The 141,781-nt window shown below is 51.6% G+C and overlaps 6 protein-coding genes and 5 non-coding genes across 11 annotated transcripts; 7 read left to right on the top strand and 4 right to left on the bottom strand.

Annotated features, from left to right (window-relative positions):
• Positions 1–4,512: 4,512 nt before the first annotated feature.
• LOC119108147 (rho GTPase-activating protein 100F) lies at positions 4,513–40,799 on the top strand. Its single transcript, XM_037231725.1, has 13 exons — positions 4,513–4,790; positions 9,058–9,172; positions 25,593–25,802; positions 30,493–30,675; positions 33,176–34,448; positions 35,277–35,467; positions 36,846–36,902; positions 36,939–37,056; positions 37,349–38,038; positions 38,640–38,800; positions 39,238–39,436; positions 40,072–40,379; positions 40,605–40,799. Exons 2-13 carry the CDS (start codon positions 9,086–9,088, stop codon positions 40,797–40,799), a joined length of 3,672 nt encoding a protein of 1,223 aa, XP_037087620.1. The 5' UTR covers positions 4,513–4,790; positions 9,058–9,085.
• A 17,487-nt stretch (positions 40,800–58,286) lies between these two features.
• LOC119108561 (uncharacterized) lies at positions 58,287–73,889 on the bottom strand. The gene is made up of 7 exons (XM_037232154.1): positions 73,811–73,889; positions 66,131–66,339; positions 65,381–65,516; positions 60,940–61,073; positions 60,152–60,280; positions 59,768–59,870; positions 58,287–58,609 (listed from the first exon to the last, which is right to left on the bottom strand). Exons 1-7 carry the CDS (start codon positions 73,878–73,880, stop codon positions 58,521–58,523), a joined length of 870 nt encoding a protein of 289 aa, XP_037088049.1. The 5' UTR covers positions 73,881–73,889; the 3' UTR covers positions 58,287–58,520.
• An 8,871-nt stretch (positions 73,890–82,760) lies between these two features.
• On the bottom strand, positions 82,761–85,600 carry LOC119107858 (lectin BRA-3). The gene is made up of 4 exons (XM_037231422.1): positions 85,328–85,600; positions 84,490–84,631; positions 83,972–84,089; positions 82,761–83,272 (listed from the first exon to the last, which is right to left on the bottom strand). Exons 1-4 carry the CDS (start codon positions 85,368–85,370, stop codon positions 83,135–83,137), a joined length of 441 nt encoding a protein of 146 aa, XP_037087317.1. The 5' UTR covers positions 85,371–85,600; the 3' UTR covers positions 82,761–83,134.
• A 7,113-nt stretch (positions 85,601–92,713) lies between these two features.
• On the top strand, positions 92,714–116,765 carry LOC119108146 (T-complex protein 11-like protein 1). Its single transcript, XM_037231724.1, is given in 12 exon segments — positions 92,714–92,849; positions 93,798–93,870; positions 95,567–95,776; positions 96,156–96,276; positions 103,630–103,735; positions 106,972–107,099; positions 107,392–107,515; positions 108,156–108,292; positions 109,302–109,331; positions 109,333–109,487; positions 109,876–110,042; positions 115,587–116,765. Coding segments are annotated over 11 exon segments (1,497 nt in total). The 5' UTR covers positions 92,714–92,849; positions 93,798–93,802; the 3' UTR covers positions 115,838–116,765.
• Positions 96,826–96,897, top strand: TRNAC-GCA (transfer RNA cysteine (anticodon GCA)). The gene has a single exon. It is a non-coding gene; the product is annotated as a tRNA-Cys (tRNA).
• On the top strand, positions 97,184–97,255 carry TRNAC-GCA (transfer RNA cysteine (anticodon GCA)). The gene has a single exon. It is a non-coding gene; the product is annotated as a tRNA-Cys (tRNA).
• On the top strand, positions 98,166–98,237 carry TRNAC-GCA (transfer RNA cysteine (anticodon GCA)). The gene has a single exon. It is a non-coding gene; the product is annotated as a tRNA-Cys (tRNA).
• TRNAC-GCA (transfer RNA cysteine (anticodon GCA)) lies at positions 101,902–101,973 on the bottom strand. The gene has a single exon. It is a non-coding gene; the product is annotated as a tRNA-Cys (tRNA).
• Positions 116,766–124,843: 8,078 nt separating the features above from the next.
• TRNAC-GCA (transfer RNA cysteine (anticodon GCA)) lies at positions 124,844–124,915 on the top strand. The gene has a single exon. It is a non-coding gene; the product is annotated as a tRNA-Cys (tRNA).
• A 3,471-nt stretch (positions 124,916–128,386) lies between these two features.
• LOC119107204 (glycine-rich protein 5) lies at positions 128,387–140,559 on the top strand. Its single transcript, XM_037230599.1, has 4 exons — positions 128,387–128,472; positions 138,382–138,590; positions 139,167–139,308; positions 139,685–140,559. Exons 1-4 carry the CDS (start codon positions 128,433–128,435, stop codon positions 140,080–140,082), a joined length of 789 nt encoding a protein of 262 aa, XP_037086494.1. The 5' UTR covers positions 128,387–128,432; the 3' UTR covers positions 140,083–140,559.
• On the bottom strand, positions 128,480–137,360 carry LOC119107203 (uncharacterized). The gene is made up of 2 exons (XM_037230598.1): positions 136,597–137,360; positions 128,480–133,475 (listed from the first exon to the last, which is right to left on the bottom strand). Exon 2 carries the CDS (start codon positions 133,029–133,031, stop codon positions 131,808–131,810), a length of 1,224 nt encoding a protein of 407 aa, XP_037086493.1. The 5' UTR covers positions 133,032–133,475; positions 136,597–137,360; the 3' UTR covers positions 128,480–131,807.
• Positions 140,560–141,781: the final 1,222 nt, after the last annotated feature.

Genomic DNA, 141,781 nt, shown 5'->3' with positions numbered 1-141,781 from the left:
TATGTACGCTTTTCTCGGCGTATTAACAGACAACTTTACTTGCAGTTTTCCATAAAGCTGCCCTTAGCTGACACGTATTTTCTTTCCGCTATTTCCCACTGAACTGGCAGCCGGGTGTAACTCGTTCTTCGTCACAGTGGCAGTGAAACGCAGAGCCGAACGGTGCACGTCATCAAGACAGCTGTAGAAAGCATAACAGCCTAGGCACCTATTGCCGTGATGGAATGCAACGAGCAGAAATGTGTTTCATGCCAAACGACATCGCTGAGCACGTTTTTCACTCAAAACGGACGGCATTGAGCCAGGCTCTCCATACGCTAAATGACAATTATACAGTTCCATGGAATATTCGGTGCAAGTGTTCGAAATGATAGAATAATTATTCGAGCTAATGTACTCGTCAATCCCGTGTTATTCACATAGCGTTTCGACAGCTGCTCCACCGGCCGTTGTCAGGTCAGTGGCGGGAAAAGTTCGGGGACGTCCGTGAATTACATTACGCATGGAGGGGGGAGCTAGAGGGAGAGAAGGGATTAATGGTACGTAACCAAAGTGTAACAAGCAAAGGGAACGGGGTCTGGACTGGTAACTTTACGACTAGGTGGATTTGCATATCACGCTAAAATATTTCACGGTATTGTTAAACGCTAAATCCGGATATCGCCGTCTTTCTTTGAAAACGAGAAATACACGTCCGATATTTGTTTCGCATCTCTAGTTCAGCTTGGGGCCAAACGGAGGTTACTTTTCGGGACGATACGCTTAACAACATTAACAGGGAGGTGAACTTTCCGCCAGCGTAATCAGCGCGTAGTCAGTATGGAAGGAATTGTAGATGGTCAGCAATGCGAAACATAATTTATGGATGATCTCTTAGCCAAAAAGATAACATAGGGTAAAGATATTCTGTTAAGCGAAAACAGAAATTAGATTCAAGGTAAGCGGTTAAAACGTTAGAAAAGTCAACGGATCGTGGTTGCGGGTAATGCGTAAACTTCTCAAATCATTTTCTAGTATGACATTGAATCGCAGCTTCGTCAACATCTCCGAAGGGTGGAAATGGTCGAATTTCGTTGTCTGCTGTCCAATCATCAGCTCTATAAGCCATATGGTAAGATATGAGTGTGTGAGCTTTGAAATTCGATACTATTGTACGACAAGGTTCGGCCTGTTCCTTTACGTCATGCACAATAATCCTATCGTAGCAACACTAGAATTCGTTGGCCTTGACTAAATACGTGGAGCGATTCTCGACAACGTCTATATTCTATTTGCCTCTGCTATTATGTACCCGGTGCAAGCGATTCATAACTTCCTTATATACAGAATTATCGTAAATTTAATTGAGCTATTAAAAGTGTATTTTGATGGCACGAATATACATGTCCTTCGCAGTAAAAATTACTGTGCAAGAGGGCTCACACAGCCCTTGATATCTTGAAAAGTACTGTGCCCATCATAAAAAGCGAAACAATGCTCGATTACTCCCGGCAAGATCTACATTTCTAAGAACAGAAACGCCCAACCACAACAATGGCAGCGCAGCGCATATAATGTCAACTTAGTCTGCAATGCCACGAAAATTTCTTGCATACATATCACAAGAAGCAGCTGTGGCATTCAGATATCGATGCATATGCCAGAAGGAACAGCTGATGAATTATCACAATTAATTATCGGGTTCAGAAGCCATAAGCTTCAGAAGTTATATCAAAATACGGTGTATATGCTTAAGAAAGTTTTTCGTTTCTCATGATGCAACGTAAAATAATAGTCGGTTACCCGAAGGTGGTGTGACAGTACTTGAAATGAAGCGCAATTGCATCGTTCATAGCTGAAAATAGTTGTTTGTGGTCGTAAAATATCAATCTCGTTTATTATAATGTGCCGTCATTGAAATCAATTTAGCAAAAGTGACGTTCACAGGGCTTAGATTAGGGTATTTCAAAAGGCAGCAGCCACGCCAGCCCCATATTGTCAACATTAGCTTTCCTTATGTTCACCATGTTTTCCCCACATCTCATATCCCCAAAATCTCGAATCCCCACGCGTTAAGTTACGTTAAGAAGGCCCATACATCACATCTGTGAAGGCTAATCCTCCAAACCAACAGAAGCAGATCAAATAAAATAAGAAATAGGCAAACAGAAAGGGTCTGAGACCTTTTGTCGCTGCTTTTGGGCTTTGAGGGCATATCTGTCGCATCGGTTATTGCGTCCGGGTCTTTGAGTTACCAGGCAAAAATTTAGCTGAAGTTAACGACGTCGTTAGCTGTGGTCAGCATTGAAAATGTCATTAGCTGCTAATGCAAAACAACAAATAGTTCATGAACTAATCAACAGATTAACGGCAACATTCCAGGGCTTGTCGTTGTATGTCCTCCGGCGAAGACGGGCGTTTGACGCATGATCATGTATGTACCACAATCCCGAAGGCCTTCGAGACGTGACGCGCCGCGGGCGATTGTCCTTGATATTATGGGAGGTGCGACCTTGGTCTAATAAATTTCAAAATCGTGAGGTTGAAGCTCGGAGATTCCGAGGACTTTCGTTTCTGCGACATTTATTTGTTTTTCGTTGCGACTAAGGAAATCAATGTCTCTTGGCCGTGCCATTGACGAAATTGGATCTTCCTCTCGCCAGTTAATACCAATGAACTTGGCTTTGCTGCAGATGACAAAACTAGCTTGTGGGACAATGTAGAACCTGTCCCTCAAGCCCCATTGACAGCGATCAGTTCTCCCAGCAGTGGATATGGATGGCAACACTGAACAAACCGGATGGTAACACTGCACAAATGGCATCACAACGGATGCCAGCTATTCAATGGCATGAGCCTGATTATAGTCATCGCTGGGGCTCCGGCAGGGTTCGTGAGGGCCCTGGTTTTTTGGTGCTCGGGACCCACCAGGCTTTAAGAATCTGATTTATGGCTATGGAGTACATTAGATATTTGGTGCTCAAATAGCCCTGAGCACGCTGCTCTACAAAGAAATGTCCGAGTCGACAACGTATTCCTTCATCTTATGTGACAATGCTGGGAACCGTCACCGTCACCCGGCCGTCAGCCGTCACTCAGCTCAAGCTGTGACGTCCTCAACTGAGGACAGAACAAATCACCCCAGCAAAACTGTTCGTCAATGCACCGAAGAGCGCTTTCGTTCTGGGTTCCCAGAAGTACCATCTAAAGCTCTCAAGAGTTGGTGCCATTGGGAAAATTAAATTCGCTCCTTACTTTGTCAAACAAGGCTAGCAGGGCCGACAGCATATTCTTGCAAAGATTTCTTTGTCGGGCGGAAAAGATCCTGCATTTATCTAACCAATGCATTTGCGGCTACTCTGCTCACGGATTCAGCGTGATTGCAAGGGAAGCCGTCTAGTTATAAGGAATGCTGTGAATGTTTGAAATCTCGGCAACAACGATACAAGTACTCAGCGGACTGTGCCGGCTGAGTTGGCAAGGCATTTGCCCTATTGGCCGACAGCTTGTGGTTTGTGTTTTACGTGACTCCGAAAGACCTCAACATAACTAAAAGTTTCATGTGTACACTAATCTCACCCATTTTCATCACATTGTTTTCTGGTAAGATGCTGGAGGAAGAAGAAGACACGTCATGAAAAAATGAAGTGAAATGGATGCCCCAGACGGCAGGTAAACGGTTGTATTGTTGTGCTCCACGTCTCTTTAACGGTCGGAAATATCTAAGCAGTGTGCTTGCCAAAAACGCTATTTTGAATCATGACATTTTCCAAGCGCGCTATGATTGCGATGGAGTCGAGGTAGTCATTTTTAAATTAAAGACAATTCATGTACCGTACTTTGAGGTTTGTTATGTACATCCCATGCCCAAATGCCCACCGAATTACAGTGCTGGCCTCTAGATTACCTAAGGCAGCAAATAACGTAACTTCCATGTGAACAGCGTTCTTTGTCAACACAGGCTCAGCCTCAACCCAATCGGTCTCAGCGGATTCCGAGCCTCACTCCTGTCATGAGAACTGTTTTAGTACAGCCAGGCTCATCCACCATACAGGACCCCATCGATACCCGTCTGGGAGTATTGGTTTCTCTCCGTCCACAAAGTCTGCACCGCTCAACCCGCCTAGCAACGGCACTCGAACCGCTCTCCAGCCGAGGCAGGCAGCGCATTCTCAAACAGCTCTGCAAATCCCACGGAAAGGCGCTCGACCCATCTCATCAAAAGCCTTTTCTTCCACCAACGCTTGACCTTTCACCCTTCACCCGACGTCCCCAAACCACCGCTACGTCAGAGCGGCCTGGAGAATGTGGAGCCGGCTCGGGCCGGGTGCTCTCCCCCAGGGTGCCGTCCCGTCGTGGGGCCGGATGCCGGTGGCGACCTCTAGAGAGCGGCGGGCCGCCACCACCTGCCGGCCGGCGGACCGGCGGGCGGGCGGGCGGGCGCGCGTCGGCGATATTGATCGGACCGACGCGCCGGCGCGCCGTCTGGTGGCCGCGCCGCGCAGCCGGCAGCGCCCCTCGCCGCGCCGCCGCCGCCGCCCGACCCCGGGTCACCGCAGTGCACAGCGCCCTGTGCACGCGACCGCCCCAGGCGCCGTGTCAAGACGTGTGCACAGTGCAGGCGGTCGCCAGTGCGCCGCGTTCTGCCGCAGGCGGCGCCCGCACGCCGAGTGCAATGGCCGTGTGAAAGTGCGTGGCGGCGTAGATCAATAGTGCGTACTATGAAGCGGGCCGGCAGCACGGCGGGCGACGGCCGCGGCGCCGCCCGCGGGCCGCACCGGCTCCGCTAAGATGCTGTCCAGATTACCCAGGTGGGTACTCCGCCGCCGGCCACCAGCGGCGGTGCCGGGATGGCCGCGGTCGTGGGGGGTTCGTCACGTGACGTAGCGATGGTTTAGGGGCGGCGTGATCACCATGTGTGCGGCATCCCTGCACGAGGCATTTTGCTGCGAAGGTCGTTGATCAAGACAACCGTTGGAGCTTGGTGATGCATTTAAAACGGGCAAACTCAGCACCAATATGTCTCCCTGAACTGGGATGGAGACACAGACTGATATAGCCAACTCCCTTATAAAAAGCACGACCATGCCGCATGCCTGCCTTATTCATCCCTCTGCGTCCTCGGCCCTCTGATAACGATCTGACCCGGTGTTGGGGAGATTGCAAAGCTCACCCTCTGCCCTTGGTCGAGGCTAATTGGCCGCACCAATAGGGCGCGTGGGCAGTATTACTGCTCGGCGGAGTACCGGTCCCAGGCGGCCAACCCGTGTGGGACGGCGCCGCTCAATGCCTACGAACAAGGGGAAAGGCATCCGACAACGAGGTCATGCGAGGCACGCAACGGGATTGTCAACAACGTGAACGGCCTTGTCAGGTAGCACACCAGCTGCACATAACTATACCGCCAGCTGACCAATGGAAAGCAAGCGGAACGGACTTCGGCTCTCCTTGAAAAGTACGGAACAGTTTTAAGAGGTTGAATTGTGCTGTTGAACGGGATTAGCTGAAAACCATCCGGGGCACTAGCGATTGTTTATGAACACTCACACTGGTCGCTTTGTCTCGTATGGTTGAAGCTGTACATGCCGCACTTAATTCCTAACACGTGCATGAATCGAGCAGATGTTATTTTCACATAGTGTGGCAAGAGGCCGACAACTCCTGTAGTCATTATCATGCATGGCTCTAATCGAGCTGAGAATCATGCGCCAGGGTGCTGCTATGGCTGGATGAGATCTGTCATGTCCCTGTTGTGCCAGGGTGCTGCTATGGCTGGATGAGATCTGTCATGTCCCTGTTGTGCCAGGGTGCTGCTATGGCTGGATGAGATCTGTCATGTCCCTGTTGTGCCAGGGTGCTACTATGGCTGGATGAGATCTGTCATGTCCCTGTTGTGCCAGGGTGCTGCTATGGCTGGGTGAGATCTGTCATGTCCCTGTTGTGCCAGGGTGCTGCTATGGCTGGGTGAGATCTGTCATGTCCCTGTTGTGCCAGGGTGCTGCTATGGCTGGATGAGATCTGTCATGTCCCTGTTGTGCCAGGGTGCTGCTATGGCTGGATGAGATCTGTCATGTCCCTGTTGTGCCAGGGTGCTGCTATGGCTGGATGAGATCTGTCATGTCCCTGTTTGCGCCAGGGTGCTGCTATGGCTGGATGAGATCTGTCATGTCCCTGTTGTGCCAGGGTGCTGCTATGGCTGGATGAGATCTGTCATGTCCCTGTTGTGCCAGGGTGCTGCTATGGCTGGATGAGATCTGTCATGTCCCTGTTGCGCCAGGGTGCTGCTATGGCTGGATGAGATCTGTCATGTCCCTGTTGTGCCAGGGTGCTGCTATGGCTGGATGAGATCTGTCATGTCCCTGTTGTGCCAGGGTGCTGCTATGGCTGGATGAGATCTGTCATGTCCCTGTTGTGCCAGGGTGCTGCTATGGCTGGATGAGATCTGTCATGTCCCTGTTGTGCCAGGGTGCTGCTATGGCTGGATGAGATCTGTCATGTCCCTGGTTGATATTCTTTTCGACACGGAGAGCTCTGCGTCAGGCCCTCGAACATGGTGCAGCGTCCAATCACTTTAGCAGAGGTTGGTGATGCTCATAGGCTTGGTGTAATCTGTATTTTTTGTTGCCATTTTACTTCATGGCTATCTGATGTCATTCAAGTGTCCTGCGCGGCGCGGGATAAGCCAGGCGATCACCGACGCGATCAACACAGCTATAGTTAGCAATTATAATTTAACTAATGTCAGGAGCTAAGGTAATGGACGCAGACACCATTGGTGTCCCTTGTATTGGGTCGGATCAAAACGTCGAAAGGCTCGCCTGCCGTCATTCAGACGTGAGTACTATGTTTTTTGACAATGTTCGAATGCTTGTTGAAAGTCTACTTTTCGCTGAAACCAAAACTTTGTCTGTCGGGCGCACGTGGGCGGCCACCTCCTCCGTCGCCCCGAGCGGCACCTCTGGGATAAGATGGCAGATGATTTGGGATCCGGAGCTTCAACTGCTTGCCTGATTGTGCTTGCCAACCTCTCGCATAAAATGCCTGATTGATCAAATCCACATCCTCTTTACTGGCCTTGGCTTGGGAGTGCAGGGGAGGGGGTCATCTCTCGTAGCAAAAACTGGTACGTCGGTCTCTTCAAGTAGCTGCAGCGTCTCACGTGCCTAATGTGTGCTGGTGACATCTGACCAGAAGACATTCTCGTCATTACCATATTTGGTTGCTAGAAAAGATAAAAGCCTCATGTTTGCACTTCTGACGGCATGCTGGCCCGCCTCATTGTTTTTGCCGGGCATGACCACCAGCTGGGTGATCGTGCACGATATCATCCCCCATCACGATCATCTACGTGTGCTAATTGGGAGCAACACCAGCAGCTTGCGTGGGCATATGCTCCCTGCCCTGAGTGTTACGTAAGGAGGAACATATATTCCAGCGAGTGTATAAAACCGCGTGTTTCCCTGGATTTGAGTGCCAGGTGGATGAAATATGGTTCATCGTCCATTAATGTCCTTGGCCTGTCACCTGGACATCGGTCCTCAAGACAAGATACCAATGTGAGTCTTCTTACACCTTTTTATCTCCAGAGACTCCCCGTGTCTTTGTTCGCTTTCTGCACTGCAGTTCATGCGACAACGCTTCGCTAGCAGGTGCGGCGATGTTCCGACTCTATCCTAGGGGCCTTCACCGGACGCCGTCTGAGCCCTGGCGTCACTTTTAAAATGCTTCCGGCGTTCTTCGGTGCACCGAGCACGCTGTCTAATCTCCAGATACGGTTTTGGAACGCCAGGGTTGCAGCAAATCAATTGTGTGTTAAACGAGGCCATTCTCTTAACACGCGCCTGGGTGGCCACTTGGATACCCTTCGCTCGGGTGGGGGATCAATTTGACCTCCGCTGAGATCTAAAAAACTAAGAGAGCTAGAGACACAAAGTTCACAGGGTGTGTCGACCTGTGCGCGAATCCACTTCGATCAAAGTTTGTGGTTCCTAGGCCATGATCTTCGGGTCAAATTTTGGTCAAACGATGTCAAATTCCAGGTTGGTTTCCAAAGAGCCCCTATGACCCAGATAGCTGTTCTAAGCAAAAGGCCATATGCTCATTTACTCAGTGACTTTCCTTGACCTTTTGAAAGCCATGGTGACGAAAATAAGGCAAGACTGCTTTGCGTTGGGTATTTGAATAAGTGACAAAGATTACGTTAGGCAGTGTGTTCCTACAAACAAAATGCTGACCTGAGTCGTTCAGGTCAGTGACCTATTCTGATCTTTACGAAGTACACGGAAGGTGTATAAGGCGGTTCCTGTTAACAATAAATTTGAAATGAGCGCTAGAAACTACCCCATATAGTAGGCCCTAGCGTAATAAAATAATTTGACCTTGGCCTTGGTCTTACCTTCATACCAGATCCTAGGTCAATGTAATTTGTTCATTCAATTGTTGTGTTGCTTAAAAAGCATCTCAGAGATTTATAGGTCTGACTTTGACCTGCCATAGGTCAGCGACCTTATGAGGCACATCTAAGAGTTGGGGCCAGACGATTCGCTATTTAATTGTCTATAGCTATGCAAAATATGGCGCGACTACCCCGTGCTGTTCGGAAACCATTGCGGAAAATCTTCGGGGGGTCAATTTAACCCCCTCCGAGTGCGTGTTAATATCAAGACGACAGAGAGAAGGCAGGGGCCTACTTCTTACACAACTTGTCCAGACTTTTTCCACCGCCTGACCTGGCGAACTCGTGATCCCACGCGTACAGTCTTTGCTTCAGGAAAGAGGAAAAAATTCGTCGAGCAAGTAAAATTCAACTGTTGTTTGACAGGGAGAGATCCACAGTCGGTTGGAAATTGGAAGAAAGGTCTAAGGCTGGTTGAATGCAGAATTGGCCACAGCTGGCAATTCTAATTAAGGCAATCGATTAGTTCGCAAATGCCACGGTTTGGCAGCGGTAAACCAAGCACTTTTAAAACGAAAACATGTCTGGTGGATATTGGTTACGGATGAGCGGAACTCTACGTCTGTATAATCATCACGGCCCAATTTTTAATTAGGTGTCATGCCTGCTGTCTGGTGTTTCAGCTAGCCTCCTGCTGCCTGACGTCGCCCGATGGTCGCCGCGCCACGCTTCAGGAGACGGGTCAGGCACAAACTCCGGGTATCCAGGGCAGCCATGCTCTGCTGCGGACGAAAAAAGGTCAGTCTCGAGCAGCGCCGGAGCGTCACACAGCACACGTCAGAAAGATGCGCCTGGTTGGGTTTTACTCATTCGTTGTCTACGCTTAAGTTTGTCGTAGTCCCCTTTTAATCCTGTCATATTTCCCAATGTTTCATTTCTGACAACGTGCGGACACATAAAGCCTTTATACACAAGCTATCTCTAGAAGCGCTGAACTAGCTGTCAAACATCTGCATCCTTGTGATCCAGCTCATCAAATATGGTTTGTAAATTGCAAAGTTTGATGAAGACATGCAGCAAACATATTATATTTGTCCAGAACCGCGAGTTATTTGTTTGAGCAGAACAGCAATCATAGTCCTCCAGGAGTTTTCGAAGCTAAGCCAAGCGGATATGCTGCACGAATAGCAGAGATAAAAAAGCTTACGCCTGTCTCCCACAAAATACAAATGTTCTAAACTGTCCCCTTAGCCCTCGCCCTGATCCGCCGTTTTTTCATAACGCGGTCTGATAGAGGGAGGGGCGAAGGTTGATGCGAACCCTACCCGCTGGTGATTCTGGACTAATAAAGATAGAACTTAACAAAAATGCCAATGAATAAGTCTCAATGAGATCTCGCGATTGGTACTAGCTATTGTGTTGTTAGTTTAATAATTAATCCCAATACGGCAGGTCAAAGGTCAAACTTTCCAAAGAATCGCACTTTTTAGCTTTGCATCGTACCTATGAGACCATGTCTCGTGGGGATACGAAACTTAAAGAGGTGTGTTCTTGTTTAATTCTGGGTACGATGCGGTATATTTGCATGCGTTTGGAGCATATATGTGTGATATATGATTCCGCTAATGTAAGTGTACCGGCCAGCCGCGCACATTCGGCGGCATCGTCGGTTGCCGCCCGCCGCCCTGCATCGGCCGTAGATCTCCGTGAAGTGTTCTTCAAATCCGCCACTGCTCCGACAGCAAGGATGCTAGGAACACGTTTCTGGTGTCCAAACACGCGCAATGAATGCTCCATAGTCTACATAAAATTTTAGCACGATTGCAAAGCATCTCAGAGAGGTATTCTAAAAGCCTTCAGGGGCGGATCCCGTCCCCTCCCTTTCACGGCAAGGGTTTACATGGTTTACAGTCAGAAAAAGGAAGTCAGATTCAAGATGTGTTGCTCGTTGATTTTTATATTCAAGTACATTATATCTACTAAGGCCGTTTTGGGGATTAATTTGCAGTTCCTTCCTGTCAGCCAATAAGCCTATGATAATACCAAAAGAGGAGTGGGCCTATGATGATACCAAAAAGAGGAGTGGTTTCAAGGACTGTTTTTTATTTATGTCACTGAAAAATGAGTGTGGCAGTTCCCTGCCCCCCTTCCTCTCCCCCCCCCCTCCTTGCCTCACATAAGCAATATTCCCATAGCATACTGATATTGTGTTCTAGGCATCCATATTGTATAAAAAAACTTCCAAAGAAGGTATTTCTTGCCTGAATGAAGGCACCAGGAGGCCGCACATGATATCTTTTCTTCTCATGAGACACCAGCTTAATCCGTCGAAGGGGAATAACTTTCAGACAATCAGTCCACAAGCTATGACAAAGATGTCAGGAAGATGTTAAGCCTAAAGGCATCCTGCATCTAGCACCGAAGCATGGGATATGTCCTCTTCCCAATTGAGGGCTATGCTTTACATAGCATGCTCCATCATATGATTTATCAGAAAACGTAGATCAATAGGAAACACATCCACAAAATTTCCTAAAAGCTCAACACAAAAATATTTCTGAAATTAGCATCTTTAGTTTACTTTCAGAGCTTTAGTTTACTTTTCTTTAAATTAAATTTTGTCTATGCATACTTGAGTATATCACATTTCTGGTAACAGCTTTTCCTAATTGGCAAATAATAGCAAATATGCCAAAGTGATGCATCACCCGGCCTGAATCATGCCCCAAAATCAATATTACCTTGCTTCCTCTGTGGCACTACCTGTCAGACAACTGTTCTCGAGATGGAAATCTCAATGGACTTCAAACACTTTGCCGCCATATGCTGAATTTATCCCCACAAGACGTAAAGCAATCGCAGAATGGAATTTCGCTCAAGTACTGTCCGAATAAAATATTGTAAAATCTGGCCAAGTTCCTATGCTTTTTCAAACGTCAAATACATGATTTTTCAATGGTGATGCCCAATACTGAGGCCTGGCGCTGAAATGCTACTAACAGGTGTAAATTGCAGTGAACTGAACGTTTTCACTTCACAACAGAATAAATTTTCAGATATTCGTCTAGATATTCAGTCCCATGACCCATTCACAGCCATATACTGTTGGACAGGCATCTATGCAAAATTGTGTATGCCCTATCTACATGGTTCGAGCCAGGGTATATAGGAAGTCAGCACCCACTCACACTCACATTACTCACCGACCGAGTGTTACATTTAAACTTATCCTCACTCAGCAGCTCCTCACAATCCCCCTTGGAAAACATACACGGGGGCACGAAACCGGATGATTGGTAATGCTCAATGCCGTGATCCCGCATTTTACGCCAAACCATCCCACTCTGACAGGAAGGAAGTTAGATACTAGTTGGTAATGACGTCATATATTTTTTAATCACTTTTTCTGCTTCATGCCGTTTTTTGTCAACAAGAAGGAGTTTCAAGTGACACTAATGAATTGAAATATTAATTTGACTTCTACGGTGAACAAGGCTGGTGCGCAAATTCAGCTTGAAAGTTACATGACGTCACATAGAGCTCATGTGATGAGTTTGCGTCTTCGGTGAGCGACCACCTTTTTGCTCTGAAGAGGTAGCGCAGTAAGCACGGGGGGGGGGGGAATATTGTAAACTGAACTAAATTACCCTTCAAAAAATGAGAGATAGTGGAGTGTGCTCAGAAATTGCCCACAAACTGTCTACCCCACACGGCGGTACAGAAAAAAGTCTATGCCACTGAAGCATATTTTCTTCTTTCAGTGTTGAAGTGCGCGGAATTCCATCACAATCAACATTTGGTGAAAAAATATGTTCAATCAAACTTTGACAATGAGAGCGCTTTTTCAGTCTCTTTTCATGCAGGGCGGGGATTCTATCAGTCTCACACGTTTATGAGGAGTGGGCTTTTTCCGTGATGAATGCATCACCCGCGCTGACCAAACTATGGGATCACGCTTATCTAGTCTGTTAACCGAATAACAGCGGAAATTGCCGTGGAAAGCCAATTTGAATTCAGTTAAACATTCATTAGTGAGCTTCCCTTAATGGCGTAAGACAATCGCGCTGATCGCACATGCGTTATCATGCAGATGCTGGTAACACATTAGCACATGGAGTCCGTCGTCTTTGGGAACCTGCGCAGATCGTTTTGATCTAATAATAAGCTAAGCATTGTGGTTCCAAAAACGTCTAGTTCGATCAACAACAAACTCAAAACATCCAGAATATTGTCCTTTCGCATTTCATTTTCAGCATTAAGGACTTCGAATAAAGTGATATAATTTTAAAAGTGCTACTCTACACCACCATACGGCTTTTCTAAAAACAAAGCTTTATTTAGCTATAAAACTATAAAAAGAAAAATCGTAGTAGCAAGAAAATTGTTGCAATGGATCAGAAAAATGGTCCGAGTTTCTTCAAGTGTTTGCCCACGCTTATCCCTTTCATAGGCCAATGCTTCTCATTTAATGTCCCGTATCTTTATGGCTGCTCAGATCTGACATTACTATCGAAAGTGCTTTAAAACCGTCGGGTCTGTGGCTGGCGTTCGAGAGCGGGGCACCCGATCCGTACATCGAACCGCGTGTTTGTTTGCTGGTGTAAAACAGTTAGCAGCTCTCCCCATCGTCGGACGTTGATGGTTTGTGGTGTAAAACAGTCGGCAGCTCTCCCCGTCGTCGGACGTTGTTGGTGCTATGTCGTTGCGACTCCAGATTGCGGAGATTTGGACATTGCTTTTCTCCGTGTCCTGCCTTGTCACAATTTGCAAATTTTACGGTTCTTGTCGTAATTGAGTCGGGGCGATGAGATTGGGATGGCATTCAATGTTGCATAAAAGTCCACCTCGATTAACACGGTGTATGCACGCATCTTGAAAACATTACAGCATAACCTTTGGAGAGCTACGATCCTTGTTGAAAACTGCATGGCGATATTGGTATTGGTCAGGTTACAGAGATGCGCCTGTTAAAAGCTTGGCAATCCGGGTCGGGCAGAGCCACCCGCTGAAGCTACACAATTTCCGGTTAATTTGCGTTTAGACAAGCCCAGTCTGCGGCCTCGCCCGTAATATGTGATGCCACTTGGATGAGGCTTCCTGTATCACAGCATTCCATAAAACCCATTTCAACTTAGTGGGCGATTCTCGCTTTGACTTTCAAGCCCTGTGGCACCGAGGAGTTGTAACGTGCGATGCGACACATGACACGGCCGTTCCGTGTCAGTCTCATGCTCTTGGCCAGGACGTCTTTGATGAGTCACGTAGCCATCACCTCTGTTACACGAACCCACGTGTCTGCCAGGCATAGTGGTCCTAATGAGGATATGAAGATAGAAATAGCCCGGTGTTCTGGCTAGCCGAGACACTGGGCGGTGACGTCCTAGATGGCGCCGCCACTTGTCGCATGTGCTTTCTCCGGTTCACGACAAAAAAATCGAAGTAGAAAAGGACTATGTAGAAAAAATGCACTTATCTTCCTTAACACCTTTGTCTTTCGACTATCAGCCCTGTCGACTTTCATTCTTGATGGCATTTTGTATCTCGACTTTTTCCTTGACTTTTTTCCATTTGGCTTTTTACCATTCGACATTTTCCATTTGACCTTCTCAACGGACGCCAATTATCTTTGCCACCACGGAAATTGGATGCCTTATATGGCAGTTGAATCCACATGTGCAGTGATGCGTACTGAAGCCATTGTGTTTATCATTCGCCGTGAGAGACCAGCAAACTGGCAAATGTACAACAGTGACCGTTAATGAAGTGGGCCTTGCGCATTTGTAACACCGGAATGACACAAATCCCTACATGCTTCGGCGAGATGTGCAGGGTAGACGTTTAGTTGATTTTTGGCACCACTAACCGAGAAGTCACTAGTGTTATTGTACGTAATTATGTCGCCTGATGGAGGAAAAATAAATCAATTTTCCAATACAATTGCCTGCATGAGGATTACATTCATCTGTTCAGTGGACATTTTCTTGCCACCCTTGTTGTTATTTCAGCAAAAGTTTCGAAATATTACAATAGATATTGGCATATGTATGTTTTGGCACATGATGAAGATGTTAAACGCAAGACCAGATTATTTTTTTGGACCTGTACTTCAACTCTCGCAGTCCATACAGCAGCACTGTTGATTGTCTTCCCTTCGGCTGAGGCTGCACGAAGCTCCCACTTTGGCCTTCGTTCACCAGCTTTGGTTTATGGCTCGGAAGCCATGTAAAATAACGGTTAGCACACAGCCGTGATTTGTGAAGCACTTCTGCGGCCAAAGCCCATCAACGTACAATAACCGTTTACCGCATATTATGAGACGGTTTTTTTAGCGCAGTTTATTATTAATTGGCGATAGACCCGATCCACAGTCCAATCAAGTGTTAGTTCGGACCATAATCCGTCTAATTAAGCCGGTAATTAATGATGAAACGGACTTGTTTTACGCTTGTATCTGTGCCATCACATTACCGACTGGTGCCAAAGTGGTTGGATAAAAGGCTGTGGCATGGCACGAGCGGTCTTTTTTCAATTGTGGTCGCCAACCTTTTGAATGCGGTGTTGTGCAGTGGTAACAGACTGGTCACGGCATCGACATTGATGGTTACGCTCATAACGACTCACTCGCCCTATATAACGCATTAAACACCACCAATGCATTCCTAAATGCCACCTAACACGACCCTACAACTCTCTCGCTCTCGCCAGCATCCGGAATTGCCAGCCATTCCACGGCTTTAACACAGCCTCTCGCCCGCCAGCTTCCATTTCCGTATCTCTACAGGCGGGGCTTAAGGTGGCGCCGAGCCGGCCGTCTCACGACGAGCGACCGGTGTCGCACCTCGACCGCTAAGCCCGGCCCGGGCCGCGCGTCGCGGCCGGCCGCCGCCTCCGGGCGCGCCGAGCCGCCTGCCGGGCGCCTCTCTGAGCGAGGTCATTTCCGCGACCCGCCGGTCGATGCGTGCCGGCGGCGGCCCGGTGGTCGTCTCGCCGGGGTAGCAACAGCGGTCCCGCCGGTGTCACGCGTGTCGTGACGGGCCCGTGTCGGTGTCGGTCCGGCCGGTGTCACGCGTGTCGTGACGGGCCCGTGTCGGTGTCGGTCCGGCCGGTGTCACGCGTGTCGTGACGGGCCCGTGTCGGTGTCGGTCCGGCCGGTGTCACGCGTGTCGTGACGAGCCCGTGTCGGTGTCGGTCCGGCCGGTGTCACGCGTGTCGTGACGGGCCCGTGTCGGTGTCGGTCCGGCCGTGACGGAGGCGGCACCGCGCGGCGCCCCGCCTCGGCCCCGGCGCGGTGACGTCGGACGCGGGAGAGAACGAGCGCCCACTTACGACGCCTCGGCCCGATTGCTGTCAGGTATTCGATCGGCCCGCCCGGCGTCGGTCTCCATGGCGACGGCTCCGCTCCGCCGGCGGCCGCACGGCGCGCGCCGACACCAGGAGCACGTGACAGTGCCGAGCCCGCCGGCGCCGTCGCTAGGGGATCCGTTCACGAGAGGCTTCGGCACCCGGTGGCTGTTGAGCAGAACGAGCCAGCCCAATATCGGACTGTTGCCAGGGGCGGTGCCCGGTCACTCTCGCTGGGCTCGTAGATCACTCGGGTCCAATTTTACCGGCGCAGCCGTGTCGCCGCTCCAAGTGCCGTGACGAGCGGCACCACCGCGCTATTACACCGGCGCGGCAGTCCGGCCGGCACCAGTGCTGCCGGTAATTTGTGCGCCTATTCTCGTGAACATTATTGTATACCAATGTGGATGGGACGCTGACCCATGATACATACCCAGTTTTCTTCCGTGCATGCTTGTTCTTCTATTTATTCGAGCCTGCTCTGCCTTCCCTGCGAATATTTTTGCACATTTTTTATATTCACCGTACCCCTTTCTCTCTCCCACTCTTTCTCTTTATTCTTCTTTCTGTCCCTCTTCCTCTGCATCTGCATCTGTTTTCCACCGTGTCGGTATGGGCTTCCGTCTCTGTATGCCGCCCCGTCCCATCCTCTCCTGGTTTTTTCCTTTCTCAGTCCTTGCTTCATGCCATTATCTCCATTTTTATTCCATCCTTCTCTCCATTTAACTACACCTCTGTCTTCGTCCTCGCTCCGATCCCCCCCCCCTTCATTTCGGTGCTGGTGAGACCCCGGACGCTTTTCCGGACTCATCCGGCGTCCACCCTTCCTCACGTCGCGACGGTGTGGTCGCCGCCTCTCGGCCGTCTCTCGGCTGGAGTCGCAGGTACGCTGGGCAGCCGCCACCCACCAGCTACGGCTCCCACGGTCCCGACGGACCGGCTGAGCGATGGTGTCCGGCCCGGCGGCGCGTCCAGCGACTGCTGATGTGTGGCCGCCGCTGTCGGCCCGGGCGCGCTGCATCACGCTGTGTCGGCCGCCACCGATGTGTGGCCGCCGCTGATGTGCGGCCGCCGCTGTCGGCCCGGACGCGCTGCATCACGCTGTGTCGGCCGCCGCCGATGTGTGGCCGCCGCTGATGTGCGGCCGCCGCTGTCGGCCCGGACGCGCTGCATCACGCTGTGTCGACCGCCGCTGATGTATAGCCGCTGCTTATGTGTAGCCACTTCCGATGTGTGACGGCTGCTTATGAGCAGCTGCTTCTGATTTGTGACCGCTGTTGATGTCTGACCGTCTGACCGCCGCTGACATGTTGCCTCTGGCGACGCGTGGGCACCGCTGGAGTGTGACTGCTGCTGATGTTTGGTCGCTGCTGATGTGTAGCCGCCGATGATATGTGGACGCTGGTGATGTGTAGCCGCTGCTGATATATCGATGCCACTGATGTGTGGCCGCTACTGAGGTATGGCCGCTGCTGATGTATGACCGCCGCTTATGTGTGGCCGCTGCTGATTTGTAGACGCTGCCGATGTGTGGCCGCTGCTAATGTGTGACCGCTGCTATTGTGTGACCGCTGCTGATGTGTGGACGCCGCTGATGTGTGGACGCTGCCGATATGTCGCCGCTGCTGATGTGTGGCCACCGCTGATGTGTGACCACTGCTGATGTGTGGCCACTGCTGATGTGTGGCCGCCGCTGATGCGTGGACGCTGTCGATGTGTCGCCGCTGCTGATGCGTGGCCACCGCTGATGTGTGACCACTGCTGATGTGTGGCCACTGCTGATGTGTGGCCGCCGCTGTCGGCTCGTGCTCGCCGCTTCGCGATGGTGAGGACCCCTGTTGGGGTGCACCGCGCGTGCGTGAGGCTACGGTTGAGAACGAATGCCCGGTGTTTGAGTTAAGAGGAGAGCGGGGCGGGGTAATTCAGTGAGGTTTACTTGGGGTTCTCTTTCACTGGAGCGCCACTTGTATGAATGTGGCTAAATGCGCCACGATCGCAAGGCAGCAGTGGTGTTGCTATGACAGCTGAGTTTCACATGCGGCTGCTTTACTACGACGCCTATACAGAAAGCTGTGAATGAAATCTGCGTCACGCGCGTACAAACTTAAATCAACGAAGACAGTGATGTTTCCACGTTGATTGAATTCTGTACGTCCATATCCACATCCGTCCAAAAGTGAGCCCTGGGTCAAGTTTGGACGGTTCCACGTCGTTAGAGTGACAACAAAAACTCCTACCGACAGGAAAGTTGCGGCATTACTTTTACTGCCAGTACTTGTACTCGACGTTAGTGCTATACCACAAGACTTGCACTGCAAAAACTTGTGCTCGTCATTACTTGTGCTACAAACATTATTACAGTCAACACTCATACACGACATTATTTCTACTACAAAAGCTTATGCGCGACATCAGTCCTACACGACAAAGCTTATGCTTCGGGAATGTATGCTTGTGATTACTTTTTTGCATAAGTAAACACAGTCATTGCATGTATACGACTTCACTTCCATTGCCAAGACTTATACGTAACATTAGTGCCACACGACAAACTTATGCTTGAAGAACCTACACCCGTCATTACCTCAAGTGAAAATACTTAAACGGCCATTTTTTTATGCACGGGATGACTTCTAACGCAAATACTTATACGCGACATCAGTGCTACAATGAAGACTTGGGGTCAAGCCTTTCCTGTAAAAGTACTAATTGGCATATGTTCTTGCAGTATATGTTTTGTCGTGTGGTACTCGTGTAGTGTATACGTTTCTGCGGTAGAAGAAATGTCGTGTGGAACTAAAGATTGTATAAGTCTTTGCCTTATTAGTAATGACGAATATAAGTTTTTACAGTATACGTTTTGTTTTGTTACACTCATATTGTATATGAGTTTTTGCAACAGAAGAAATGTCGCGTATAAGTGAAGACTGTTAACGTTTCTGCACTAGATTCAATGACGTCTATAAGCTTTTGAAGCATAAATTTTGTCGTGTAGCACTCATATCGTGTATAAAATTTGCAGCACAAGTAACGTCGCGTTTAAGTTCAAGTTGAAGTTCAAGTTCAAGTCTACGTAAGTATTTGCAAAAGAAGTGATGTTACGTATAACAGGTGTCCTAGCACTCTTGTAGGAAAAAGTCTTTGCCATGGCACTAACATCGTGATTCCATTATGGATGGATGTTGATCCTACACGTTTCTTGAAAGCTTAACTATGACATTTATTGGTGAGACTAGTTGATCTGACAAGGAAGAAAGAGCCAGTAGTGTTTTTGAGCCGACTAAAGCCATTTTTTGCCACATTAAGGATATACACGTATTAGGTTACACCGCCAAGAGAAAAACATCAGAAACAGATCTACGGAACGATCATGTGCATTGGCTTACTTACGTAAGATTTCAAGGACTAGGAGGGCGTAACAGGCTAATCACCGGTAGACAAACTGTTATCACTCCCTTATGGCGGCGGACCTAAGAGAAACAATGAGTTCAAGATTGTTCACTGGACCTTACATATGATTGGACATATCAGGTTTGGGCCTGATATTAATTCTGTCTGTGTCTAGCACCTTTCAAGTTTCAAAAGACTTTAATTGAAATCTAACATATTGGAAATAGGCTTAACAACCATATCTTAATATAATTGGATGTGGCCTTAAGCCCATATCCAATCATATTGGATATGGTTTTAGCAACCATATCGAAAAGTAGATAAAGAGGGCGCGAAACCACTAACTTTTACGAAAGTCAACGTTAGATTTATAGTGTTGGTAAAGAAGAAACCCCTAAACGTCTGGGTGCTCCCTGCCACGCTGCAATGACATTTGGCACACGGCTGAGTGTGACGTAGACGGATTGGTGCATTCTATGTGGTCGGCCGAACAACGAGAACTGCGTCTTTCTTTCTCGTGGCTGGACGAGAACTGCGTCTTTCTTTCTCGTGGCTCGCCGGTTTTAGGCGTATGAGCAGCCCCGAACATTTCGGGGTCCGCCTGCACGGTTGCTGCCAAAATATCTTATGGTTCGAATGCCTCGTGAAAACCCGCTTAGAGCTCACCAGCAAGCGCACCTTGCAAGCAAGCAAGCGCACAATGTTGCTGGCTTTCTGCGAAGCGGAGCCACTTCCGCACATTGTACGTGCTGCTCATAAACCCACATGTGCGAATCGTTGAACGCAAGCGCTGCAGCCCAGCGTGCTGTACTGGCAAACCGTAGTCAGGCGGTGCGACGCAGTATACCAGCAGTACACGGCATTCAGGCACTGCGGCACAGCATACCAACCGTATGCAGGTACTGCGGCGCAGCATGCCACTCGTAACATCTGGCCGCAGTCGATCTCCATTCTTTTTCAATATTCTCCGCACGCAAAATGTCCCGAAAGTACGCGACGTGGGCTTCGCCACAGGCTTGTGCTCAATTTAAGCATATTTTCAGGGACTGAATTTTTCAAGCCGGGAGATTACAGCCATTGGAGGCCCTGCCCTGTGTCTGTAGACATTCTAGTACGTTAAGTCTGGAGAATTGATGGCTGTTAGTCGCGTTATCGCACATCATCGCAATTTCTCAGTCTTGTGATTTCAAGGTGTCTACCTGAAATTTTTGACTGCCACTTCTTGGTGACTAAAGTCTTAAGTGCATGCTATAATTGTTGCTATTAAATTTATGTTATTATCTGCATGGGCTCGTACCACGAAATCTCACTTGTTGCTGGCTTTCTGGTCATAAACGTGAGTATTTTTCCCTTGCATTTTCCTTCGCTATGAAAATTATGTGACAGATGCTTTATGACATCCAAATATTGTTGCTTTTTTAGTTTTCATGTAAGTGATATTTTTCAGTGCTACGGTCACCCACAGTATCAGGAGGCAGCATAAAACAACTGCTTACTTTGCACCAGGTCTTTTTAAATCGGCCCAAGAACGTTTCAATGCGTTGACCACATGCTATGACAGCTGAAAGCTAATTCCACCAGGCAGTGGCTATTGTGACATGCTGAATGACAGCTGTCTAGCTGTCTACCCAACAGCGTGCCAGCTATTTGCCATTCACAACCAAGTCTTAATTGTCTAAACCACATTCAAAAGGTGTTAATGGTTGACTCACATATTGTGCTACCATTATGGCCACGTTGTCCACGTTATGGCCGCCGCCAAAAATTACAATAAGTGCTAGCCCAACTAGCCAGCTCGAGCCTTCCACGAACCTCGCACGTAAACAACTTCCGATGCACCAAGTGTGCCTTGAATATAGGTATTCGTTTCTCCTAACGCTGCCAGGCAATTCCGCGAAGCGCTGGTCGGCTCTTTGTTGCTTGGCGAGTCTTCACGGACGCGGGCAGCCACGGCCAGCAACAGGACGTAATGACTACATTGGAGGGACACGCGTTATAAACTTAGACTTAAGGTGATAAACGAGCGAGCTGACGGCCCTTACACCATCCGTGTGAAGCCACCACGCGCGGCAAGGAGGGCCCCTGTGGAGAGACTGAGCGCACGAGTAGGGTGCGGGCGTCGGCTCCGGTACAGCCGCGCAGCAGTGGGCAGGCTTCTCCGCGCCGCTCATGCCACGCTTCAGTTTAGTGCAATCCAAGCACTCGGGCGCCCTCTACGCTGCCACGCCGCGCTGAGGTTGGAGTTCTGAGAGCGCTCTAGCAACATGGCAGGCCAAGGCCGCCTTCAAAGTCGTCCCTGCCACACAGCGCCAAACGGTTAAAAGGAAAGTTCCAACTTTGAGAGCTAGGGGAGAGGCAAAACATGATACGGTGACGTACGATGGACAAAGCCATGCTGTTTTGTTTTTTTTTTGTCAAGAAGTGCCGTGCATGATATCCTATCCAATCAATCACCGACGGGCAACGGCCGTTGGCGGCCGGGTCACTGAACGCTCGGTATTGTATCCCTGGTCACGTGACACCTTCGGTTTGCTTGACTGTGTTTGAAAATTGACTAACTCGTCAGCCCAATGCATTGAAGGTGAGGAGCAGCGAGGTCTTAGACCTTCGTAAGGTCACAGTAGTGAGTGTTTTCTTGCAGACTAACATCCGGCTGACTCAGTCTATGTCCCTTGCAAACGTGAAGCACTTGCTTCATTGGCAAGGCATGAGCGTGTAAGTTACAAGTAGACTTGGCCAATATCCGATCAATTACACGTCGCACAGGCAACTGCGATTTAGTATAACGGAGCGTTTCTGGGCATGCTTGTCTGCACATGCGTCTCAACAACTTTCATGCGGTCTGCTACCATAGGTTACAAGCATTAGTATTTCACACAAAGGATTCATATCTGTCAGGAAATCTTGCCCTCTTGAAGGACGGCTCAACGAACGGTGTAATATGCATTTACATTTTGTATTGTAATTGGCACGTGCTATTTCACCTCACCTAGTGTGGTTATCAATTGCATCATACATACAGCATAATAGATCAAATTGTGGAGCACAGCCGAGTTGAAATGAGCTCAAAGCTCCAAATAAGGGTGAGTAGAAGATGACAGATACTGCTGAGTTAAGTATTTATTTTATTTATAATATTGTTTGTTTACCATTAGGTTATTTACATGCGTCAGTAGCAATGTTAAACTTAAGCGGTTGAATACAGGCGTGGAGAATGGGGGAGGAGAGAACTAGATGGAACGTGTCATGAAGTGTGACTACGAAGAGAAATGCGGCGCTTAACGCATAAATCTGAGGCAGTTTCTCGGCATTTAGGGCCACGACACTAACTTACGTCAGATTAGCGTGAATACAGTCCACTCAACGTATTTTTGGCCAAAGTCGTTAACGTGAGCACTTCCAGCCCTACGATTGTTGTGGCCAAATACATAGCCACTTTCCCAGAACCGCTGGTCGGCTGGCGCCCGACAGCTTTATAACGGCGCGACCGTCGCGGAACCGCCAGTCCGAATTTAGCCCCGCCCCACGGCAGGGCGTATCCAGCAGGGCAGAGGCCGTTGCCATGGTGACCGTCCGGCTGCGAGATGAACGAGATGCCCCACTCCGGCCGGCGTCTGGCGCCTTTGGCGACGTGAAGTCGCACTCGGTGCTGCCGCCGGCCCGGCAGACCCCCACTCCACGTCACCCTGAGCCCTCCCCGCCACCCCAGCATGCTCGCTTCCCGGGCGGCGGCGCCTAGCTCAATACGCGCGCATTGACTTTCGTGTGCGTCTTGCGCGCCGCGGACGGGCCGCCGGGAGCGGCCCGGGGGACGGCAGCCCCTCCCCTCCGGGGCCATCGCCGTCGACGGGCGAGACGGAGCCGACGCGGCGCCGTAGACGACTCGCGCGAGGTCGTCGGACATCCGGCGCGAAGGGCGCCGACGTCGGCCGCTGTCAGCGGGAACGGGAACACGCGCCAGGCGGGCCGGTGGTCGGGACACGGCCGGACGCGTCTGGCCGCTGCACGTGGAGAGCAGCGCTGACGTGCAATTAAAACGATAGGATCATTTTAATCATTTTACAAAGGATGTCTAGTTTAGCGATTGCTTTTCTAAAAAATTGACCCCATTAATAGATCCTCCGCATGCATTATAAAATCACTTCTTACATTCGATCTTGTGAACAGTATTTTCGAATCGTTGACGATTTCGCGCCTTCATTGTGAGCGCACAGTACAATTTCGTACTCTGTTTCTCCGTGAGGGACGCACATTTCGCCTGGCAGCGCGCGGATGGCAGACTTGCGTCAGCCGTACGTTCACCACGGTCGCAGTGGGCAGTGGGAGGTCCAGTGAGCTACGCGCAGCTCGGGTCGGCTGGCAGGCACATCAATCGGTGCTACAGGAGGGCCGATATCTGGCGGTGTCGCGCCTTCCAGTCCGCCGCCGGACGACGGCCACGCTCAGAGCTCCGTCAGAACACGGCAGCTGCCGTCCTGCTCCGCTCTGCTCCGCTCTGCCGCGCTGCGGACCTGCGTTTGACCTGGCCCCTGTCCCGGCCTGCCGCGGACGAGCGGAGTCGGCGGCGGTGTCTGCACCGCCCACTGGCTCGCCTGCCGGGCTCGTGCGTGACCGCACACATAATCGACCCGAGGGCGTTTTGACAGCCGCAGAGGCGGCCGGAACAGCAGACAGCTGCTGGAGCCGCGGCGCCCCCGGCGCGGCGCCGCGTCAGATACGCCCCCGGCCATGTCGGCGGGCGGAGCGGGTAGGGCACGGCGTCGGAGATATTGTTCTCCGGTGTCTGCGGGAGGGAGACTGGGCATGAAATATTGCCGATATTTGTGCGGGGCTCCGGATTATGGATATTACTGGCCCAGGGAGCAACTGAGGCCGAGATATGGCCTCTTATATCGGTGAGCGATGCCGTAAGGAGACGCCGTCAGAGTGTGACACGATTTAGCGATATAACCCGAAATATATGAATGTGAAAGAAGAAGGGATGCGTCTTAATAGTTTTCGTGATAGGATAATTCAAAGCCGATGTGGGAGTGTCATTATCAATAATAATTTGGAAGAGCCGTTCCTATTAATGGTTTGGGAAAGTCATTCTTGTAAACATTCGAGTCCGATACACGGTATTACTTTTCTTGTAATATCTATCAGTCTGACAAAAATGTTCAGATATGTTGGTTTGATAAGGATGCTATCTTATTTTCCCAGGCCGTTCAAAACCACATAATGGGGATAACCTGCGTGGAAAAAAACGTAAACAGGAGAGTCGACTACATAAAACCGATGTACTTCATCTCAATGGCGCTCGACACGGTTGACAGCCATCTCTGCCAACGCCCGACTACTGGCGAGGAGACACGGGCAGCCACAACGCGCGGCCGCCGCAGTCACTTAGCGCGGCTGCCCCGTTTGGGGTGGCGTCATTAGGCGAGCCGCCCCGTCCGCCGCCGGCGCCGTGTCATTTAGCAGAGCGAGCGTCGGCGCTGGCGGCGCTGGCGGCCCACCAGCGCTGGGCACCATTAGACTCTGCCCCGCCACGTCGGGAGCGACACGCGAGCCACCGTGGCCGCTGGGGCCGACGAGGGCGCCCATGATCAGCTCGCCGCTGCCGCCACCGCTGGAGGCTAATCAGAGGCAGCGCCGGGCCGCCGACCGCGGCGCGCCGCGCGAGATTAGGCCGCCGGTGGCGACGCGGCGCCGCCGGCTGCGGCCGCCGGTTTCGACGATCGATGTTTTTCCGCGGCGGCCGGCACGGCGCGGAGGCGTTCGATGCACCGCTGGGTGGGCGCTGACCCGGCTCGGCCGGCCCGGGCGGCGGCGGCGGCGTCGTGTCGGCGGCGACGCGGCGGTGGCGGCGGCGGCGGCGGCCGTGAGCCAGCGGCCAGCCCCGTGAGCTGGCCGCTGACTCAGGGGGAGGCGCGCTAACACGCACCTTGTCGGCGTGGGAGCGTCCGACCCCGGTCCCGCATGCACTACACTCACACCGCACCCTCCGCTCCCAGCCCAGGCGCGCGCGCAGGGAAGCGCACCAGGCCGGGTCGGGGCTCGAGCCGGCCGCATGCGGTGTGATCAATGGCCTCCGTCGTCACACTCCAGTGGCCTGCCTGATACGAACAATTTAGACCGGCTCCAAGCATAAATTTTGCACTTGGAGAGTTCTCAATGCCACTTTGGTGATATATGGCGCCGTGAATGAGCTTTGGAAAGAGGCGTACTGACAGTCGATGATGTTATACTTCGTCCATAGAGTACATATGGCAAAGCCAGCCTACATGCTCAAAACATGCGGTAAAACTACATATATTGCAGACTCATGCATAAATGTAGCAAAACTGTGCATGCGGTAGCGCTAGTCCACGTTTTTTAGTCTACGAAAAGCCATTGATTGCTCTTGTTGCCTACGCATTGGCATTTTGCATTGGTGACCTCACAGTTCGTCAGTGTTTGTGAGCCATGCAAAGCCTTAAGCATACCTGTTCTTCTTTTTCCTCAGGATGGTAATGACCAGCCGGTGGACATGGGCCGCTCACCAAGACACAACCACCAGCAGGAGCAGCAACAGCAGCAGCAGCAGCAGCAGCAGCAGGCGCAGCAGCAGCAGCAGGCGCAGCAGCAGCAGCAGCTGCAGCAGCAAGGCCTGGCCCAGCAGGGACCCTCTGGCAGCGGCATGCCTCAGATGGTTGTACAAAAGGATTTCAGGAAGGCAAGTGGCACTGTGTGAACTCGCTTACCGTCTGATTGACAGTATCCGAATGAGATGAATCAACAAGCAAGGCATTGCGTATGTTTGCAAGGCTGCGCTGCGGTGTAAATGCAAGGTGCAGACATTTAGTTGCCGTGCTTTGTTGTACATTCAAACTGCAGATATGTAGTCGTTGCGCTCTGTTGTACGTGAAAAGCGCAGACATTAACCTGCTGCGCCCTGTTTGAAATGCATAGCGCAGACATTTAGTTGACGCGTTCTATTGTACATGCGGGTTGCAAACATGTTATTCATGTTTACTCGATTTGAAAAAATTGGTCTGTCAGTTCAAAGGCCACAACAAACCCTAGTGTGCTCAGCATCAGGCCTGTGCTCGGCGACTTGGTGGTTTGCTATTGGCTCCGTTTGGTATCTAACCTTTTGTGAATCAATTGGCGGAGTGCTAGAATGTTTCGCGCTGGTCGTTGAAGATACCACTTCTGTGGAAAATGAGAAGGTATGAAACATGCCTTAGAAACTTATAAAACTTAGATCTCTGGCGACCTGGTCAGAACCTTTGCAGCGCTTACTTCAGAGACTGCCCATAACCCACGCAAGACATTTTTTATCATTTTTCAATCCCTTTCTCCCTTTCATTGCGCACTGGATACACAGGTTCAAATCTCGGTCTTGGTCACGCTGTGGTAAGTGTAACGTTCCAAACAGGAGCCGTCTGTTGGGCCCCGAATTGAACTAGAGGTGCGAAAAGACAGACGTGATGCTGGGAATGGAGTGAACCTAATGTACCCGGCTTTAAGTTATTACGCCTTCATTTCAAATGTTAGCATTCTTGGCAGCCACTCTGGAACTTAACGTTACACTGTTTAAGCCCCTCCCCTGTTGCGCTTCAGTCACGGTTCGTCAACATCCCCCTCCCCCACTCTCCCTTCACTATTAAAGGGAAGATTGCGCACTGGATACACAGGTTCACAGGAAGATAAATTGGCGACACCCATCGGTTCGCGAAGAGTTGCTTTTCAAATTGGGTAATGCAGCGTCAGTGGCGTGCAGAAAACTCAAGCTCTCTTGGTAAACGCTGCTTCTTGGTACACGCTGCAGTCATCAGCGAGACCATTGGCGCGGCAAAGTTCAGTTCAGCCGCTGGAAAATATTGTGCGTTATGACACAGCCTAATCCTTTACAGTCAAGGCTCTGCAGGTTTATTTATTTGCAACGACTCGTAGTATATGCGGGCCAAATGAGCACCAGACAATAACAGTTCTCAGACGTTTGTGATAGGATGGCACATCAGAGTGGATTTAATGCTGGCTTAACTTTGCCTTGGTATGAGGCCGCATTAAGCATCTTTGTGTTTTTACGACCCCATTCAAAACTGTTAGAGCTAGCGCTCCGAAACCTTGGGACTGTATATCAAATTATATTTTGCACCATTCGTCAAATTTGAGGTCACTATGTCAGCTGAAAATGAGTTGAGAGCAATTTCGGGAGGCATGTGGTGACGCCTTACTGGCTGCTCACGGCAAACGCGTTGCCCGCGTGTTTTACTATATCCTGTCGACGTTCGACTAAAATGCGTTATGATACTATCAACTTCATCAACAATAATCACGTTTATGTAAAGTCTGATGCGTATGGGTTGTCTGGAATGAATGCAGGGGTGATAATGGGATGAACCTCGGTGCTTAGCTGTCTTTGCTATGTCGTCAGCTATTACGTCCAGGTAAAACGTTTCACGTGCACGAGTAGCAGTGCATAAGTTTTTTTTAATTTTAAGCATTCCTTAAGCATTCCTTCCATTCCTAAGCATTCCCATTCCTTAAGCATTCCTTAAGTTTTTAAGTTTCCTTAAGCAGAAGTGATACTTGGCAATTATATTGGAAGAAGCTGGAACGGCCATCTCCCTAGCGTTTAGCTGTCAAGCAATATGGTTATGGCCTTGTTTTGTTCTGACCGCTGGCATCAGATGCATCGGCCAAACGTTAGGTAAGAGTGCATAGGTATGGACAAGTTCGGTGTCGGTCAACACAGATGGAATAAGAGTCTTTCGATGTCGAGTTTATGCGATTATTCAAGCACCTATGCTACAACATGCGTTCACCAATGCAACCAAATGATTAGAGTGCATTACAAAATGAATCAAGAACGGTGTCAGGTCACATAGATAGGGGCATTCCGCTTTCTACTTTGGCAGGCGGTCTAGGTGTAAGGTCACATCAAGGTTTTGACATATGTTGAGTGTTGATGGAATTGTCCGTTTTTGTACACTTCTACATTCACTAATGACGACCTATTTAAGCGATGCGTTCTTTCAATCTCTTTGATCGTGTACACCTTGGTTTCAATCCTTCTGGCCTTGTCACCATTACAACAGCACTACTCAAAAGCTTTAGATTCTCGCCCTTCAGAGCATACCTCACCCCACCACTGACGTTTCGAGGTCTTCTTTTGATAACATTAAATTCTGACTGTGTTTAGCATTCCTAACCGTCTCTTGGCAAAGTAAACAGGGTAGGTTGAGAAGCGTACCCGTGGGTAAAATTTTCCTCCTAATTGCACATTCCTACATCCGCCAACAACACAGAAACTGCTCTTGTGCCTCGCAAAACACACCACATGGGTGCTTCAACCCATTTGTTTATGCAGCATCTCGTTTAGGTGCACTACACGCGCTGCACCGCGTGCGTACCTTATGTCTGCCCCTTCCTGTTCTTGTACCTACCCTTTCCCGTTCCTGGATGCGCCATTGACGGCATTCTTCCTAACGAAAAAAGGACTTCATGATCTGGCGGTCAGTTTATGCCCGAAAACGACAAGATCGTTGGCAGAGCTGGAGGGTTCAAAGTTCAAACTGATCTATGCGCATAGTTTATGAGAAATCCATTGCATAAAACAGGGACGGCGGCGACAGGGTTTATTTCTGTTCCCAAAAACCCATCGACAAATGTTGCACTTTGGAGATCCAGCCTTTAATGCCGGCTTGGTATCTCGCAGCGAAAACGCCCGACTGTCTTACACTTGAAGGGAAGTTAGCACCAGTTGCCTTCCAATTTGAAAAAAAATCGTGCTTCTGCCAAATTCAATTCCTTTTTCGGCTTCGTTATACTTAGATGTAAGTCATTGTTGCTTTTGGAAGCATGCATGTCATGGCGTGAGTTCTTACGGCTGCGTTTCATAAGGACTTCTGCAAGTTCACGCACCTCAGTACGATTTAAACTCATAACAATCTAATGACGTGTTCACAGCAAATGTGAGTAGATCAGCACGTACAATGTTACAGCACACGGTGTATGTCTGTCAATTCGCGCCCGGATACCAAGCTGGAGTTTGACCTTGTTTTACCTTATTTGACCCGAAGAACATTATCTAGGAACTTCCAATGTCGACATAAGTGAATCGCATCATTGAGCACCAGATATGCTTTATAAAACACGGAAATATATATCGGGGCGGAATTTTGCTCAAGCATAATCAGCATCCTTCCAGTTATGAGGAGATTCGCTACTTCACACGCCATTTTCGTTCGCCGCTGCAAGAGGTGCCTTGCCTCCGCTTGGTGGGCTCCCCTTACGTCCTACGTCTAATTAATTGCATTCGTTGAGACCATTATGTACACGGATTGCACTTCTTCGCCACTTACCATGGCATTTACCACGTTAGGCGGTAAGTGGCTTACCATTCTTGACATGATGATATAACACGCGGCGTTGTGTGCTCGCAGATATTTTCAAGTGGAGTGATGGTTCTCTGCGGGCTGCAGAACCGATCTCGTAAACACGCATGTTCTCAAAGTCTAAAATCGGTGCTTGAAGCCATTTGGTTTGGCCGAAGCTTCGAATATGTACCGTTATTCGTAATCATGCATTTGAGTTATCTCATGAAGTTCGGATGAATGCATGGTTCAATCATAATAGCTGATTTAATTTGCTACTTTTGTCTGCCGACCAAAATGCCTTAGCCTCGCGTCGGAACTCAACCAGCCCCATCAAATTTGCACAACCTGTCTGCAAAATGCATAAACCGACTGTAGTCGGCAAGATTGCTCCGACTTCCGTACCGCTGAGATATGGCGCAATCTTTCCAGCGGAGGTGCCCTGGGGCGCCCAGAGACATCCCGGGGTCGTTTGCGGGGTGTCGCCGCTCGCGCCTGCCTTCACGCCCCGCTGACGGCTTGGCGCTGCCGTGGCGGGTTTGGGGAGCGTGACCTGCATGGTCAGGCGGCACGGAGTAGGCGGGATGGGGGAGGCCATCAGTAGAGACTGCGGTCGCTCGGAACGAGGCCAAATGTTCGACAAGATCACGCTTGAGAACGGTGGGCTGGGTGCATACCACTGTGATGTGCGGAGCTAACTTGGTAAAAACGGCACCGGATAAAGTGTTCGTGTAAGATGTTCAAGCGGCTTAACTAATTACGGCACCGACTCGTGTTGGTGATAAACCCCGCAGGAGGTAGTGATCCCTTCTCCTGAGCATGCCATATCGGAGCACTGACCTCAGCTCCGACCATGTGATCGTCTTACCCTTACCACCCCTTGTCAACGCGACAACCCGATGAGAGCTTCACGTCGGTGTCAGGAGAGCTCTGGCTCCCTTCGGACCAGCCTCTCACCATCGTCGCTGCCTCGCAGGTCGCCCTCGCTGCATGTGCTCCGTCTCATATCACCCTCTGACCGCACTGACCTGACCGTTCCAGGTCAGCGGTATCTCGACGGAGATATTCCGCCAGATCGAAACGGTGGAGAACGACATGGACGCGTCGACGGCGGCTGCGCTGCAGGCGGTGGAGAAGCGCGGCGAGATGCTCGTCCGCATCCTTGATCCCAACCGGCTCTCCAAGAAGGCGTACGAGAGTGCGACGCGCTTCCTCGCTCTCCAGGTGTGTGCCGGAAGAGTGCTTGAAGATCGCTTGGGCAATCCGTTCGAGGTGATTTAATCCCATGGTTTAGTGAAGAGGCTTTCTTAGAAGACTGCATGATGGTTCGGAGGCATATGTTTTCAGTAAAGAACTCCCAATGCCGGAGCACAGCTGGCATAACCCACAAGCACAACCTAACAAGCAGCCCGCAAATGATATATGTGTTATCCTTTCCTCCCCCTCCCCCTCTCCCCTCCCTGCAAGGCTCCCGAGGACCTTGGTTGTGCGGCTTCAGACTTCTGTATTCTCTTTTAGCCTCTTTCTTAGATTTCAGAATGAAGCATGCTGGAGTTCACTACATAAGCGTTCACTACATAAACCACCTAAATCCAAGGAGAATGTATGAGTTTGATGCAAATAAATTAAAAGCAATCACTTTTGCCAGGTGTTTAGATGAAAAGTGGCTTTTCAAAAACAAACAGAAACATTTTTTGCGTCATTTCGTCGCCGAATATATAAAATGATGAAACAGAGACCTCAATATCATTCAATCTAGGACGATCAAGCAAACCGCCACCACTTTCTGTTGTCTGGATTTGGTCATGACGAACTGACAAGTGTCAGCATGCCTCATCTGCAGGTACGCCTTCTAAGAAATTGGACCTGCTGTCATAGAGCGTGAAATATATGCAATTTTCATCGCGTCGTCGGCCTCACGAAAATGTAGAGCATTCCTTGATCCCAGGCACCCCTCGAGCCTCCATTAATTGCACCCCCTATTTGATATTATGAAGCTATCTGTAATTGATTAAAGGAAGGTATCTGTAGTTTTGGACTCAATTCACCAAGTTTTAAGACGATCTGATCAGTTGCAAATCTACAGCCGGAAAACCAAGGAAAATGCCTTTTCACCACTCCTTTACCGGTGCAGACAGTGCTTCATGCCTATAGTAAGTTTTATTTGGTTTTGGTTAGAGCCCTATCACCCAGTGATGACTAGGTCAGAGCTGCGTGGTTAAGGGGGTGGGTAAGCTATTGAGCAATATTGCTGTCATCGTGGGAGGTCCCCGCTACCGAGTCTGAGCACGCACAGGGTATTCTTTACTCTGGGCCAGTCCTCGTGCGGGACTGCTGCCAGGGTGGTTCCGTGGGCCACTTGTGGCTAACAGCCACAGCAAACTCGCGGTGATGAGGCGCGTGTGATGAGGTTCAAGGGTCAAGCCACGGCAGAGAACAGGAAGGATGTGTGCCGTAAGAGACTTCGCGTTGGCTGCGTTACACGTTAATATCCTCGCATTCCTGTGCAATTGCAGCTAAGTTTATTCCGCGGTTTATTCCGCGAGGACTGAGTGGCTCATTGGCATAAGGTTTCATAAACGGCTCAGGTGATGAGCAGATCAGCATACTCTTCAAAAGATCAGGAGGTGCTAGTGGATTCGTCAGTTAGTCTAACATTTGAAGGATCACAACCCAAGTAACTCATGACATCTGGTGAGAGCGGTCGAATATATGCGCGTCGAGGGGACCAGCCGCAATCAATGCACGCCCAGGGCTAGGTTTAAATATAATTCTAGGGAAAAGGGCGACCAATGATTCATTCGTAACGACTTACAGATTTAATTTTACTGTTATGTCGATGATTTTGAGTTTTATTGCTGTGTGTGTGTGTGTGTGTGTGTGTGTGTGTGTGTGTGTGTGTGTGTGTGTGTGTTTGTGCTTTTAAGTTTTACTGCGGGATTTGCGTTGGGGTTCATGTTCTTTACTTTTGCGCCGATCCGCTGTTTTTTTTTTGCTCTGATTTTTCCCGTATGCGAGAAACACATGAATTCAAGTTAACTTAACTTAGTCCTTTTTTGAACAAGTACAGCGACGGCCTTGCGGTATCGCATGAGGTGGGCCATTTGCGACTGACTGCTCCTAATGTGTTCTTGCCCGCTGATTAGCTAATGCTCTGCAGGCTCCCTACCATTTCAGACGCACACCTGCTTTGGGCTTCATCGCCATACTGCCACATTTTGTCTCACTGGAAGCACTCGCTAGCACCGTACCTTAACCCTCCGCAACAGTGTCATGGTGCTAGGCGCTGCAAACAAAAGGGATGGCCACCATTTGCACCTGGCAGTCAAACATTGATAGAAGTGGTCTTTGACAGCACGTTGAAAGTTTGCCAGCTTAGATAGCTTGAGTCGTTTCATTGCAGAGATAGTGTGAACAGAGAACTGGAACATATGACCCACTGGGATGCGGTATCCCCTGTCACGTCTGTTCGAAGTTACACGTGCGGCTATCAAGTTGCACATTTACATCACCGGCCCTCGTCCCATTGAGTATGAAGTCCTTTACGGTGTAAACCATTTTGTCATCATGCCTGTGCACCACCGTGGTTATCATAACTGATGTAGTTATTTTCGGCCATTGACCATTCACTCAAAACCCTCGCCGTTTATTCCGTGCGTGTCACCGGCAAACCTGCGGCGTCATCTGCAGCGCCCTCACCGCGTGTGCCCCGCCGCCCCCGCAGGACGGTCGACACACGATCCAGTTCGTCGAGATCGTCAAGCGGCCCGGCCAGACGCTCGGCCTCTATATCCGCGAGGGGAACGGCGCCGACCGCGCCGACGGCGTGTTCGTCTCGCGGATCGCGCTCGAGTCGGCCGTCTACAACTCGGGCTGCCTGCGCGTCGGCGACGAGGTGTTGGCGGTCAACCTGGTGGACGTGACCCGCATGGGACTGGACGACGTGGTGATCATCATGTCGATCCCCCGGCGGCTTGTTCTGACCACCCGGCAGCGGCGCTACCAGCACGGCGTGGAGAGCCCGCCGATGGCGCGGCTCGAGCCCAAGCCGCCGCCCGTGGTCGTCATCAAAAAGGAGCTGAAGGACGAGTGCGAGGAGACGGAGCGCGCGCCGCCGCCGCCGTCCACGGCGCCGCCGCCGCTACCGCCGCGCCGCCAGCGCAGCGCCGACGAGTCGCCGTACGGTTACACGCGCTCGCTGGTGCACCGGGACGGCACGCCGACCGGCTACGCCGACATGTACGGTCGTACGCGGCGATCACAGTTCGCGGCGGCGCCGGCCAGCCGCAGTCTGCCGCCGAGCGACTCGTGGCACAGTGATGCCAGCTCGGTGGCCTCGTACCAGCCGCCGCCGCCGGTGGTGACCGAGCAGCCGCGTGGCTCGCAGCCGCTCTACTCGCCTTACGACCGCGCCTACCCCAAGACGCTCGAGTCGCTGGCCGAGCGCGTGCACGGCGGCCCGCTCGACTCGCTGGCCGGCAACGTCGAGTCGCTGTACGCGGCGGCGCGGCGCGGCGGATACGGCAGCCTTCCGCGCGGCGGCGGCCACTACCGCGGCCGCGGCCGTGGCCTAGAGCGTGGCCGCGGCGTGACCCGCACCTACAGCGACCAGCGCCTGCCGATGACGGACGCCGACGCCGGCGACTTCTCCATGCCGCCGGCCATGCGGCCCAACTTCAAGACCTCGTCGCTGCAGTACCCGCTGCGCTACACGGACACGATGAAGAGGCTGAGTGTCATGCGCCGGCGCACGGCCTCGCTCGACTACGCGTCCGACTCGGAGGCGGTGGTGGGCGGCCGGCCGCCGATGACCCACCGCACGCGGCCGCAGCAACTAGCCGCAGCCGGGCCGCGGAGCAACTCGCTGCCGCGCGACGGACGCGGCGCGCTGCGCGGCCGGCCGCGCTACGCCTCCGGGTACGGCTCGGCGGGCACGGCCGACAGCCAGGATGAGAGCGACGGCGCCGTCAGCGCGCCCGAGCTGCTCACCAGGAGAGGTGAGGCCGCGCCGGCTCGGTGGCACCGCCGGGGGGGGGGGGGGGGCGACCGAAGGTCAGTGTACGCAACGGTATGTGAAGTATGTTTGTTGACGATGTTCTCCTTATTGAAAGAGATGTGGGCAATCATTTCAGTTGCTTGAATCGTTTTAACATGTGTTTCATTGCTTGAAGTTTGCAGTTAAAATGTCTGAACTCTTAATTACACGCGCTTCGTTTGAATATGAGCGTATTCTGATGTTTAAACGATCCGTAAACTGATGTGAATGATTAACCACACGGCAGCATTCAATTTGTCACTGTTGTTGCTTAAGCTCGGCTGCTTATACGTTTCCCAGTTTTGTTTTGATTGACGCTAAAAAAGTCAGTGATCATCGTTGCAATATTATGCAAGCTAATGCAGTGATCATCATCGCATTCATTGCAAGCAAAAGGCGGCGGCACTATGCTTGCTCGCAAGAACTCGGCTGAGCTCGTACACGAGGCCCGGCTGTGATCCAGAGCCATCTCCACTACAGACCATCGACAAATCGGACGGCCCCAGGCGATTGCAAAGCCCGTTTTCGCAGGGGAGTTCGAATCAGGAAAATTAATTAAACGACTTTCAGAACTTGTTAACGGTCGCGATGTGCAGCCCTTCGGGCGTCGCAACTTGGGCTTCGTCCTCCAATCAGGCTTTCTACGCCACCCACCAATCGCGCTCGCTGTCCGCCCACCGTCCGCCCACCGCACGCTCACTTCCCAATCACAGCCCATTCATCCTTTGTCTGCCGTCCACCCCCTGTCTTCTGGCCGTCCGCTCACGCTCCGCTCTCCGTCGGTCGACAGCGGGTCCACCCAGCATGCGGACGGCCGGCGGGTTCGCGACGGCGGACGCCAGCCAGTGGCTGTCGCGCGCGCCCTCCACCAGCGCCATTTACGAGAGGATCCGCTCCCAGCGGGACGCCGCCGGCCTGCCGCCCAATCACCGCGGCGTGCGCTTCACCTTCAGCGCCGAAAACCTGCAAGGCGGCGTCGAGGTGAGCGCTGGAGGGTCCCCGCCGAGCTGTCTCACTGCACAGTGGCGTCGAGGTGAGCGCTGGAGGGTCCCCGCCGAGCTATTCTCACTGCAAGGCGGCGTCGAAGTGAGCGCTGGAGGGTCCCCGCCGAGCTGTCTCACTGCACAGCGTCGTCGAGGTGAGCGCTGGAGGGTCCCCGCCGAGCTGTTCTCACTGCAAGGCGGCGTCGAGGTGAGCGCTGGAGGGTCCCCGCCGATGCTGTTCTCACTGCAAGGCGGCGTTGAGGTGAGCGCTGGAGGGTCCCCGCCGAGCTGTACTCACTGAACTGTGGCGCCGAGGTGAGCGTTGGAGAGTACCCGCCGAGCTGTGCTCACTGCAAGGCGGCGTGGAGGTGAGCGCTGGAGGGTCTCCGCTGAGCTGTACTCACTGCACGGCGGCGTCGAGGTGAGCGCTGAAGGGTCCCATGAGCTTCATGGCACGAGTGCGGGGTGGACTGGGGAACAGTGAAGTTGTTTCTTTAACTCCTTCGTAAAGTAAGTGAATGGTGCATTGAGCTGGAAACTGAATTTTGAAACGTTTGGCAGTTCAGAGCGGAGGCAGTTTTTCATGCCATTTAATGCCGTCCATTGGTATCTGCAAAGTTAATCCGTCCTTCTTTTCCCAATCTCGTTCCATCCTGCATCCTCACGACGCCCGTTTATCCGGGGCAGGTACGTGCACCAGCCATGAGTGGGCCTAAGCACCCCCTGACGGCACGCCGTCCGAGCGCTGAGCACGTGCTCCGTATTGGGGCCCATGTGCGGACTTAGTCTCGGCGGAGAACCCAAGATGCTTGTAGCTTTGTTCCACCTTGTCCACTCACTTTCACCCCAAAGCTATGAAATGGGCATTAATGACCGAATGGGCTCTAATCCAAACTAATAAAGTTTCAACCTGGAAAGTTTACGCCCAGCCCCTGAAGTAGTCCGACGTACAATAGACAGGACATGCGTGCAACAGCAACTAATTCAAATTATCGAATAAGTCAGTCGGGCGGGCCACGTTTTTTTATGAATCGGCCTCGAGTTTTCAAATGTTATAAAGACTTATTCAATTTTTTCTGAACAAGCAATTTGCTTGGTTTTGGATATCGCTCATCCACATGGCCAAATCTGTGGGTCAGAAGTCACCCTCCAGTCTCCACGTGAATTTCTTATATGTGCTTAGTCGGTCGCTCACCATCAACACCTTTCACTGCGTAGAAGTGATAGACTTTCCGGTATTCGGGGAACACGGGATGACAGACCATTTAGCATACTTGTGTCGATGACACGATAAGGAGTAAGAACCAACGTCGAACACTGCCGACAGCATCGGCGGCTCCCTTCCCTCACCGGCCAGCGTTGCCTCTGCGTTTCAGGAGTCACCCTACTACTCGTACCGGCCGCACCTGACGACGCTGCGCTCACAGGCGGCGGCGGGTCCCGGCCTGCCGCGCCGGCCGGGGCCCGAGGCCGCCGCCGCGCCCCTCTCGCAGCGGCTGCGCAGCTTGCTGGAGGAGCGCAGCATGACGCCGACGCCGCAGCCGGGCGCCGCCTCGCGCTTCTCCGTGCTGAACATCAACCCGGCCGGTGGGTGTGAGGCAGGGGTCAGGGGGCGGCGGGGTCGGCCGGGATCGCCTGTCGGTGCGAGCTAGATGGTGCGATATGTCCGGCTAAGGCATCCCCGTGTTAAACGATCTGTGAAAAGTCTTAAGTGTGGTATCGTAGAGCAGCATAGAAGTGAATGGTGATACTGTGCTAAATCGCTTAGTTATTCATATGTGAATCTTGCAGGGTTTCCGTACTGTAGAATATATGAAATGTTTACAAAACGTACCGCAGCGATGGTTTATGAAAGACTGACGTCCACGGTGGCCGACAGAGTTCCTGCGATACAAGTCGGAGCGGACGTCGGTCTCGAGCGCCGAGGAGGGCCCGTCTGGTATGCTGTGGGTGCACCTGCTGTCGGGCCGCGGCCTGAAGCCGGCCGGCCGCATGCAGCACCTGCGCGACCTCTACTGCGTGCTCGAGTGCGACCACGTGCACAAGGCGCGCACGGTCATCCGCACCGGCGACCTGGTGTTCGACTGGGACGAGACGTTCGAGCTTGACCTGATCAGCAACCGCGAGCTCGACTTCCTCATCTACTCTTGGGACCCGCAGTTCCGGCACAAGCTCTGCTACAAGGGCTCCGTCTGTGTGGCCTCGCTCTTGCGAGAGAGCAACGTCTACCAGTTGGCGCTCAAGGTGGAGCCGCACGGCAGCCTCTACGTCAAGCTGCGCTACACCGAGCCGAAGCGCTGCTTCGAGCGCACGCCGAGTCCGCGGAAGTCGGCGCTCTTCGGCGTCGACCTCGAGACGACGGTGGCGCGCGAGAACTCGGGCCTCAACGTGCCATTGATCGTCAAGCGTTGCGTGGACGAGGTGGAGCGCCGCGGTCTGGACATCATCGGTCTTTACCGGCTTTGCGGCTCGGCCACAAAGAAGCGGCTGCTTCGCGAGGCGTTCGAGAAGAGTCCGCGCACCGTCGACCTTTCGCCGGACAACGTGCCCGACATCAACGTTATCACTGGTGAGGGAAGGTGACGCCGCGCCGCAGGGTCGGGAGGCCACCAAACATCCGCTTTGTCTGGGACGCGCTTGGGAGAGCAGCAAAGAAAACAAGTATGTCATATTGCATCATAAGTAGGTGATAAAGTGATATGGAGAAAACAAAGGTTTTGAAATGGTAATGCATGTAATCCTGAGAGAGTCAAACAAACATTGTCCGAGTGTGCGACTGGATCGCTCTGCAATTGTCATGCATTTCTGGACTTACTGTTAAGTAGCCAGGCCCTGAAACAGTATCTGTACATCGGCTTATCCAGTTCACTTAGAGACATTTACATAGCATCTACGAGCTTCCGGCATTTTTTGCTCGTGATCTGCGTAATTTGCTTCTGACGGCCTATTGTGTTGACTCAGCGGTTTAACGCCACCTAAAGTAAACCGAGAGGGTAGCCAGCCTGTCGGCAAAGCGTGAGCTCCATCGCGCTTCTTTATTGTTTATGGTAGGCGCATTTTCAAGGTAGACAGCAGAACATTGCTGCCATGTGCTCAGCGGTCTGTGCAGCTGACGGCCTGTGACAGCTGGAGGCGTGATTTTGACCGGCCGTTGGGCTCCGCCGCGGCAGGCGTGCTAAAGGACTACCTGCGAGAGCTGCCCGAGCCGCTCTTCACCAAGTGTCTGTACCAGATGCTGTGTGATGCGCTCTCCGTGTGTCTGCCCGACGACCCGGAAGGCAACGCTAAGCTCATGTTCTCGATACTGGACTGTCTGCCCAAGGTCAACCGGGTGAGTGCTGTTGTGGTGCGCCTGCTCTGGACTCGCGACTCCGCCCAGAAACAAATCACATTGAAGCGTTTTGGGAAAGTGTGAGAAAGGACTATTCGTTGAGAGAGTACAAGGAAGTACATATTTTGAGAACGTATGAGAAATTACTGATCGCTGTAAAACGATGCTCTTTTTTGTTAATATCTGTGCGGTATATTTATTACCGCAATTATAGATCTTCGTAAAATTCCAATTAATTTGGCAGATGTCATTGAGTTCGTTAAGTAATTGAACGGGATTAAAGTAAACCAACCAATACTTCCGTCTTCTCAGGATCTCGTTTCCTCTGTGTGTTGTGCTGTATTTGACCCAGCGTACTTTGCTCCACTCGCATCGTGTCTCCCCGCCGTCCTGGTCACATGACCCGACATATCCCCCCCCCCCCCTCCCGCCCACAGTGCACGCTCCTGTTCCTGATGGACCACCTCCGGTTGGTGGCCTCCCAGTCCGAGTGCAACAAGATGACGCCGCAGAACGTGGCCATCTGCTTCGGCCCCGTGCTGATGCTGCACTCGGAGATCGGCCGCACCGAGATCGATTTCCACAAGCCCATCTCCGTCCTCAAGTACCTGCTCACCATCTGGCCGCCCAAGTCAGGTAATGTTTACCGGTCCGCGCGGCCGCGGCGGCGCTGCGGAGGCGGCAGCGAAGCGGAGCACTGTCGACCTACCCGCGCGCAGATGACGGGCGCCGTCGCCGCCGCGGGTGCGGCCAGGGTCAGTTGTCCAGCATGCCTTTCGATGTTGCCGCGCTCAGGCTCTGTGTACCATGGAACTCAACAGTGTTTGAGCTAGTGTTTGTGACACGGGTCAAGCATAAGACGCACAGTCTTGGCGAATCACCCCCTGATAACCCTCGCCCATACACCGGATTCGATCAAGCGGCATCTCCATCGCCCTGTGGCACAGAGTACCTTCATGTGCACTGCGCATGTCAGCACAGCTTCCAACATGGCCTGTATACTAGCTTCTACTTTTCGCACCCCCTACATGGTAAATAAAGCCCTCCTGGCCCCACCGTTATCCATTCTCCTTCATTCCATATCCATAAAATGACAGCTTCTGGTCAAATCCAAATAACCAAACCAAGCCTGCTTCGCCGAGGAATGAGCGTGATTCGCCACTCTACCACTGCTTCCAGCCTGGGAGGTGCTCTCTAGCGTCACGCACAAAGCACAGAGAGCGCCCCCAAAGGTGCTCCTTGATTCTTTTACTCGGCCGTTTTCCAGACAGTTCGGGAAGCAGTGGCAGCGAGAGTCGGACCAGCTCGTCGCTCTCGTCTCTCGCCACGCCCCCCTTCGTCATCGCGTCGGGACGCGGCGGAGCCGCCGGACCGATCCGACCCAGCTACTACCGGCACCGACAGTGGCTCAGAGAGTCGCGATTCCTCCCCGAATCGACCTGCTGACCGTGCCGGCCTCCCCGGCCTGCCTGGGCCGCGCCCGCCGCCGCCGCCGCCGCCTAGCCGCTCGCGATCACGTCTCGCCGCCGCCGCCGGTCCGCGCGACGCGACAGGCGGTGCCACCGGCGGTGCGCCGGCCGTCAGCCAGCCGTTCCCCGGCCCGCCGGCGGCACCAAGCTACATGCGCGCGCCGCCGGAGCCGGGCGGCGGCGGCACGCGGCCGCAGCCGCCGGCGTACGCCGCGCCCGCCACCGGCTCGGACGAGTCGTTCGGCCGGCTGGCAGCGCCGCAGTACGGGCGCGGCTCGGCGGAGTCGGCCGCTCCTACTGGCTATGCCCGGCACCGCGCGGCGGCGGCGCCCGAGCCGTCCGGCGGCCGCGAGACGCACGAGATGATGATGAAGGGCGTCATCTCAGAGTTGCAGAGCAAGCGACTGTCGGCGCGCAGCCTAGACGAGGGCTCGGCCGTTGGTGCTGAGGAGCCGGCAGAGGGCAGCTCGCGCCGCGAGAAGGACCATGAGGCGGAGGAGGACGAGGAGGGGCCTCTGGACCTTACGTGAGGGCGAAAGGGCGCGCTGCCGGCCACTAGCAATAAAGAGATACTACAGGGTAACAGACTTGGCTGGGGAGGCCCGAGTACGGTCAGGTCGTTCCGAGGGTCGGACTGAGCACGTCTCTCAGATATGCATCCCACTGCCAATTGTGCGCGTTCCCGACGTTCAGAACCGGCTTCCAGATAACCAGTTCCTCGGCGCGACGCCTCAAAACGACTCTGTCTCCATCTAGTGACCTTTCCGTGAGCTTGTAGTGTGACCACTCTCCGCCCTCCGCTGGCGCAGTGCAGTTGCCACCCACCAGTTCTCCGCGAGTGTTCCAAGTCCATAGCGCGTCGATCTCACGATGGCTCATGTGACTGGCACAAACTGCCAAATACTCAGTGTGCGTCTTGTAGTCGTTGTTCCCGCACGCACTGCCTTGTTGTTACTCTGTAGAGCCGCCGGCCAGCTCATCAATCCGCCAGATCACCAACGTGCGTCGACAACTGCCGAGAAGATACACGTGCGTGGGCCAACGCTGAGCCGATGCTACCGCGCCGAATGTCACATTGGAGGTTTGTCGCGATGGTCACTATTGTATGCAGCAGTCCTTTCTTATCATTCACCTGGTGTTGCGATTTCGGCGGTAATGTGTGCACGGGGTCCTTGCTCTTTTATAGTTCCGTTTACCTAGAGTGCTGCATGATTTTTATAGAGTTTTGTATCTCCCTGCTCTCTGTCCCGAATCTCAGTGAGTACGTGCGCCTGATGTGGATATATATGACGTGTTAGGACAGCAGATGGTCGTGTGCATTCTGTGCTGCCACAAACGGTCCAAAGCTTTCTTCTGAGCGACTAAGAGGTGTATTGTGGAACACTGCCCGTAAGCCCGTAACTGACGCGAATGGAGCCCGGCTGCGCAGCGGAGCACTGTTTTGCGATGATCTATCGATGCAGTTTTTGCAATTTATCGTTAGTAGCTCTTGCTGCATTTTCTCCATTTTTGGAGAGGGTACACACATGTGTTAATATGTGAATATGTTAGTTACGTGGTGCACCTGGTAAAAATAATCTTGGCATCTGTTGAACATTTGACCGATGGTATATTTCACATCATGATTTCTGGATATCATCTTATTTTTGAAGCCAGTGATGTGCATGTCCTTGCGGAAAGTGCGCTTTGACATATCTCGCATTACAATGCTGCCTTCTGGAATATTTTATAACTACTGTAAGCCAACTAGCAATGTTTCGTTTACGTGGATAACGTGGCTAAAACGTAGCTATATTTGATGTGACAGTGGTTGTAAATTGAAGTGCTTGGTCGACAGGACAACAGGCATGCTCGCAAAACCGTTATTTTCTGTGATGTGCAGCTTGCGTGCGCCAGACATTAAAGCAGCAAGTTCAAATTAATCGGACTAGAAATCTAAGGGCAAGTGTCACTCGAGTGGTTTTGCCTGTTGAAAGAAAAGGTGTGCGCAATCATGTTGAATTGATTGTATGTATGTAAAATAGAGCAACAGGAGAGCTCCGGGTGTCCGCTTCTTTGGCTGATGGCTGCCCTTGTAGTGTCCTTATGTAGCCTCTATAGTCTTGAAAATGAAGGGCGTTGCTTGTTAACGGAGCATGAGATTGAGCTTGTGATGACTGCTGTGGAAAAGGAGATAAAGCCAATCATGATTTGTACGTCAATCATTTTTTATTTCAATAGTTACCACCGCTGAATTGTGTCATTCCATCGTTTTCTTTTCCTATATTTCTTATCGATATTCATCCGTATCCTAGCTTTCATCTACTTCTTACACACATGTATACATACATATGTGCTTTCGGTCATTTGCGCCTGTTGTTTTCCATTCAATCATTTAAATTACATTGCTGTCCGACGGGCACGTTAAATGGCCTGACACTTGACGGTTCAGGCTACAGACTGTAACATCCGAAATCAGTTCGAAGCTGGTGACGCTGTCAGCTTCCTGATCTCCTACTGCACCATGTTAAGGTGGTCCAGTGTTGGCAGCGCTCAGTGCTTTGCATACAGCGCATTCTCCTACGCTCTGGAGAATATTTCACGTATTCGTATGCCCTGGTTGCTGGAATCTAACAGCAATGGCTAAATGTGCTCGCCCGGGGACGGCTGGAGAGCCAGATAGTCTTTGGACGCTCGTGACTAGCCACACGCGTCGACCCGCGCTTTCGTTCATTTTCTCGTGCACCAGTGTTGAGCTGTAGTCACCGCGACACCAGGCCGCTGAAATCTGAGCTCATTCCGACACGGGTTGTGCAGGTTTTTTATTTCCTTTCTTCGTGTTAATCAAATAAAAATGGTTATATTTTCTGACAAAAGTTTGTCGCAGGAAAACACGGCAAACAGGCTGTTCGCAATTTTTAAGAAGTTGCGCTTAATACTGCTGAGAACTGCATAAACAAGCCGTTATTATTTTGCGACAATGCCGTTTTTTAAACAGCGTAACGCACAGGCAGGTTAGGTAGCGCGAGACCCCAACTCAGAATTGCTATCACCGTCGAACTTCGGTTCTTGCTTTGCTTGCTTGCTTCGGTCCTTGAACCCGTGCTTCGCTCTCGGCCTGCGGCTCCATATGTAATACTCGATTTGGTTCTCACCGAAGCAGTCCAGACAACAATTTTAATTTAAACCTGCACAGAGACATGTGACCAAAATTCGCCGGTGGGGTCAATGCCGATCTGAATGATCATTCCCTTTAAACTGACACTGCCTGAAACATTTCACCAGCCTAGAGCGCCTGAATGTGAGCAAGGGCGTACGCAGGATTTTACAATAGGAGGGGTATAACTCAATCATTCTTATTGGAATCCTAGTTAAGCGCGCCGCGCGTGCGTGAAATGCTTTGCCTGTTGTAAATAGCATCGCATATTCGCGATCTTCGTACTTCTATGCGTCTTCCTTTAACTTGTATCTGTCAATATTTATTCAAATACATAGTAATACATGGCATAAATTTGGTATAGGAGCACAAGCCTCCACGGGCACGCCCTAACTTGACCTTTGTTGGTGATCTAATGCGGCTTCGTACAGTGCGACTGACCCTGAATGAGCACATTCAAACGAGTGCTTGAATTATATCAAACAACCGGAAACGGGATAGAAACACGCACTGCTACTGCATAAGCAAAAACAATCATGTAGCTTCCAGTAATGCCGTCAGATCCCCGTGAACTAAAACCCAGCATGGAAAGCTTCTCGCGGTTACAGTATGACAAGGTGGCCAGCCGACAGGCACTGAACATTTATGAACTTCCCTACTTTGGTAGTTTGCAATTATTTCAGTAACCTGGAGGGGGCTTACAAACACTTAGGTCATTGCGGATTAAAGTTATGTGGCATTTAAGTTATGCCGCTGTGGGACGTTGTCAGACTTTGGAGCCTTTGGTCAAAGACTTCACGCGGCCAACTACGCGACGAAGGGAGGGCAATCTAAGCGCATGTCAAAAAATAATTTGGGGAGACAAATATATCGCAGCTTCGCACCCACAGTGGTAAGGCTTAAAGGCCCTGCAGGCTTTAATCCGTCAGGATTGGTTGCCTAAATCAATACGTCGCTCTTGGACAGGGAAGGAGAAGGTCGACATTTCGCGGAAAGCGAGTCAGAGATGATTGCGTCAGAGACGATTGCATCAGGGCTACCTAGTTGCACATTACCAAAAGGAATGAGCCACGAGCTTAGTTACAGCCTAGGTGCACCTCCGCAACAGGTGCGCGTTGTTCGCAGCAAAAAAATGTTACCATGTAACTCGCCATCAAAGAAATCGAAACCTTGCAAAGGAAATTATTAGCGTCATTTCAGAGAATACTGATAAGCGAAAGCGAATGGCGTAAGGCAACAAGTGGATCAAAAAGCAAATCCAAGATTTTCAAAAAGGTTGTATCTACTCCGCTGGTACCTACATATGGAAGCTTCCAATGGGCTGTGGCAAGGCAATATTTTGGTTTACAAAGTCGACGATTTTTGTCTTGTGTCGGTGACCTCGACCAGTCATGTGCATGGATGTACGATTTTCGCAGCGAATCGAGCATGTTCGTGAGGCTCGTGCAATGTTCGTGGTAAGTGATTTATTGATTTGTGTGTCGGTGTTTTTGATACGTTTTAGCTCCTCTATTGAGATTGTAACTGAAGCACTGAAAGTTGACAGCTGCCAACAAATTCGAACACATAATGCCGAAAAATCAGAAGGTCAAGGCCTTTCCTACTTTCCACCATGTCCTGTAGACGAGACATTCACCCACCGAATGAAGCTATTTTCACGGCCTGTTGCCATGGCTCGTGTCATTCCTGGCTGCTGACAGGTGACTTCAGGCCTTAAAACGTCTCCTAGTGCGTGGGTCTGTGGTTTGCACCAGAGTGCGTTTGACATCACACACATAGACCGCACACTATTGCCAGCGCGCTGCCCCTTCTCTCATTTGTCAAATGGTGTCAGCCTCGTTTCGATGCCTCAGTGACTATTCGGGTTGCCGTGATCGAGACCGGTTTCTGTTAGTGTTCTTCGATGCGTTAGCAGTTTGCAAACTGTGCGCTTCTCATGTTATCCGAATGGGGGGATAATCTTGGCAAAAGCTCAGTTTTGCAAAGAACACGTGGTAGGTCAACCACCATTTATTCAAGCGCCTTGCAAGCATGAATGCAGAGCAACCAATCATTATGCTGTTTGTCGCTGAAAAATGCACTGCGGTGTAGCCAATGCTGATGATGTGATAATCATCCCGGTGCGATCAATCGATAGGCACCTAAACGTACCACCTTTGTCTCATGATTTTATTGTCTTATCTGACAAACAGACAAAATTAGATAGCCGTGCTTAATTTAACACCTGAACCGCTGGAATCCGTCACGTAACTGATGACGACACCAACCACGCAAACCACGTTAAAGATCAGCAGAATGGTGTAAATTCAGGGGCTCCTAGTGCCGGAAATAAACATCAAGCATAACATGTATTTGTTAACACGCGCTCGGGGGTCAAACTGACTATTCAAGTCTACGTGTTGTCTGCCCAGACCAGACACGAGCGCTGCTAAACGGCAACTGTATTATCCCGCGAAGCGAGCGGGCGGCGCCGACTCCGGCGGGTGGCGCCCCAGGCAGTACACCGCCATTCGGGGCCGCGGCGTACCAAAGTGCAGCAGCACTGGCGGCGCGAGCAGGGGCGGTCTCAGGGGTACGCCAGTAACATCATGATACATCTCCCCCCCCTTGAGGAAATGCAAATAAATGTATAATATATAAAAAAACGCTTGCGAAACGAAATTATTGGCGACAGACTGCTGCTTCCCTGCTGCTTCCGTGCTGCTGCTATGCTGCTTCTGAGGCTGCTGCTTCCCTTCTGCTTCTCAGACTGCTTCTCTGCTGCTTTCCTGCTGCTTCCCATCTGCTTTCCTGCTGCTTCTCTGCTGCTTCTCTTTGATGCCTCTCAGAAAACGCGGCCACTGCGTGTTTTACGCGGACTAAAACTAAGCAGTGGCGTTGGGTCTTGTGTCTGGGGCACTTGCGCGTTGCAGGGCTGGGCCGCAGCTTCTGTCAGCGGCGGCAGCGACGGCGGCGGCGCCGCTTTCGACGCGGGCGACGGCACAGCTGGTGGTGGCCGTGGCACTACCGATCGTGGTGCAGGCGCCGGTTCGCACGGCTGCGGTTGCAGCAGCGCCGGTGGCGCCACCTCAGCATGGCGGCCAGAGAGGAGGTCTGGAGCGGGCACCCTGTGTGCAGAACAGTCAGCACGCCGCGCGGAACCGTGCTGTGTCAACACCTGAAACGGAGGGATCTGCATCAGATGACGTCGGTTGCGACGATAGCGAGCACCCTTGAGCTCCACAAGGTAGCTGCGTCTAGAGAGCTTCTCTATGACGGTGGCGGGCTCGGACCAGCTTGCTTCCTTCTCCGTCTTGATCCGAACATGATCCCCGGGCTGTAGCTGCTGAAGATCGCGGGCACCGTGTCTCCGGTTGAAGCATGTCTCCAGCTTCTTCTTCCTCTGCCGATCTCGGAGTTTGGCATGCTGCCATGTCGCTTCTCCGGTTGGCTGAGCAATGGGGAGACGAGATTGAAGTTCGCGTCCCATCAGGAGACGGGCTGGGGAGTATCCGGCTGCTTCCACAGGCGTCGTGCGGTAGTTGAGGAGGGCGAGGTGGGGGTCCCTCTGGCGAAGTATCCACTTGGCGGTTCTCACGGCCCGTTCAGCTGCTCCGTTGGAAGACGGCGTGTGCGGGTCTGTGATGCGGTTTGTAAAGCCGTAGGACGCTGTGAAGTTGGTGAACGAGCTTGAAGTGAACTGCGTTCCTCCGTCTGTTGTCACGAGGTCTGGTATCCCCAAGCGGGAAAACAGGCGCTTCAGACGCTCGATGACTGCGCTGCTGGTGAGACTCGGGAGGCGTTGTATCTCCAGATACCTGCTGAAGATGTCCACCGTGACGAGCCAGTTGCAGTTGTTGAAGTGGAAGACGTCTGCTGCAACGTGCGTCCACGGTCTTGATGGTGTTGGGGTTGTCACCAGTGGCTCAGCGTGCTGGGCTGGCGCGTTCACCTGACAGAACGAGCAGCTCTCGAGATGACGCTTCAGGTCGATGCTGAGTTGAGGCCACCAGATCGATTCTGCTGCCCTCTGGCGACACTTGTTCAGACCGAAGTATCCGTCATCATGTAGTCGGGTGAGCATTTCATCTCGCAGACTCGGAGGGATGACGATGCGTCGCCCGTGCATCAGCAGTGTACCACACGTTAGGTACAGAACGCTCATCTCTCCCCGAGAGGCGAAGTAGTCCAGCAGGTCGGGATGCTTCGCTCCCTCCTTCCAGCCAAAGAGAGTCTGCTGAACTACGCGTTGTAGGGGTTCGTCTGCTTGCTGCGCCTTGCTGATCTCCACCAGACGCTGCGGTGTGGCGGGAAGATCGCTGAAGATTCTCTCACAGAATCCATGTATGTCTTCTTGAAGCACAGCGCTGATTTCATCCTGCTTCTGGAGCGGGTGACGTGAGAGGAAGTCGGGCACCAGGTGCTGCTTTCCTGGAACGAAGACCGCTGTGGGGTTGTATCGCATCAAGCGCATGAGCATGCGCTGGCATCTGATGGGCGCATCCACGAGATTTTTCGTGTTAACCAGCGGGATCAGAGGCTTGTGGTCCAGATGCAGCTCGAACGACGACAGTCCGGACAGGAACATGTGCATTTTCTCGCCGTCCACGTCGCGGAGAGTAGTTCCTTCTCAATCTGGGCCCATCTGGTCTCTGGGTCAGTCAGGCTTCTGCTGCAGAACGCGACGGGTTTGAAGACGGAGCCGTGCTTCTGGAGAACACATCTTCCGATGCCGAAACTGCTGGCGTCGGCGCTGACCACCGTCTCTCGTGCTGGATCGTAGAACGCCAGAGCTGGAGCTGAAGTGACGGCTGCTTTCACGTCATCCAGCGCCTGCTGCTGCTGTGGTGTCCAGATCCATGCTACGTTCTTCCTCAGAAGCTCGTTCAGTGGTCTTAAACACTCCTGGATGTGTGGAACGAACCGGCCCAGGAAGTTGATTACTCCGAGCAGAGACCTTAGTTCATTGACATTCTTTGGTGGTTGGAGCTGCTGGATCGCTTCGAGCTTCTCTTCGTCCATGCTGATGCCGTTCTTGCTGATCTTCATCCCCAAAAACTTGACCTCGTTCTTCCGGAACTCACACTTTTTCCTGTTCAGCTTGAGGCCAGACTCGTGGATCCTCCTGATGACGGCCTCGAGACGTGCATCGTGGCTGGCAGCATCTCCGAACACCACGGTGTCGTCCATGTAGACGATGACTCCGGGCAGTCCGTCCAGCATCTCCTCCATCTTCCGCTGGAAGCACTCCGGTGCGAGCGAGATCCCCATCGGCAGTCGCAGGAACCTCTTCCTGCCGAACGGAGTGATGAACGTGGTCATCTTGGAGCTCGCCTCGTCCAGCGGGATCTGGTAGAAACCGGAAGAGGCGTCCAGCTTGGTGAAGAGCGTCGCGCCACTCAGCTTGGAGGTCAGCTGCTCCAGAGTAGGGATCGGGAACACCTGTCGCTTCACAGACTGGTTGAGTCTCTTGTAGTCAACCGTGATGCGGACACCGCTGCTCTTCGGCTTCGGGACGGGGACCAGCGCAGAGACCCAGTCCGTTGGCTCGGTCTCCGACGTGATGATGCCGTGATGCTCCATCTTCTTCAGCTCCTCTTCCACCGGCTTCATCAGTGGCAGCGGGATACTTCTTGCAGTGGCAAGGGCGAATGGAACAGCATCTTCACGGAGCTGAATGCTGACCGGTGCTGTCTTCAGGAGACCTGCCTCTCCGAAGACGTCTTCGTTGACTTCACCTGTGAATCTCAGTACGCCCAGGCGCGAGCAAGCAGACCTGGAGAGGAGATCATTAGCTGAGTCAACAACGTAGAACACTTCAGGCTCGGCTTTGTTCTTGAACAGGAGTGTTCCGTGCATCTTTCCTTCTACTTCTAGCACGCTACCAACACTTGTCAGAGTATTTGAAGCATGTTGAAGCGGCGGCAGTTTCAGCTTCTTGTACGTTTTCAGCGTCAGAATGCTAACATCAGCGCCAGAGTCAGCTTTGAAAGCGACTCGTTGACCATTTAGAAGGACTGAAACTCTCCATGGCGCGCAAGCTTTGTCTGTTTCGTCAACAAAAATGTTGGGCGGCGATAGTTCTTCAATGGACTCTGTCCGCGCACTCGCTCCGACACCGTTGGAGCGACAAACATACGCAAAATGATCCATTTTCTGACAGTTGTCACATATTTTTCCCTTAGCAGGACAATCTTTCGGAGACGCATGACTTGCTCTTCCACAGTATCTGCATGCTGTTGAAAAGTCGGTACGCTGACTATGCTGTTGCCGTTGCGCGGTGGAAGGCTGCGGTTGACGTCTGTACTGCTGGCGCTGCCGGCGCGGCTGCCTGTGCCGCGCCGGTGCACAAACACTACTGATATCAGGCGGATCAGAGCTGTCACGGCCGTTCACGATCTCGACATTACGCATCATCGAAATGACGGTATTTGCAGACACTTCCTCCTCTAGTGACTTCAGCTGAATTCTACGGGACAGCTCCATGTCAGACATTCCTGAGATGAGACGATCTCTGATACGCTCATCAGCGTCAGCGAAGCTGCAATGCTCAGCTAGAGAGAACAAAGCTCTGATGTACGATTCATTAGTCTCGCTTGAGCTTTGAGATCTAAGCTCGAAGTTGTGACGCTCTGCAATAAAGTTCCTTTTCGGAATGAAGTACCCGTCTAGCTTTGAGACAACAACTTCAAAATCCTCCTTCTGCTCAGCAGTAAGCTTAAATATTGGTACGATATGCTCAGCCTGCGGACCCATGCTGTAAATCAACGCAGCTACTTGAACGTCACCGTCCCTCTTTGTGTAGTCCCGATGCCAGTCTGTAGCGGACGAACCGATCACGCCAGGTCGGCCACCTCTCAGGCGATGTGAAGTCGAATTCCTCAGGAGGACGAAATCCAGGCATCTCGACTTGGTTCACAACTAACACTGTTTAAATTAATGTGCTGCTTATGCTTGCTTAAGCTTACTCTAGGTTCAATGCGGCTGCGCCATATTCAAGTCTACGTGTTGTCTGCCCAGACCAGACACGAGCGCTGCTAAACGGCAACTGTATTATCCCGCGAAGCGAGCGGGCGGCGCCGACTCCGGCGGGTGGCGCCCCAGGCAGTACACCGCCATTCGGGGCCGCGGCGTACCAAAGTGCAGCAGCACTGGCGGCGCGAGCAGGGGCGGTCTCAGGGGTACGCCAGTAACATCATGATACACTGACCCACCCCCCAAGGTTTTTCCTGAAAGGTTTCCGAACGGCGCGGTGTAGCCGCGCCAAATTTTGCATAGCTGTAGACAATTGAATAGCGGATTGTTTGGCATCAAAAATTTAGATGTACCTGGTAAGGTCGCTGACTTATGACAGATCAAAGTCTGGTCATCGTTTCATCGAAGGCAATTTCTAGGGAATCCCTCAATCTGATCCAACAACGGAGTGTTAGGCGAAGCCATACATCTCTGAGATGCTTTCTTAGGCAGCACAACAGTTGAGTGAGCAAATTAAATTGACCTAAGGTCAGGTATGAAGGTCATACCAAGGTCAAAACCAACATGTTTTGTTACTCTAGGGCTGGCTGCATGGGATAGTTTCTAGTGCTCATTTCGAATTTGTTGATAGCAGAAACCGCAATATGCATCTTACATGGACTTTTTAGAGGTCAGAATAGGTTCCTGATCTAAAATGACCAAGGTGAACATTTTGTTTTAGAAACATACTGTCTAGCGTAATCTTTGTTGCTTAGTCAAATGCAAAACTCAAAGCAGTCTTATATGATTTTGGTCACCTTGACCTTCAAAGGGTAAACAAGGTCACTGATCCTGAATGAGAATGTGACCTTTTGCCTAGATACGGTTATATAGGTTCTGGGGCACTTTGGCGACCAACCTGGAACTTGACCTTGTTTGACCTTGTTTGACCCAAAGGGCATGACCTAGTACCCTGAAACTTTGACCTAACTGATTTCACGTACAGGATAACACACCCTGTAAATTTAGTGTCTCTAGCTTTCTTAGTTCTCGAGATCTCAGGGGAGGTCAAATTGACCCCCAAAGCGAGCGAAGGGTGTCTAGCCGGCCACCCGGGCGCGTGTTAAGTCACCAAATGACACTGCACTTTCCCTTCAGAGTAATAACATAGGGTTAACGTACAGTGTGTCAATTTTGATAAATGATTGGAATGTAAAGGCAGTTTTTTGCCCAATGTTTCTAAACAGACTAAGCCCACTTTGTTTTGACAAAAAGGCAATTTATATAATTAGAAAATTATTTCAATTAAGCTGTGTAGTAGTCATGTAGGGGCATATTTAGAGAGGAGTTTTTGAGGCACGTGCCCCTTATGATCGGAAAGAAGAGGCGCTGCTCCAAAGGCCGCCTTAGGGCGCCGAATGCAAATTGTTATGGCGATCATGGGCTGCGGCACGTATTTTTGGGTGTGGAGACGGAGTTCGGGTTAGTTATGAATGACTTAGGTCCTTCCCGTGCTACGGAGCCTTTCATTTGAAGGTCTCAAACCTTTGCCCATCTTGTGCCACCGGTGTGTGAAGTTGGCTGGATTGTTTATCTCCTCATCAGTTACGATTTTTATCTGGCGGTGAAAGCAAACACGACTTTTCTACGAGGGGAAGGGTGCTCTATTTTGGTAGGTCCACTGCTCTATGCGATAAATACATATTTGTTCTATGGGGCCGTAAACCTCCGACTACGCCAATGGATCCAGCTACGGGGCTTGAGGGCCAAGTCATTCAGCTAAATTGCATTACCTATTCTAATATTTTTTTTTGGGGGGGGGGGGGGTGTGGCACAGCACCTCGTGTAAAACAGTGGATGATTATGTAGGCTACGATTTTTGCATGTTTCACGAGCGGCCGTGCGAAAATTTTGGTCTGGGTTTGGTGTCGTACCATAATTTTTCAATTCAACTATGCCTTGGCATCAACAATTGTAATAAGAACATCGTCAGATTCAATAATTCTCAACAATATTCAGTGCAATATTATCCAACAACTGATAATAGATAATTCACAAGGACCATTATTAGTATTGGACTGAGGCTTAAAGCAAACTGCTTCAATGATATGCCTAAAATTAGCCGTGTGAATAATGGCGGAGATGACTTTGTTGTTACTGTGGGGTAGAAAGTGTATGCGTCACTGGCAGGATCGCCGCGCGCTTACTTATTTATGAATCGCTGTCGAGCGACGCAGGTGAGGGTAAGTTTACGCTAAATGGTGGTATGTTATATTATTTAAGCCGGTTTAATTTGGTGAGAGATAGGTCTTCTTCAGTACAGCAAAGTGATAGATGACCAGCATACAAAGAATTCGGCTTAAATGTATAATATTACTTATTATTTAATAGCAGCATTCTCTGCCGCACCCAAAGGAGCACTTTGTTTCGTGCGTTTCGAAAGCAGCGGCATGTCCAATAACTGTCGAAAATGGAAAGACGTAGCATTGGCCCTTCTTTCTTCCTTCTCATATTATCTCGCATCCTCGCGCGACCTCGCAACGAGCGCCGAGTGTATACCGCGCATGGCAACCGGACAAAATTCGGATGCAAAAACCCGAACGCCAAAAGTCGGCCGTAAATAGTCCAGTGGGAAAGACGTCAACCTAGATAAAAGTCGAATCGGAAGAAATAGAAGGACTCAACGTCGAAATGAACAAACTTTGATTGGAAAAAGTCTAAGCACAAAATGTTGGAATGGGTAAAAGTTCACAGGGATAAAAGTTAAATCGAAAACAGTAAAAGGACAAAGGGTCAGAGGGCACGAGATGAGAAGTCAACTTGAAAAATAATCCAGAGTGCAAAAATATGCGTGGATAAAAGGGAATCGGGATGAGTAGAAAACAAGGGATACAAGTGGATTGGGATGGGGATGAATATAAATAGGCATGTGGTGAAAAGGATTTGAGGCAAAAGAGTCGTCAGCATTTTCTGCGTGGCATGGAAGGGGATAGGCCCTTTTGCGCTCGGACGCGCGCATGGGTATAATGGGCTCAGCTACCTCGTTAGCCTTTGCCATTTTGTTAATAAACATTTTTTGTCGTGGCCCAATGTGTATGACTCCATATTCCCACCCGTCATGTTTTGCACCTTCAATATTTGGTGCTGCACAATCCTGCCGGGTAAGACCTAAGCTTCTCCAGTTCCCGAGCTACACGCCTGCGAAAATAGGGAGAGTTTTTTGTGGAAAATATTTCAGTCATTCTGGCATTCATGACGTCATAATAACGTCATTCGAATCCTGCCACTTCATACTTGCCATGCCGTGATCAGGGCCAAAAAAATATAATTGTTGACGCGTTTATATCTGGTGTTCGTGACTGCACTTTTTAAATATAGCGGCCGTCTAATGGTTGTCCATCAATACTGAGCAAGGTACGATGACGCATCGGTTGATGATCAAACCATGACGCGTTGAGAAGCATATTTACTTAAAAAAGAATTTTGCTGTCTTGGCATCCTTTTCCACTAAAAGTATACCAATAGTTATAAGTGAGCTTGTTTCAGCATATCTTCTGCCTGTTTTAACACCTTCAGATGTGAAACATTCACTTAAAGTTCAGGATGCCTGGAAAATTTGAATGTCAAACCATCACGTATGCAACAGTTCGCCGTGTGCTGAGCTAAAAGTCGTCAATTTATCAGGTTCCAGGGTGAAATCCCCCAGGAGGGTCCAACAAGCCAAAATCCTAAATTTTCAACGGAGCATTATGTCTCAAGAGTTCGTGCAAGGGATGAACGATGAACGTCCGGCCATGGCCCTTCCTCCATCCATCCCTGTACTTCATCCCCACCACTCGAATCCCCTGCTGGCATTTCATACACGTCATGTATATAATATAATTCGGGCGACAAGAGTCGTTTATTCGCGCGAACCTCACGTTCACTCTCGTCGTTGTGCCTACATTGGCGCTGGACTTCGTTGAAGTTCAGTGCTATCTGAAATGCGATATGGCTGGCAACAGTGTCTCATATGTACATAAAAGGAACGTTTCTTCCCTGTTACTGATGTTTTCATTGGCTGGCTCATTTCCAGCCGTGTTTTGCCAATCTTCGAGAAATACTGGGCAAGACGTGGCATTAAAAACGCACGAGACATGGTACGAATTTCGCTAACATTTTTGTCTGAGTGTGTGAAGTAAATCGGGATCTAGCAGCTGACGCTGATGGCGCAACCGTCTCTGCATAAATTGTACAATCACACAATGGCAAAAGAACATAATTAAAAGAAAGAAAGAACATTTTGGCCACGGGATTCCAGATTAAGCTCAAACTTTCCCGTAATTTTGCATCGAAAAGTGTAAGGAATGTCAAAGAAAATAGCATTGTCCCAATTATCGTGTCATTCATTTATCCGAGTTTGATTGTGCTTGACTGCTTTCTAGGTGACGGATGATTGGATCACTTGACAAAGATGCTTAGTAACGGGGCATCTTACAAACAGAACATTTTTACATCACCTTTCTCCGAGCCAGTTGGCTACAATGAGTCAAATTATCGCACAAAAAGCTATATTGCCGATTAGACACATCAAACGTGGCGGAAGACAACTTCGGTAGAGGGCTGAAGATATGATGACCACATTCGTGACGCGGGGAAACGCGCGGTGGCAGGCTCATATTTCACAACTGTTCGCGTATGGCTCGTCAAAGAGGGTCATTTGGTCATTTGGCTTGAAATTTTCAGCCTGGACACAGGGCAGCCGACAATCGTGTGGTTACATGACACGGTGAAGGTTCTTTCGTAAAGGAGGCAAAATGGATCAGTTGCACATGCATAATGATAATGGGATAGTGGGTTGGAAGTGCTGGAAATAAATTATGTTCAGCGTAGAATCAGGTTAAAATTACGTCTGAGCGAAATTTTCGTTTTCCATTCCGTTCAATGGAAAGAATGGAGACTGTAAATTAATGCATATCGAGACATAGTCACCGTGCATTGCATTTCTTTGCTGATGACGTCATGACGTATGGTCCTGGCCTATCATGGCTCGTTTTTCCTTCGGCTTTGTTGGATCGATCACCTGTCAGGCCATAGGGTGGTTCGAAAAATGTCCCCGAAACACGGAGGGAGAAGGGAACCTGCAATTCCAGTGTGTTCGTGAGTTATAACCCCGCCAAAGCGTGGCCGGCCGGACTGCGCCGGGCCGGGCAGCTGAGCAGCTGGGTAGCCGGGCAGTCGGGCAGCCGGACCGGGCAGCTGTGGCTGCAGACATGATCAAGTGAACCGATGTAAAGACAAGCTGGACCTCGGCTCTGTTCCCTTCAAACGGATAACACCGGTAGCGCCACCAGTAACGAGTCAGTCCAGCCTGCCACCCCGTCCCAGTTGACTCTCAACAGATGGCCAGCCCGCAGTCGGGGTGGGACCACGTCCGAGCCGCCGCCGCCGCCCAAGATGGCCCGATCAGCTCGTCGCTGGGAGGACTTCTGGCGCAGCCGGCCGCGAACCGACTCTCTGGCGGCACGGAGATTTGTCTCGGTAATTTGATCACGTCGACTTACAGCATCGACCGGTCGTTCGGCCGCATCAGTCTGCGATCGCCTGAATGGCTGCCATGTACGGGTTCGGGCGGCCGACTCCGGAAGAGTTCGGCACGCGCCCGGCGGCGGCGGCCAGCCGCGCCATGCTTCACTGGATCACGAGCTGATCCGCCCATACGCCGCTGAACCCATGCATCGGCCATTCCCGGGACTGGAGGCGCGCCTCCAGTGAAATACAGCTGCTGGAATTGGGAAGGAGCGGGTTTTGCTGAACGGAGCTCTGCCGCCGGTCCGTACTCCCAGGTGGCCTTCCGCCATGTGGAGCTGATACCAACAGGAGTTTCGGTGAAGATCGTTGTTGGAGGAGACACCTGATTTTGGGTAAAGTTATTGCTGGCAGTGACTCACCCTGGAAACACCGAGCGGTTAGGTGCTAAGTATAGTTCGGAGTGACCAATTCATGTCAGTGTGTTTTCATGTGTGGTATTCGTCAACACCTTATCCGAAATAAGTATGGGGTGTTGGTTTGATATAGAAATGGTTTTTTAGAGGTTAATGGCAACGATAAGCCCTTCACCCTGGCCTACATGGCTAACTGTAGATATGAACTAGTTAAGGTAATTTTCTAAGGTACTTTATCGTCTAACCAGGCAAAAAGGGTTAGGCACTCTGGACAGAATGAAAATTAAGCCCAAAGTTATGTTGCATATTGTCTATATACCTTTTTTCGCTTTATACCCACTTTCAATCCGGCAACAAGATGAAAACACCATTTATCAAAAACTGTTCAGATATCCGTCACCACGTGTGATAAATCACAGCAGCAGGGAAGCCGTTACTATTTAATACGCCTCTTTAACCTACCGGACAGGTAAAAATCAGTACGCACAAGATCTAGCATGTAAGGTTGGCGTTCCAGTGCCTCATATTCTAATTCTGCTAAAGTCTCCTCCTTTTCACGTGTCATATGGGGGCGCCCTTCGTCACGCTGTCTGCCTGATCCATACTGTTGCATTTGTCGGCTCTCTCCAGTGACAGGCAAGGCAGAGATCAGCGGCCTCGAGATCAGTAGTTGGTGGCGCGATACAAAATAAACATATTCAAGATAAAATTTCCCTCAAAACACAATGGGTAACTAAAAGGTCAAAAATATTTATTGCGCGTGCATTTCTAACCACTTGCTTTCCAGCTGACAGTTATGCACACGCAGGGAAAATTGGGTTTGCACTCCGGATTTGAAATCATCATTCAGAGCATTAAAATTGAAACTTTTTTTGGAACAGCATCATTATTTACCTCTGCATTCTCAAAAACAGCTAACGTACCGGAGGCCATCACTGGTTGCCTACCTTTACGTTTAAAGGACATGATCTGAAATTGTATCCAAATAAGAACTTAACTACTGCGAAAACATGCGGTTGTTCAATGAAAGTTCGGCGGTATATAGTTTTGTGCCATTCGGACAATCATGCAATGCTGTAAGTAGCTCTCAAGATGTTCTTGTTCGGTGACCTCTGGAAAAAACTCTAAAGAAAGTTTATATTTTTGGCCACTCTCTTCCCCTGCCCTTCCATGATTTATTCTGCGCCAATCTTTCTAAAGGTATTAATGTTGGATGAACGAGGGACAAGCCCAAGAAGCAGTTTCATCAAGATGTAAAATAAAGCGCACTCCTTCGCCCAGCCACCCACTCGTCTATTTGCCGTGGATTGGGTCACTTACGGTCGTCAGCAAATTCCGAGCTGTCAGACACAACATAATGATCGACAATATGCTTCCACTGGAGCTTGACGCTTATGGGTTAAGCTTACAGCAGTCGTAAAATTTATTTTAAACCAAATGGCGCAGTTTTTATTCCTGGTATGCAAGACGCTTTGGATGCATTTTGCCGTGCACCCCATGCTAGATAGCCCTTTTCAGCTCGCAGTGTGCGTGCCTCAGAAAAATATGAGCGATGGAAAATTATGTAACTGCCTGGCGATGCAGCCTATTTATTGGCATCCTGCAAGTGGTTCTTATGAGACTCCAACGCATCGATACGACTGACAACCGTGTTTCTTTGAACTAATAAAAAAGTCTAAAAGCTCGTTTTAAGTCCGCTACATGCACAGATTACAAAAGCATTGTCCTCCATTATCATTACACTGGTTGTTACTGACGACAGCCAACAATGCCTAAAACCAACGTCATGGAGCAAAGATACGAAACATGTGCAAGCTACGGTGCTGTGGGTCGGTAAGACGTGTATTTACCTGCGATACGCTGCAACGCTGCATCTTACGAAATTTGTTGGCATATTAGCATTAAACCTAACTTTTATTTCAGCTCACATTTTAATGACACCTAATCACCAAAGCAGTAGAATTGTGTTGCTGCTCGACCCTCAATGACTACTTACGCCCATTCCCAGACGGTACGTAGCAGGCATTCACGGGAGGAGCGTCAACCCAAATCGCACGGTCAGTTGTTCATCCAGCGCTGAAGCACCACCCAACTTTCGGCGATGATGTGCCACTGCCCATTTAGTTTGTTTTTTATCATCGCCATCGCGCATGCGCCGCTACATATGCTCAAGCCGGTGGGTTGTCCTTCACCGTCGCCTTCACTAGTAATTCGATATTGACGGCGGGATGTTTTCGAGTTGGCGGTCGACGATGCTGTCACCTCCAGGCGACACTGTGAAGCAGTAGCGTAGCTGTCGCTACCAGGAGCCGCCACCTCTGTTGTGCATTCAGTGGCCTCGTTCCGTCTGCAGAGAAAAAAATGTTAATTTGACACAGGTGGACTCTACCAGGTCATGGCCAGACAGACGATAGGTCATGGGTGATGCCATCTGTGAGGCCATGGTCAAAATCACGCTCGAATCAGTTCTAAATTTACAGTCTATTAGGATCGTCGCTATTGTGCCTCACGACGAACTCAGCTGCTGAGGCTGTACGGATTCAGTCCGTCCCTCTTATCCTCTATCTTGCTTCATCCTGCATCCTCGCGACACCCCGCTTATCCGGGGCGGGCTGCATGCGTCAGCCACGAGTGGGCCGACAGCCCCGTGGGAAGGGGGACCCCGACCGGGTACCCAGCGCGCATGGGCGGGTTTTAGCTCGGCGGTTGGCCCGCCAGGGGCATGCTAGTCTGTCCCATCGTTAACCATTTCCCTTCATCCCATAACCCTGGAATGATCAGTTGAAAGCCCCTGGTCGAAAGGGCTCTAATCCAAAAAAACAACTATATGGAATCGCCTGTGGCTCATCCCGGCGGGAAGGGCGGCATCGCGGAGAATTAAACCTCTTACCTCTGATTTCTCAGAAGCTCAACTTAACAACTACACTATCAAAATCTCTGTCTGTAACAATCAAACCACTTCCAAATCAGGTGGTCCTCGTTCGTCGCTACGTAACAATAGATAACAATAATGCCGATATCTGGACAAATCAAAATACAGATGTCTTACGGCCGGACTATGCTATGTACAACCAGTCTGAGATGCGCTGCAAGCATTTGAAATGCATCACAAGCTTGATACAAAAGCGACATCCAACTCTCGCAGACCTAGCCCTGTGACGTGCCCGTTCCTGAGAACTGCATTCGGCTCCAACAGTGGCGAGCTCTGTAATCGGGAAAAGTGTTGCCGTGAGCCGTCCCCTTTCCCCGGGGCCAGTTTTATAAGGCGGCTCGGCCGACCCGGGCCGGGCCATATACCAGCCTGCAGTGTGGGCTTGACGCGAACAATTTGATATCAGCTCGTCCATTTCATCCCGCTTAATTGATCGCATTTCTCTACGGCTCGCGATCCGACGTCGGAACTCAAGCCGGCAAAAGATCCAGGGCTTTCACTACATTTGTAATGGACTTTGGCGAAGACCACTGCCGAACCGTGTCAGACTCAGCCGTGTTGTCAGTAACTTACTGGAGACACTTCTGCCGGTGACACGCGCCGGCCTCGCCTCCACGTGCTCGTGTACGTGGCGCTCGTGGCTCCTCCAGTAGATGTTCTCCAGGGACGCCGTACACTGCAAACAAGACGCGTACTTGATGCTGTCAGGCGCCACCAACATGCAGCAATAGAACTCCAGAGTAATCGTACGCCGTGTCGGTTGAAGTTGCATTGGATTCGTGCACAGCATCTTAACAACTTCAAAGTAATGCTGCGTGCGAGCTGCCAGCAACTGTCGTGTGCAGACTGAGGTGTTACTCCATGATGACTTCAGACAGCACGCCAGACCCATCTCATTTGGTGGCGTCCCCGCTCGGCCGTGGGCTGTCCGCATCTACGGCGGTCGACGTGGCACACCTTAATGTTCAGCCGGCCGGTGGCCACCAGGTGCTTGTACAGCAGCGTGAGTCGCAGCTGCTTGGTGACGGTGACGGTGCCGTCAGGCGCCCTCACCGGCGGGTACCGGGTTACCAGGTCAGGGTGCGCCTGGGGAGTGGTGAAGGGCAGCTGGTCGGTTGGGCCTGGGGTGTGTCGGTGCTGGAAACAATACGTCATTCGGCCCAGTGGCCGTTCCGAAATAGTTGAGCGGCGCTGGTCAATAAAGAAGACTTTGACACGGGCTATACCGAATTCCTCCATCAGACAACCATTCTACCCAGACCGGGCCAGACAATCAGACGCTCTAATCTGTGCTGAATTCAATATGCGCTTGAACAGTCGATATTCGGCGTCCTTTGATCTTTTCTTGGAATCCAGACGGCGACGAGTCTGGGGGCATTTCCTAACTGAAAGAGCACTGGCATGGCATAATGCCAGCAGTATGGAAGAAGAATAAAAATGACCGGAAATTAAACTTGAGAGCAAACCAGTAAATTGCACAATCTCTTTCGACACCCATTTGTCCATTCCAAGCACCGAGAGGCGTCAGATTGAACAGACCACTGTACAGTCCACCGAACTAGCCCACTACCAGAGGACCACGTCTCTACCGCATACCTTACGTGAAGCGGCCTGTGACCCCGCACTGTCCTAAGTCCGGACAGTCATGGCGGGCGGCACTGAGCAACAGCCGACCGGCGGTGAAGCGGGCCAGAGCTGGGCCAGCCCGCTGGGCACCGCCGCTCGTCCCCGCTCGGCGCTCTCACCCGCTCTCCGTCGATGTACCAGTGCAGGGTAGGCGGCGGCACGGTGGGCGGAGAGGTGCAGTTGAGCCGCACCAGGTCGCCGATGCGGTAGCTGTCCCGTCCGCCGCTGATCGCCGGGCCGCTGGTCGGCAGGTCTGGGGCAGGGGCGACCGGTGAGCGCGGCGCCGGGACGTCCGCAGGTGGACTATTGACCCCCTGCGTTCCAAAAGAGTGCCTGTAGTGCACAGCAAACGACTTGCTTAGTTCGCCCTACGTAATAGCAATGGGTAGGAAGTGAGTGGTAGTGTCTACGGGACTTCAGGCTGAGTGCTTCCAACACCGGCACATGACAGGATATGAGTGTCATGCATCGCATTCACCAGCTAAAACACACTTCACCTGCATGCAAGCCTATATAATCATCGTTCCTGCATAACGGATTTACGAGTAGCCAAACACGCACCCAGAACTTTCCGCACAAAAACGGGTGCTTCAGGACATGGGCACAAAAACGAATAATTGGAGCACTTCGACCTCTTCCCGTGTGACTCTCGAACGCATCCGCTCTAAAGTCAGGCAGCCTTCGCATCGCCCGCCGTCTTGCTGTCACCACAGACCGATGTCACAGGTGAAGCGCATTTGCGCTTGGCTTTCGGCATCGGCTTAACTTGGCCTGATCTGAATAGCGGCCCAGCGCTCCGATGACAACTTCGTGGGGCACCTCTGTGGCCGTGCCTTAACGCTCGATGGGGCAGAGACAAAAGGAGCGTCGTTACGAGCGCCGGAGCACGCGGACACGGCCATAACACGACCGTCAACCCGGTAGCGCCGCTGCGCCATTGATCGTCGCCCGCGCGAACCGCGCCGGAACCGTCGCAGATCCGCCGGGCGGCGCACGGCGCGCCGACGGCGAATGCATCAAAATCCCTCGGGCCGGTCTGCCGTCCCTCTTAACGAGACGCCGTATCTTGCGCCGGAACGGTTTTGGTCGCGAACGTCGGTTTTGCAGCCGTGACAGATCGGCTTCGGCCTCCGCTAAATGAAGACAGTGGTGACTGCACAGGGGCTCGAAGTACCGATCCCAATTTATCGGAGATAATGGGTATGCCAATATTGGCTGAAACGCCATTTCATTGAGCTAATTTGCAATGTAATTTAATGGAAGACTGACTTCCCGTGGCCTGTTCCTGCAGCTGTTAGCTAATCAAGTATCACAGCTTGTATCAGAAAATAGATAGCTTCAACGAGCCACCAGGAAACGCCTTCAGTCCAAGATGTCGGCTAACCAGGCCATACCGTTACTAGATATGTCCTACGTGTTATCAGCCATGCAAACTGCCTCAGCACTTTACGATAAATACAAATGAGACTGTCATTTGAAGGCCAGACTGCCGCTAGTCGTGGCAGACTCGGTGAGATATCTCCAGGAGGGGTGCTCAGCTGCTCAATTTATTGCAGTGAGTGTGCAGCCTCATTGCAAATCATTTGTCTTCCGGCCGTGACAGCTGTCTCCTGCGGCCATACATTCTGTTCCCTGCGCCATTATTCGCCCTCATTCCATACACTAACTTTGCTTCTTGAAAAATCTTGGCATAGTTAGGGTACGGAAATACGCCCATTAGTAATCATGGCAGGTATGAGCGTTGCTGCAAACGTCTCAGTTTCAAAACGTTCTATTGATAGCGTTTCGAGTGAAACTAAATATCTCGCCATATAAGCTATTTCCATTCCATATACGACTATGCAGTTGTGATTCATTTAATGCATGAGGCGTCCAAACAACATCTGCAAGCACAGCAGAAAGAGTTTTGACTTTCAACAAAACATGGCTCTTCTGAATGCTGCAAATATTCAAACGGAGCTTTATAAAAACGTGTCGACGAAGCGGCAACTGGCATATTTTCCCAACGCACGTAGGCATGATGGAGGCTCTGCATCATAGCATTTTGGAATATCTGGGACTGGCATGAGACCGATTAACCTGGAGTCACTGAATACATCTTCTTACAACTCAACTTGCATGGACAACGGACATACTCTACTCAACACGCGCCCGGGTTTCCGGCTAGATACCCCTCGCTCGGGCTGGGAGGGTCGGTTTGAACCCCCCCCCCCCTGAGATCTCTGGAAATAAGAGAGCTAGAGACACCAAAGGTACAAAATGTGTTGAACTGTACGTGAACTCACTCAGGTCAAAGTTTTAGGTTCCTAGGACATGACCTTTGCGTAAAAAAGGTCAAACAAGGTAAAGTTCCAGGCTGGTCTTCAAAATGCCCCCAGAACCTAAATAACCGTTTCTAAGCAAAAGGTCATATCCTCATTTAAGGTCAGTGACCTTGTTTGACCTTTTGAGGGTCAAGGTGACCAACATAATACAAGATTGCTTTGAGTTTTGCATTTGACTAAGCGACAGAGATTACGCCAGGCAGTATGTTCCTAAAACAAAAGATTGACCTGCGTCATTTTAGGTCAATGACCTATTATGACCTCTAAGAAGTCTATGGATGATGTATAATGCGGCTCCCGCTATCAATAAGGTCGAAATGAGCAACAGAAACCATCCCATACGGCAAGCCCTAGAGTAACAAAACAGGTTGGTTTCGACCTTGGTGTGACCTTCATACATGACCTTAGGTCAATATAATATGCTCATTCAACTGCTGTGTTGCCTAAGAAAGCATCTCAGAGATGTATGGTTTCGTCTAACACTCCGTTGTTGGATCAGATTGGGGGATTCCCTAGAAATTGTCTTCGCTGAAACCATGGTCTGACTTTGACTGCCATAGGTCAGTGGCCTTATCAGGTACATCTAAATCGTTGATGCCAAATGATCCGCTATTCAATTGTCTATAGCTATGCAAAATTTGGCGTGACTACACCGCGCCGTTCGGAAACCATTTTGGAAAGACCTTTGGGGGGTCAATTTGATCCCCTCCACCCGAGCGCCTGTTAATATGCTTGCGAATGAAGAATCCAAGCGCTTTAAGCCAGTTAGGACGTACTCATCAGCACATGAGCCGTTCAGTTCTCCCTAACTGGGAGATGCGAGCGAACGTCGGGCCGCGGCCACGCGGCCATATTTACCCTGTTTCAGAATCCTACCAGATGCATGTAGAAACTTCCTAAAAGAATACTTCTTCCGAAACTTCGGAAAGGTTTACCTGGCTTCCGGACAGTTGAATCAATCGGCCCTGTATCATCTTGCTGCGTCAATACCGAGGAACAAAGGAACAACGGAATTGGACCATATAGCGATAATCAAATTATAGAACCAAAAAAACACCTAGACTGGTCTGCAGCAGTTGTTGCATACCGCTCACATCCTGCGAATCGGAAATGATCAAGTAACGAATCAACAAACGTTTCACATCGTAAACAGCGGATTTAAATGCCGCATAATTTGGTTACAGGTTTTGGGTGAGGAACTGGAAATTCAAAGCTTCGTGGAGTTACTCGAATGGCGTTCGAGAAAAAATACTGTGTTGACGGCGAAAGGTGGAGAGGATTCCCCCGTGCCTAATCAGGTGCAACGTTTGGTTTGCGACTCACGGCTTCTGTTTCGTTCGACAAATTTAGATAAGACTGACTCGTCCTTGGCAAGATCCGCCGGGAGATCAGTGACTTATTCTGCTACTGCGTGACTCGTCTCGTCGTAATCGCACGTTCTAAATCACTGATGACGCCACGTTTCTCGCTGTTGTTAGAGTTAAGTGCTGCAATATGCCGGTACAAGGGAAGGCAATTTGCACCCTCACAGCTCGAGTTAGGCCTGCCACGGCCTGTCATCTTATTGTGAGTTTTCTGCGTGGGGAGCTTTCCTGCGGAGATTTTGACCTGCCAACGACTCTAAGCTGAAATTCTTGGCGCAGCGGTCGAGTTGAGCCTTCTTTTGCGAGAGGTAGCAACGTATTTGTCAAGAGTACTGGTATTGGCTATTAACATGAAGGCCTGCTGGCCCACCTTCATGTTGAATTTGGTTCTGGTGAGTATAAAATTGAGCAGAACAAAATTATCACACGCAAATTTCTAGTACGTCCATTCCACAATTTTGGCGAATAATTCATTCACTGACGTCAACTAACCCTATTTACAAGCACAGACTGCGGACGTTTGGCCGCCGAACACGTACTTGCAGCCCTCTGCCCACCTCATCGGCGCTTACAGTCTCAATCGTCAGAAGCCATCGAACAGCTAATGACAGATCTCCGTCAAATTTTTTCATGCCTCAATGATTTTCAACCAGCCTTTAAAAGTCCCTGATCAGATCATGCACGCACCGAACTGACTCCCGATGACTCGCATGATCATAACGCGACTCACCGATGCCAGTAACCTCACCAGTCAGCCCTCCCGACGACCACCGACGACGGCAACCTCGCCGTACCCGTCGTCTGGCCAGTGGTCAGCCCCGCCTCACTCCACCCTTCCCAGCCCCGCTCTCACCCCCACCGCACCGACTCACCGACCACTCGCAGTCGGCCGTGGCGTGAGACGGTGTTGAAGAGCGGCGCCTCGGTGGAGATCTCGCAGCGGTAGGTCCCCGAGGCGGCTGCCGTCATGTGGCGTAATAGCACCGTGCTGACGTTACTCGCCGCCGCCTGTGCCCGCAGATACACCAGTCTCGTTACGACGCAGGTCGTAGCGGCAGCGCGAGCGGCGTATCGAGAACACCGCCAGTGTGTGCGACGACGTAGCCTGGCTCGGGGCTCATGTGGGGAGCCCTGAGCGAGGGAGCTGAGCGATTATGACTAACCTATTTGGTGGGACGGCTGCGACGGCTGCTTTATGACCCGGGGCGTTGTGCCGCGCTCCGTTAAACTGGAAGTGCGCCTTATTGAAAGAGCTGTGCGAGTAATTCAAGTTCAGCAGGACAACGGGAACGGCCATACAAGTTATCCAAGTTCAGTTGGCATGTCCGTTGGCTGGTGAGAGAAGTTGTTTGCTACGTGGGCGCCAGACCTACCAGAAGCGGTAACTTTCGGAGGCTACGGGATTGCATTTCAAAATGATTTGCATTTATGGAAATAGTCTACGTCCTGCTGAGTATAACGCGATGCACAGATGTTGCATATTTAATGCGTTTTAGGCACGGATCCAAGATGATCTTCGACGACCTTCAGAAGAAGGCGCCTACAGTCAGTCCAGGTTAACGCGACAGCCGTCACACCGCATGGAGTACCGCACAACTGCATCGGACGGGGCGAGGTCTTACATCGACGCTGAGGTGGGGCTGGTGGAACACCTGCCCGGCCGGCACCTCGGCCGGGTAGTGCCGGTAGAACTCGCGGCCGTCCTTGTACCAGTTGACCGCGTAGATGCGCTCACCCCAGGCCAGCAGCACGTGGCACGAGAGCGGCACGTGCTGGCCGGACGCCACGAAGCGCGGGATCTCGGCGTGCAACAGGCGGATGCTGGCCACACCTGCGACACAACGCGCAGCGCATTCAGGAGGGGCTGGAAACAAGCTTTAGAGCACAGTCGCACGGCAACATTGTTGGGTTCCCGGGAAAGCTTTACGTGAGGAGAGCCATCAACGAAGTACCCTTTTGTGGTGAGTGATTTGCAAAACCGCATCATCGTTGGGCGCTCCATCGGAACCACGGTGTGCCACCGCTGTCTCATCTCGCGCCACCACTCCACGTCCACAGTTTTGCAGCGTCCTGAGACGGGCACCATGCCCAGAGCATTGTCCAGCACCACGCCTGGAGTAGCGTCCAGCCGCGTCGAGCGTGACGCTGACACAGTCCGCCTCTGATCAGCCACCGTCGAACCGGTGCCGCATCGCCGTTACTGACGCTGCGGCCGGCGGCGAGCAGGCGCTCGCGCGGATCGCCGCCAGGGACTCGTCGGAGGTGATGCGGCGCCTCCGGTGCTGATGACGGGATCAGAGCGCGGCGGCGGTCCAGCGGCCCGGGGCATCCCCCGTCGCTGACTGCCCGCACCTGAAGGCTGCCATCGTCGATGCGACGGGGAGGCCCTGAGACGGCGCTGAATAATCGTCGACTCCAGCCGGGCGTCGCCGCCGACGCGCCCAGTGCTGGGAGGGAGGGAAGGGGAGGGGGAGGGGGCTGACGGGCGGTTACGGCTGAGATGACGAGCCTGCGGTCTGGCGAGTGGCGGCGGCGGAGGCAGCTGTCCTCCTGAAGATGTAATTGCTGTTTCCACATGAACGGCTCTGCGAATTGGTTCGAACCGATGACTGGCAGATGAAACGGTTTTGCTAATCTCGCTAGATTGCATCGTTGATGTTATTAGACAGATGTGCGGTGATGGTTTAATGCAGAGGAAATTTGCGCTCTCGGGTAGCCGGAATAGGGCTAGGGAATAGGGAGAGGGCAGTGTCTGAGTTTGTTTTGAAGCCCAGTAGTTGAAGACTTTTAAGTGATGGAGACACATATTAGGATGAAACAATTTCACGAATCCAGTCCAGACCGAATGGCAATCAACGTAGGGCAATAAGTGCTCACCTAAATGTTTATGCATCCTATGGACATTGGAACCTCATATCACACTAAATGCAGTTTGCAATGCAAATGAAGTGGAGTTTAAATTGCAATTTGCGTTGAATAAATGACGGTTGTTATATGTAAGCCCTGCACCGTCTGAGATATTTCGGCACCCGCCTTCGGCTGGGCGGGGGAATAATCCTGAAAGGTCAAGGTGTGTCATTATGTAAGCCCTGCCCTGATAGGGGAGGGGGTCGATTCGCCTAATCACCTAATGTAATCCTTATCACCTAATTATCTAATCGGTTCTTCTGATTCGCATGGGATTCAAAAGTGATTCGCTTGGAAATGTGACTTTTTACCGACTTATTTATTACTATAAGCGAAACAAAACATTTTGTATCGACCCTCATAAGTTAACACCACATGACCTGGGTGGCGACATGGTGTAACCCCGTGAAGTATGACTGACTCTGTCTGGCAAACAGTCAAGCCGATCAGTAAGATCAGCAAGACAGTCAAGCCGATCGATGAACTTGCGTGTAAAGGTAAAACACGTCGCGAGTGACGCTCAAAAATGGTTAAGTTGCAAATACCCACTTATGCCGTGCCCGTTCTGATGAACATCTGCTATCTTTATGTGGGTTACAACTTATGATTAGTGTGATTCACTGACGGCAAAGTAGCAAAAAGTATTACTGATGCCGAATTTGGGCGAAGTGTTTCTTTAATTAGCTTACTTGGTCTAGAACCTAAGCATTTGGGTTACCCGGAGGTTGAACAATGACAGATAAAACATATATTCTTGTTTGTCCCCTTCTCCTCGCTGTCAAAACGTCACCTCCCAATCCTGATACAAGACTTGTATAAGGACCAAAAGGTTAACAAGCTTTCCCAGCTTTAATAAATGAAACAAGTGTAAAATTTTCACTAGGCATTGATATTCATTTTTCACATGACTTCAACACATCGGCTAACGGCATGGCTGCAATTCCAACTGCAAACAAATGTGAGACCAATGGGTTGGCCTGTTTGCGAAGGCCCGGCTGCGGAACTACACTAGCGTTAAAGGTGCATGTTGTGTTAAGTGTGTTAAATGCGTGAACTCCAAGCTGGGATTGTATTCGGAACAGAACGCACCGCTTAATTGCAGCGTCGTCGGCTCTCAGAAGACCTAACGCGCTCTTCTGATCAGCTGAGTCCCATTCGCTGAGTAATTTCCGTCCCATTTCCCGAGTCGGCGTGCATTAGGGTACAATGTCACTCGTTAGTACGCACTCGGTTAGCCTTTAGTTGGTTCAGATGAGAATTGCTCGAGAAGTTTCGTCGCAATTCTGAAGAAATGTGCCCCGGAGCGATGGCTGGCAACCATTGTGCCACTCTGCAAATGTCCAATGAATTCTCATTTGCACGCACGAGTACTTCCATTCGCACGTGAACGGGCATATCAGCATGAAGCATGAAAGCTCTTCTATACATGTCATCGTCGCAGTCACCAGATATTGTCATATATTTGAAAATTAATTTTGTCTGCTGCCTCACTGTGATAATGATAACATGTGGTTAAACCAGTTTATTAGCAGCACACTACTGTCTGGCAACAAATGTACGCGTACACGCAACCAGGATGATTCGCGAAACGCGGATGGAAGGGACGCATACGTTTTTTACAGCCTATCCCGTGATAAACTCTTCGTATTTACCATGTTTCCGACAAAAACGGTCTGATATTGTCAACAGCCCAAACATTAACTCTGCGGACGGTAGTCAATGCAAAGAGCTCACCAGCCGGCAGATGGCCAAAAAATAAAAACGTAAGAGTGCCTTCGAACCCCCGTATGCCATAAAACTGCTTCAACCACTAACTTCTTATTGGTCAGGAAATGCAGCCATGTTTTGAATGCAATTCTGGCAACTGGCACGGCCACATGTGCCACCACCCTCTCGTCTGGCACGGTCACATGTGCCACCACCCCGCCGTCTGGCACGGTCACATGTGCCACCGCCCTGTCGTCTGGCACGGCCACGCGTGTCACCGCCCTGTCGTCTGGCGTGATCTTGTCTTCCGACCGCGTCCGTACATCGCCATCTCCTTTCCCACAAGGATCGGAACTGCGACATCACGTCGCAGCCAGACACCCTCCGCATGTCCCCCTCCCCTGCCCGCCGCCTCGCCACGAGCAGCGTGCGGCACTTATTCGTCCGTCTCCCATGACGGGCCACCTCTGCAGACACCCGGTCCGGCCACACGCAGCTGGGACCGCCCTGCACCCGACCGCCCCGCTCCGGCCACGCCCTCTGAAGTGGGCCGGCTGCAGCTGGCCAGGGCGCGCAGGCCGCGCTCGGCCGGCGGCGGTCGTTGACTCCGGAGCCAGGCGGCCGCCGCCTCGTGGAGCACCGGCACGGGAGATCGCGGCCGGCGGAGCTCTTCTCGCCGTTCTCATTGTAGAATGACCTTATTTCGGGGTGTGGTGGGAGCTATGTCGATGGAGACTATTGCCTGGGTACGTGTTTTTAGAGCTTTTTGAGGCCCAAAAGATGTTTTTTAGTGCTGATGGTGTGTTGACATCACGATAACTTTTAAGATCTTGGGAGGATCCGGAGGGTGCCCGATTTCATTCAGGATCTCTTCCCTGGGATCCCATTTTTGACTTGCTCTGTTCCATAAGCCATCCTGGTGCGCACGCTTGGATAACAGTCATGCAATGGTGAGAAGAGCTATCATCAACTTAAGATGTCAAGCATTTCAAATACGAGAAACAGCAGGACCGCGTGCGAACTGCAATAACTACAAGCCATGTGTCATCTTCAGTCCGTCAGCTTTATACATGTTATATTTTATTTGTAACTTCATGTTTCATCACTGGTATGACGGCAGGTTAGGTACTGTCAGGGAACGTTAGGTTCAGATAGGTTTGTACCATTGGCGGTGAAAAACGTTTAAAACTCTCACGTGCTTGTCAGAACTCTGCATTAACTCAGCGCAGGCTGCAAGAGTTTTATCAAAAACAAGTTAAAAGTTTTGGGATCAAACGTCACATTATCTGTGGAATTATGAATGAATCATTCAAGACTAACCGTAACTGACAAGTAATGTTGCTGCTTCAGCGGAAGCTGACTTGGGGCCCATGGAGGGATGGATGCCCATCTGGCTGCGGTGATCTTCGTTACACGACGCCGTTACATCCCGTGCTCCCCATCCAAAGTCGCAGGCAGAGCACATCAGAGCCGAGATGAAATTAAACAACGCAACTTCATCCCTTAGTTCTGCAATTCCATCCCTCATCTGGGCCGCGGGCAGTTCACCTTCCAAACGGCTCCATAAAGAGCCCTCCTGCGGGAGCAGCCTCACTTGAAATGGACCCGCGAGCGCCGCCCCACGCCTCTGCGTGGGGGGGGGGGGGGTCGCGAGTCCACACATCAGCCAGCCGAGAGGGCGTGAGGGGGACGGGTGTGACCCGCAGGCCCCCGCGGCGACCAGTGGCCGCTGTCAGCGAGATTGATCCAGGGCAGTCGGCTCGTCTCTGTCCCAGACGTGCGGTAGGGGTGCGCTGACTAACGGCCCTCCGTTACGGTCAATTTCCGAACCGGCTTATTGTTTTTAGAGGCGCGCGTAGAGGGAGCAGAGTTTCGATGAACCCCGCGCCCTGAGTTATCGCAGGGGAGCACGCGGGGAGCGCGCAGGGCGTCACCCGTGTTGGCGGCTGGTGTGCTCGGCAGGGGTCAGTTTTGACCAGGCTTGACGCGATGGCCGGCGACAGTTGCGTGCAGGGCGGCACGCTGGCGCCGGCAGTCGTCGGGACTTACCCGCTGGGGCCTGACGTGTTCGCATAATCCAGTTATCATAGAAACCAACGCATTTCCCAGGACACCGTGACGCTAGTTTCCTGTAACAAATGTCCGACGAGAGCCTTTGTTCCCTCGTCAATACTGCATTGCTAGCGTCAGATCCGCTTGTGCGGAATTTGGGCATGGGCCGTGGCGGCAGTAATTGCCTCGGGGCACCACAGTCTTGAAACACAAAGGCTCTCATATCACCGCCCGTATATTCTGAAGGCACGCCTCCCGATTGCCCTGCAAGTGATATCAATAAATTTTGACCCCATTTGAATGCCAGTCCGGAGCGGCAGTTAGTGCAACACGACACATTAAAGGAATACGGAATACCTACCAAATTACGTACGGAATGCGAGACACACAAATGATCCATTTAGAACCTGAACTCTCTTTAACATGTGGTTAATTTCAAACGCAGGAATCGCATAAGTGATAAAAAACAGGAAGTGGGATGGCGCCAACAGATGCGAACTGTTCTGAAAGCATGCTCAATGCAAAGAAGAGCATCACGTGATGCCATGACCGGCCATTTAAAAGCTTTTGTCGACACGCACGATGTAAGTTCGCATAAGCATTTTTGACAACAAAACAAAGTCCCCAAATCAGGCAGATTTGCGTCGAAAGCTTTGATTATGGAGTTGTATCGCGTCTTCGACTAAGTGAGTCGCAGGGGGAAAATGTAAGGAAGCGCCAGCGCCATTCCTGTGCATACAAGTTACGAGCTTGTATGCTCATTTACCATAAATACTTCCCAGCACGTGTCAAATGATTGTTTCATGCAAAGCCATTCGATGGGCTTTAATCGTTTCACAGATCATTGCACAAAATGTGCCAAAATGTTATTTTCTCCGATGGACCAACTGTAGCAAAGCACAGATGGCTTCTTCTCACGAGCTAGATTATCATTAATATCCGGATGACGTTCTGAAGTTGCCTCTTTTCCAAGCAGCATTGCTGCAACAGGATTTGTTGAAACACTTAAACTCTCTTATTGAGAAACTTTTACTCCCGGACTCCTTTGGCCCTCCATGTAAATGGACCCGTACTGATGGATTTTGACCGTCTAGACTTGGCTTACCAGGGCGATGCAATTTCGGCACTAGATTGGACTTCATTCATTGATTACGAGCGTAGCTGCTCTGATCTCGGCCGCAGCGCAAGTAACGAGTTCTTGCCATGGATCCTTGGAAAGAGGAAGTCGGCGTATGCTAGGTCTGAAATATCCGTGAGCGCTTATGAGCACACAGGTATAAAGTTGCAGGATAGCTTTTGATATAGCCCGAGAAACATAGCTTGGTAAGGCAATTCTCCAGATCTGCAAATGAACGACGCATTCAAAGCGTTTTACCATCCGCAGCAGATATGTGCACAGTAGCCCCGCTGAGCAGCAAGTGGGGTGTTTTCTACAGGAAGATGAAACTGCAAGCATAATTGTAGTAAAATTCGTAGCATCTAAACATTCACTTGCAACAGTCTGGGCTGCGCGCGGTGATAGAGCAACAATTGTGTGCCGACAAAAGGCATCTGATTATTTATTATTGAGAATCACTGCTCCCACAGAGCAAGGCGTGAACTAAATCCTGTCAGAGGTCAGTGGTCATCAGTACCGCGCAGCAAGACAGGACAATGCCGATAACTGAGATTTACAAACGGCAGTGGATTGTCACCTCTTGAATAGTTAAAAGTGAACTGTCCCCGCAGATGGCAGGTGGCCGTTCCTTTATCACGCAGGTGGCCGTTCCCTCACTACGTAGGCGGCCGTTCTCTTACCACGCAGGTGGCTGTTGCCTTCAGGCAACCCGGCCCAACAGCATCTCCTGCGCAAACAATAGCAAAAGTACACTCCCATGGTCATTGCCGGTGTTACCATATCATTGTGCCCGCGATACTATTGCATGACGCCAACGTCAGTGTCACCTGGCCCGCCAATGTCACTGCATGACGCCACCGTCAGTGTCACCTGGCCTGCCAATGTCACTGCATGACGCCACCGTCAGTGTCACCTGGCTCGCCAATATCACTGCATGATGCCACCGTCAGTGTCACCTGGCCCGCCATTGTCACTGCATGACGCCACCGTCAGTGTCACCTGGCCTGCCGATACCACTGCATGACGTTACTGTCAGGGCGTCACCTGGCCTTCAATACCGGTCTGAAATTGCCAGTTCTTACCGATGCATTATTTGCCACCTCCCAAGGACTCCATTCGCGCTTGTGCCTGGCCGCTCGCGTCCCCAGAACGAGGCCCATGAACACATTTCGGTGAGCCGGAGTGGCTTCGTGTCAGTATGCTGCTGTACATGCATCACGCAGAGCCTTTGATGGCCGCAGACCACAGATTTCGTGCCGACATGCAGTCTGCGGTGCAACTGGGAGAAGTACAGTAGCATAAGGGCACGAGGTAGGGCTTTCGATCAGAACAGTTCTTAAGGGTGTTGTGTTAACATGCTAATAATAAACAAGAGTCGGTCTTTATAACGAGATTAGGTGGCAGCGTTTTGTTAAAAACGTATACATTTTGTTATAAATGTTTGCCTTCACGTATATTTGTGGGTGCGTCCACTCAAACGATATGGGCGCCGGTGGTGGGTGGCGCCTGTGACCCTCACCTGTGACGAGGCAGGTCACCAGCAGCGGGAGCGCAACGCCATGCACCGGCCGGGCTGCCCGGCCACCCATCGTGCGACGGCGTCGACGACACGCGCGTCCCCATCGGCGGCGACGCGGCGACTGGCGGGACTCCGCCGGCGCGGCCGACGCGACGACGGCCCGAGTCGGCCTCGACGGAATGGGGCGGCCTGTTGTTTCTGGGGGTAAGCTTCTGAATCTGGGGAAGAGAGCTGCTGAGTCTGGGGAGGAGCTGCTGGGTCTGGGAGCGGGCTGGAGGGCGAGCTGCTGAGCCTGGGAAAGAGCTGCTGAGTATGGGGAAGAGCTGACGAGTCTCGGGCGAGCTGCTAAGGCTGGGGAGTTTGTGGGTCTGGGAGTGGGCTACTGAACCTGCGAGCGAGCATCTGAGTCTGGGGAGGGAGCCGCTGGATCTGTCGGGCAAACTGCTGGGCCCGGCGAGAAAGATGCCGAGTCTGGGCGTGAGCTTCTGAGCCTGGAGGGGTCGAGCTGCTGGGCCCGGGAGAGGACTGGTGTGTCTGGGGGTGAGCTGCTGAGCCTGGGTGCGAGCTGCTGGATCTGTGGAGTAGACTGCTGGGCTTGGGAAGGGGGTTACTGAGTCTATGGGTGAGCTGCTGAGACTGCGTCGAGCTGATAGGTCTCTGAAGTAGACTACTGGGTCTGGAGAAGGGCTGCTGAGTCCTGGGAGGGAGGGGGGGTGAGCTGCTGGGTCTGGGGAACGAGCTGCTGGGCTTGAGGAGCAGACTGCTGGGTCTGGGGAAGGGCTGCTGAGTCCTGGGAAGGGGGGGGGGTGAGCTGCTGGGTCTGGGGAAAGAGCTGTCGAGTTTGAGGAGCAGACTGCTGGGTCTGGGGAAGGGTTGATAGGTCTGGAGAGTGGGATGGTGGGTTTTGAGAGCGTGGTGGTGGTCTGGGAGCGAACTGATGGTCTGGTGGGTCTTTGGAGGGGACTGGTGAGTCCGGGAAGTGGATTGGTAGGTCTGGATGACGAGCTCGTAGGTCTGACAGACTGATGGATCTGAGAGGCGGACCGGCGAGTTCGAAGGGCGGTCTGGCGGAGCTGGGTGGAGGGTCTCGCCGATTGGAAAATCCCATGGGTGCCCATTTGGAAGGGTTACTCGTCGGGCACAGGCTTTGGAAAAACTAGCCGTATGGGTACGGGTTTGCGTAAGACTCTTGTAGCTGATAAGGTCTTAACGAAACAATATACCTTGGCGCATTTTTCTCGTTTATAGGCATACACTCACGACCAAAGCTTGGTGGTCTGAGCAAGCTGGCTATCACCTGGTAAGGGAGCTATTATGTATATGATGGTTAGCTTGTAGATTAGGCACCAGCGGCATCTGTTTACATTATCGATTGCTGACTTTACTGTATTCCACGGGGAGTCAGCGAGTTGGTGCCGAAGACGAGTGTGTCACATGTGAAAATGCCACAGCGTGTAACACTGCTCTGTGTAACACTACATGTAGTACTACTGTCACTCAGCTTTGTTGATAGTCTTTGGCAATGTATACGTCCAGTGGGCAGAAGCGGATTTGAGGGAGGAGTGAATGGTATGATATTGTCGGGTCCCCCGGAAAACTTTACGTGGGGAGAGCCATCAACGAAGTACCCCCTTGTGGTGAGTGATTTGCAAAACTGCGTCACCGTTGGGCGCTCCATCGGAACCACGGTGCGCTACCGCTGTCTCATCTCGCGCCACCACTCTACGTCCACAGTTTTGCAGCGGCCTGAGGCGGGCACCATGCCCAGAGCATTGTCCAGCACCACTCCTGGAGTAGTGTCCAGGCCCTTCTTCAAACTCAGAGAAGAACCTCAACGCGGAGTGCGGTGAGCAAAGAACGTTTTGCGCAAATCTGTCCCTATTTTCCTCAAATGTTTTATGACAAGACGGGCATATTGGCAGATGAAAGCCATTAACGAAGCCAGAAGGCCCAGAAACGCACAAAAAACAAACGACAACGAATGACGGAAACGTCCGGATTCAGGACTCACGGCGTGTAAAGCGGGATGTCACAGAGCGCGATGTGACTCGTAGTGAAGGCTGTATTGTCGAAGTGTCTGCCTCGAATAAAAAAAAATGTGAAATCCTTATACGCCGTCTCACAGGGCTGGAAACTGTTGTCTCCAGACAGCTCTTCATTATGCGTTACCAACCAGAGAGGCCTCCTCCAAAAGGGAAATACAAGGATCTCAGAGGAATGGCGATGCAGCCAAATCATGCTGAGTCGAGGACGATAACCAGAGGCAGAACAAACAGGTAGGTGCTGACTGGAAGGTGGCAGTACTACATGCACTGTCATGCACCACATGCGCTGAGCTGGAAATATGTGCTACAGCAGCCAAAAAGGGTTGCGATGCCACTTAGATTAAGTGTTCTGGCACAAGCAAGATGCTGTGAGCTAAATTTTGGGATTCGGTTTATGTTGCTCAAATGCAGTCGCTATTGCATTTTAGCAGTACTTCTCTGTAGCTTTCAGCAACATGCCTTATCTTGCTATTAAGAATAACTAGGCCTTTCTTAATTCAGATTTGTTGCTTGGTCGCAGAAAAATCAAATTGCTGCTCCTCGGGGGGCAGCGAGACCCGCTGCTGCATTTTCGTCCATCAGTGGAAATGAAAAGGGCTGAAAGACACTGTCATAGATGCAGCAATTGTCATTAAGCTCGTTTGGTTGCTAGAGTGTGAACTTGAAGTTTGTGACGCATCGGCCCGAGTAGGGTTTTTTTCCGCAAAATAGGTTGGAGGGAGGAGCTGAGCAGGGAACATGGCCAAATCTATCACTGGGTGTGACCACATCTGGGATTGGGGAGGTTAAATCAGGGTTGGTTGTCAAAATGAAATCTGGAGGAGACAAACATAAAAATGGCACCTTAAATGGGCAAGCGTGAAAAGCGTGCATCTGTGAAAAGAATTGGAGGAAAAAATCAGCAGTTTGTGGAAATTTCAGGGACATTCCTGCTACCCCTCAAGAAGCTTCGTCCATAAACTATCACAAAAACACAGGAAAACATATTCTCCGCGAATTTGACACGCTTTCTTCCCAAAGTTGAGTGGCAGGACGTCCCTTACCCCCGAATCTGAAGAGAAAGCTACATCCTGGCTTTAACTCTCCAACACTTGAATGACTGGTATATGGGAACTGGGAGTGGCTAAAAGACTCACATGATTCACCAGCCTTATAAGATCAAACAGGACGACAGAAAATCATGATATGCATGAGGGGAGATAAATAATGTTGTTGCTACGGATATCATTATCAGTAGGGAACAGTCAGAGGGAAGGATGACGCTGACCGAATTACGGAATAACCAGGACAATGGCATCAACGGCCTAGCTCTCGGTACCAAGTATCTTGCACACAGGATTCTTACGCAAAACTAAATTTCACGTGAAAGGGTGGGTGAAGAAATGCATTGCGAAGACAGGTGATACAAAGAACCAGGCGTATGAAGAAATGCAGCACGACGAAATCCGTGCCCAAAGACATGGGAAGCGAGGAGGCAGGTGTTGCGACGAAGTGCTGTCCGAAGTAATGCGACAAGAGGAAGTGCGTATAAGACTAAAGGCGATGTGAAAATCGGGTATCTGTTATCCGAGGTTAGGCAGATTGAAATTATGCAAGAAACGAAATTTTCGGATGCAAATGGTCGCATACAAATATTTTGCACCAGGATTTGCTACACTTAGATGCCCGTGCCTCGATCGGCGAGTTTAATTTGGCTACGATGGAATGGGATCCAAAGATCTGCACATGCTATGAGCATGAACAAATGCGATTCAGAGATCTATGTACAATATTTTGTGTACGAAGAAATGCAATCCGAATAAATACAATATGGATTTTTATGCGATCTTGGCGTGAAGCCAGTCGCGTAATGTAGACGAATGTACCACCCACTCACCAAACAATCTCCATACTGTCCTGCTTACTACTGGTGTGCCAGTAATTGGCCGTCAAGCGGAAAATGTCACCTTTCTCAAACTGGTTCCCAATACAACACCCTGTGGTCCAAACCGACCGCGAATGCAATACCCTGTGCTTCAAGCCGACCGTAAATACAACACCTTGTGGTCCAACCCGACCGCGAATACAGCACCCTGTGCTTCAAACCGACAGTAAATACAACACCCCGTGGTTTAAACCGACCGCGAATACCCTGCACCCTGCGGGTTAAACCGACCGCGAATACCCTGCACCCTGCGGGTTAAACCGACCGCGAATACCCTGCACCCTGCGGGTTAAACCGACCGCGAATACCCTGCACCCTGCGGGTTAAACCGACCGCGAATACCCTGCACCCTGCGGGTTAAACCGACCGCGAATACCCTGCACCCTGCGGGTTAAACCGACCGCGAATACAACACTCTGTGGTTTAAATCGACTGCGAGTACAACACCCTGTGGCTTAAACCGACCGCGATTGGGCCACGTAACCTACGAAGTTGAGTGGGGGCACTGTGGCAAGCGTTCGCTCAGCCGTGCTACCTAGTTGAGTTTTTGCACCGAAAATCATGATAAATCCATAGATTTTGTCGGTCAAAATTGTCGGATCTGGCCTAGCCCGGTGCCAACTACTTTCGGGTCTTGTGAATTCACGAAATGAGCGCAAACGTCACATTCGTCAACCTTTCCCTGCTGAATACTCATGAGAAGGTGGCTTGCCAACGCGCTGATTGGATCCATTGATGTGAATCACCAAATGTGCCTGGCTCATCAGCCCAAGTTTTGGCAGTATTCACACTGGGATAAGGTCGGAAACACTCGCACCTTGCATTGCCTCGCTTGTGCCACGCCGCACGATGCGTCTTTTTGGTATAACGGAGGTGATTTTTGCGATGAAATGATATATTAATGAATTATATGAAAAAGAGACATGATAGCGCCACGGCAATGAAAAAGTGGCATGATAGCGCCATGGCGATGGAAAAGCAAGCGTGCGATATGGCCCACAAACGTCAGCACGGCACTGAGTTTGGCTGACTACCAATGATAAAGCCAAAATCCCCACAGATGTTCAATGGAAAAGTTTTTAACTTTAGGCCTTGATTGGAAACCGCCATCCAAAACCAAAATGCTAAATTCTGCTTTAATGGCACGGCCAATGGTCATTTAATGGTACCCGAATTTATTAAAGATGGATGTGTTTTGTTCTTGCTATGCTGCTTTGCTGACTATTCGTTCACAATGCATACCAATGCCAGCACGTGATAAAGACGTTGTAACAGCTTAATGGTACTTTGCGGCATGGAAAGTCCTGTGGAGCATTGAGTGGACTGAACCTGTCTCCACGTTGCTGAATAGTTCCTTACGTCCCTTATTCAACACGAAGAGTATAGTTGATTGGTCCAGTGCCGCCTGTCTCTGCCAATTGAACACAACTCGACCACTGTCACATGCCTGCAGACTGTGCTCACACTGACTGTCACATCGCTACAGACTGTGCCCACACTGACTGTCACATCGCTACAGACTGTGCCCACGCTGACTGTCACATCGCTACAGACTATGCCCAAGCAGACCGTCCCGTCGCTGCGGCCTGTGCCCACACTGACTGTCACATCGCTGCAGACTGTGCCCAAGTAGACCGTCACATCGCTGCAGACTGTGCCCAAGCAGACCGTCACATCGCTGCAGACTGTGCCCTGCCAGTACGGTACTCGAACAAAAAGTCGAATGAAAATCCCAATGAAACAGTTCTAACGAAAGCAGTTGAAAGCAATGAAATTCGACATGGATAAAAGTGAAATCGGAGAGCACAAAAAATTGACAAGGATAAAAGCGCAATCGCAAAAAAGGTGAAGGACACAAAGTCGAATGGGGTAAAAGTAGACAGAGTAAAAAATTTCAAAACATTCCAACGGGTAAAAGATCGACAGGGAAAATTTTGAATAAGAAAAAAGTTGTAATAAATCCGTGGATTCTCAAATGTGGGCGCACACCCCTCATCCGGCAAACGCTTATGGCAGGAAAACACCACTCAAGCTTTCACGACAAAGCCCTGCAGAACGCGCCCTAGGGCTATTAGGTGGATGGTGTGCCATGGGTTCCCTGATAGTTGCTATCCATATCCACAACTTCCTTTTTAATCATCTTCTGGGACGGTCGCGAGCAACACAGGCTGCCACGGCAGGAGGTGGCGAGCTGCAGCAGTGCCTGTGGCAAATGTCGTTTTTTCTAGTGCTGGCGCAGAAATGTGTCTGGTTTCCAATGCTGGTTCCTGGTTCTCATTGCCTTTTTTTGAAAATGAGATTTTGGGTCCTTTTTCCGACTCATTAGTTCATACGCCCTCACGCCTGGCTCTTGGATTTTATTAACTGTTTTGCAAACGTGGCATCCTGTTCCTGGCTTTCACTGATTCTTTCACAAATACAAATATGTGGTATTGGCTTTCACTACTTCGTTCACATACGCTAGAACCTAGCTCTTGGTTTCCATTGACTTTCCTTAAACACCAGCCCCTTCTTGTCCAGTTTCCACCAGTTCTTGTACAATCGCTAGCCATGGCTCATGGTTCCTACAAGTGAAGTGTTTTCCAATTTGTATTCCTGTCGACTTTCTTTCTCTCCCACTGTTTCCCGATTTGACTTTTATCTCTGTCAAGTCTCACTATTATCCCTGCCGGCCTTTTGTCTTTCGACTTTTTAACTCAATATTTATCCGCTTCGACCTTGTTCGTTCGACCTTTTTCGTTTCGATTTCCATCCGTGTCGACTTTTGCCTCTTTGAATTGTTATCCTTCGGCTTTTCCTTCATTCGCCTTTGTTTCCATGCGACTTTCATCCCTCTCAACCTTTTGGTTCGACTTAATTTTTTTTTAAATTTCCATCGTTCGACATTCTTCTTTCGACTTGGTGTTCGGACACCTTCGCCGGTCCACCTTTCCTCGTTGCTGGATGGGCAGGTCGGCTGCCGGTCGTGAGCATCGGGCAGGTGGTCCCAATCGCTCGCGGCTGTGTTTTACCGCCGCTCGCTGCGCGGGCCGTCCGTCCCCGCGGCGTAAACACGTGACTTTGGACCGGTCGACACGTCACCACTCTGTGCTGGGCTGAGTTACTGCGCGCTAAAACGCCGCACGCTAACGGGAGGGCAAGAGCGGAGGCGCCGCGGCGGCGGCCTGTTTGTTTTTCCGCGCGAAGGCAGTTCTCTGCGATCGCTCAGCACGCAGTTGGAACGAAGGTGCCCAGACGGCCTACGCGTGCGGGTGCGTGCAGGCAGTATGCTGGCCGTGCGCCTGCTTTGTGTTTCGCTCACGGGACTCAGCTGGATGGTTTGGGTTAGAGTCAAATAGTCCGGACTGGATTCTGTTTCAGAATCCACGGGATTGGACCGTGTTAAAACACCCGTGCGCCTTGTTGGCAGGCTTGTGCTTGTTTTGAATGATTATCAGAATCGGATCGGAATGTTCCGAAGTTTGGCGGAATCAAGCTTGCAATGTTTTTGGTGGCTAGGTGATTCGGAATCAGTCCCGACTCAATTTCGGTTTACTAAACCACATGAATTTGAGTTGAGTCGGCCCGAATTAACGTCCAGCCATAAGTGCCATTGAAGATGGTTTCTCGTTGATCGTAGTAAATGCAATTGGATTGAAAGAACTGGTAGCAACATCATCAATTCATTTTCGCATATGACATTTTGGACGCCATAATTTAGATTTCAGTCACGTTTATTGGAATTCCAATACCTCAGATTCAAATGATATCTTCCTCATTTAGAGTCGGAGGCAGAAGCGGCGCGGGGGGGGGATCAGAGGGAAAGTTACCCCCCTGCCGGCAGGCAGGGTGGGGGAAAAGTATGCTTTTTATTTTGGGAAGTACTCTTTTCCCCAACAAACGCTTTTTCACTTCTGTGGAAAAACATAAAAAAGTATTATCAGAATTCAGGCCAAGGAGTGTCAAGACTGGGCTAGAGGGCACTAAATTTGGTTCAGAAGACCTTTTTCCGCATGAAGAGACCAACTTTCTTGATCGTGTGAAGACCTTTTTGAGGTATGTAGCCTATTTCCTACCTTTAGAGGCCACATTTTGTGTTAAAAAGGCCCTTTGCTGGCTTAGAAGGCCTCCGTTGTGAACTGGGAGGCCCCTGCTCTGAATTAGGAGATACCCTCAATACGTCACGAGCACCCTTCTCTGCAACAGGAGGCTCCTTTCAGGATAGGGTAGCTATTTGCTTTACCGAGAAGGTCCCTGTATTAGTGAGAAGACCCCCCATTATGGAACATTTTAATTTTTATCTCTATTTTTATGGATATTGATGATGTAACAATTTGATACGGCAGTACGTGCGCCAGTGCTCCCCTCCCTTTTGTTTGCGATGTTGCCCAAGAGGTCCTGCGCGGAGGCCCCATATTGTCCAAGAGGCTGCCTAACAAATCCTGCCCCTTCTGCTCAAAATCCGCGGCACCGCCCCTGGTCAGAGCTCAAATCGAGCGAAGCCGTTTGTTTGAATGAACGGCCGATTCGAGTCACTTATCGAAAAGCAGGTCGAATCATTTGATGGACTTTGCCCAGGTTTAAATTTCAGTTGCTTTCATCTCATTGTAATCAAATCGTTTAACTCAGGACTCAGCTCTCAAGCATCTCGAGTGGGCTGGGTGCGATTCACCCGGAGTTAAACACAGATGTCCTTGTTGGACATACCCGTCTGCACATTGTGTTTACATAAAGGCCCAGATGTGGTGATATACCTCAGATGTGATGAGGCAGCGACAAACCGTCTGCGTATGGTTGAGAGTGGCGAAAGCATACACTATCTGGCATTGTGCAACCCTGGCACGATTTTTCTCTTGAGCACAATCTTGTTTGGATGGTATCCTGATCCACCCCAGCCATTTGGGTACTTACAGCCGATGGGTCGCTGACCTTCATTTGTGCCAGTCACATATCTATTCAATTCGCTAGACAAGCAGAAGGCCCCGATTTCATCAAGCATAAATGTGGTACATTCCGATGAGTTTATTTTGCAAAACATCGGATCACAACTGCAGTGGTTTATCGTGAGAGTTTCCTCCTTCCATAGGCGGACGCATTCATTGGTCAGTATTGCATTGTGAAATGGCTACGCGTTTAAAAGATGTTCTATCGTGCAGTTTGCGTTGTGAAATGGTCATGCGTTTGAGAGATGTGCTGTCTTGCAGTTTCGTCTGGTGCGAATTTAATACGTCATGACGCGGCGATGCGCCGGCCTGGTCGTTAGTCTCGAAACAATCTGTTACCAGGTCTCAATATGCAGCGCAGCACCACCATCGGCGATGTAACACACATACAATACTCTTGTATTATGTGGTAGTCTTCCTCCTTCTGTTTGGATTAAGAAGATCCCCTGATCTTGCATATGAAGTTCTTGTTCTCTTTGCAGTGGTTGTCATCCCACTTCCCCGTGGCCGGGTCCTGGACGTTAACACAGTCTTGGTCCAGCAGGTTATTCGGCTGGCCGTCCATCCAGTTCTACAGGAACAAGAAAAAGGGGTGTCTACCTCGTTCGTTCCGGTCAACACGCCTGAAAAATTGCCTGGAGATATGCTACAAACATGCTATAGACCCAGATCGCCGCATAAAAAGAAGACTGATGTTTAAGTAACCCATGCATCAGTCACATAATTCGCTAATAACCTTGTTTCTGTCGATTAATTTTGCCCGTTTCACTATCGTCAGCCTGGCTGAAATTGAGTTATTTCAGTGTCGTCACTTGGGGTAAGTTATCAACTTTAGATGAAGGAACTGGTCACTGATCGAGGTGATAACCTGTTTGCCTGTGTTTCACCCATGTGCACCCATGCAAGGTGTTGAGGCGGGGAACGCAATCATACGGCCTATCTTTGAGAACAGATTGGGCTTATGAAATACTCTTAAGTGCTTTATCAAAATCTTAGAAAATTAATGAAACCAATTAGAGTAGTTAAAAAGCCTAGTCTTTCTATGCCAAAAAATCAAGAGGATGATTCACGGCATTGATACCGGAAACATTGTAAGGACTTTGGGACCAAAAAAAGATTAATGCTTTGCCATACCAAATGTTGATATTGTATGGACTCACTACAACTGAGTTAACTGAATAACTTTTTCATACTGCGCTTGATCTCTACCTTCAAAACTCAGCTCTCCGTACATGTTCGCTAGGACCCGGCCTGACCTGTGCAAACTCACCGTAAAGTCGACCGATGAGCCGTCGGACCAGACGAAGTTGTTCTCGCTGCTGAGATCGTTGAGGCCAATCCACGTGTCCATGGCGCCCATTTGCGTGAACAAAAAGTTGGCCTCAGCCCTGGAAGGAGTACCGTTCGATTTGTACCGTTCGAGTACCGTTCGATTTCTCGCCAAACAGGACGTCGGCGTTTTTATCGCCAAGAAGGCGTTGAAAATGAGGAATACAAAACGGTGGCATTGAGCGTAGCGATGGGTGAGTGCGACCGCGTCACATTCGGGAGTGCTCACACTTGACATTGTGACCGACCTGTGCGTCAGCTGAGGCCACTGTGGACCCCCTCGACTATTACTGGCGGAGCTTCGGGCCATGAGGCCTTAAGGCGCGCCCACAAACACTTGCACACAAACCAGCTCGAGTGAATGCACGGCGCCTCCGCCCAGCGTCAGTAGCAGCAGGATACCGTGACGCCTCGCTGCTGTCCTGTGACGTCATTGACCGGTTGTCAAACTTCACCTACGCGCTGTGCACGCTGACGAGGTCAGAGCCTGACGCCATGGCGAGGCAGGCGGTGCGCGCGTCCCTCCAGGTGGCTGTGTAGGTGGAGCTCCAGTAGCAGTCGAGACCGTACGTCACCCAGTTGTTTGGGCAGGCCCCCAGTGCTGCCGACGTCAAGGGGTTTGCAACGTGGTGTGCTTATTCAGTCGGCCGAGGTTAGCATTTGTCTGATCGGATCGCCATTGAAACAACCGATGATGACAACTAGCATCAGTAACTTTAAATGAAATTGAAGGGAATGGGGCAACAGGAAACCTTTCTAATGTTTCCTTCTCCTAGAAGGAGTGGGCAGCTACCATTTGAATAGTAATACTACCTCCAACAAATCCGGAGCACCGTGGAAAGCGACGCTCTTTTTTTGGTATCCTCTCCCCATGCTATGGGACCAACAGCCAAAATTTGAGGACTTATGACAGCGTCAAGTAAAATGCAATGACAACAGAAAATGCGTGATCCAAGCGAGAAGCCCGATTTCCTACATGTTTTACTCAGAAACGATTTGTCGTCGGTAATCTGGATCCCTTGACAAGGATGCTGACACATCAAGTGTAAGCCGTTGAATATCGATTGTTTCCTAATACCGGACAAGTTACGAATAATGAAAGTTAGTAGCCTGAGCGCTTGGTACGGGCATCGATGGGACTTGACGCAGGATCGATGTCTTCACAACTACTAAGTCGCACAAGCGACGGACCTGACAAGCGCCCTTGTCCTGGCGTGGCCGCGGCAAACTTCGCTGATCACATGCAGCTTTCACACGTATATCTTCCCTTGACCTTGTGGGACACATTGGCACTGACCTGAACTGAGGAGCGCCGTCGCGAGCACCACCGCCCGTAACATGTTGCTGCTGGGGTCACAAACAGACGTAAGGGCGTCTTTGGGCCACGGGGCCTTTTTATCGGCCGGCGCGCCGCTGACCTGGCCCCGGCAGCTGCTGTTCTCCCAGCCGTTTATCTGGCCGGTCTCTGACACGCGCCGGCCAGCTCCACCCGCCGGGCCGGCACGCTCACATGGAAACGGCCGCCACAGGCTACCCGGCGGGACGCAGCCGGCAGTCTCCGGCCTGTAGGCAGGCCGTGTTGCTTCTGCCTTGTACGCGTCGGCGAGGGGTTCGTCCGACGGCAAGCTCCGTCGCACCTGTGGGGTGGGCTGGGCAAATAAACGGCCACGCAGGCAGGTGCGGCACTCCCACGTCGATACACGCCCCGTGCCTCCGATTCCCTGGTGTCGGAGCGCGCGTTCGAACCAGTCGTCCGTCGTCCCTAGTCCATGTTCATCTAAGAGAGGAGCAGGTGAATTCATCAGAATTAAAATGGGAGGGGCTGTGATTAATGAAAGGGTTCGCTCAAAAAGCTGCTTTGATGATGGTATGGAATTTTGCGCTGATGTGCGTGACTTGGTCTCGCGTTGTGCATACGGCAAATGTAACGCAAACTTGAATACCATATAATGCACTTTGCTTTGCAGAATCGTGTAAGGTTCAAGGATTATGCGGTATGTAGATGTTGCAAGTGAAGTGCAGAACGCTGTTAGCGAGATACTAGTTGTTTTGTCTGTCATGTGTACGTATAGGCCTGCATATTCCGGCCATAGCATTTTCAGCACGGGATGCGCCACAGGGAAGGGGAGGACAAAGCAAGTGCGCTCTTTCATGAATGACGCTGTGTTCATGTTTAAAAGCTGTAGATATTTAACAAGACAATTAAAAGGATCGGACACCCAGTGACGACCGAAATGTGTTATAACACTACCTTACTTGGAACAGATGGAAATTTTGTCTTAAACGAGCAGCGGTTCAAATCCAATAAACTTAAACTCGAAACCATTTTTTTCGTATGCGTCATTGACCTGTGGCTCCGCTAAGAATACCATTATGTTTGACGGGTAGACCATCCCTGTGACGGATCCAGAGGTGGGGAGGGGGCACGGAGCCATGCCTCCGCATGGTCCCGAAGGGGCCCAAAACCAGTGAACTACAGACGCAGTTTTCTTACACAAAACACAACGAAATTGGCTCAACACGTGCTCGGGTGGACATGCAATTTAACTACCCCCCCCCCCCCCCCTCTTCCTCCTGAAGCTTGGTACAAAATTATGGCCGAACGGCACGGTGTATCCGTGCCAAACTTTGCATAACTGTAGGCAACTGAAGACCGGATGTATCGACATAATAGATTAGATGTGCCTTGTAATGTCGCTAACCTATAGCAGGTCAAAGTCAGGTCGTGGCTGTCAGCGAAAGCCATTTCTCGAGAATCGTTCAATCTGACGCAACAGCGGAGTGTTAGGCAAAACCATGCATCTCTGAAATGGTTTCGTAGGCAATAAGCCGATTCAATTGAAATGAAAACAAATTCCATTGACCTAGAGTCAGGTATGAAAGTCAGATCGAGGTCAAATTAGCATGCCGTTTCACTCGAGAGCTTGTTTTGTGGGGTAGCTTCTGGTGTTTGTTTCGAATATATTAATCACAGGGACCGCAACAGACATGTTTTGAGGGTAAGAGCAGTCACTGTCCTAGAATGACCCAGGTCAATTTTTTTAGGAGCATACCGCCTGGTGTAATCCCTTACGATTATTCAAATACAAAAATAACAGTTATCTTGTAGGTTTTTGGTTATCTTGACTCCCTTAATGTCAAGACACTCTTTTAAGTTCTCTTAAGGTCTTAAGGGCAACGTTACTGACCTCGTATGAACACCATTTATCTTTTGCTTGGAACAATTATCTAGGCTCACGGTGGTCCCATGGCTGAGGTGTGGGGTTACTTCAAGCACCAATCTGTAGTTTGACATTGTTTGACCTTATCGAACCAAGGGCCATGACCGAGAAACCTCTAATTTGTACACAAGTGAGCTCACATACAGGCTAACCAACCCTGTAAAGTTAATGCATCTAGCTGTTCTTATTTCCGAGATCTCAAGGGGTCAAATTGACCTCCCCTAAGCGAAAGGTGTTCGACCGCCCACCCGGGCGCGTGTTAAAGCTTAGGACGCTGTTCAGAGGTTCTGTGCTTTTACCGGAGGCCCTATATGTTCACTTGAAGGATCAATCCGATCGCTGAGGTGCCTTCCACTTTGCCCTTAATTTATTTGCATTTGTTCGGAGAATCCTGCATTGTTGTCGGGGCCCTATCTCCTAGCACGCGGGGCACGGTCGTTGATCACGGATGTTTCCCATTCGCCTGAAAGGCTCTTTACACTATAGCCCAGGGCTCATATACTAACCTGCCGGGGTACTCTCGGCTGCTCAGGGGTCATTATTGGATCTTGGGTACTCCCTGTTTGAATGGAGGGCCCTACGCTCTTGTCGGGGGTTATCTGTTCACCTGTTCGGGCACACTCTATCGTTCGGGCCTTCCGCAAAGTGTCTTGGGTATTTACAATGTGCTTTGGGGTGCCCCGCTGTCTTGTTGGAGGTCCCATCTGTTATGTTGCTTGGGCACACTAGGTCACACATTTGAGTGTTTCTTACTTGCTTGGATGCCCCTACTTTCTCGACGGGGCCGTCTGTTCACCTATTCTGGCACACTCGATGGCTGATAGGCTCTACATTGTGTCTTGGATGTTTCACATTTTAATGGAGGGCCCTATTATGCTCTTTTCAGGGAATCATCTGTTTATATGCTCGGGGCAGTGGCAGATCCAGGGGGCGCACAGGGCCATGAGCCCCCCCCCCCCCCCGTTGGGTCCCTTTGGGGTCCATAGGCTTTGATGGGACCATTACCAGCCGAACGGATGCAATTTTTAACACATCACACAACAAACCTCACCATCTTTGGGCCTCCAGGCGACAGAGAACATTCGCGAGCGATAAATGTGAAAGTGAAGGGGCCGTAAACAGACAAACATATTTCTTTCGATAATCGAGAGGGTGATGATCGGTAAATATTTTAAGGCTCATCACACTGTCTAGAGATCCTACGCTGATGCAGGGAGCCCCATATGTCCACCTACTGGGTTAAGCTTATCGCTAAGGAACCTTTTACGTTACCCCTGATCTCTGCATTTTCTTCGGAGGGCCCCATGCCGTTTTTGCGACACTATCTGCTCGCATGTCGGGGTGCTCCTGATCGATCAGGAGCTATTCACGGATTCTTCCCCTTGCCCCGAAAGGCTCTACACGCTATTTCCAGGGCGCCATATGTTAACCTGCCGGGGTACTCCCGGTTGTTCAGCGGCCCTTCACATGGGTCTCCGATTCTTTCCACTTTCTCGGAGGGTCATGCCCTGGGGCTGGGCCCCACGTAACGTTATGCAACGAGACACTCGATGCTCAGTGGCTCTCTACTTTGATCGCGGGTTCTTTCTCTCTAATGTAATTGGCGGAGGACTCTTCACTCCTATCTGAGCTCTTCCTGTTGGCCTTTGTCCGTTCACAGGGGTGTAGGAACAGGGGGGCGTGGGGGCCATGCCCCCACGCACTTTTCAAGGTCGGAGGCCAGCAGTGTTGACTGCCCCCCCCCCCCCCCCACTTCTCAGATTAAGGTTGTGCTTAGCTTCCTTTTGCGCTACATGAAACATACATGTGGATTTACCTAGTTCACCAGCCATATTTCTCAAGATGTGCCATATTTTTTTCGTTTGGTCATTGGCCATCGCTAAATGTCTCAGCTGCGGGGCCGACACCGCACAGCCTATGGAGACTGGAACGCCGTGCACCCGGGCTCTGGCCATGACATGTGAGCGCGCATATTCAAAACCACATTATACAGTTTTATCAGTGTTTTATTCTGAGTTAATCTTGAACATTAAAAGATGGACATGGATTAGCCATCTAATAAGACTTTGGGACCCCATTTCATTTATAATATATCTTCAGAGTCCTCAATATCTCTGAAGAACACAGAACAACATGGACTGAAGCCTATGTGACAAGAATTGAGCCACCTGCAGGGATGAGGGATTGTGTTGCGTCACTGAGGGTTCTTGTGCTGATCCGGGGCCAACTGCGCGGGTCGGAAAGCCTCCCGTGTCAGGGAGGGGTACAATGTGATAGATATATCCTTCTAATGACCTCCGGATCGACCAGGAGATATCGCCCCGCATCACTAGAATGACAGCAGAAGACACTTCGCGATGGGACGGAATGGCTCTTCAGCCCTTGACAGAAAACAGAAATGTGCCCCTGATGTTCTATTCAAGGGACCCCTGACCGGAAGGAAATTAGAGGTCTGTCTCATAGCTGAGAGAGTGGGGGTCTCATTGTTGAATAGAGTGGGTCGAAATGAGTAAAAAAGCCAACAAGGCCATCAAGACCGACAAGGCAATGAACGTTTCGATGTTTGCCTGAGAACGTTTATTTTTCAGAATGGGTTAGGGGAACGAATTGCATCAAAAGGTTTGAACAGGCTCGCTCGCAACCTCGAGAGCAAGGACAGCGATGGCCTTGGTCGCAGCTTCCGCAGAACTGTGCAGCGTGGGCCACTGCAAGTGCCACCAGACAGCGGGCGCCGTATAAACCTGCCTTCTGGACATATTAATAGTTACAGAAAAACGAAAAATGGAGATTCCACCCTTACTCTTCCAGTTCCATCACCAGGTTCCAGCACCGCCTTGTGGTGCTTTAAGGGTCAATCCGTTATTATCATCTGTCTAAAAATCGCGCAAGTGAAATATGCATCCAGACTTACTTTTAAGTGTAATTTGTGGTGCTCTGAAGTGTCCAAAGGTATTTATTTCAGAAAGGTCATCATTTTCGTCCACCCGTTGGCCACAGCTCGGTATGACCTGATGGACCAACGCCGCGCGGCCTAGGGAGACTGCAACGTCTGGCGTCGAGTTTTTTGTTGCTATGATTTGCGAGCGCGCAAGTTACATAAAAACACGATACGTAGATTGTGTCACTTATCGGTTCTGACTAAATGTTGAAAATTTCCAGACAAACATGGCTTCGTCATGTTAATACACCTTGTTGATCAATCGATCTGCAATCAAATTTTCATCTTCAAATTTCGATAAAACATATCTATCTATAACCCGCCTTCGCGATGTCCCTAATGTCTGTAGAGCCCAGATAAAATATTCTGGCAAAGCTTCTGAATTCTATCGGCTCGGAAAGGGTTCACAAAGCCATTGTAAATTAAGGGCGTCGCTGATTCAACCCGTGCGGTCGTTCAACGCCTGCTTTTCTGCAGTTCATTGGCTTCAAAATACAAACAGAATTCATTTCACGGTGGCTTCTGGTTTCTGTTCTGGTTACAAGATAAAACAACAATAAAAGATGCAAACTGTGTACCTTGTTGACAAGGAAGCTACATCAGGGGATTTTTGAGGGATGGGGTCACCATAAGAAGGGCTTTTATCAACCTTGTGTTCCCCTTTGGCAAGGCTCTGGCCGCACCCCTGCCTACACACAAGAGCAGATCAAGTCGTTGATGTTGAATGATGGGCAATGAAATGCCCGTTGGGCCAATTCATACCTAAGGCAGACAGCTTCCCCGGGGGTTTCTTTCTGCGTTGTTGCGGTGTAAGGGAATATAGTTCAGAAAAAATACTGTTGCAGATGTCCAACATATGTTTTACACGCCAATTAGTAGCGATGCTGATCCAGAAATATGCAACAAGGTAGCCATGCAATCAGTTCTCAGACAGTCATGCGGAAAACAGCGGGGCCAGGACAGCGGCCGCCGACAGCGGACGGGACCAGGGCCCAGACAAGGAATATATGACGGAAGGCCCTTCATTCTGTGGCTTGGTTTTTGAAGGAAATTTTCCAGTTTTATGGCTTTTGTCACCTTGTTTTCAGCGGTTTCAAGCTCCCGAATTTGTTTCCGCCTAAAATGTTGCAATAAGTCTTATCCCTTGAAAAACAGTCATCGAAATGAAGACACGTGAAAAAACTGTTGCACTATGAGCCATCGATTCACTTTCAAAATTTTCACCAGCCTATGTCCGGGCCGTATTTTGGCATCCGCCCTGCGGAGGCAGACGCCTCCCCAAAAACCCAAAATGCCTATTCGCTCGTGGAATTTCGCTTCCGCGGGGAAGACAGTGTTGAAATGAACGAATAATCTTGGGAAGCTGGATAACCTTACTCGCCGAATGACATAGATAAGTCGAATAGGCAAGATTGTGCACCAATGAGAAACAGCTCTAGATGCATATCTAGCATAGCAGCTATTATGTTTGAATAAAGAGTGATAACAACCTTTATATCTTCCCCCCCCCCTCCCTGGTCATCAGGCGTGCTTTCCAGAAAAAGTTCTTGAAATACGCTATGAGCTTGGACCTCCCCCCCCCCCTACCAAACTTTTTGAAACGTTCCTACGCCTATGTCCGTTCATTATTGTCGAGGTCCTTTCTGTTGACCTGCCCGGGCACTTTTGACTGCACAGGGGCCCGCTACAATTCCCTTGGGCTCTTCAGCGTTGTTTGGATGATCCTTAGTTTTTGTCCAGGGTCCTATATGTTCATCTGCCAAGACGCTCTCGGCCGCTCAATGGCATTTATTCATGTGCACTGGTCTTGTGTTGTTTCCGTTTGCTCAAAGAGCCCTGCGCTGTGGCCGCGGACGATATGTTAACCTGCCGGGGCCGCCTGATTGCTTATGGTTCCACCCCCATTTACTTGGTCTCGCTTGCTCTGAGGGCTCTACCCTGCTGGCGAAAGCCTCCTCGTTGACCTGGGCGCCCTCGATCGCTCGATGGCTCAGGTGCTATTCTTTTTCGTCTCAGGTTTCCCTATTTTTCGGAGATTTCGCTGCCGTTGACGGGGACCTAACTATCAACCGGCCGGGGCACTCTTAACCGCTCCTGGGCCCTCCACATTGTCGTGTCCCCCGATTGTGTTTCTGATGGTCTCATTTTGCTAGAGCATGAGGTTGTTCAAAGAATGTAAATGCAAAAAAATGTTTCATTAGTCCATTCTTTGCATGCGTCACCGCAGCGCATCTGTCATTTTTCATAAAGATGGAGCCGTCATGAGTCATATTTCTGACGACTTACTTTTGTGACAATAATTCTCTATTGCAATGTCTGTGCTGTCTAGTAATAGTCATTGTAGTAGTCATAGTCAGTAGTCATAAACGTAATCAGCATATCTCACAAGGGCTGCGGTTTTCTACAGCTTATTACAATTTAGTCTCGGCGTGCCAATTATAAGCGTATGTTTATGGCGCATGTGTGACATTCAGAAAGCGTCGCTCTCACTGTGTTGATATTGGGTTACTGGATACTAGTCAAAACTGGGAGGGTCGCGTTCTGGAACTATCTGGAGAAAATTGCAAGTTACCTGTGGTTGGGATTGTTAATCAGAAGCAAATTGTCAGCCCTCGCGGTCGGTTGAAAAGTTTGACCAATTTTAAGCTGTCAAGTTTAAGGTAAGATGGCGAGATCAACATATTACGTGTCGGGTCTGAGCTCAGCAATCTAAACGTGAGGTTCATTACACCAATGTCAAATTGGTGCTGGGCACAGTGGATGCATTTTTTGCGGGATGGCTGAGATATGCATTTAAATTCCTTTTTCTGCGATATCTCAACAATGAAGCATCATACCATGTCTGATGGTGAGAGGTTTAGTGATGTGTTGTCTGTGATATTAGTGTGCATTGGAAAAAATGATGGTAATGACAACAAAAGTCCTGATTTTGAAATGTACAACGATAGAAACTGAATATTCCAATGGTTTAGGGTATTCATACTAGGTGAATCATTGGAACAATATTGAAATTTCCCAAGTTAAAAGCTTGGTTTATGTATTGGGCATTTGGTTAGGAGTGGCTGCTTGGTAGCCTGCCACCGATCCCTCTTTTGCTAGCAACCATTCTGTTGCTTGGATGGTTTGGTACTTAAAACATCAGTTTTGTTCCATCAATTCATAAACTGCCTGCTAGATATTTATCTGAACCCAAGAAAAAAATATCACTGCCCTAGACTGGAGTTAATCTGATGTTTCAATCGTAGTTCTGTACGTCAGCTGTAAATAAATTTTGAAATTGTGCTGTGTGTTGTGCTGTGTGTATTACAATATGATAGTTCTATGTTCAGGGTGCAGGTACATGTGTTTGTATGTAACTGTCAATCATTCTGGGAGTATGACACTAATCTTGAACAACAGGATGCTGTGAGATGGCATGAAGTTGTTCTACTTTTCATGTCTTGTGAATATTCCTAGGTATTAACATTTGTTTAATATAGAAGTGCATGGGAAAGACTGCTTATTCACTGGATGCATAAGATCATGTGCTGCTTTCTCACTGCATTCTTAAAATCAGTGATAGTTTCATAGCAAAGCAGTCAGGTGTCTTTCCATTCAATTTATTTCAGGCAATATGGCATCTGGTGGGGATGACAGTCATCCAACAAAGTCAGTGGAAGATTCTCAGGAAACAAGTAAAAGGTGAGAAACCTGTGCTTATTTATATACAATTTAACACAGGTATGTGTGGCTAGGAGGCAACATGGCTGATTTAAGTGCAAAGCATGTTGAGCACCAATTTGGACTTCACTTTTCATTCTTTTGGTGTTGGTCAGAGGCCCCCCCCCCCTCCCTGATGCTGAATTGAGCACCCTCAGTGCTCTTCTGACCACCCCTATGAGCAAAAAAGGGAGTAAAAATTTCTGTCTAATGGAATGCAGCAAACATCTAAACTGCTGGTATACTAGGTACCTAAACATATCATCATGAATACCAATTCTACACCAAATAGCATCCTGTGGGTACCTACTGTTTTTTTTCATGCCAACTCTCTCATATGTAGGGGCCAATCTGCCAATGTTTCAGAATTTTACAGATGATGATACCTGGTTAGAATAAATGTCTATTGGCTGGGATATTTGACAGCTTTTGATGTACAGGTTGGCACCAACAACAGGCAGTGCAAAATTGTGGGATTTAATTTTGAACTACACCCCATTTTAAGTGTGCCTTTTGCAGCCATGCAGCTTAACATGAGCTTCAAATTGGAAGCCACTCCTCAGCATGAAAGTTATGTTTTATTTAAACAAGATATTAAAAAATAAATCAATTTAATGTCAAGCATACCTGGGGAAGTGGCTGAAATCTGGGGAGAAATCAAGATTAGGCTAGGTCAACTTTATGTCTTCCACCCCCAACCAATTTTAGAAAGTGACACCCATCAATATTGTGTCATACCTGTGTCTTACCTGTGTCAGCTGGTCCAGTTTAAGTGCAGCCCTTCAGCAGTGGCTGTCCGGGATGCAGGTTTACATGGGAGTGTCCCTGTACCAACACCCACTGGAAGTGGAAGCAGACCATGTGGCACGTAATATGATTTGCTTTCAACACGTTACAAGCACATTCTGATCTGCGTTTGTTGAATACCGCGAAGCATTTGTCATCATTGCTCAGGGTCATTGCTCTTCTGTCATTGTTCTGGATTATGGTCATTGACAGCAATTTCATCATGTAATCATCCCACTCAAGCAGTCCTCGGACGGGATGCGCGTGCCGCTGGCCACGGGAACCAATTTCTCGCATTAATGGCGATATTAGAGCAGACACAATGTCCATTGTATCTGTCGTATATCAGTTCATTCACCGCTCGGGCCGCTTCCTGTTAACTGTGTCGCGCAGCGAGCCCAGTGTCGATGGGTGGGAGCGGTGTGTGCGCACGTGTGCCGGTGAGGTGGCGTCCGTCGTTGTCGACGTTTTGCATGGCGCCTGGTGACGAGCGGTAAGTGTCGTCACCGACACCGTCACTCGTCGGTGGCAACCAAGCGCATCTGTAATCACCCATTCGTAGGCGTCGCTGAGCGTGTGTGGCGGTGTTAAGCGGTCCTGTAGTCCGGTGCTAACGAAAGCTGAGCTCGATTTTGGCCGATCGGAAGCTCGTCGCATGCCTGCCGTACCCTGATGTGGATCATTGCTGCGCGCGACGAATCTCCTTCGGTGTGGCTGCGCATGGTGATCGAAGGCAATCCGCATCCCTCTCATCTTCCTGGAAGGTCACATTGAAACCCGTCCTCTCTCACGTGGTTGTGGTAGCTGGGGAAGTAGCGAAGTAGTTCTATCCCCATATTAGGCTCGTGCCGCCCCGCCCTCTGGGTCACCCCGCTTTGCCCGATCCCGGCAGGAAGCGGACGACCAGCGCGGGCAGTGAGCCATCAGCTCGCGCCGGCTCGCCGGCCTTCCTGCTGCCGGGCGTGGCCGCCTCGCCGCCCCGCTTCGTCTCGCTGGAGGAGGTGATGCGCGCCGCCAACGGCGTCAGCAACATGGCGCTGGCGCACGAGATCGCCGTCAACCACGACTTTAAGCTGGAGAAGTACCAGGCGCCCGACACCAGGTCAGCGGGTGGGCAGTGAGGCCTGGCGCGCGACCGGCGCTCCGCGGGGAGGAGACGGGGCAGTGGGGCCGACGCTGAATGGAACACCAGCTGGGGCTGGCGTGGTGTTTCGTGCGGCGGAAGGTGATGCGACTGGGGGATGAGCATTCGTGGCGGGGCTCATGGTGTCTGGCCACATGTTGGTGATGTGGAGCCCGTTCACGTGTATGCAGTTTCACGGCACTTTTCGAGCGTAAGGTGTCCTTCGTGACGGTTTGCCGGGGACTGGCGCTGCCATCACACCCGCGTCCCTGACGCTCGTCACATGCCGAACGCTCAGTTCTTTTCCGCCTTTCCAAAGCTTTATGTGCTGACCGGGGCCCGCTTTCGGCCGCCTCAGTTTGCTGGGTCGCGTCAAGCAGATGACTCACAAGGCCTTCTGGGACATACTGCAGCAGCAGCTGGAGGCCGACCCTCCCGACTTCTCTCAGGCGCTGAGCCTGCTGACCGAGGTCAAACAGGTCAGTAAGCCGACGACCCGAATGGCTGGCGTGGGGACGTGGTTCGCGCTTGCGGTAGTGATTTGCGCCTGGGAGAATGATTTGCGCTTGTGAGAATGAATTGCGGTTGTGAGAGTGACTTGTTTTTTATGGCCGCACCGCCGCTCGCCGCTTGCTCGTTTTGGACGGGGCAGGCTTATCTAGTGTGTTGACATCGTCACCGTTGGTGGCGGTCTTTGCTTCATTGTCTCCCGTCTTGCATTGATGTCTCGCCTCTCCTCGTGGGCTATCAGTGCAGTGTGTAAAACACGATTGCAATTCTGCCAGAGAATAACTTTTGCTCAGCATCGCGTACATGTACGCTTGATTCCGTCCGAAAACGATTGCAAACGACGTCGTAAATTCGGGCTCGCCTTATCTGGTCAATGGGGACCGGATCGACGGCGCGCCGCTCCAAAACGGGCTCCGAGTGGGCAGACGAGTCGGCGGACCGGTCCGGGCCAGCTGCACACCGCCGCCGCCGCCGCCGCTACAGCGGTGTTTTCTCGCGCTGTATGCGCGGAGTGTCGTGGGGGTATAGCTCAGTGGTAGAGCATTCGACTGCAGATCGAGAGGTCCCCGGTTCAAATCCGGGTGCCCCCTGGAGGGCCGTCGTTTTAGGTGGATTTCGCAATGCGTTCTCCGTGGTGGAAGCGTAATTGGCTGGTCTGCAAGTTGCAGACGTTGGACGAGACAAACATGAATAAATCCAAGTAGCGTGGCAGCGGAATTGGCGTGTCGTTTGTGACAGTTCACCCATCTCCCGCCTCCGACGCCTCCCTGATCGCAAAACGCCATTTAATTTTCATGATCTTGAGTGCGGCTGAGGTACATTTAAGAGCGTGTGACGTCGGTGATTCCGCCACGCACCCATGATGGCAAGTCCCGAGGGGGTAAAGCTCAGTGTTAGAGCATTCGACTGCAGATCGAGAAGTCCCCGGTTCAAATCCGGGTGCCCCCTGGCGATCCGTGGTTTTTTGGTATATTATATCAAATGTATAACGCTGTGGAAGTGTGAGGGAAAGTCTGCAGGTTTGTCAACGCCTGTTGTCAACAGCGTGACGTAGCGTGTCAAGGAATGTTCTAATGTTCGTGACGTCACAGATAATCTTTGTTGGAAGTGTCGGAAATTTCTCAAGTTTCGCTGGTTTTGTTTGCCGTCGTTGTGGCAATGTAACAGTTGTGAACAGCGCATGCTATTGGTAATTCTGTCGTGTACACATGGGGATCATTCGCAGCGCATTAAGAATGTTACATTCTACCTGATGTCACGTAGAATGTGATCATGTGATCTTGTGAACGTGCGAAACACGCATGTCACGTGGTCGTGACGTCACGTGTAAGCTTTGCGGGACGTGTTTGTGGTGTGACACGTTTATCTGTTTACATATTCGTAATTGTCGAAGCAATAACCGTTCTCGCAAAAACACAAAGATTTTCGTTGTTAGGTACTACGCGTGTTCTCAGCAACGGGAGCTGCAAATTGTGCTGTTTGTAACGTAAACAACACATTTTTACAACTCGTAGTTGGTCCTGGGCATGCCAACCAACTTCTTCATAAATGAATATGTTGCGCAATTTCTGTCTTGCTTCGATCGAGCCGCGGAAAAATTTTCATTGACTCCGGTAAAGATTGTGCTTGGCTTCACGTAGAATATTTGTCGTCCGTTGCGCTGCGAACACCAAATGACACAGAATCTTTGGGTATGACGTAATGAGCGACGTCGATGACATATATTCTTTGTCATCCGGATTGCTGCGAGCACCAAATGGTGCAGAATCGATGGGTATGACGTCATAAGTGATGTGGACGGCATAGGTTCTTTGTCGTTCGGATCGCTGCGAATGTACTCATCAGTGCTGGCTGTCGCGGGGGTATAGCTCAGTGGTAGAGCATTCGACTGCAGATCGAGAGGTCCCCGGTTCAAATCCGGGTGCCCCCTGGAGTCTTGCGTCTTTAGGCTGCTGAGCAGACGTATCTCCCACCACGTCAGCAAGCAGCCATGTTTTAAGTGCAGTTTTCCGACGATATTTCCGCCTTTCCGCCATCGCTAATGATCGCATCGCCCACAGATTATCCCCGCGACGCCCGTCCGTTCCCGGCGGGCCCCGTCTTTTGTGCGGGTGGGATGGGCTAACATCGCCCGCTGTATGAAACGTCGAGAACTGATGGGTCGACTATAAAAAATTAAGCGGCGTTTGGATATTTTCAGAACCGTAGATTCCGTCCAGAGCAATAAAACGTCGTTTAGTTCCCTCACGATCTGCGCATTAGTCCGGAGGCCGCAGGAAGGGGCGGGTAGAGTTCGCCGCCTCCCCCTTGTACAGAATGGGTTACCGTGAGTGCCGCCCAGGGCAGGTTCTAAGCCCGCCGTGATCTACGCATCTTGCCACGGAGGACGGGGATAAGGGATGAAGCGGCAATAGTCGATTTGCCGCACGTCTGACAACGCTGCCACGGCGGTAAACGCGCGCCAATCGCTTAAAACGGCGGGATGCCAGGGGCACCCGGATTTGAACCGGGGACCTCTCGATCTGCAGTCGAATGCTCTACTACTGAAATATAACCCCGTGCTATCGCTGATCAAGTGTATACAGCGGACTTGATGACGCCACACTTTTTAACAACCGGTCCTTGCCACAAAAGCGGCCACTGAGAACTACCGCAGCGCTCTACCGCCAGAGGGCCAGAGGGCGCGCCGATCGGCCCAATGTTAGGCTGGTAATGTCACCCTCACGTCTGCAGCTGACGGATCTGACGTTTACGCTTCCGCGTGGGATTTGAACTTCTCGATTTGGAGTCGAATGTCTGGCGGAAGCTCCGCCTGTGCGCCCGCGTGCCCTCCGCGCCAAGCACGGGTCTGCACCCGTCCCTCTTATCCTCCATCTAGCCTCATCCTGCATCCTCTCGACATCCCGCTTGTCCGGGGCAGGCAGCATGCGTCAGCCACGAGTGGGCCGAGAGCCCCGTGGGAAGGGGGACCCGACCGGAAACCCAGCGCGCATGCGCGGGTTTCCCTTCAACCGTTGTCCTTCATCTCACAGCCCCGCAATGATCATTCCTGGTCAAAGGGGCTGTAACTCCAAACAACTAAACCACAGGTCTGAATCAAGACCAATTGTAAAAGGGTACAAAAGTCCGGAATTTGAACCCACATGCTTTCAGTCTGCAGTCGAAACAGGTCACTCCACGGCTGCGACTAGTTTGCATGGCCTTTATGCTTACATGACAATCGTAGGGCACAGTATGGCTGAACGTTATCATAAGTGTGTGTTCATTTTGGGGAGGGGATCCGGATTTTAACTGTGAGCCTCTCGATGCGGAGTGGAATACCGTTCGCCGAGCCATATACCCACGAGTAAATATCAGATACGTGAGACGCCTGCGATTCCGATCATTCCATGGCTTTGTGGAAATAACACAGAGCGGCTGCATTTGTAAGACAGCTCATTAGGGTCGCCGCACTGTAGGCGTAGCTAGACCAACATCACTATGCCCTTAACAATGATCGGATGGACACTCGTATTGCTTCGAGTACTGCTATTGTTAGAGCGTATGAAACCAGCTTCAGCTTTGTTTGTACAATTTATTTTTGCTCTCCCCGTTAATCGCCCATTGAATGTGCGCTCAGACCTATAGCAGCACTACGCTACTGTGAATGGGTAGCGAATGAAAATATTCGCGACTTTGAAGCTGGATGAAGGAATGTTTCACGGAGGCACCCATAGGGCCGAGAATCTTAGGTTCATGAGTCATATCATCTGTAACATGAAGATCCAAAACTGAATATTGCATTCATTTCATCCTTCATTTCAGGGAGTAAACGTCATGTTACGGTATGCCAGGGAGGAGTAAGCAGTGCAGATCTCGTCGGAGAGGATGAAGCTTCGTTTAGCTTTTTGACAGTAGGCTCAATAGTACTGAGATCTCGGAAGAGGGCGGGTAGAATTTGCCGCCTCCCCCTTGTAAAGAGTGGGGTTACCATGGAGGCCGCCCAGGGTAGGCTTTAAGCCCACCCGTGGCTCTGCTGCACGCATCTTGCCACGCGATGTTGGACGGGGATGAAGTGGTGAGTGAAGAAATACTGGCTGGTTGTCGTCAAGCTGCCGCACATCTGACAACGCTTCCACGGTGGTAACACGGTTGGATATCCTTCGCTCGGTTGGGGCTCAATGTGACCCCCTGAGATCTCAGAACCTAAAAGAACTAGAGACACCAAAGTTATAGTGTGTGTTTGCATGAACGGGAGCTCACTTGTGTGAACATTTGAGGTTCCAAGGGCATGACCTTCGGGTCAAATAAGGTCAAACAAGGTCAAACACCAGCTTGGTGTCTTAAGTGCCCTTAGACCTTCTCATGCAACCATCATGAACCTAGACACCTGTTCTGAGCAAAAGGTCACTGGTGTTGCTAAGGTTAGTGACCTTAATGTAGCTTTAGAGTGTCATGATGACCAAAATCATATAAATCTGCTTTGAATTTTGCATTTGAGTAAGAATCAAAGGATATGCTGCGCAGTATGTTCCAAAAACAAAATGTTGACCTAGGTCGTATAGGATCAGTGATATATTCTGACCTTTAAGAAATCCACGGAAGATGTATAATGCGGTTCCTGTTATCAATAAAGTTCAAATTAACACCAGGAACTACCTCATACAACAAGCACAAGAGTAATAAACCAGGCTGCTTTGGATCTTAGTCTCACATTTATATGTGATCTTAGGTCATTACGTTTTGTTAATTCAATTGCTGTGTTGTCTAGGAAGCGATCTCAGAGGTGTATGGCTTCGTCTAACACTCCGTTGTCTCATCAGACTGAACGATTCCCTAGAAATTGTATTCGCTGAATGCATGGCCTGACTGCCATACCCTAGGTCAGCGACCTTACAAGCTACATCAAAATTTTTGACACCAAACAATTTTCTATTCAGTTGTCTACAGTTGAGCAAATTTGGCGTGGCTGCGCCACACCGTTCGGAAACCATTTCTCAAGAACCTTCGGGGGGGGGGGGGGTGGTCAAATGGACCCCCCAGCCGAGCGCGTGTTAAAGGGAATGTTTCACAGTTGAAGATGTTGAAGCAAGCATCAGATATGATGGAACACGGATACTTACGACTATTGGTATGGTATGCTTTTTAAGTGGAAAAGACTGATCCAGACGGCATAATGCTCTGTGCAGTAAATATGCTCCTCAAAGCGCCATGCTTTAATTACGTCATCGTACCTTGCAGAGCATTGATTGAGAGCCAGTTGATGGTAGTTATATCTGGAAATCGCGCCCACGAACGGCATATATGAACACTTGTACAATTATATTTGTATTGGCCTTGATCGCTGCATGGCTTACGGAATGACAGGATTTGAATAATACTATTATGACGTCATGAATGCCAAGGTGCGTTTGAAATACTCTCCCCCATATACCTTTTTCACATTTTACCGAGCGTGTAGCTGAGAAACCAGAGGGGCTCACGCCTTTTGGAGGGCAGTATCCTTAATGGCACTGAAAGGTCTGCAAGTTGTCGATTTTAGTTAAAAACCCCGCACAAATGTGGAACACTCGCAGCTTTAAATGGGCACTGATCACCTGAAACGGTGGGATGCCAGGGGGCACCCGGATTTGAACCGGGGACCTCTCGATCTGCAGTCGAATGCTCTACCACTGAGCTATACCCCCGCGCCCAAGTCGGTCACGCGTACATCGCGGATTTGCCAATGCCACACGTTAGATCAACTGACCTTTGCCGGAAAAACGGCCATCAAAGACTACCGTGCAGGGTAGAGGGCGCACCGATCGGCCCAATATTACGCCGGGAATGTCGCCCTCACGTCTGCAACTGACAGATCTGACTTTTACGCTTCCACAGCGTTAAACACCGCAATTACCGTAGAACGGCATAAAGCGCCAAGGGCCCATCGGATTTAACCTCTTGATCTGCAGTCGAATGTCTGGCGGAAGCTTTTACCGTGCGTCCGTGCACAGCCCGAAAGAGTTCCCGCGTGCGGTTTAGGTCTCGATGGTGAAGGGACTCGGGAGATTGCCAGAGTCCAGGTAATTCCGATAATTGCATGGCTTCATGGAAATAATCTCAAGCGGATGTGTTTCGTTTGACAGCTCGTTAAAGTCGACGCGCTGTTGGCGCAGCTAGCCTGACATTGCCATTTCCTTCAAAATAACCCCATAAGGAATATTTTCGCTTATTTTGTTGTAACCGTCAGTGCATATTAAACCAGTTTCAGTTTGGTGTCTAAATTCCTCTAGTTATCTTCGTTCATTGCCCACTGAGTGCGCCTTGAGCCTGCACTAAGCTGAGGATTCATGCCGCAGTAGTTGTGGCGTCCGTATCGGCGGCGTCCCTCACGCTGTCGTTAGTGGTTGTGATGTCCGTATCGGCGGCGTCCCTCACGCTGTCGTTAGTGGTTGTGGCGTCCGTATCGGCGGCGTCCCTCACGCTGTCGTTAGTGGTTGTGGCGTCCGTATCGGCGGCGTCCCCACGCTGTCGTTAGTGGTTGTGGCGTCCGTATCGGCGGCGTCCCCACGCTGTCGTTAGTGGTCGTGACGTCCGTATCGGCGGCGTCCCCCACGCTGTCGTTAGTGGTTGACGTCCGTATCGGCGGCGTCCCCACGCTGTCGTTAGTGGTCGTGACGTCCGTATCGGCGGCGTCCCTCACGCTGTCGTTAGTGGTTGTGGCGTCCGTATCGGCGGCGTCCCCCACGCTGTCGTTAGTGGTCGTGACGTCCGTATCGGCGGCGTCCCTCACGCTGTCGTTAGTGGTTGTGGCGTCCGCATCGGCGGCGTCCCTCACGCTGTCGTTAGTGGTCGTGACGTCCGTATCGGCGGCGTCCCTCACGCTGTCGTTAGTGGTTGTGGCATCCGTATCGGCGGCGTCCCTCACGCTGTCGTTAGTGGTCGTGACGTCCGTATCGGTGGCGTCCCCTACGCTGTCGTTAGTGGTCGTGACGTCCGTATCGGCGGCGTCCCTCACGCTGTCGTTAGTGGTCGTGACGTCCGTATCGGCGGCGTCCCTCACGCTGTCGTTAGTGGTCGTGACGTCCGTATCGGCGGCGTCCCCCACGCTGTCGTTAGTGGTTGTGGCGTCCGTATCGGCGGCGTCCCTCACGCTGTCGTTAGTGGTTGTGGCGTCCGTATCGGCGGCGTCCCTCACGCTGTCGTTAGTGGTCGTGGCGTCCGTATCGGCGGCGTCCCTCACGCTGTCGTTAGTGGTCGTGACGTCCGTATCGGCGGCGTCCCTCACGCTGTCGTTGCCTTCCCTTCACACCGCGCGTTGTCTGCTTCCTGGCCGGTGACGCCTCGTGTGACGTCACCCGCAGACGCTGCTGTCGCTGCTGCTGCCCCAGCACACGTCACTCAAGAAGGCCGTGGAGGAGAAGCTGGACGAGGCGGTGATCAAGCAGCAGGCGGAGAGCGGCACGCTGGGTAGGTGGAGCGCTCTCATCGTGGGCGCTATGGCGGCACTTGTCCGCGCTGGTCGGCGCGCCGGGATCCGGTCAATGCAGTCTTGTGGCGAGATGATGTGTCGGAATGCGTACCGCGTTTCGTTACCGGCACTGGAATGTGCTGTGCCAACTGGCGCTGAAGGGTTGGCGCTAAATTAACGGGTTGTCACGGTTTGACCACTTCAATCCGTTGACCTTCTCCGTCCGCTCTCTTACAAATATTAACTGGGTTAATTTTGATATTATGTATTACATTTGTTTTTATTTATTTCATCTTTTTATGGTAATATACTATTTGCTAAATTTAGTATTAAGATAATAATTGTTGATATTATTAAGTGGGCTGTTAATAATATTAACAACCCCGACCTTACTCTGTCCACACGGTCCGAAAGTTGGCTCGGTCAGCCCAGTCCCGTTTGGCTTGTTTCATTCAGGACCATTTGGGCCAGGTGATGCTTGAAGTGGACGCGTTGCCTGTGCGGATCCAGGGGGGATGTATTGGGCTACCTTGCTCTCCTTTGGGCCGAAGGGACACGAAAATCTTTGGGTGAAGGAGCACCAAAATCCTCATTTTGGATCCACATAATCTTTATTTTCAAGAAGCACCAAAGTTCAGGGGCACCACGAACGGCCTTACATCATAAGTTCAACACACAAGATCAAAAGAAAATTGACCTCCAGAAAGAAAGCGGACCGATTCTGGTGGACCATTCCCGTGGAAGATATTTTACCGATAAAAACGTAAGAATCTAACAGTAAAGTGGCCGAAATCCGGGGACCTCTGCGAGGGGAGGGGGGGGGGGTTACCATGTTCCGGGGGCACCACGATGAAGCGCGGCCCCTCCCTTGACGAAATCCTGGACCCGCCCCTGGGTGTTGCTGTCGATTACCGCAACCGCTTCATGTCGTGGTACAGGGCTTTGGCATTATCGGTAAAATGCCGGTGAATCGTCACATCAGATCTTTCTGTGCATGGGCTGGACCCCTGCAATGCTTCGGATAGGCCAGATACACACACATCTATCCTGCCCTGCTACGTATTTGGTGCAGCATCCGGGTTTGTTGGAACTTCGACAGAAATGTTAAAGGGATTTAGAGACGAGCGTTACATGTTCGTTGAAAATTCCAGCCTTCTCAAACGCACCACGAAGCGTTTTCGGCGGTGATGACCTCGGCCCCACGTATGGTGATGACCTCGGCCCCACGTATGGCGTCTGACGAATTAGGATCTGTGACTAGCTGGCGGCGTTGCTATGGCGGCTGGGTCCGTTATTGCGGGATCCGGAATAATTAGATCGCGGCCCCGCCGGCGTGCGGTCGTCAGATAACGACCGCCGTAATCAATGGCGTCTGCGGCTTCTGAGAGCATTGTAGCAGTCGTGGTTACCGCGCAGTTCACTGTTCCACCACGGCCGGACTGTGGAGGGCTGCCACGTCCACGCGACGAGTGTGGACACAGGACCACCGCCCGTCCGGGCCACTGTTGCGTCACTGTCCCACCACGGCCGGACTATGGAGGGCTGCCCACGTCCACGCGACGAGTGTGGACACAGGGCCACTGCCCGCCCGGGCCACTGTTGCGTCACTGTTCCACCATGGCCGGACCGTGGAGGGCTGCCCACGTCCACGCGACGAGTGTGGACACAGGACCACCGCCCGTCCGGGCCACTGTTGCGTCACTGTTCCACCATTGCTGGACTGTGGAGAGCTGCCCACGTCCACGCGACGAGTGTGGACACAGGGCCACTGCCCGTCCGGGCCACTGTTGCGTCACTGTTCCACCATTGCTGGACTGTGGAGAGCTGCCCACGTCCACGCGACGAGTGTGGACACAGGGCCACTGCCCGTCCGGGCCACTGTTGCGTCACTGTTCCACCATTGCTGGACTGTGGAGAGCTGCCCACGTCCACGCGACGAGTGTGGACACAGGGCCACTGCCCGCCCGGGCCACTGTTGCGAAGGTCGGCGGACGCCGGGCTGTGGTTTGTTTGAGCTTGCAGACTACGCCCCCGCAAAGCTCCCAGCACTTCCACCGGCACTCAGCACTTGAAATGCGCAAATGAAGTTGTCATGGCAGTGTTCCGTGCGCGCTCTTAAATGAGCGGGACGTTCCGCATTGACATTCTGGCTTTGGTTAACATTTACACAGCCACGGGCTATCTCGTCCCACGAAAATGCACGCTGCCGCTGTCATTGTATTTGCATTTCACGTCATTGTTTCCACCTTGGGCGTGCCTGTTCCTGGAAGGATTCCATGGTAGGCGTAGGAATGGTGCGTCATCGGATCGACTGAGGGACATGTGCAGACAGCTCATGTGATGCGTCTGCAGCAGGGGGACAGCACGCTGCCGCTAGCGCTAGACACACCCGCTCACTCGGTAGTGGAACACCCCGGCGGTTTGAGGACGGCGGGAGAACAGTCGTGGCTTAGGCGAATCGCTTTTGGAGACGAACATTCGGACGTTCGAATGAAGGGCTGCCTGCGAGTTCAAGCCACTTGGGAAAATGACCTCAGGTGTGCGATCGATCGCACTTTTGACGCGAAAGTAATGTGTGGTGCCTGTCCTGGGCGATACAGCACATGCCCATAATGTTTCAACTTGGTTTACAAGGAACATGGGTGGAACCAAATGTATTTAGCTTCATTAGCTGGGGCTGAATACTGGCGCTATTTAGTGTCTACGCGGGACGCCGGGGTCTTGACCCTGTTGCCGTGTCTGCCGCCAGACCCATGGCAGGGTCGCAGTCCCGTTTTAGGTAGATATAATTTGTCACTCTGAGGTTTACTGAGTTAGTGTGTGTTATTACCGTGTTGTCGTGTTCTCCGTGCCGGGGCTTATTTCGTAATCGGATCTGCTTGCTGTCAATGGCGTGGCTCAGGATGGAAAGTCCCAAGGCGTTTTTTTTTTTTGTATGTTAGTTGCTTTCTTGACGTTTCTGGAACATCCAACTGTCGCTCACGCTCAGCGTTTAAGCGGAATCTGCTCTGTACTGCCAGATGGTGATGTTCCGTGTTGTCCCGTTCCTGGACTTTCACGAGTTCTGCGGTGGTAAAGCACTATCGGTAAGTTGGCGGGGATTTCCCGTGGTGAGACTGTCCGTGGAGTTCTTTGGTGATATGTACCCGCTCATGCCAAGTCTGTCCCTTCCCCTCCTCCAGACTGTCACGGGCCTCTGGTCGCCTGTCTGATCCGATGTCTACCTTGCCGCCAGACTTTCACGAGTACTCTGGGTACGTGCTGTCTGTGATGTCGCGCATCTGCGCTCCCGTGCGGGACGACAAGATCCGAGAGCTGGGCCGGCTGGCCGGCGTGGTGGACGTCTTCAGGGGCATCATGGAGGTGAGCAGGCGGCCCGCCACATCCTGTCCGGTCCCCAGCATGCCGCCCAGTAGGTTAACGTGGCCCAATGAGTTGTGTGTCCGGGATTGACCGGCGCGAAATGAGTTATCTAGCCTCCAGTGGCTGTATGGTATGCAGTGCTGTCGCTAGATGGGCTGGCTGCGTTTCGCCATGCAGCTGGTGTATGTGCGCTCTGCCACGCACGATTGGAATGATTCTAGGCTTGTTTCCTCGGCCCCCGCAGTCAGTCTGTCGTATGGGTCGTATTCTGACGACGCTGCCCTGAATGCAGACTCTGGAGCTGATGCGAATAGACATGGCGAACTTCGCTATCCAGCAGGTGCGACCTCACATCATCGCCCAGAGCGTCGAGTACGAGAAGAAAAAGTTCGCAGAGTATCTCAAGACCACCAATGGTTAGTTCTCTCGGCCGGGCGGCGGGAAACAAAAGACACCGGTGTCGACCAGGTTCACGATTCGTACACAAACTTCGACAGCCTGGATTCGCGGCCAAGGCACGCTGTTGATGCTATCGGACGGACATGGCTAGTGTGGTTTAGTATCACCGTTGAGTTTCGCATATGGATCTTCTGGTTCATCAGCGGATGTGTATCGGCAAGGCGTGCTGCGGTGCAAATGCGTCGTAAGAATGTCGTGCGAGGAAAAACCCGAAAGGGACGTTCCCATCGCGGTCGTGGGGAGTGTTAAGTGATTTCCTGATGACGGTTGCGTACTGAAAAACATCTGCTCAAATCCGGAGGATTATTGTTACTGCGTCTTTTTTTAAAAAAAATGCACGTGTCATGGTATCAAACCTCCTCTGCCTGCAGCTGTCCACATGTGGTTTACCTGCATGAGTCGGCCTACCACCGAGCGCTTCAGCAATCCATCAGCGCATTTTCCAGCCGTGCCCAGCCCGTCCGATTACTTCACCGCAAACCACGCAGCAGGACCTGGCGCCTGCCGCGTGATTTCCCCCACCGCGATCGCAGCCCGCCCAGCGTGCTGAACGGTGGTGCGCCTCAGACTGACCCTGGGTTGACCCCTGTCCACCAGACGGTCTGCTGGTGACACGCCAATGGCTGGAAAGGAGCATCCCCGCCGGCGGTGATCCGTCTACGCGGATTCGCGACACGGTCACGGCCGCGTACCTCGAGTTCCTCGACTGGGACGACAGCACGGAAATCCCAGAGGTAAGCGGCGGGGGGGGGGAGGGGGCTGAGGCTCACGGAGACGGGCTCAGCCGCCGTGAGGAGAGATCACGGAGGGGGTCTCCGCCACTGTAAAGAGCAGTCATGGGGGGGGGGGCTCCGCCGCTGTAAGGAGCGATTACGGAGGGGGTCGCCGCCGCCGTGAGGAGTGGCCATGGAGGGGGTCTCCCGCCGCCGTGAGTAGTGGTCACGGAGGGGCGACCCCCTCCGTGACAGCCCCCTCTCAGAGCCCCCCCCCCCGCCCCTCCTGCGGCGGCGGAGGGGGGGGGGGGCTCCACTGCCGCAAGGAGTGACCACGGAGGGAGCTCCGCCGCCGTGAGGAGTGGTTACGGGGGGGGGGGGTCGACCCTCTCCGTGACCGGTTCCCTCGGAGCCCCCCTCCTGCGGTGGCGGAGTGGGGGGGGGGGGGGCTCGGCCGCCGTAGGGAGCAGTCACGGAGACGGGCGCCGCGTCAGTGAGGCAGTCACGAAGATGGCCCCGCCCTGCCGCTATCTCGTGACCGCCGGCTCGCTCTCAGCCTGCCGGGATTACGGCCTGGCCTTCGCTGGGGCCGGACAAAGAGATTCGTTACCACGGCGTGACAGCGGAACTGACTGCGGCGTGCAGTGTGTTGGCCTTGAGTGCCTCGGCGAGGGAGCTTGTGTTTGATCGTCAGCTTTCCCTGATGTAACCATTCCATTGGTGATTGACAAAACACCTGCAACAAGGCCGCTGGTTCCGAGTGTTTGCACCGAGCTGGGGCACAATACCGAACCTGGATTGAATTCGGCAAGTGTGCACTACACGTCAATTCGCACTACAAACGGGTACATATGTTCCCTTTGTCGTTGCGACTCAGGCATACTACGTCATCTCCTCCCTGGTCATGCCTGTTTAATGTCCTGTGCCCAGTTTGGACCAGCAGACCGATGTCCTGCTCCCCACCCGAGTCCGCGCGAGCGCCGCGCGCCCGCCGCAGCGCACCTCTGACGGCCGTCCCCTCTGACCGTAGACGCTGGCCATGGACTGGCACCGTCTCTCCTGAGCTGCGGCTGGAGACGCAGCAGGTGATCGTGACCGCCGCCGCGCTCCTGATGACGTACAGCTCGTGCGGCCAGCCGCTGCAGGCTGTCACCGAGTTCAGGAGCCGGCTCAAGGACAAGCTGATGGCTATACTGGCCGACGCCTCGTCCCCGCAGTGAGTGTTCGCGGTTGTCAGCCAGTGGGCATGTAGAACGGCTGCATTAGCGCCGTCGTCGCCTGTGGCAGGAGCGGACGGATCTGGACTCGTGTTTACTCTTGCGTGATTTGAGCTGAGTACCTGTAACCGTGGATGACTTCTGTGAGGAAACCCGCTTTTGCTCATATCTGTGCTGGAGAGGTCTGTTGACAATCTTTAACCTACACTATGTACTGCGAAGAACGTGAGGCGCGATGTTCTGCTGATCACCTCTTTGGTACATGTGTGCTGGTCTTGGAAACGATGGGCCACCAGCTGGCCAGCTGGCTGACCATCAGCTTCGTGACGGCTCCACCACCCAAGCGTTGGCCCACCGCTGAGCCTGCCGTGGCCTGTCCCCACTCAGGAAGCTGGCGGACCTGCTGCCTAACGTGGCCGCCCAGTGCGTGTCGGAGGTGCGCGGCGGCCTGCAGTCGCAGCAGGTGGCGCCGCCCGGCGACGAGCAGCTGAAACAGATGGCCGAGATGATCGAGCAGCTGCGCGATCCGCATCATGGTCTGCGCGCGCTCATCAGTAAGTGCGGGGAGAGCTGGGGCCGAGGGAACGGCATAGGGTGCTGCAGCCGCTTATCAGTGAGTGTGGGGAGAGTGGGGGTCGAGGGAACGGCATAGGGTGCTGCAGCCGCTCATCAGTGAGTGTCGGGAGAGTAGGGCGTCGGGAGAACGGCATGGGATGCTGCAGCCGCTCATCAGTGACTGTCGGGAGAGTGGGGGTCGAGAGAACGGCATGGGGTGCTGCAGCCGCTTATTAGTTAGTGCGGGTAGAGCAGGGGCTGAGAGAACGGCATGGGGTGCTGCAGCCGCTCATCAGTTATTGCGGGTAGAGCAGGGGCTGAGAGAATGGCATGGGGTGCTGCAGCCGCTCATCAGTTAGTGCGGGTAGAGCAGGGGCTGAGAGAACGGCATGAGGTGCTGCAGCCGCTCACCAGTAAGTGCGGGTAGAACAGGGGCTGAGAGAACGGCATGGGGTGCTGCAGCCGCTCATCAGTCAGTGCGGGTAGAGCAGGAGCTGAGAGAACTGCATGAGATGCTGCAGCCGCTCACCAGTAAGTGCGGGTAGAGCAGGGGCTGAGAGAACGGCATGGGGTGCTGCAGCCGCTCACCAGTTAAGTGCGGGTAGAGCAGGGGCTGAGAGAACGGCATGGGGTGCTGCAGCCGCTCATCAGTTAGTGCGGGTAGAGCAGGGGCTGAGAGAACGGCATGGGGCGCTGCAGCCAGTCATCAGTAAGCGCGGGTGAGAAAGCAAGAGCATGGCAAGTTATGACATAAGACCCATAGTTCTTCCATCACTGGGCATCATGGGAGAGAGCGAAATGATTGTATGGGATTACCACTTGAGGCAATCGCGGGAATAGGAAAGATCGCGGCGTGAGATGCACGGAAATTCGTCGGTGAGTGCATGCGAGTGCATGGATAACGACGTAAGCTCGGGGCAGATGTTCATTGAGTGAGCGCTACGCCTGCTTCATCATTGAGTAACGAAATGGTTACGGTTATCGGACATTGGCACAAGTCCTGATCACTGACTTGGGACGAGTTCGGAGCAAGGCGTGTTGAACCACGCGCCGGTTGGTGAGTCGGGAATGGCGTGGTCGGCACTGACAGTCTGCGCTGCCAACTCATCAGTGGAAAGGGGGCAAGCATCGCGACGAAGGCGGTTTCGCCTTCGCGAAGATGCGGTTTTTCCTCCACTGGCTTTGGGTCCGGCTTCGACTTTGAACCATTTTGCACCGCTAGCTGACTTCGGCTTTGCTCGTGCCAGTTTAAACCGTTGGTTTCAGTTTTGCTTTTATGCTCTGCGTACAGTTGGCCTGAGCTTTGGATTCTAGCAGTTATCGAGCTGTGGTTCCGGCTTCGGTTTCGTGCGATCTCGGTCTAGAGGGCTTCGGGTATGTGGTGGTGATTTTTTTGTAATGCAGCGGCGTGTTCACTTAACAGACACGGCCTTCCCCGTCTTTTCATTTCAATTTATCCACAACACTGTAGGGCTGCGATTGAAGCATGGCTGAAATCCGAACACCAGCCCGTCATTCTCAAGACTAATTAATGGCTGACGATAGCCGGATAATTGAATGTCTGAATGAAACGTCATGTGTAAACTAACACTCTGAACGAGGCTGATATTCATAACCTTTTTCCGTGATAATAACTTCCCCACCTCAATCACTGATTAAAACGCTCACAATTTCTGATCCCATACAACTGTTAAGCGACCGGGCGCCCCAGAAAAAAGCTTTGGTTTCGCAAAACGACATTTTGCACTAAAACCGTTAGGTCCAAATAAGCGATGTGGCTGACACGCCTCAAAACCACATCTATGTAATAAATGTCTTCAGGTTCGGTATTTTGAACTGACAGAATTTTAACCCCGGCGTCGCTTTATGTTTTCTAAATTGGTGTTAACCCCCGCAGTGCTTCATGTTTTCTGAGTTCCAAGTCGCTGACGTCGGCTTTCGCTTCGCGTCTAGAAAGCTATCAACCACCACCTTAGGACCCGGCTTCTCGCTTCGAACATTCGAAGCCACGGGCGTCGGCTTGGACATGGCAGTTCTAAACTTAAAAGCTATTAGTTGCGGCCCCGAGGTCGGAGTTATGTCACTGTCTTGGTCCTCGGACAGTTTCGAAGCCTGAAGTTTGGTCTCGTCCCCGTGCTCGGTAGGCGAAATGTTCTGACGACTCACAACGTGCAATCCTTATTTTCTGGAGTGTGTGTAACCCGTGTAGTGCAGTTTTAGCTCATTTCTGATCGATGCTTGCTGCCGATTTAAGGCTCGTTAAAAGTACAGGTTTAGTTAAAGTGACTGTTCCACATTTGCATGGGGTTTTGAACTAAAGGAGCAATCTTGAAGATCATTCGGTGCAGTTCATAGCACTGTCCTTCTTAAGATCTAAACCCTTCCAGTTTCTGAGCTACATGCCCGCGAAGATATGCAGACTTTTTCGGGGAGACTTTTTCGAAGTCACGCAGGTATGCATTGCGCCATAATAACGTCATTTAAGTCCTGTCATTCCATTGGCCATAAAGCGATCAAGGCCAATCATAATATGATTGTCGCGTCGTTCATATCGGGCGTTCGTGAGTACGATTTCCAGATAAGCCGACCAGCCTTATCTAGGCCGTCAATTGGCTCGCAAGGAATGTTGCGAAAGGTACGATGACGTTATCTAGCAATGGCGTATTGTGGGGCATTTTTACTAAACAAAGAAATTGTGTTGTCTAGAGCACTCTTTGCCTCTTAAAGGTATAACAATAGGTATAAATGAGCTTATTTCGTCATATCTGATGCTTGATTAGATATCTTCAAGTTTGGAACTTTCTCATTAAATTCATGCAATTCATATTGTTTTTCTTCTTTCACTTCTACACAAGCCACTTCAGCCGGTATCTCCTACCTGCCGAGATATGTTTGGAAAGAGCATCGAAGAACACATGTGAAAGAACTGTCCCAAATTTGGGGCATCATCCACCACAAGAAGTGGATATGTCATGATGCTCATTGGATGGTCCCTTACATGCATGTTGATGTTGGAGCTAATTGTTCGTATGTTGTTGAAATTGTATGACTCACCTTGGTTCAGGGAAATTGCTATGACTCCCACGGTTCAGGGAACGGCGGGCCTTCAGATCGCGTTGTTACTGATAATTTCCTCAGTTGCATTGAATTATGCCAAGATGCATCATAATATCAATCAATTTCAACCCTTGTCCATCTTGGAAGTTGAGAAAAGACTTAGAGAAAACCGCCGGCATGGTTTTAGGTCATATTAGACAGTATTTTGTCGACCGTAATTCGTTATATAAAAATAAGTGGATCTCGTGGTTCCTAGCTTTGTGTTAACAGCATTGAGCAAACCTGTACGGGTGTTGTTCGGAGAGTCACTCAGGTTTCCATTAAGTTATTCAACACTCCTATAGATGAACAACATTCTTCCGCGAAATAAACTGACATTTAATCCGTGATATGGTGGCATTTGGTTCGCAAGGTCCCAAGCCTGGCATAAGTAATGTGGACTCGCCGTGTCTCACGTGCTACCGCGTAACACAAAGTGACGTTGCTGCACTGGGCGTAAATGAACCTGAGCTAATATCAAATGAGGCGTTTTCATCCACAGCAACGTTGTTTGGCTCATTCAGAGCTTTCTATTGTGTATGCCAAAGCCAATAACGCTGGCCAAAGAAACCTTGTTTTTGCTTCAAAGATTTTGAAGACCACGCCCTGCATTCAAGCTGGACAAGCCTTTGTTATGGGAAAGAGAAACGAACTGCCGTTTGTGCTCTGGAAACACGCCGGACGCGCAGGAGGTCGGTGTGTGTTTGGCTTGTTGACGTGGCTGCCGCCGGCTATTCAGGGCTAGGGCAGCTCTGTGGTGTGGCGAGCCCGGTCCGGTCGTGGCCGATAGGTACCATGGCCGGATCCCTGCCGCGGTGGCTGATCTGGGATGGCGGCGGTCTGCGGCGCTTGTCCTTAAGCTTACGTGGGTCGAGGGGTGGCGTTGAAAAGGTCGGCGAAAAGTGTTGAGTGAAAATGAAGAAACAGTAGTTCTCGCGCGCGTTTTGGTATTAGACGATGCATGGGCTGTCAGTATTGCAGCTCTCGCGTTCACATTAAGGGTACCGCGAGGTCGGATAGGATATTGTTTGGGCAGAATATCACAAAGTTATTTGAAATTTATGAAATTATGTTTTCGGGCAGGCGCCACTTAGCTTTAATGATGCAATATTCAGTCACCGTGACCGGGGGGCGTAAGCCAGCGTCGCTCCCGGCACCGGAGCTGTGGCATGTTTCACCGATTATGTCATGCGGGCGCATTTTCGATCTGGGATCGGCTCATAGCGTGTCTGAGTGCCGACGGTCGAAGGCGGTGCTGTCCCGTTCTGCTCTGCGCTCACTCAGCGCTGCCGTGCTGTAGTGTCCATGTAGTACGCCCGACGTAAACAGCTATATGATGGGCTGGTGGAAAAGTGCGGTGGAGTCTTGCCGGCTTGAAGGGCTGCATGATGCTGAGCCGTATAGGGCCGTGGTAATGAGTTGCAGATTGTGATGGTGTTGTAATTCATGCTGTTTACTTCATTGAGGAGAAGTGAGAATGCAACTGAAGTGGTCACATGCATCTTGCCATTCATGGTTATTTTTGCGGTAACTATGGGGCTCTCCCATCCTTCAGGCATACCGCTAAGTGTGATGAAGCGAGGAGGATGTTGTTTTGTACCGCTTTTCACACTGCGTCGTCATGATCTTGATGGATCGCATTCACATCAAAGAAGACGCCGCTTTCTTCCGTGCTGCTGTCCACATAAATCATTCCTTTGGCGGTGATCTTCCATGAGCAGCACAATGGAAAGCCCTACAAAACCTGTCGTCCCTTGATGGCCTGCTAATGGGCCTGTCGCGCCATCCAGCCCGATTTCATTCACCTGTGACGGCCCGCCCGGCCAACCCCCCCCCCCCCCCCCCTGACCGGGCCGGTGCCGGCGGCCCTCGGGCGTTTCCGGGCGCCATCTGACCCCGGGGTGGGGCGGCCGGCGCCGCTTTGGCCGGCGGGAGGGGGAGGGGGAGCGCTGGAAATCCCAGCCCAGCTCGCTGTTGTTCTCCACGTCATCGCCCGGCCGGCCTCGATTCCAGCCATCAGCACGCCAGGGTGCGGCGGCGCCGTTCGGCACGGCGCGGCGTTACCGCGCGGCTCGGCGCCGCCGTGGCGAGGGCATCCCTGCACGCACGTCTCGTGGCACTTGGTAGTCTGGCGGGGTTGGGATTTTATTTGGCATTGATTTGGTATTGATTTGGTAAATATTTTATTGAGATTGTGTACCGGTGTTCAATTACATTGGTTCATGTGTGAGATTCGCGACAGTCAAACGCAAGGAGGCTGGGCGCGATTAGCTACAAAGCGACTCACGATCCAGATGATGATGTGTGTACGCGACATTCAGACAGAATGGTGCATTGATGTAACAAGTCATGTTTTGCTGTAGTGATACGGCGCCAGGATACTGTCTGTCCCCCGTGCCGTTCTGTCCCTCGGCGTTCGCCTCCGCTGACGCTGCGCCCGCCGACAGCGCGCCGCGTGCGTGAGTTCCTGGCGGTGATCATCGGATCGACGACGGCGACGCCGATGCGCGTGCCGGCGGGCCTGTCGTCGACGTCGTCCGAGCTTGCGCGCCTCGGCGGCCAGCTCCTGCGGCTCGTCTCGCACAACCGCGCTGTGTTCGGCGACTACTACACCGAAATCCTGGAGGGGGCGCTGCGGAGGCGGGCCGCGGTGGCCGTGGAGGGCGGCGACCCGGCACCGGGCGCTGCGCAGGATTGAGGACGGCTGTGGGGACTGAGGAGGACTGGCACGCGGGCCGACTGGAGGACGGTGGCCTTGTGAGATTGTGCGGTATGTCGGACGGAGCGGTGTGACCTTTGCCAGCATCCGGCCGGTTGTGCGACCTACGGAGGGAGTGCTGGCTTTGTGGTGGTTGAAGCCCGGCTGAACTCTGGTCGGGGGAGATTTGGCTACACGTCGGCCCGGTTGTGAGGACGCCCGCGCAGTGTTGGCCGCCCGGGCGTGACGGTGACGGTCGCGGTCTCGACCGACCGCTGTCGCGCGGAGTTGACGGGTCATGCCAGCGAAACCAAAACGTGCATGTCTATCATTAACCTTTGCTGGAATGATGTGGAGCGTATGCTTCTTAGGATGTGTTGAGATCAGTCATGCCAAGTGTCAGTTGCTGCCTTGTAAATCCAGACTTAACCCTTCGATTCTATTGTCATTCACAATGCTTTGCTGTACATCGCATCGCAGTCTCATGGCTTACTGGAGTGTTAAATTAACTAGCGCATGCTTGCGTCAGCGTTGTAACACTCACTATTGCTCCAGCATTCGTACTGTGATCTGTATAAGCTGTGGAAATGGTTGGAAATTGTCATTGCCCACTGGGAGTGGATTAACCAATATTAGGTGTGGCCGAACTGTTGACTGATTCAAGATGACTTTCATTTTCATCCGTTTCTGTTATTCGCATACGTTCAATCTTACTGTTAAGGGTTAGGTTGGTGTATTTGAGGATATGTGACATTCCTTCTCATCCAAAACGCATATTTTGTTGCGTTTAAGAACTCATGGATAAGTATGAATCACGTTGAGGCTTGGCGTCTGCAATGACTAGTCCTAGGATATGCCGCATCTGACTATTCCGATCACTAACCATGGCCTGGGAGCCAGTCATTGTAACAATAAAGCCAAAGACAGCTCCGGCGTTTCATGCGCGGCCCGTGAGCGCACCTCGCTGTAGACGGCTCGCTATCCGCGCGGCCCGTGAGCGCACTTCGCCCTAGACGGCTCCCCAACCGCGTGGCCCGTGAACGCACCTCGCTTTAGACGGCTCGCTAACCGCGCGGCCCGTGAGCGCACTTCGCCCTAGACGGCTCCCCAACCGCGCGGCCCGTGAGCGCACTTCGCTCTAGACGGCTCCCCAACCGCGTGGCCCGTGAGCGCACCTCGCTTTAGACGGCTCCCCAACCGCGCGGCCCGTGAGCGCACCTCGCTCCAGACCGCTCGCCAACCGCGCGGCCCGTGAGCGCACCTCGCTCCAGACGGCTCGCCAGCTACGCGGACCGTGAGCGCACCTCGCTCCAGACGGCCCGCGAACCGCGCGACCCATGAGCGCGCCTCCCTCCAGACGGCTCGCCAGCCGCGCGGCCCGTCAGGTATAAAGCTATACCCAGCGCGCCGGTGTTCACGTGTCTCGCGTGTTGCCCGAGGACGTGCGCGGCCTGGAACGTCGCCCCGGCCCGCGTCTAGCTTGGAGTGCGGAGCAAGCTCAGTGTTCGGAGCTCAGAGCCGATCACTGAGCCAGGCAGGCAGGCACCGCCGAGTTGGAAGCATTAGGAACGGTAGCTGCTGTTGGGAGAAGCCGTCTGATGCCCGGCTGGGTCGAGCTGTGTTGGATGGAATTGACAGCTCTGACCGCCACTGCCTTGACGCATGCCTCCTTCAGCCACGGAAACGATTATGGATTTCGCTCATTGGCGGTATGACCACGCTATCCCGTCACGATAGGTCGTGCCATCCCGTCACGGTAGGTTGCGCCACCCCGTCACGGTACATTGCGCCATCCCGTCATGACAGGCCATCCCGTCACGTGGACATCAGTTCAGGAAGCTGACTGGTTGCCGGCCGACCACCTCAGCGTGTTGTCCCCGGGTGGTGCTGAGTACAGTTCGTTGGTGCACTCTGATGGTGCTGAGCACAGTTCATTGTCCTCGGATGGTGCCGACTGAGTCCAGTTCGTTGTCCTCGGATGATGCTGTGTACAGATTCGTCGTCCCCTGATGATGCTGTGTACAGCGTCGTCCTCTGATAATGCTGTGTACAGCGTCGTTTTCGGATGGTGCTGTGTACAGCTTCGTCGTCCTCGGATGGTGCTGATAACAGTTCGTTGTCTTCGATGGTGCTGAGTACAGTGTCGTCGTCCTGGGATAGTGTTCTGTACTAGGGTGTGCCATCAGCAACAAAACTAAGTGAGACAAAGAAATTATTTGGCGCAGGAGTCCAAAAGTACGCGGCATAGCAAAAGTTCTTCCCAAAAACTTGAATTCGTGAGGCGCGAGCCGATCGAAATCTCGCCGTAAATCGACGCCTGGCGTTGCAGTCACCCAACGCTGGGCGGCGTCCGCCGCCGCAGGTAACACCAAGCCGTGGGTCGCAAGCGAAACAAGATACCTCTGCGTACAGAAATGATGCTACCGGGCGTTCCTTAAGTCGTCGTACGAGAATATCCTGGTCTAAGGTCTGTTATGCGGAGCGGGCATTACCCGATTGATTGCCATTTGGCGCAAACTTTATGTGCTGTTGAGTATGAACTCGTTGTATGAGTATGCTGGTTACTATTGCTTTATACTTTCACTTCTCGTAGACAACTCACGTGATACAAACAAAACTATGCATAGCATGTGGTTCAGAATATATTGTCTGGTGTACAACTAAACATGCAGTAAGTTCTGCAACCTGTACCACGGACTAGGGCGGGGGGGGGGGGAGGCGGTAGGGTGACCCATGCACATCTTGCTCCTCGCCGAGCCTGTGTATTCGATGCACCGGCCCAAACAGAATCACACCTACAGACTGGAAACCCAAAACGCGTGTTGGCAGAGATCGCGCGGTAGCAGAACTACCGTCGCAGCTGGGCTACACATGCTGCCGGAGCTCCAGCTCCAGCCCCAGACGTCCCCGGCAGTGCGGCACTGGTCGCGCTCCTAGTGCGAGCCAGACGGGGCGAGATGGCCAGCGGTGCCTGTCTTTTGCCCCGGAGCTCCCAGTCGCTGAGGTCTCACAGTGGAGGCTGTGTGACTGGCCCGTGCCAGGGAATCAGTTCGGTGTACCTCACGGCCTCGAAGTTTACCGCTGAGATGGCGAAGACCTTGGGCTGAAGAATACCCTCGGTTTGCTGCTCACGAGCGGTGCGACGATCGGAACCACTTGTTCGCGGACCATGAGGTTCTCATCACACACCATGTCCAGCAGCAGCTGTTTCGGACGGACCCAGTACCCACTACGCTGGAGCATTATGTGTGCTGCGGTAGGTCGCGGAACACCGCAATGCTTCGGAGCAAGTTACGTAAGCCAAAGTCGCAGCCGCTGCTTCGCCGGATGGTAGACCATACCGGCACATAGCAGCCGACCATGCACTGAACGAGGTCCTTGAGAGCGCTGCTGGAGGTCCTGGTAGAGATGTGGACTAGGGGCAGGCGAGCGGCTAGTGCCAACAGTCTGGCAAGAAAAGCGAATGCATTAGAACGATTCGCTGCGAACTGAGCATCAGATCACGCAAAATTATTGCGCCCTTTTAGTGTACGTAATTATGCCGATATCCCGAGTCCTTAAATGTGACGAAATACACATAAACAAAGATGCTAGTAAGCATGAACCAACCAGCAAATGATGCGACAAAACAGGGCACAAGGTATGACAATAAGTAAATGCCCAACGGTGAGCGCACGTGATATCAATTGATACTTGATGAACTTTAAACACTCATTGCTATCACTTTGAAGATAATGCGGTTTCTTATTCACCTGACATGGTTCGATGGATGGCCCGATCCACCGCTCGGCCGCCGTATTTCAGACAGAGTCGTTCTGAAAGCCGGAGGCCAGAAAGTACAGCAGCTACTGGTTAGTGCTTAGTCGACCGGCAGGTCTGGCACGGGCCCCGACCTAGGCTTGAACACCACAGCGTCCCCGTCCCAGACCCCTCCGGCACAAGTCTTGCTGATGGGTCCAGAAAAAAAAAATTCGATCCCATGGCCGTGCCATCCAGGCTCAGCAGCCGATGGAGGAGGTTTACCTCGTTGTTGTGCCGATGGCAGATGAATCAGCGAATGGATGGCTCGGTGGCCAGCTCAAACAGCCGGAACACGTCGCCTATCGTTTCGGTGTTGACGGCCGTGCCATCGCAGCCGAGCGCATTGATGTGACCATCGCACTGCAGGCTCACGGAGTGTAGCTCGTTGAACAAGTGCAGGGTGCGGCCGAACTCGGACGTAAAATGAGTCGCGTGGCGGCTGCCTAGCCCAGTGATGTCCCGTAGCGGCTGCCTGGCTCAGTGAAGACAACCACGTGTTTTTCGACGGCATTCGTTTGGCTCCGTGCGACTCATGTAACTCTTGCCTTCGTGGCCGTCGGAGTACAGGATGGTCAAACCTGACTCATAGATTGCTTCAAACTTTTAACGAGCCGTCGCCTTTCTCGCTCTGTCTCTTGCGCGGCAGGTCTTCTCAGGATCTACGATTTTTGATTTCAAGAAGCCAGTCCGTCTCTGCTGTCTTGTTGAAAGGCGTTGATGATAGCAGCAGCGGCCCGGTTCGAGCCACCGTAGGTGTCAACCGCCTGTGCGGTGTTAACGTTATAATCTACAGTGGAAGTGGTCTCAACCGGAACGAACAATTGGCGTCGGCGCCGCCTTCTACCATGTACGAGACCATGTAAGAATCCGTGCTCCCGGCTGACTAGCCAGCGGTAAGACCGCTTGGTCCCGGAGTAGGCTCGGGGTCAGCACCAGCAGCCAGCGCTGGCTTAGCAGGCGACGCGGACTCAGCAGTCGGCGGGGAAGGCGACTCAGGTTCAGCAGCAGACACCGCCTGATTGGCGGCCGAGCCACGATGCCCATGGAGTTGTCTGGCCATCCTCCGCACCTCGTGGGCCTCCCTGGTCACAGTCGTATCCCGGTCACGTGACCCCTGGGCAAGCTTCCGGTGCCTGCACTGGCCCTTTACGGCAACCTCCTCCTGATACACTGTGCAGGCAACTGGACATGGTAAGATGCACTGAAGCTTGCACTTGCATTTCGTGACATCAAGAAGCTTGTTGAATTTCGCGGTGGCGGCGTTGCTGTGTTACTTTCTTTCTTTCATTGATTTCTTGCTTATAGCTCTGTTGGGATGATATCAATCTCTCACGATCAATCTCGTCACTTAGTTTAGATCATGAAAAGCGATTGCTTCGTTGGTCCACAGTACCATGATTTCTACCGTCGTGGTCTTGAAGATGGTATTAGTGAGATTCCTCTTCGATTCGCTCAGCCACCTGATGTAGCTCAAGACTTTTCCGTAGTCGGCGGTTGATGGTGGGATAGCGGAGCCGGGTGGCCTATCACAAAACGTTTTGTGCGCGACCGTGTAGCCTTCGGCATGCTTATGCAAGTGGTTGTTCGAAAGAAAAGTTTGAGCACCGGCAAAACTGAACTAATAAACCCATATCTCCCACGCAAAAAGCACATTAATTGCAAATCAACATCACAATGATGCAATAGCAATAACAAACTTGAACCTTACCCGGTCTGTTAGAGCATTCTCATAACTGCACAGCTTTGGGTTTTACAAAAAAAAAGTTTATTACTAAAAAGTCAGCTTAAAGGCTGTTTGGCAATGTTTTACTGGTGTTCTTCATGGTATCTATTTCATACTTAATCGAGCAAGTACCAGTAGTGTGGAAGTGGCAGGTTTGAGGCGTGTTGAAGGATACCAACAGTGCGTAAAATAGGTGGCGCTAGCATCAAATACGGTTCTTGGTCTATCAAAGAAAAACTGCTTGCGCTACACGAACATCAACATTGGTGCGGTGCGACAAACCTGAAAGCTTATCATTAATCCGTGTGCCAAGGAAAAATTTTGTCTCAGCCGATTCCAAAAGATTCACCCCTTCGATGACACACCCCACTGTGTATCGTTTCGTCGTCCTTGGATGGTGCTGTTTACGGCTTTGATCTGCCCTCTGCATGTTTTGCAGGTCTCGACCAAACTTCGAAAGGAGTAACAAGCAGGATGTCTAGGCCGTCGCGGGTCAGCGAGGTGAAAACAAACTTGAGAGTTGTTCGTTGTGTTTGTAGATTATGTCAAATGAGGCAAATGAGGCCAGAAAACGCCAGCGGGCGATGTCAGTAGGTGTGACCGATGCGTTGGAAAGCTTACAGATCATGAGAATTGAGCAATATGTAAACCTGGCTTAAAATTAGGGTGCTACCTCATGAATTCGCATTGTTTGAATACAGCCTGTTCATGGGTCTGGGCGAGATTGGTGTCGACGAAATCGATGAATTTCCGACGATTTACAGCTGTGGCGATTGCGACCAAAGCATTGTAAACATGCATGGATTGTGAGTGCATAGTGGTCACAAAAAGCTACACGTGCACGTAATTTGCATGGGTGAATATCCCTCGCTTCAGGCCACTACGCCTTTTTCTCAAGTCCGGTCTCGAAAGCTGTGGCATTGGTTGCTTTCCGGTTGAGGACTGGTGCGCCCATGGGTGGGACGGTGAGATCTGCTGATAAGCTGCGGATGCCTTTGCCTAGCTCGTGCAGTTGGTCTCACGTTTTAATCCACTCTGGATGCCGAGATCCGACATTAATTCCTAAATACCCCTGAAACGGACGGGCCCGTCGTCTGTGCATAGGAGCGCGTGGCCGACCGTACACATCGAATCATGCTTTTTGGGATGCGATCGTTGGTTTACAGTTAGATGCATGAATAATATGGGATGCACAGTTGACACTTAATGCATATAAACTGTATATAGGTATTCGTCAAGCAAATGAGGTAATAATGTCAGTTACAGAAGGTGCTCGCACCCAGGTAGGTCCTTCAAAGAACAGCTAAAATTTCAGCCAAATAGCGCAGTAATGGTAATTTGATAGAAGCTGCATTAAAAGCTAACAGCATAAGAAACGCAAGCTTATTTAAGACACGCAACCTAACGTTCCGGGTCACCAGATTATTGAATTAGAACATGAAGTGTCGAGGTGAACAGCTGCGCTCGCTGCCGGCGAGCGGAAACTTGGTCACAAATTTTCCCAACACATTTCGTCTCAGCACCATCGATAAAATACGTTGTCTAGACGGGTGCACCTAAGGGTCATCATTACCTATTTGCATTTCATGGGGTTGCGTATTAGTCACCATCTGCCGGAATACGCCGCTGCACGATCAAGATCAAGTGACAACAGCTATTCGTCAGATGACGACAACATTGGACAAAAATTAAACGTGATCGGTATAGAGAAGGCATCTGTACTGATTAGCGCATGGTAAGTCCTTCATGCATATTGAGAAGAGGAGCAGAGCCGAAACGGATCATGCTGGATCACCGGAGGTTACTGGTATCCAGTTGCAAGTTTCGCCCCTGACCGTTATCCTCTGACGCAGGCTGTGTCATTCCATGTCAACTCGACCAATAAAGGGTCAGCTGGACACCCGAACATCCGGGATTTTGACGAAATTTTGTTGCTGGTGGTTTTCTCTGGCAATGAAAACACAATTCTGAGAGAATCAGAGCGAGAAAAGTATTGGGCCACCGGGTGCCAGACCGGTACGGAGCCGGCTGCTTGGTGTTGGTGATCTCTGGGCGAAATAGAGATCCGCATTGTCCCAGAGAGTTTCCAATCTGTGAAATAGGCCAATTGATTGGCATTTGATATCCCAGGCCAACGGACCGTCCTCAGTGTGACCTACAGCGAGTCCTTCTGTCTCTTGATCGTCGTTCACGAGGGACCCTTCTACCCCCACACCGTGTGCGCTCGAACACTACCCCTGGCCGACTCGGGGCCCCTTTCCGACACAGGATCTCTTTTACGGCATTTTGAGGCATAAATGACGCTTCTACAGGTCAGAATATTCTCTCTACAGCTCTGAATGGGTCCTTCACTGGCCATTATTGGTTCTGCAATGGTCAGAATAGGCCCTCTACAGGCCAAGATGGGCCTTCAATAGTCAACAAAAGACCCTCTTCAGGTCAGAATGGGCCATGTACAGATTAGAATGGACCTTTTACCGGCCAGATTGGGCCTACTTCAGTCAGAATGACTCCTGTAAGCCTGAATGGGCTCTCTTCAACTCAACAGATTCAAAATTCAGTTCAAAATTCCCTCTACAGATGAGAATAGGCCGTTTATGGGCCAGAATGGGCTCTTTACAGGTCAGAATGGGCACTCTACGGTCAATGTGGGTTGCTCTGCAAATAGGAATGGACCTTTGCATGCCAGAATAGGCCCTTCACAGTCGACAATGCCATCTTCAGCTCAAATGGGCCTCTGCAGGTCAAGATGGACATTCAGCAGTCAATAATGAGCCCTCTAAGCAGCATGATTGGCCTTCTAGACAGCAGACTCGGTTCACACTGTTCAGCGAGAGGAGTGCAGGTGACATGAACCACCTGAGCAATTTCCCGTGTTATTTTCGCTTTGCATAGTGTGTGGACTGAGGCTCATTGCTGTTGTGCTAGTATGCAGTGATGCGGGCACCACATATCGCACCAAATGGAGGTGCCCAATACACATTTTTGTATCTCTAAACGCCAGAAAAATCCCTCTGCAGGTTAAAACGGCCCCTTTGCAGACTAAGAACTGCCCTCTGCTAGTCAGGGTGGGCTCCAAATAGACCAGAATGAGCCTTCGACAGGGCAGAGGGGAATTCTACAGGCAATTCCATAATCCCTTTCCAGTTCAAAGCGTCAGAGTTCTGACGTACCAAAATGGGCTGTCCAGTGGCCCTCCAATTTGAGGGGGACCACCTACCTCCCTCCCGGAAACACTGCCCCCTACCAGTGCGTGCGTGGATTGCGGTGTTCACCGTTGTGGAGGCGTAACTGACAGATTTGTAACTCGCGGATGTGAGGGCGACATTACGGCATAATAATAGGCCGTAGGCAGGCGCGCTTTCTGCCATCCGGCGGTAGAGCGATGCGGTTGCTTTTGATGACAGCTCTTGTGGTAAGGGGCCGTCGTATGAACGTGTGGCAATTGCAATTCGGCCATGTGCACGTAAGGACTGCAGCAGGGGGGTATAGCTCAGTGGTAGAGCATTCGACTGCAGATCGAGAGGTCCCTGGTTCAAATCCGGGTGCCCCCTGGTCAGCCGGGTGTTTTAGGTGCATTAGAGCGCAATTACATTGCGGAAGACCACATTGCGGCGTGGGGCGGACTGAAAATAATCTGCCCGTCATCGCACCCCTTGCTATTCTGCCGTTTAAGGTGCATTGGCGCGCTTTTGCCACCCTGGAAGAGTTACGTCAGATGTGCGACGGATTGTCAATAATCTGCCCGTCATGCCTCAGTCGCCGCCTCATCTCTGCCCTGTTCCTCCGTGGCAAAATGCTTACCTCAGAGCCACAGGTGGGTTCAGAGTGCGGTTGCCGAGGAGCTAGGCGGGCTCCTCGGTACCCCCATTCTGGAAAGGGAGAAGGCGGCAAATTCCACGCGTTCCCTTCCTGGAATCTTAGGACCAATGTGCCGATTGTGAAAAACTAAACGAGGGTTCATTTCTCTCGATGATGGCTACAGTTTTAAAAAAGTATATTGCAATTTCACCCCTGCGGTTGTACCTGGACTCCCCTCTGGCATGGCTTTAGCGTGCTATTTGTTGCACGGAAATGGAGGATGAAATGTAGCATCCCCTTGATCGAGGGCGTCACTTTCTAAAATCAGTTGGAGAAACTCAGCCAAAATGGCCGACCAAACCAATTTACAACACTTGGTTTGTTCCGGCCTTAAGCCACTTCAGGGTCCCTTGACTGTCATCTGAGCGCCCGTCCAATAGACCAGGGCCCCTGAAAAAGACTCCGGCCAGCCCTTTGTGTCCTGAGGTTCCCAAATCGGGCCCTTTATCGTCGGTTCCAGTAGCTCCAGGCTCTCTTAGGGCCTCCTAAAACAACTTATCTGGCCGACTCGGAACCCCTTGCCAACACAGGGCACCCTATTAGACACTATTGGCCCTTGAGACGCTGGGGCCCAACCGAGGCAACTTGCTGGCCCCGACATTGTTCCTGCTGGAGAAACGGAGCCGACGGTACGGCACTGGTAGTATCTGGGTGCCTGATAGCATCTGATAGACATGTAGGCCTTTATCGACTCAGGATGCCCCGATCGGCGCAAAGGGCCCTCTGGCTTACACTGGAATGCCCGGCCCTGCAGGCCAGTGCCCATGCATACGACTTCCGGCCGGTCTTTCGGACGCTTTGGACCCCCGAATTGGGCCCTAAATCATCGGCCTCGAGGGGCTCGAAGGGTCTCTCGAAACCTAAGAGGGGCACGTATCCCCTGTTCCACCCCCCCCCCCCCGCCCCCACCATGCCTGCGCCACTGTAAGGGATCACTGATGACTACCGCTGTCACTGATCGTGTTGTACAACTACCACAGCTACGATACAGCAACGATGTGACAAATACCCTTGCTTCTGTTTGGGAAAACATCGTTGTCGTTCATCTGGGCATCTCTGTTGTTTTAAAAGTTGCCATGTATTAAAGTCCCTTGTTCTTTATCCAAATACAGGCTTTATCATTAGACAACTTATAGACTAATTAGACTAATATTTGCAGACTGGCTTACCATATGAAAGAATCAGCATGCAAAAACACCAGGCACGTACAGGATTTCGGTCAGTATAAAATTTACATGCTACTAGTTATGATGCGTTTAGGTACCCACCACCTAGAATACCAATAAACAAGATAATTGTTCTGCATTAGCTTGGCCCAGTAGTTATTCTTTGCTCATGCGCATTGTGGGGCTCAGAGGAGGGTTGGAGGGGCTCAAGTGAGCATTCCAGGGTAGTCAGTCCCCTTCCTCCCCTGCCCCTCCCCCCCCCCCCTCTGAAGGCATGCAAAGTGATGTCCCCGGCCTCTGTCCTTGTTCTGGAAAATGGTCTTCCGAACCCGGCTTATTACTCTCTTGCTCGTTTCTGGGCGCCTCTTGGATCTGAATTTTGGTGATCTACGGGTAGCTGCAATGCTTTTGGTTTGGAAGAGGGCCCTCTCAAAAAAATTTGAGAGAGCAAAAACATAAATTTGCAACTCTGTCCGCGGGCAGGGGCCACCTGCTCCTTCTACCATCCAATCCCCCCTCCCCCCATACTGGAGCAGCCACCCTTCCTGACCCCTGGACGTGCGGCAGCGTGGGATGGTAACCATCAGTGCTCTCGGCGATATGGGAGAGGCATCCGCGTGGCGCTGCAAGCTGCATGAAGCCCAACTGAGTCTTTCATGTATGCTTCTCCATGCAGGGCAGTCACAGGAATCGGTCACTTAAGATTCCGATTACATCATGCAGGCCTCAGAGATGTCATTGTGTAGAACTCCGGAACAATGCCCGAAGGAACGCAGTCCGTATCATGTCTAGCTTTTATTTCATTCATCTTCATCATTTAATTCACATCATTTGACAGTTTATTTCGCATTATTGTAGCTCATTAGATATATTTTCACATTACTGTAGTAAATCATTCTTTGGTTATTTCATTCATATATATATATATATATATATATATATATATATATATATATATATATATATATATATATATATATATATATACGTAGATGTGTGTGTGTGTGTGTGTGTGTGTGTGTGTGTTGTGCCTGTGCGTTTATATGCATGTATATATATATATATATATATATATATATATATATATATATATATACATACATATATAGATATATAATTTATGCTATATTGTTGGCATATCTAACGACGCAAGACAGGCTCTATCAAGCTTACCTGAAAGAGGAGGGTCCTGACAGATGTTACGAGGTGCTGCGATTTGTGGTAATTCAAACGTTAAAGTAGTTACAAGGGAAGAACGTTCAGAAATGATTAAGGTAATGGATGGATGGCATCCTGAACTATCGTTTGTTGCTCTTGAAGTGCCTATACCATGCTTGCTCGAATCGTCGGGTGTTGAGGTGATTAACGACGGCTTATAACCTGTCTCACGCTACATCCCAGAAGCCTCGCGTGAAACCTGCGCGGCAAATCTATCTGACAGATGAGTTACGCACGAGTGTGACGGTGATGTTAATTTGGCACCAATACGTCTCGCCACTCGGGCTCTATCATTTACACATGGCGCGTATAGACCTGTCACAGACCCTCTGAACCAGATTAGTTCGATCCCGTAACGGTAAGGCTGCCGCCGCAACAAGGCACGTGTCACAAGCGTTGTGTTTCCCGCTATAAAAAGCTTCACAGCGCGTCGGCAGCGCCGGCACCTGACGAGCCCTACCCGCGATGTCGGGAAAACCAGCCCGCAGGAACCTGCTATCTGCACCTGCGAAGCCAGGCGCGTGTACATCTGGCGGACTGGCCACCCGCCGACACGCGCAGACACGTCCTGCCTCAGCCGCGGCTCTTGTTTCACCCCTCTCCTTTTTCGCATCTCACAGTAAATAGACCGCACCTCGCTCATACCTTCCGTGCGGACTGCCCCAGCCGCGGGCCGCGGCCTCTGACGTCACCGCCCCTCGACCAACCGCGCGGCCGGAGTGGGGGAGGGGAGGGGTGATCCGTGACGGCTTCTGCGCCGCCCGGGCGCTGAGCGACAGTGGATCCGTGGAGCGCGGCTGGGAGGTGACTGCAGGTATCTTCAGCCATGTGGACGACAGTGCTAGCAGCGCTGGCTCTGGCCCACGGTAAGCCTGAGCGGCGCTTGTGAGGGGCTGGTGCTGCGTGGTCTTCGCTGGACTGTTAGCCCACAGCAGGTCGGGTCTGCGAGGCCACTGGGTATGCAGGCGTGGTGGCCACGGCCAGCCATGGGCATCCGGGTTGAGACCATGCGCATTACTGTACCGTTTTCAGCGTGGTTTGCCACGACGAGGTCATGCTTGCCCTAACCTCCTTTACCTCGATATCATCCAGCAAATGATCACAAGGAACGCCTGGTTTCAAGCTATGTTTCGGCGTGCGAAACTGTGCACGCAACTGACCACGGTAAGCGCGGCCAACACACCAACGCAACAGAAACCAATCGAGCTTTACTGAAACGATTTTGAAGTTTATGCTACCATTTCGTTTGAAATGTAAAGCTAAGTTTGATTTGGATCGCGGCGGTGGAAAATCAGGCGCTTTCTAGCTTATTTTACAGTTAGTACAGAGTAGTGGCGGCAGAACCTTTGTAGTGTAGAGATGAGGGGGCAAGCTTGGTTTTGCTACATTTCTTTCCGTGCACCACCATAGGCTAACGTTAGATATGCCTGGCGTTGGGGGGGGGGGGGTTGCTGCTTCCTTGCCATTCCTAATCCCCTACCCCTCCCCCCGCCCAGGTTTTGCACGCGTTGTTTGCAAAATGGCAGTGTCGGTCTCGTCCAACTGAGGTTATATTCACCCATCGCTTAAGAGCACTCTTCACGGTCACCTTCCCCACTCTTACCTAACTGTGCTCGGGATGAATCTTAAGTAATGCAGAGGGAACAAGAGCGACTCAGTTCGTCCACACATTAAGCGACTTAGTTCGTCCAAGTAAGGTCACGAGTGAGCCGTGAGCCGTCGTGTCCAAACAGCTTGGGGCCTTAATCTGCGGCCCATCGCGACCCGTTCTATAAACTCTCATCCGTCGCGTCATTTAGGCAAACATGCAGTCTGTCTGCAGTCTGCGAAGACAATGTGGGTCGCACGTGACTGTCGTACTAAAGTGGCCTCGCAGGTGTTGTTTAGCACGAGTGGACGGCAGATGTGGTTTTACCATACCATACTAATACCGGTCGGACGACCTAATCATCCCTGATCGCGGTGTCTTGTTAAGTGCTAGACATACCTTAACACGTAATACTGCTAATGTCATGTCATGTCATGTCATGTAATGTCGTACTGCTAATCGAGGGTGCTTCTCGATCATAAGGACTGAACAAATCAACCACACAAAAAAAATATGTTTACTGGTCGATGTCTTCCCAGTTTTCACCTCCGGAGCGCGTTTTGTGTTTCGCGAGCGTATGCCCCTGCTGAAATTTTCACATCCTGATGGGTGCTGGCCGAAGATGAGTGGAAAATGGGGAGGGAAGTTATTATAACTTTCGATAAATTTCCGAGTACACCCTTTCCATGGCCAACAACGAAGTGCGCCATCCCGCATGTCTATGGTCTTTAGGATGCAAGCGAGGCAGTAAAAAATACTCTTTTTTTCTTCAAAGAGAACGGTACGAAATTACCTTTTACGCAGCAGTGCGTAACGAAGCATTGTGTGCCAAAAATGCGCCGAAAAAAATTGCGTGCTCGAAGAAATTTAATGCAAAATAGTGCATGTGCGTAGAAATGTGCTGCGAGGACAAAAAATGATCTACACGGAAAAGTTAAAAACACATTAAAAAACGTTAAAAACACGCATTTCGAGCCTTCCTCGGAGGAATATGCGATACGAAAACATGTTTGAAATTTTGCGCAAGTAACTTAAATTCTTACTATATGGTTTCCCATGTGCAATAAGTTGTGCATTTGTGAATGTTCGCACGCAGAAGTGTTAACGCGAGGGTTTGCGATGCGGATATTTGGATTTAGAGACAGGCATAGGGAACGCGCCAAGACAAGCGGTGCGGGTATGACGTTTTAGGGACAAAAAAGTGTAACACAGACCACGAAACAAACGCGTATGCAAAGAAACGAAGGACGAAGGAACGAGCACGAACATAGAAATGCAATGTGAAGATTTGCGGGCATAAGGTTTCTCCATACAAAAAAAAATGTGTACATGGCTGTTTGCGCGAACGAAGCACGACTGCGCGAACGAAGTTTACGCCCGTCAAAATTTACTGCGGTGATTCGTTTTCAATGGTGCATATATGGACAGATGCAATACGAAGGCATTCGTGTTAAACGTTATGTACGAATTAATGCGATTGAGATGTCATGCAAAGTTTTGCCCTATCCAACAGGTCCTAAACGTATTGCAGCCATAGCAAACCCGCGTCATCGCCATCATGTTCAGCTTTTTATCCCGGATGCGCAGTGGGCGATGACTGTTGACCCTCGGTCCACGGCTGATGACCACCCCGTGGTCAGGTTAGTACGTGTCATGGACGTGGACTGCGTCAAACCGGGCCTTCCCGACAACCCGACCAAACGAGCATAATAGCCGTCTCTGTTACGCTTCGTTTGGGCAGACGCAGGCCTGGCAAAATAGATATCGTGCTTTAAAACAATCCGGTTCGCCTTTGAGGCGTGCGTGGCGCTGTTTGGGAAGAAAAAGAAGTGTTGGTACCTGGCGACGTTGTTAGCGGGGTGTCGTCGCCGGGATTTCCAGTCCAGGGAGAGAGAAGCCGCGCATCATAGTTAAGCCGTAGGGTGATGGGGTTTTCCAGAGTGGCGATGTTTTGGACCTTCGACAGACTCTTAGTTCGTGTGAATGTGTAGTTTCTCGTGTCTTGTATTCTAATGCGTATTAGATATACGATCTCTCAGCATTTCATAAGATATCTGCGGTCCACGATTTGCACACAACATCGAAAAACGTACGGTAATAACGGATTCCACTCTATGCTCAGCGCACAACGGTATCGGCGATTCGGCAGGCGCTAGTTATTAACTAGTGATCAATCTTGTTATCAATCTATCTAGTTATCAACCTTGCTTGGGGACCAAACACGTTCAAAGTGTCCGCGGAACTAGCGTTTGCGAGTGAAGCACGAGATACAGATGCAGATGCAGAGTCATAGTCATTCTGTATGCCGTGTTTGGTTAAGCTTTTTGCTTGCTTTGAAGTTCCTTATGACTTCATACCTTGTCGCAACTATTATAAAGGGGAGGGATATGAACGTAGCTCTGCAAGGATGAAGTCATATCCGTAGCATTCCAATCGTCTTAAAGGATCAGGAAAATTCGACACTTGGTTTCGTGTACAGTGAACTCCGCTACAAGAACTCCTCGCTATGAATGATCCATGACTGCAGATTGGTGGCGCGCATTGGTCAAGGCACCTCGACAGGTACCGCGACATGACGCGACAGTGGCAGGCTGTTCGGAGGAGGTACTCTTGCTATTCATCCAGCCAGCTGTCCCCCTTGCAGCACGGGTCTACGGGTAGGCTTTCCGCCTTCGACCCAGGCAGCACAGGCAGGCGCCGGTACAGTTTCTCCCCTTCCACGACCAGGTCTTCCATGGGTAGCTCTCCCACCCAGTGCGCCAGGTCCGGCCGCTGGATCACCACCCGCTCGATCAGCTCGTGAATGGGCTCACTGAGCGTGTCGGAACCCTCCAACATGACGTCGTCGTTGCCGACCGTCAAGTGGTCGATCGCGCCGGCCAGCAGGGCACGCGCAGCGGGGCCGAGGCCAGCCCGCAGCGCAGCCAGCGACGCCGCCAGCCGGCGGAGCTCGGCCTGGCTCCGGCCCGCCCAGGCGTCCATCTGCGGCTGGAAGTAGCACGGCAGCGAGCCGACCCGCAGCCGATCCTGCAGGTAGTCGAGGATGGCCAGCAGCGACTGGTGCGGCGTCCGTGTCGACCACCGTGCCGCCGGCAGCGTCTCCCACAGCCAGAGCAGCGCCGTCTTCAGGTGGTAGCTCTTCAGCTCGGCCGCCGCCTCGCCCAGAATCGACTTGCAGTATTTGAGCACGGTTAGACATGCGCGCTGCGTCGCGCTCATGGAGCGGTAGGCGATGTACTCGTGCCGCGAGAACGAGAGTCGCCACTCGTGCTGCTCGCTGGTGCTACCGGGGAAGCCGGCCGGCACGAGGAAGGCGGGCGTGCGGCACAGGCGCGCCACCAGCGCCGCGCTGGGCTGGCCGGACGGCCGCGGCCGCGCCCTGTACTCCGCACTCTGCCAGTTTGGGTACGGCAAGCACGGCACCAGGTCGAAGCTGTTCCAGCCGGTTATATTTGAATTGTGCGTCTGTTTGAAGTGCAGCCTGGTGGACGCTGCCGGGCCGGAAAAGCACGGTGCCGAGAAGGAGGTAAGCGGCTCGCTTAGGCTGCTTATCAGACGCACCACGTGCTGGGCGGAGAGCAGCATATCATCGGTGGAACGGCAGTTGGCCCGATGCTGCAGGTGCAGCAGCACAAAGCCGTGGTGTGCGGTCGGCTCCTCGCTGTAGACGATGCCCGTCTGCGAGACCTCAGCACCGGACGTGCCTGGGACCACGTCATCGGACGGATGCGGGTCCACGCCACGAGGTCGGTCCGGGGTCCTGTCATCGAACTGGTCTGAGACCTCAGTAGCCGATCCGGACCCCTCCAATACCGTGACTTGGCACAGCTGGAGCATGATGTCCGTATCGGAGAGGCTGCAATCGGCCCTTGCCACATTACAGCCCTCGCGCACGCTGCCAGACAGGTAGATCCTTTTCCACAGCCAATTTGCACTGCCGTACGCATGTGCAGCTGGCTAAGCTCGCCGGCAGTAGCACTGGCAAGCTGCCAAGACCGTCGGGGCTCAACTTGCGGGCCAACGATGCCTCGTGTGGGGCTGCAGTTTCTACATGACTCTTGGTGAGACTGGTATGCAGACATAAGAGGTCGCAGAGGATCGAAGTCAATGTTTCGGAGCTCCACTGTTCAGGCTCAAGCTGAATCCAGGCGTCAACCTCGGCCGTGAGCCGGGTCAGCTGAGTCTCCAGCATCTTGTGCTCCCGCGGCTCCATCTTTGAAATCAGATTGCGTCGCTATCGCCTGTTGAATGTCGGCTTCTCCTCGCGCTGAACATCAGTGTCTGCAAGTCAAGATCACCGGAGTCACGACAGCTGCCGGCAATATGTCACAGTCACTGTGGTCATGGCCAGTGACGATGACCAGCGACGAGGAGTCTCCACGAGCTATGGGGCTTGGGGGAACGGTTCATTTGTTTTAGTTTAGGTTGCGCGCTTCATGTTCCTCCGAACCCCAAAAGCTATGGGGCTCAGAGGACGGTTCTATCTGTTTTTAGATCAAGTTGTGCGATTATCAAGGTTAGCACTTAATCGAGTGGTTGTGAATGGTTGGGGGAGGGCTGGGGGCACGTTCGTGGCATGTTCTGGCAGCGTTGGGCCCCACAAATTTGTGCCGCAAAATGCATTTTTCCTAACAAGTCATTCAAAAGCACTGTTCGGATTACATTGCCCAGGTCCCGTTTTGTCCTTCTCCCAAGCTCTGAATCGTGGTTACGACCAGACCTTCAACCCTCAGCCCGTCCGTTTAGCACCGTGGTCACCACAGTCGGCGTGTCGCGCTGAGGTGCGATGTCACGTGGGCAAGGTCCTGCGCCAATCGGAGACCGCGGCCTTGAAGCTGGTTGTATACAGGCCAGGTAACTGCCCGACGAGTTCGTCACGCGAGGTGGTGGGGACGTGATGCCAGTGACGGATCCAGGGGAGCAGGGCGCGCGGCCATGCCCCCCCCCCCTTGAGTCCCGAAAAAGCCTACAGGCTTTAAGGGACCCATAGTGGGCCACACAGGGACTCACGCAACAAACTTCGATGTCTTTGGGCTTCGTGATAACCAGGAAATTTCGCAAGCGAAAGTGAAGGGCTCACAAGCAGACAAATATAGCTAGTGACTTATGCACATGCACCATTTGAGAGCTTGATGCACAAATATAATAAATGCCAAATTCAATAACCAGAGGAAATGGCGTACGCCACGTCGGAGGTGCGCAAAATTGTGTACATTTGCGCGTAAAAATTCATCGGCCCACATCCGATTCCTGCTCCAGCGCTAACACGCTGAGGTAGATCGCTACCATGCAGTCTCAGACTTGTGTACGTGAAGTAATTAAGCCAGGCCCGTGCACACGATTAGGCGAGACGCCCTGGCGCTCGCAAACGCACGTGGGGCTGTCGGCAATAGTTGCATCATTCTGATTTCATCGGGAGAGCTCATGGCCAAGGTGGAGGGCCCGGAGCGGACAATAGTGCCCCGGCTGGTTAAAGTTTAGGTCCCCGTCAACGGCGTAGGCTCTCCGATCGTATGGGAAAACTCAAGGCCCGTAGGAACGGAACATGAGCGATCGAGGGTGCCACAGCAGGCCAACAAAGGGGCTTCTGTCAAAATACAGGGTTCTCAGAGCAAGTGAGAAGAAGCCAAATCCAACGTGGTGGGCCCCTGAAAGACTGGGTGTGCCCTGGCGGGCTAAGATATTGGATCCTGGCCGGAGCACTGGACCCTTTGAGCAAAGGACCCTAGAGCCATTTGAGCCGCCTCCGTGGTATGGGAGAAAGATGCTGGGCTCGTAATCCAGCGGCACTGGGTACGGGTCCCGGAGGGGGCGCATTGTTTGGCCCGACTGAAATGAGAAGGTCAGCTGGCAACTGGCCAACGAGGGTCAACCCTGGCCCGGGGCGGCCGTGTCGCAGCATTGTGCGGCACGTGCAAACCCTCCGCATTCCTTTCAGACGCAGGGATGGAGGCGAAATTATTCGTTGATCTGGACGGTACGACTTGGGTGGTGGGTTCAGGGTGCACCCAACAACGTACGCTTGGCAGGTACTATGAACCCGAGGTCACCCATACAAACCATTAGTAAACAATTTAAAAAAACAAAATAAAGAAAAAGGATACCACTCAGGAGCAGTGTACATTAATAAATGTACTGGGCGTTCAGGAGTGCCCGGGCGGGTTAAGAGAAAGAGCCCCGATAGCAGCGAAGGGTCCTAGGCGAGTGAGATTAAAGGGCAAGAGTCCTAGATCAATGCAGAGGATCCCTCAGTATCGAGTGTCTCGCTGCGTTATTGCGCGCAGATGAGGCCCCAGCAATAGCGCGAAGAGCCTTTCGGGAGAATGGCAAGAATCATGTCAGCAAATAGTGTCCCAACAGCAGCGTAGGGCCCCCAGAACACATGCAGCGCGCAAGGGCAACATGGAAGGGTCCTTAGCCATCGGATTGGCCTGGCAAGTGGACACATGGGGCCCCCGGCAACAGTGAAGGACCTCTGGAAAGCGTAATGAGCCTCGAAATATTTCCAATCACCGCCCTCTCGATCAGCGAAGAAGTATCTTTCTCTGCTCAGGTTCTTCATATTTGCGTGTGATTGTTCTTGGTCGTCTGGAGGTCCAAAGACGTCCAATTGTGTTGTGCCTTGTGTCAGAAAAACGCGCCCGTCCGGCCGGTTATGAGCCCATGCGGAGCCTATGAGCCTCTTAGGGGCTTAAGGGGGGGGGCATGTACATGTTCCACATTTGAAGATATTGAAGCAAGCTTCAGATGTGACGAAATAAGCTCATTTATGCCTTGTTTTCTTTTGAGTGGAAAAGACTGCCCTAAACAACACAATTTCCTTTTATTAGTGCATATGCTCCTTGAAACGTCATAGTTTGGCTGCGACATGAAACATTTCATAACGCTGCTGATAATGGGCACCAACATGTCGCTTCTGGCTCATTAACAAAAGTCCAGATGATGTCAGACAAGCGCCAGATATCTGCGCCAGATAACGCCAGATAAGGCCAGGTATCAGCCACGAACTTCGGGGGGGCGCAGAAGGTGCACTTCGCATTAATGATGATGAACTATATACCGAATCGGAGGAAATGACGTCACGGCGCGTAGCCCTCTCCCTTAAAGGGCATGTTCCATATTCATGTGGGGTTTTGGTCTGAAATAGCTTTCTTGAAGACCTTTCGACGCTGTTCACAATTCTGCCCTTCTTAAAACCTAAGCCCCTCTAGTTTCTGAGCTACACGCCCACGAAAATGGGAAAGGCATATCCGGGGCGAAATTTTGTACCCCTGCGGACGGAAGTTACTAAGGCTGTACAAAAGCAAGTAGGGTGTGGACCCCACCCACTCCAGCACTGCTCAACCACACGAGTAAGTCCGGGCTCTGATCAGCTATGCACGAGAGTGTCTGGCATACTCACCCCGCGTTTCGGGAGTGACGCTGTCTGGAGCTGATTGCGGCACTGTCACCGACGCCGGCCACTGGCGTCCCGCCGACGCAGAGATACACAATCGGTCGCAAACAGGCCAGTTCGGCCAGCGGCCGCATGGGGCGCCACCGTCGGCCGGTCGGCGGTAACTGCGGGGGTTCCCAAGGCTCTATTGCAGCAGATTGGGTGATAGGATTATACCAAAACATATAAGATCTCAGGTTTGCCCCATCGTAGCGATTGTATTTGTTAGTTTTGATTAATAATTGTAGTCATAATGCAACTTAACTGCCATTTTGTAAAGACAATCGCTAGCTTTGTATCATAATCTGAAAGAAGGAATTTGTACATTAGCATCCGGAAGGGCCTAAAAATATGCATATTTGTCGCAATGAGACAGCTCTGGTGCTCCGGTGACGTTGCTCCGGTGATATTATTAAATTGCATTGGCTCTGGCGTATATTGAAAGATTGGCGTAGTTAAGCATGGCCGTCTAAAAATACACCATGGGCGTGGCGCAATCTAAACCTACCGCCTGCCACACTGCGGGCTGATTACGGACTAAGCGTAGGCACGAAGACACCAGCAGGTCTGGTCGGTTAATAATTGCAAAACACGAGAAGTATAGATTGTACCTTTAATTTTCCAGCTCCACCCAAAAATTGTACCACCACGTAGCGGTGCTGTAAAGGCTATTCCGTTCTTACTAGCAAGCTAGAAATGAAACAGGCGAGATTGTCGCCCGGGCTACCTTCTAAATGTAGACTTGATATCCTAAAGAGTTCAAAAAGCTTCTTCTGGATGCGTTGTCACTTTCGTCCGCCCATTGGCTACCGCTGAGTGTTAGCCGTAGCGTAGGGTAAGGGCCGACGCCGCGCGGCCCCTGGAGACCGTAACGCCGGGTGCGCAGGTTTTTGTTGCTAAGATTTGTGAGCGTGCATGGTCAAAACCCAAAGTACATCATTTTGAACGTTTTATGTTTCCAGACGAACATGGGTTGAACTTGTCGCTACAAATTTTGGACTGGAGGGGGGGGGGGGGCATTGATCACAATCAGAAGGACCTTTGCCAACCAATTTCCTCTCCTCCTCTCCCCCCCCCCCCTCCCCGCGCTTCCTCCATCCATTGCCAAAGATCTGTCTACGCCCACGCAGTGTAAATAAAACAGAACATTTACCTCAGATGAAACGCCACACTGCCATTTGCTCCACAATTTCGGAAAGAGAGAAGCCCAAATCGGGAGATGAAACCGTTTGCTGGTGTTACTCGGGGCAGGTTGAGTCATTTTGCGCTGTTCAACCTCTCCTCCCAACTCACTTTGCGAAACCACGCTCCGGTGCTCGGTCATTTCCGGTTTGAGAACCGGCGATGATTTTGCGGATAGATTTGTCCGATCTGACCTGCTGGCGACTTCGCGCCCGCGCGATGCCCGTAATCCACCCGCAATGTGGCAGCCAGTAGTTAAGGATTTGTTGTACCCCGCTCGTGGGAAGTTTCAGGCCGCCGTGTGTTAATCAATGTTTCAACATGCGCGTTTCGCCGTCATGGTATATTTAGCATTGCAGCTACCGCGCTGCACAGTGGAGAGTCGAGCTTTGGCATTCTGCCAGACCAGACCGGTTGTTTACGTGCTCGCGCGAGCTCATGACTTCACTGAGGAGGTTCGCTGACCAGCCCATGGTGAAATTCCATAACATGAAGTGAGTTGAGACCAAGTTGAACTGAGTGTTGTCCATCCTCACACACACGCACACACATGCTCCCTTCTGTTGGCAGCGGGCCACGGCTTCGTCTTGTCCGGGTTTTCGGTGCCTGGCAGCCCCGATTACGGGTCGACCGTGCACCTGGAAGCCGACTATAGACTGGGCCGTGGAGAGTACATCAAGAAGATGAGGTGGTTTAAGGACGGAAACGTCTTCATGTCGTACTCACAGAGGCCCGACGAGTTCTACAACTGGACGCCCGTCGACGGAATCAATATCGACGTAGGTGGTTCAGAGAGTGTCAGGGGCGTTGTGGATCGATGATATGTTGCGGGAAAAAACTATTTTTTCACCGAACGGCTTGCGAAAAATGTTAGCCAGCGATTCACGTGACTTGTTATCAGCGCTTTCAATACATCCGTTGTAAAACGCGGAAACCCACCCAGTCTGACTTGCACCAGTACATGTCTTTCATCAGTCTACTCAAAGCTCTGAGAGGGCGGGCAGAATGATAGAATTTTTATCACTGGAGCAAAGGTTTCTTTTGGGGCTGTACTTTGGGGCGCCTTTTTAGCGATCGTTGGTTCCGACCTTGGGCCATCATTGACCTAGTGAGTAGCCATGACCGCTTCACAGAGGCACAAATAGCGTGGCCCACGGGTGACACTCAAGAGACGCAGATGGTGTTCGCCTCGCTTGACTAGTGTATGAAAATTAACTTGAGTGAATTCCCTCGCGTAAAATAGTGCTCAGCATTATAAGCAGGCTGACCAAGTTCACCCGTCACTTTAGACGCACGTCATCTCCACAGACGTGTCGTAGGAAGCTCGTTCTGATGTAGTTCTGGTCTTGCTCCAGAGGGCCGCGTCGTCGTCGTCCAATGTGGTTCTGACGAACGTGCAGGACGGGGCTTCCGGCCAGTACACCCTGGAGGTGCAAGTGTACGGGCCGGGCGGCAACGTGGCCAACATTGTCAATAGCCAAAGCATGAGCGTTGGAGGTCAGTTTCCTTTCCTGTATAATCACGCCATATTCGCCCCACCACCTTTCTGTACCCTCACGCCATGCTCGCCTTATCACCTCCCTGCACCATCACGCCATGCCCCCCTCCCCTCCGTCCGTCTCCCAGTGCACCCAGCTGCTTACTCGCCCCCTGACGTTCGGCCAGCCGCCACCGTTTTATGTCGTCGTAGATGTTAGTCTTTCAGGTTCTTTGGCGCGAACTCCTCGTGATAACCGAGGCGAGGTAAGCCGGTCTGCCCATGGCGCATCAACGGTGATGAGATGGATTTCGTTGCCAGGCGCCGTTGGACTGCCCCAGAGCCGACAGTACTGACCCCCCCCCCCCCTCCCCCTCAACGCCTTGGCTCCTGCAGGTGGTGGTGGCCTTGGCACCCGGTTCGGTGGAGGCTCGGCTGGAGGCGTCGGCGGCACCACCTTCTTCCAGAGCTCGTCCACCGGCGCCGCCTTCCCGGGCGGCCTGGGCACGGCCACCACCTTCCAAGGCACCACTGGCGGCGGTAGCTTCCAGAGCGCGACCGTGGGCGGACACCCGGGCGGTACCCATACCAGCTTCCAGAGCGCGGCGGCGGCAGGCAGCGTCGGCCCCGACGGCCTCGGCATCCGCGCCGGCTTCCAGAGTGGCGGCGCCCCGGTGGGACCTGACGTGGCGCAGACCATCCAGAGCGCGCTGGCGGAGGCACAGGCGCAGATCCAGAACACCGTCAACCAGATCAACCAGCTGCAGCAGGCGCTGGCGGGCATAGGGTACTAGATGCGGTACTGCGCACAGCACGGCCGGTGTTGGGCGGTGGCGGCGATCGTATGCCCGCTGGCGGGATCGTGGTGGCGATCCTGTGCCTTCCCGCGAGATGGCCGCGGCGACCTTTGTGCCTGTCCACAGCAATCGCGCAGGGCTTGCGGCGATCCTCTGGAGATTTATGTCATGCAAGGGATTGTAAGGGTCCGGGCTGTTGACGGAGGGGCCCATGTTGCGTGAGCGATGCAGACCACGCGAGTTGTGAGACTGTGAGCTGGCATTCGCTTCCAGATGGAACGCGTGTTGTTTATCGCGGTCAGTAGGCCATTCAGATAAATTTTGACGATAGGTTTTGATAGTGCGTCCAAAGCAGTGAATCTCTGTCGTTTCTCCACGGAGTGGTTTTGCATCTACGGCACACCTGTATTAACTGGCTTTTTAGGGTTTATATTGCTGTACCTTTGTTAATAATATAAAGACCTTGACAACGTGTTTATTCTCTCTGTTCTGACCTTCAGAGGTTGAATAAACCCATGGAAGCCGACTTCATTCGGCGATTTTTGCCAATAATCATCCAAAAAGTATAGGTGTAAAGCGCTTTGTTAAACATACCTCGGAACTAGCGGCTTGGGTTAATTTGAGCGGGTGAGCAATGGATGGCTGCAACCAGAGGCAGATCCAGAGCTAAGGGGGGCACGACGCCATGCCCCCCTAGAGTCCTGAAGGGGTCCATAGTCAGCCGAACGGATGCAGTTTTGTAATCCAAAACGCCGCAAAATTGGACATTTTTGGGCTCCCATGAACAGCCGCGAGCGAAAATGAAGGGCATACGAGCAAACAGAAATAATTCTTCGCTGATTAAGAGGTTGGTACTTGAGAGATTTCAAAGCTCACTAGGTTGTCCAGAGGCCTTATACTGTTCCATGCTGTCCTACGTGCTCACTTGCAGGGTAAGTTCGATCGCTAGGGAACGTTCCACGCTGCCCTTGATTTCTTTACACTTGGTCGGAGTGCCCACGCTGCTGTCGGGGTCGTTTCTGCTGGTATGCCGGGGCACTCTTGTCGATCAGGGCTTTTTACAGATGCTTCCCATTCGTCCGAAAGGCTCTATGAGCAACAACTGGGGCCTTACATGTTAAAATGCCGGCATATTTTAGGTTGCTCAGGGGCCATTCACGTTGGTTTCGGTAACCTACCGACAAACTTGTGGCGCACTCATGGTCCCTCTATATTGGGCTAGGGCCCTTCCAATTCCTAGGCAGTTGTGGAGGATTCTTAGCTCTTGTCGAGGGCCCCACATGTTAACCTGCTGGAGCACACACGATTGCTCTGGGCCCTTCACATCGGATCTTGGTTGCGTCTAATTTCCTTGGAAAGCTCTGTATTCTTGTCGGGGGCCCCATCTGTTAAGCTGTTCGGGCACACTCGATCGTTCGGGAGCCCATCACGTTCAGTCTTGGGTACGTCTTATGAGCTTTTTAGGGCCCTACACTTTTGACGGGACCCTACTCGAGCGGGTTAACTTCCGTTAACTCGCTCGTGCATGCTCCATCGTTTGGGCCCCCCGCATTGGGTCTTGGATACTTATTTTTTCATTGGAGAGGAAAAACAGATGGCCCCGACACTCTTGTCGTGGACATCTGTTCACCTGCTGGGGTATACTCGATAGTTCGCGGGTCCTGAACATTGGCTTTTAGATACTTCCTATTTGAAT

The sequence above is a fragment of the Pollicipes pollicipes genome, unplaced genomic scaffold, assembly GCF_011947565.3.
Source record: "Pollicipes pollicipes isolate AB1234 unplaced genomic scaffold, Ppol_2.1 Scaffold_6686;HRSCAF=7923_pilon_pilon_pilon, whole genome shotgun sequence".
Classification (NCBI taxonomy): Eukaryota; Metazoa; Arthropoda; class Thecostraca; order Pollicipedomorpha; family Pollicipedidae; genus Pollicipes; species Pollicipes pollicipes.
The sequence above is the reverse complement of the archived record's forward strand: the minus strand, read 5'-3'. Positions and strand labels throughout refer to the sequence as shown.

Bases quoted from the DNA above. Each gene is read 5' to 3' on its own strand.
- LOC119107203 (XM_037230598.1), bottom strand. From the start codon at position 133,031: ATGCTCCAGCTGTGCCAAGTCACGGTATTGGAGGGGTCCGGATCGGCT.
- LOC119108561 (XM_037232154.1), bottom strand. From the start codon at position 73,880: ATGGGTGGCCGGGCAGCCCGGCCGGTGCATGGCGTTGCGCTCCCGCTG. The intron at 61,074-65,380 runs GTGAGTCGGTGC...CCCCTGCCCCAG, and splicing joins CGGCCGACTGCGAGTGGTCG to ACCTGCCGACCAGCGGCCCG. The intron at 59,871-60,151 runs GTGTGCCACGTC...TCTTGTTTGCAG, and splicing joins CCGGCCGGCTGAACATTAAG to TGTACGGCGTCCCTGGAGAA.
- LOC119108147 (XM_037231725.1), top strand. From the start codon at position 9,086: ATGGTCGCCGCGCCACGCTTCAGGAGACGGGTCAGGCACAAACTCCGG. The intron at 25,803-30,492 runs GCAAGTGGCACT...TGACCGTTCCAG, and splicing joins TACAAAAGGATTTCAGGAAG to GTCAGCGGTATCTCGACGGA. The intron at 34,449-35,276 runs GTGAGGCCGCGC...GTCGGTCGACAG, and splicing joins CGAGCTGCTCACCAGGAGAG to CGGGTCCACCCAGCATGCGG.
- LOC119107204 (XM_037230599.1), top strand. From the start codon at position 128,433: ATGTGGACGACAGTGCTAGCAGCGCTGGCTCTGGCCCACG. The intron at 128,473-138,381 runs GTAAGCCTGAGC...TTCTGTTGGCAG, and splicing joins AGCGCTGGCTCTGGCCCACG to CGGGCCACGGCTTCGTCTTG. The intron at 139,309-139,684 runs GTCAGTTTCCTT...TGGCTCCTGCAG, and splicing joins CCAAAGCATGAGCGTTGGAG to GTGGTGGTGGCCTTGGCACC.
- LOC119107858 (XM_037231422.1), bottom strand. From the start codon at position 85,370: ATGTTACGGGCGGTGGTGCTCGCGACGGCGCTCCTCAGTTCAG. The intron at 84,632-85,327 runs GTCAGTGCCAAT...TGACGTCGGCAG, and splicing joins GACGGCGCTCCTCAGTTCAG to CACTGGGGGCCTGCCCAAAC. The intron at 84,090-84,489 runs GTAGGTGAAGTT...TACTCCTTCCAG, and splicing joins CTCGTCAGCGTGCACAGCGC to GGCTGAGGCCAACTTTTTGT.